Source organism: Pinus tabuliformis, chromosome X, assembly GCF_031772625.1.
Source record: "Pinus tabuliformis cultivar Carrire ecotype Pingquan chromosome X, CPIR1, whole genome shotgun sequence".
NCBI classification, from domain to species: Eukaryota; Viridiplantae; Streptophyta; class Pinopsida; order Pinales; family Pinaceae; genus Pinus; species Pinus tabuliformis.
In genome coordinates this window covers 676,487,536-676,631,714 of record NC_142308.1, presented here as the reverse complement: position 1 = coordinate 676,631,714, position 144,179 = coordinate 676,487,536, and the positions used below count along the sequence as shown (strand labels likewise).

Below are 144,179 nucleotides of genomic sequence, written 5' to 3'. Positions count from 1 at the left end.
TATTCCAAAAAAGCAAAGGATTAATGTCTTCATAGGGACTTTAAAGGATAACGTTCAACATGAGGTTCGTTTTTGGGAACCTGATTCATTGGAGGAGGCATTTGAGTTGGCAAGAAAAATTGAAAGAGAAATTATGGAAACAAGGAATCCCACCACTCATGACTATAATTATGGAAGTGTTCTTCTCCTAACCTTCCACAACCTACAAGGCTTACACCACAACAATTGGAAGAAAAAAGAGAAGAAGGGCTTTGTTACAATTGTGATAGAAAATGCACTAAAGGTCATAAGTGTGCTGAGAAGAAATTATTCTACATAGAGTATGAAAAGGAGGAAGAAAAGGATCAAGAAACATCAAAAGAAGAGGATATACACCAGGACCCAACCCCAGAGAAAGAAGAAATGAATCTGACCATATCTCTTGTAAAGCATTGGCAAGAATTACCACTCAAACTCTCAAGATATAAGGACATATCAAGAAGAAAAAGGTTCAAGAAGTGAAAGATCACATCGAGAAAGAAGAAATGAATCCAACCATATCTTGTAATGCATTGGCCGGAATTACTACTCCTCAAACTATCAAGATAGAAGGATATATCAAGAAGAAAAATGTTCAAGAAGTGAAAGATCACATCCTGCATCAAGAAATGAATCTGACCATATCTTGTAAAGCATTGGAAGAAATTACCACTCCTAAAACTCTCAAGATAGAAGGAAATATCAAGAAGAAAAAGGTTCAAGCAGTGAAAGATCACATCGAGCATCAACAACAAGTTCTCCAACTTTTAAAGGATAACGCCAGTTTGGTGCATAATCGAATGAAACAACAGGTAGATCAACATCGATGTGAAAAAAGTTTTGATGTAGGTGATTGGGTATTTTTACGGCTACATCTCAAGCAAGCTATTTATGAGAAGGAAATGTTGGCAATACTACATCCACTTAAGAAATGGCGACCTTACCCAATGGGAAGACACTTCAAGGTAAAAATGGATCATGATAGTCTTAAATACATTTTAGAACAAATATTATCTTTAGAAGAACATAAAAAATGGGTCACAAATATGTTGGGTTATGACTTTGACATCATCTACAAAAAAGGAAAGAAAACTTTTGTTGCAGATGCACTCTCAAGAAAGGATGAGGATGTGGAAGCATTATTTTGTGTTATTTCTATTATCCATCCAGATTGGATAAATGAAGCAAGGGATGAATGGAAGAAGGAAAAAGAAGTGTGGCCACTCATTCAAAAGTTGCAAAATATCCCAATTCAAACAATATTGCCAGAACATGAAGAGAAAGGAAAAATCATATTGGAACCTGGAGCAGTCACAGAAACAAGAACCCGACAACTAGGAAATCGATCAATTTCAGAGTATCTCATCAAGTGGAAGAACTTACTCATTGAAGATTCCACATGGGAGGACAAGAATATTATACAAAAGCATCAAGAACTACTCAAGCGTTAAGGACAACACTTTTTGAAGGAGAGGAGCATATTAGGCCCCTATACTACTAGTGTAACCCCTTATTATTATTAGTAAAACCCCCCTTAATATATTGTTGTACCCATGTAGTCCCCATATTGTTATTATTGTGCCCATACATTATTATTGTTATGTCGGCTCTGATTATATTATGACCCCTTAGAATCCTACATATAGAAAGGAGGTCTTGTCATTTGTATCATTGAAGAATTTTTCATTTGTGTAATGTAAAGGAGGTTGCCCCCTCGAAGAGGCTTATTTCTAAGGCGTTCATCTATCTTTTTGTGAGCTGGTTTCATAACAATGGTCAACCCACCATTATCACAATTCTTGTTTACTTAGTCTTAATCACAACACCATTATCACAATTGTTGTTTCCTTCGTCACAACTTCGTTATCACAATTTTTGTTTCCTTAATCACAACGTAAGTTATCACATTTGACGTTTCCTTAGCCGTGATTATTGTTTCCCTAGATGTTGTTATTGTTGATGATTTGCTTGCCAATATCTTTGGTTTTGGGATAAGGAACACTTCAATCCCTTTTTCAATAAGATGGTTAGATAATTAGTTGATTTAATGTCTATCACATGAGAATTTAATTTTAAAAGGAGAACTTCTTTTCAATATGATTTTATTATATGGATTTTTTAATCTTCTAAAATGCTTAATTCCTTGGTTTTGTAAGAAATTCATAAAGTACCCATTATACATTTCTTCTATTGCCACTTAAGGAGACATCTCCTGCTCCAATTTTCAAAACAATTCTACAATTCTTTTGAAGAAACTAATATCTGGGAACAATATTAGCCAACTAAAAAGTAGTTATTATAAAAAAAATTATGTCATACCTAACTCTTATGGAGTTTATGTTCCACCCCATTTATTAAGTAATCTTTTATGATTAACAATAACCATAGAAAAAAAATATTAATAAAAAAAATGACGTAGGATGAGAGGTTTCATCACGAGCCAACCTACCATGATCATAGGACCTAGTGAAGTGACATTACCACTTCTAGTCACCAAGCCAAGGTAATGGCCTTTGGTCTTAAGGCCAAAGGACAAGAGGTCTCATCATGAGCCAGCTTGTTCACTTTATTAGTTCTCGTGAATGACATTTTTATTAACTGGTTACCATGCTAGAACAATGGCCTTCTGTAGACATTTAAGAAAATTTAAATAAACTTATAGCTATGAATTTATTTCTAATAGATAGGATACTGACATCTTAAAGGATTAAAAGGAAACCATGTCAAGGTTGTGGACTCTTACTAACAACAATGGACATGCATGTGGTATTGAAGCTAATTTAAATAGTACAATCCAATTAGCTATCTTGTCTCCCTAAAATCAATAATCAACAAAGGAAAATTGTTAGATTTGTTAAAACATGTTATGGAGTACTATTAAAATAGCCCCTATAAAGTGATGATGTTGACATTAATGTTTTAGTTATTCCTTTTGACATTAATGTTTTGGTTATCGTGATGATTTTCATCATTATTGCACTTTATGATTGATGATCGACCTAATGATTGTTTGGCATGTTACAAACATTTCTCATCCTCCACCACCATTTTTGATGGTTGTTCTCCCATGCTTAATTAATATGGATTTATCCTCTAATCATGACAAAATCCTTTAAACTCATCAAAATTGATTGACGACTACAGTTGACCCTCAAATTCTATTAGGGGGTGAGAAGGTGTCATTGCATGTTATGTTTGCCAAATTTCCGAGAAGGTGTTGTTGCATGTTGTGTTCACTGAACTTCCATATTTTGCACAGTATTGCTACTTTTGAGCTCTGTTGTTTCCATTTACAAATCGTTCCTTGTTGACTAACTAAGATGGGAGGTCATTCAGTATGCAATTAACCAACTCAATTACAGGCCACAGTGGAAGCGCGTAGTATTCTAAATCAGACATAATGGCTAGATTATTTTGGACGATTGCAAGGATTTGATAATGAAGTCAAACTTGAATTAATGCAGAATTTGAATGCTGGAGAAGCAACGGTAAGGAATGTGCAGATATAGGTAAGTGAATAAATAATAGTAGAGGTAACATGCCTCTCGTCAGAAGGGGATAAGTGGTACGAAGTGCATACCTCGCTATAGAATGTGACACTTCTATTTTCAAACCCTGGAGAAGAATTAGTCAAGAAAGGGAAAGGGTATAACCCCAATTCACTTCCAGAACTTTGGAAAGAGTTAGAAAACATTATTTAGCGGTACATCACTTGTGCAGAAGGTATCACGTAATGCGAGGTTGTAATCTTAAGTTAATGGAGTTTCTGAGACAAAAGGTAGTTTTGAACCTTCCTTATTTTTTGCATTCATTGTTGCATGAAACAGTTGGTAGATTAAGAAGGTCTAAAGACCAAGTTTCAATTATTACCATCATGGACTCATTAAATTGATAGTTGTGAAGAGTATGAATCAAATTCAACAAATTTGGGATGGATTTTTAGGAAACCCTATGGGTGAGCAAGAAATTCCCTTAGGAGGTGAAGGAATTCCTGGAACATCTGAAATATTCCAGTCAATAATGAGCAAGTAGGGAGAGACAGTGAGACCAACCAGAATGAAACCTCAATGATAGGAGACACTTCACAAGAAGTCGTGCAACTTAAAAATTCAACTCCTCAAAAAATTAGCAGAGCATAGAAGCAAGTGGCATCCTTTTTTGCCTCTTTTTCAACAAGACTAGTTAAACTACAATATGGAAAGAGTTTGATAAACCCCCCTGAGCAGTCGAAAACAAAAAAATAATTCAAAAATTTTCTAATGAGGAAGATACACAACAAAAAACCCCTGAAGAAAACCTGGTTGAAGATTCATCAGTCCCAGAACAAACAAATTTAAGCTATGAAGAACAAGAAATAAAGGTGTCATGGGCATTAAAACGATTAGAAAATCTATTGGAAACAGTAAACTTAGGGGAGCTAACTTACATCAAAATGGAAGAGCCTACAACTCATTTAGGAAACCCTCCTAATTCTAATTAGAATCCCTCGCCTAACTCTCCAATTGTAACTCCTTTTGTCGGATCCCTGGCGACCGTCATTCTGGAGCCATCTGATGATTCTGAAGTTATTTCCACTCAAGAACATTCTGGTGATTTCATTCCCACTTTATTAGAACCTTCTTCTCTAGAATACATGGCTCCACAATTTCCTCCTGAAGACCTGATTGATGAGAGCCAAGAACTTAATGCTACTCCTCCAAGTGGACCTCAGATTGACCCTCTTGTTAACGATTTCTTAGAACCTGTGATTGATAAAGTGCCAATGGAAGTTGGTAACTCACCTATCAACTCTCTAATGGTTGATTCTGCCAAAAAGACTATTGTTGAAGATTATGAAGTAACAACCTTTGTTTCCCCTCCTCTTGCTTCAATAATCTTGGCCAGAGACTTTGCTCGAAGAACTAGAGGTACCAAAGTCATGAAGGATAAAGTAAAAGAAAACTTTTTAAGGAAGTTATTATACTAAGGAGAGAAAATGATAGATTACAGAGGAAAGTGCAAAAGTTGAGAAAATGGTTGCAGATTGGCAGGTAGTTTCATGAGGGTCATGAAAAGAAAGTTGTAGAACAACTTAGAATTGATGATAGGAAGAAAGAAGCCCAAAATGTTGAAACTCAGACTGATTTTGTACATGTCTCCATTGAAGTAGGTGTTTAGACTGATTTTTTCCTTGTTTCTATTAAAGCAGGAAACCAAACTGATTTTTCACCTGTCTTTATTAAAGAAGAGGTTCAAATTGATCCTCCACCTATTTTTATTGAATTTGATACTCAAACTAATCTTGTATTTGGGATTTTAGGCATCTGTGGTTCATTTCTTTTGAGCTTAGTCTCGGATAATCTTGTATTTGTTTTTATTGATAAAGGAGCACAAACAAATGGTGTACCTCTTTATGCCCTGTTGATTGTAGATGCTACAATGAAGGTTCTTGGCAAGAAATAAAGAGACCATAACTAGATATTGAAGGGAAGTAGTGCCTCAGAAGGAATATCAGAAACTACTCTAATAGTTTCAGTCACTAACAATGACAAAGGATGAAACACATGAAAAGTTAAGAGCTACCAAAAAGAAAATTCAGGCCTTGAAGGAGCATCTTTGTAAGGTCACAGAACAGAGGGATGAAATTTGTTCTATTTACTCAGATGCCTTAGCATGTAGATCTCCAGCATGAAATTATGCTTTATTTCTACTTGAACAATATTTGTTGCTCAAAGCCAAGGCTATACAATGTGGCCAACCATATGAATTCAACAATGTGTTGGATTTCATTACTATTTTCCATAAGCAAGATGAGCAAACAAAGTATCTCCTATGCAAACTCTACATGCACAACTTTCTTTTGGAAGAACATCTAAATGAAAACATTTTCTCATTCATCAGAGATGTTCAATTCCAATTTTTATATCGTCTGCATTAAATTAGCTAAAATGGGAAAAATTCTATCACACTTTTCAATGAAGAGAGCATAATATTGATCTTTGGGTTAGAGGTGAGCCAGAGAATCCCTTTGCTACATTTCTCCACCATAATGCCTTTATAGAGAAGCCTGATGTTTCTCCCTCACTTGGGAAAATTCATAACGAGGTATTACACTCAGGGTGGGAACAACTGGAAGACATAAGAGATGAGGCTATCTGCGGAGCCAAGATGAGATGGAAAGTGTCATCCAAAGAAATAAAAAACATGGAACCTTTTGGCTTATATAATTTTCATCAAGCTCTGTTCAGAGTGCAATATCATGTTAATATTGTGATGAAATATGGAATCATATGGATAGGGTGCATATACATATGCCCTATGATTTGGTGTCCTCGGTCTTACTACAAGTCTGATTATGAACTGTCAGAGGTAGGTAAGTATGTGGCTTTCCAGGAAATCAAAAGTAGGAGTGGATTCAGGCTCAGAGGAGAAGAACCCTATGGAGCCTACTCCTTAACTTCCTTACATGTTAATTATTTATTTGCATGAGGACATGCAAAAAGGTCAGTTGGGGGGTGATGTTGGGCCTCACAATTTTCATGATTCCCTTATCCTATTTCTTAGTTTTAATATTGTTTTCTTGTCTTTTTCCTATATTTATGATTCATTAACCTATATAACATAGGCTTTAAATGAAATTAATTTACTTTTACTATTTCTTCTTTATGGTGAATTATTTCGATTGCAAAAGCATTATTTTCTCATGATTTAATCTTTAATATGAACATGGGTTTTGTGACAACTGGAACTCGATGTTGTTTCCTGAACTATTCATGTTAAAATCGGGATAGCATGATTTTGTCTCAACCAACTATAACAAATTAAGTGAGGTTGATTCTTATCTGAGTAAATATGTTAGAGGCAAATCCCTTGGTTTTCGCATATGGGTGATATTAAGACCCTTTTGCAACAAAAAACGAGCATCCTTAAAATATTTAGATTCTTAGGGTTGCTCTTTATTAAGAGATTTACTATTTTTATCTCTTGTGACTGTGGTATAAAGGTGGGGGCTTTTCTCCCCAAAGAGAGTTTCCTTTGATGTAAAAAAATTTTCTTTCGATAAACTCGTTGAAGCACTAATTGTAATTGTTCTTTCATAATATAATGCAAGTTTTTGTTGCTAAGATTAATTTTTGTTCTGATTTCTCCTTCAAGGGAGTCTAACTCCGGTAGTTTAGGCCCGATCCTAGATGAGGCATTGTCTTCATTTGTATCACTAAATTCACATTTTACCTCTTTATGTTAATCATCTATCTATTAGATTAATTGCAATTTTTAGGGATAATATCGGTAGTTGTAATATTGTTTTGCAGGGATTGCTCATTAGATAAGTCAATTTATAATTGTTTTTTCTTTACTATTGTTCCCTAAAGGTTATCTCTATATTGTTGATTCTTCTACACTAGTTTAGTTTCTTTTCCTGTTAGTTATTCTTTTTTATTCCACAAATTATATTTTTCCAGTATTGTTCCTTCAATTACGTGATTTTTGTTTCTTAGGTAGCAGCTTAGCGTTTGATAGATTTCTTTGTTGTTTTTTGTGAAGACTAATTAAAATTTGATATTCGAAATGGTTTCTAGAATATATAGTTTATCTGAGAAATAGATCTTCCGAATGCGTATTTCAAGTTAGGAATTGATTCTTTTGTTACAGTTACTTTGCTTATTGTTAGAGGTTTAGTCACTGTTAGTTTCAACACTATATCTTGCATATACTTTGCAAACAACCTTGAAATAACCAGACGAAACCTCAAATTAACATTCTAATATGTGGTTGTTAGTTGCTCCTTTAGAAAAAATAATTGTCCCAACAATTATAACAGAGCATGAGGAGGAGTAAGGGTATTGGTCATCCCCATGGCCAACCTGCATCACTTGGATAATATGTTGAAGACCTATTTGGAAGTGTATATGGAACTGATTTTGAAAGCCCTTTTTGAAGACATCTTGAAGAAGTTGATTTTGAAGTTTGTTTGGAAAGGTTGGAGCCTATGAGGATTAGAGGCCTCGTTTTGACCAAGTTTGTGCTTGGATTTGTTGTGAGGATTGGGGTCCTCATTCAAGGTTGGAGTGTTGAAGAAGTTAGAGATTTTATTGTATAGATTGGAGTCTAAATTTTGTAAAAGAGGATTGGTGTCTCATCTTTGTATTATCATTATAAAAATTATTTTTTATTTTAATTCTTATGTTTTGGCCTCATTTGTGCTTTTAATTAAGAAAATATTAACTAGCCAATTAACAATTAAAAGAAATATTGATTCATCCCCCTTGAAACACTAAAAACTCCATGTTCCTTGTTCTATTCATGTTATGTCCATTCTCCCAATATTCTGATGACCCCTTCACCTACCTGTACTTAGTTTTGTTTGTTTTATTATTATTATTATTATTTTCCTAATTTTTTTAATATTAATTTCACCTTCAAAAAGTAATATTTTGACCTTTTTTCCAACATGTGTATAGTTTTAAATTTTATTTGTTTTATCATTATTTTTCATATAGGTTTTTTAATTAATCATTTTAATCATTTATTATTATTATTATTATTATTATTATTATTATTATTATTATTTAAGATTTTGGTTTTGAGTATACATATAATTTAATTTGCTTAAAAAATAATAATAATAATTCTAGTCCACATGGTGTAGAGTAAACGGTGACATGGTGTTTTGTTAAGGAAATCCATGGTGAAAATGTTATCGGTTCGAAATTCCGTGGGCAAAAATCCAACCATGCTAAGGGATGGTGTATGCCAAGCCAAGTCAATCCTTGGGTGATTTTGACAGCTTAGATGCCCCTGGGTCGCAGTTATTCAAGCCATGGGCATGCTAGTCATCTCAAGACTCACATTACACACACACACACACACACATATAGACTTCTTGCATTTTAATTGAAAAGTTTAACATTTTGTTCGTTACATCATATTTTTTTGTGCTTATTTTTAAAAGGTGTTTTCATGGTTTTGTGTGCATTAATGATAATTTCATAAACAATAGTTAAAAAAATATTGGATTTTTAGTGCCCCATTGAAAATGGGTCAAGTTGTCCCCATGAGGCGTAGAGCAGACAGTGACAGGGTGTTCCGTTAAGGCATTACATGGTGTAAAGGTCACCGGTTTGAAACTCCGTGGGCAAAAATCCATCCATGCTAAGGGCTCGTGTAGCCCAGGCCAGGTGCGATCCTCGGGTGATTTTGACAAACTAGATGCCCCTAGGTCACGGCTACTCAAGTCACAAGTTAAGCGTGCTAGTCATCTCAAGACTCACATTACCTAGCAAACAAAAAAAAAAAAGAGAATGTGTCAAGTTGTCTTATGCTAAGATCTCAAATAAATTATACTTTTAACCTTTAAAAAAATGTTTTTGGTAGAATTTCTTTGATTTAAGTGTTGATTTTTAAGGTTTTTCTAATTATGACATTTGTTTTATAATGACATGGTTGAAAATTGTTGAAATTTTAGGATTTTTTCCACTCATGTATATGGTTTTAATTCCATGGTTTAAAATTGTTGGAATTTTAATGTTTTACATGATCACGATTTTGATTTTTAATGCCATGTCTAAAAAGTGTTGGAATTTTAAGGTGAATGGAAAAGGGTTGATGCAACGTCACCGCATTTTTTTTACAGGATGTATTTTCTCAGGTTTTTTACGAAAAATAGAGGATTTTTGGGCTAGCGTTGTTTTGAGGTTATGTTCTCATTAAGTTAGTAACATTGTTTTGTGTTCATTGGTTTGATGAATAATGGATAGTTGATCACATCATTTTAATGTAAACACTATGATATAGTGGAGATAAATGAGAATAAAAATATACTTTGTTAAAAAAACATATCATGAAACTTTGTTTAATCATCCAATTTGCAATTTCACAAAAGAAAATGGTAAGAGAAATTGTAAGTAAAACGATTTTTCTTTGCTTTGCAAATACTATGGTTTCTTCTATATAGTTGTCTATTGTTGGCTCTATGAGAGGAGACTCTAACCCCTCCTTTAATCAGATTGTTTCAAGAAATTGTTATATATATAATGATTAATTAAATAATAATTAGTTATTGAAGAGACATGTCTCCAAGGACATGAATATTTGTGAAGGGGCACCTTGCTTAGTATATAAGTAGGACCCTCATTTGTAACCAAACATGTCATTTCACATCTATTGTACATTCAACATTTATTATATAAATATATTACTCGTCCTATGATGGACATTCTTATACTGCATATATTCTGAATACTTTTCCTGCATATACGAACCATGTTCATTACATTAGTGTCAGAGTTATTCGACCCTCTGGTCACTCAACCACTTGACATAGCCAGTTTGATCTGGTCTTTAGCTATCGAACCTTTTTCAAGTTTGTTACTGTTTCGATTAAGGCTTTTAACCACATAAATCTTGTTTGGAGGTTCTCCATTTTTTTGTTAGTTCTTTGGCCACTAAAATAAATAAAATATATATATATATATATATATATATATATATATATATATATTTAAAAAATAAAGAGGAGTCTCTGCCTTGGCTAAGCCCCCCATGACAACCACCATTGTCGTGAGGCCTTGCGAGTTAACTATTTTTTCCTCTAGATTGGCCTTGCTCACTAACTATGCAAAAAATAAACAATCATATCCTTTAGTAAATAAATTGGAAAGTGATGGGATGTTGAATTTGAAAGGTGAGTGGGCGCATAACAAAATTGTCATAAATCCTACGACATTCATTACAGTGATTGTTGTGAGCGATTGACTGAAGCAGGATGCTAAGGCAAGGCATTCAACCAAAGAAATCAAGGCGGAAAGAAAGTGATCGACAATCTTTTATCCATCCAAATCAACATGTGACTTCTGAAGAGGGTATTTTACAATACCCACTGATTCATATTTAATTAAAGGGTTGTTTTTTAGAAAAAATAGTTGCAAAAGTCAATATATTTAAATTACTAGAACAATAATGGAAAAGGGCATTAAAACTATATATTTATTTTTTGTCAGAATTTAGTAGTTCATAGTTCAAGTGAAGGGCATAATTAATTAAGGCAATAAATATTAAGGTTGAGATAAATTCGAAAGCAAAAGAAAGAAAAAAATAGAAGAGGTTTATAAAAAGAATTATTACAAAGTGTGTGAAAATTCAGAAACCCGAATCCTATTCCAGCAACTGGAAATTATTCTCCTAATTGTTATTTTAAATTAACAAGTTATGTACTATTTCCTACAGCAAATACTAAATAACTCACACTACAACCTACATAAATAAAACTATGGAAGAATAAACGCTGGAAGAAATGCTAGCACACACATTTACACAGTGATTTTTGGACCAATGTCCCCGGAAAAACTCAACTTGGGAAAATTGGTGCAGCGGTGAGGGTTTTATTTTGTTATGCAGCAGTGAAATTTGAGTACATCTATGGAAACCCAACTAGAAATCTAAACAAAAGGAAAATATGAGCAAAATATTGATGGGAATTACCCTTTTCCCACAAGAAATTTTTGGCTCAACTTTCCCTACCAAAAACTCGGCCTCCTAGAGCATTGCGTCAGCCTCTGTGCTGCTCTACGTAACTGGCTGGATAGTTTGCTTCAGACTAGGTTCTGATGAATTTGTTCTGCCTCTAGATGCTAAGAAAATCGTCTCTCCGGATCTCTAGGACTCCTTCCTGACCCCTAAAACTAAGAACGATTTTTCTTCTTCTCCAAATCTAATTACCTGACTGAAGCAACTGTGTTTCCCCTTAGCGTTATCTCTATGGGATAATTCGGCTCACTTGTTGTTGCCTCTCTGGATCCAGAAAATCTTTCCTCCGGATCACTATCTTTGCCCCTCACTCACTGCTTTGATCTCACTATCTCTCTTTCCGGCAACTGACTATTGCTACTCAGGAAATCGATCTTCTCATGAAATCGAACTACTCAAGTGTCTTCTCTAAGTGCCCATCGACTTTTTCTTATAATCCTTTGTTGGTACTCCAACGACCAATATTAAATATTAATCGATGGCTAGGATTAACTTGAAGTCGATCTATTTGAGTTTCTAGATCATTTACACCTTGACTTAATTAATTCCGATGAATTAACAATATTCCCTAAGTTTAGACATAAGAAATATTTAAAAATTGGCTAATTATCTAATTAAGTCATTTTTAGGCGGAATTTCTAGAGATTATTTCTGAGTTTTGGAGATCTCCTGTATTCTAGCCTCTCCAAAAAAATTTGCGGCTAGAACACATCTGATGCTACAAAAACTAACACTCCCTCTTACCAAGGAATGTGTTCCAGTGCTCTACTGCAATCCTGTAGCAATACCTTGTCTCTGCATCATCTCCTGTCACGCTGCTGATGTTTGGCTATTGTTTCCCACCAACTATTGTGCAAATCTGGTATCTATTGCATTTATGTTGTTGTTGACCCTGTTGAACTGTTGCCAACACGCATCTGCACTACAAGTCCATCTTCATTTGTTGTTGCTGCAACTGCAATATCTGCAACCGAAAAGCATCCTAAATATTGAATAAATTGTGATCAGTATGATGCATTTGTCTCCCGAGTCGTGACTGTTGCTAGTATCTGCATTGTCACTGAAGAATTTGTGTTGTTGTTGACTTTGCACTATGCCACCTGCACCACTGCCAACTCTGCATTGTGCTCCTCAGCATCTGACTGCTACTAGACTCTGCATCTGTCACTCTAGCATCTGACTACATCTACTGCCACTGATCCATCCATCTATTGAATATTGTGGGCCCTCGTAGCAAGGCACTGATCCAAGAGGTGGACTCCTCAATGATCTTGCCCATCTGTAGCACTCTGGGGCTACAAAACCAAGTCACTCCACCTCACTCCTGGAGGTATATCAGCAAACATGGCGAAGTCTTCCTCCAACCTGAAAGACAACCTATCGATCTTTATTGATGTTGTATGTTGGTTCTTCTTCTCCTCCTTGTCCTTCTTTCTGAGAGGACACTGGGCACGGTAGTGATCGAGCTCACCACACCTGAAGCACTTGACCTTTGACAGGTTCTTCTTCTTTCCCTTCTCCCCCTGTCCTTCACTGGGACCCTTAGATGTGGGGGCCACATTCTCTGCCACCATCACCTGCTTCGATCCGCTATTGTTGCCACTGATGGAGCTCTTTACAAGAGCTCGCCTCAATTCCTCCTACTACATGTCAGCGCACATCCTGTCCCACTCTAGTAACTTGTCTCTACCCAATATGCTTTGGACAAAGACCTTCTAAACCTCGAAGACGTTGTTGAGTGCCAATATCACTAGCTCTGTAGGTTGAGTCGTTGCCCCAACAGCTGAAAATTGGTCCCAGACCTTCTGAATCTTGGTGAGGAAGGGTTATATGCCTTCCCCCTTCTGCATCTGAATGAGCCTCAACTTCTCCTCTAAGTACATCTTATGCTGCTTGAAAGTGCCTTGGTATAGTGTGGAGAGAGTCTCCCACGTCTCTCCAGAAGTACCTTTTCCAGCTGTGTGAAACAATTTGATCCCGGACTCCATTTAGGATCAACCTCTTTTCCCACGCCATCACCTTTTTGTACTCCTTTAGATGATCTGAATCCTGGGGCACTGCTACCACTGCATCAATATATGTTTTCAAGCCATATTCATCAAGAAGGAATGACACCCTTTCCTTCCAGATGACATAGTTGGAAGCTCCATCCAACCTGTCCTGATCACGAAGCCCAGCAGTGGCCATCTCAACAAGCGTCAAAAATATCCTCTTCCCTTTTTCTCAACTGTTGCTAGGATATCTGCACTCCCTTATGGATTGAGAAACTCTGTTCACGACCACTGATGATCTATAAGGGAAATCTAACTTCTTGAGACTAGAAGTTCCCAGAGGAAAAATTTCCCTCAGTGTGTGCTCTTCTTCCACCCGAGACTAGCTCTACTCTAACAAACTGCTGCAGACCTACTGCATCCAGCTAGATATCTTCTCTGCTAAAATACTAGGTTGATCCCTCTACCTCTAGAATCCCTCAATCTGGAGAGATCGAATTTTTCTATCCCTCTCTCAGAAAAATAAAATCTCCTCAAGAAATTCGACCTCTTGGCAAAGTGATTACGCTGCCCTCTGTGATTTCGATCTGCTACCCACACTGAACAGTGAAACTCCTTTCTTCGCTACTGATCTCTCCAACTGATCATCTGCGCTCTGATACCATTTGAAAATTCAAAAACCTGAATCCTATTGCAGCAATTGGAAATTATGCTCCTAATTGTTATTTTAAATTAACAATTTATTTACTGTTTCCTAGAGAAAATATTGAATAAATCACACTGCAACCTACACAAATAAAACTTCGGAAGAATAAATGCTAGAAGAAATGATAGCACATAAATTTACACAATTATTTTTGGACCAATGTCCCTTGAAAACCCCAACTTGGGAATACCGGTGCAGCAGTGAGGGTTTTATTTTATTATTCATAAGTGAAATCTAAGTACATCTATGGAAGCCCAACTAGAAATCCAAACAGCAAGAAAATATGAGAAAAACCCAAGGTAATTACTCTTCTCCCATAAGAAAACTCTGGCTCAACTTTCCCTATCAAAAACTCGGCCTCCTATGGCACTGTGTCGACCTTTGCGCTGCTCTGTGTAGCTGGGTGGACGGCTTGCTTCGGACTAGGCTCTGATGAAGTCGTTTTGCCTATGGATGCTGAGAAAATCATCTCTCTAGCTCTTTGGACTCCTTCCCGACCCCTAGAACTAAGAACAATTTTTCTTCTTCTCTAAATCAAATTGCCTAATTGAAGCAACTGCGTTTCCCCTCAGCGTTGTCCCTTTGGGATAATTCAGCTCACTTGCTGCGGCCTCTCTGGATCTAGAAAATGTTTCCTTTGGGTCACTGTCTCTGCCCCCTCACTCATTGCTTTGATCTCACTAGGTCTCTTTTCGGCCACTGACTGCTGCTACTCAAGAAATCCATCTGCTAATGAAATCGAACTACTCAAGTGTCTTCTCTAAGTGCCCATCGACTTCTTATAATCCTATGTTGGGACTCCAACTACCAAGATTAAACTTTAATAGATAGCTAGAATTAACTTGAAGTCGATCCGTGTGAGTTTTTAGAACATTCACACCTTGACTTAATTAATTCTGATTAATTAACCATATTCCCTAAGTTTAGACATAGGAAATATCTAAGAATTGGCTAAGTATCTAATTAAGTCTTTTCTAGGCAGAATTTCTAAAAACTATTTCTGGGTTTTGGAGATCTGATGTATTCTAGCCTCTCCACAAAATTTCGTGACTAGAACACATATGATGCTACAAAAACTAACAAAGTGTAACCTTCAATGTTTAACAAAAAATAATAATAAAGGAATATTCTTAATTGATATTAAACTTTATTTGTAAGACAAAAAAAGGGATATATATATATATATATATATATATATATATATATATATATTCAAGTGACATTTAAGCAGTTAAAAAAATCAAAAGGCAATTTTATAAAATAGGTATGTGTGTATATAGAAAAAAAAGGGGGGAAATTTAAAAATAAAAGATTTGAAAATATTTGAATATTCAAGACTAAAAATGAGTTATAATTTGGAAATGAATGAATATTCGGAAACGTCATTTAACTATGCTTCAGTGCTATTTAGAATTAAGGGGACTTTGAAAAGAAAAAATATTATTGTTTCTATTATGCTCACCGAAAATAAAAATTATATAAACCCTAAACTTGCAAACCAATTAATGATTCTTGAGTCAAATGTGATCAAAAAATTAGAGCTACGGGCCCAAAATCAATGACATAATTTATTTTCAATTAAACATTGGGAACTATACATGTATATTGCAATTCTTTGTTCAATCTCTATGGTGCAATCAAGGTGACATAGTTTTGGGTTCACCCTAGATGGAATCACTAGGGTTGTTTATTTTAAATACGAAGAAATTTGTTATGACATTTTCCTAAAACAAGAAAAAAAAATAACGCTATAGCACACTACATTGAAAACATATTCAGTAACACCAGAAGACAAAAGATACCTCAAAAGTAATCCTTCAAGAAAGTCAAAAGTCAATGCAAAATATGTAGAAGGAAGTTGACAATATTATCACAGACGAAAATGAAAAAAGTTTCTCGCCTCAAGAACCACAATGAAAAATCACTGACTCAAATGAAGAAGTTTAAGAAGAACAAGAAGTTGTTGGAAAACAAGGTACAATAGTTTATAGAGAAGGAAGCGTCGAAATATTCAAATGTGGAAATTCAAGTTGAATAAAATGGAACAAATGCAAATCCCATTAACCTCATAGTTCAAGTAAATCCAAACTTGATTAAAGCCAAAGCATACTCAGATACAACATCAATACCTGAAGTAAATTTTAGACACCTTAATCCTCTTGGATTATGGTAATTAGTAATTAGGTGTAAATATGTAACAAATAGTTCGTTGGGCACACTAACAACTCACGTAGTTGGAGAATTGTTTCTCCTTATAATAATTTTACTTGTCTCATTAATGAATGATGTTGCATCATTTTGAATGATCCTCGGTCTCACTTTATACCATAGTTAAGTGCCCCTTTTCCCAAACGCTTCTACCCTCCTTTTCCTCATTTTGAGTTTTTGTTCTAGTGTTTCTTCAGTAAAAACCTTGTAGTAGTATTGTGCATGGAACACCTGGACATGGAAGTACAATTTTGATTTGAACAGGATCTGATTGCATGCACGCTAAAGGAAAACCTCTTATGTGGTACCACTTACTCATTAGGCTAGATGAAAGTGCAATATGTCACTATTCATGATTTCTTCTCTTTGATGGACAACCTAGGAAATAAAAAGACAACCTCAATATCATAGGAAGTTCAATCATCAGATACTTTAGCTCAAATTGCATGCAATGTTTTCATTATCAACTGTCACACAAGGTACTAATGCCCAATAAGAAGGGATACAACCTAAGGTTTGTGTCGTTGTTGTTGGTAGCTTCTAATAAGTATGTGCCACTAGACCCAAGCCTTTGATAAGTTTGTGATTGATGAAGTGATTTTCGATATGGATCAGTTGACTAGAGACATTTTAATCGAATTGCAAAGATGAATATTCAATCAATCGAGAGAAGGTTGTAGTAGTAGAGTAAAGGTGTGTCGAATAGTTGAGACTCGTAGGCTTGAGGGCCCAAATTCTAAGTAAATGAATCTTGGCACTAACGTCAAAAATCAAAGATATCATGCATGACATAGATGATGACCCCATGGCACTAGCCTCGAAAATGAAAGCTATCATGCATGACATAGATGCACTAGAGTTATGATAGATCTGCCTCTCATAGCCTTCATAATGGCCCTCTATCCTACCTATTCTCACTACCTTGAATCCCTGCAAGCAAGTGGCCAAATGAAAAATATGACATTTGACTATATGATTGAGAAGGTTGCAAAAAGAGAGAAAGGCTTTGGAAAGAAGAAGCAAGCATCACAACCCATTGAAGAGATTGTGTGTGTTTCCCAAAAAAGGAAAGACTAATTCTACCAAAGGAGACAACAACATAAGAGGGTGTGGGAGAAAGAACTTTAGATGAAGGGGGGAGAGACAAAATTAAATAAAGAGACTTTATATGCATTGTGTCCGTTGTGGAAGAAAAGGACATGAAGCAAAAACATGCAAAATTCCATGGGAGAAGATCAAAGAACAAGAAGAAAAAGAAAAAGCTCCAAAACAAGCAAAAGGTAATGCACCAGAATCAACTCATTATATTGTTTCTCACTGTAATATTGGATTGCATGAGGATGTGTTTAACATTGCATCTACTTCTTGGAGACACATGGCTACTTGACACAAGTTCCACGTGCCACATGACATTTCAAAGAGAATCATTTCAGTATTTTGATGAAAACATAGATGGTGTGGTATACTTTGCTATTAGGTATAGTCTCAAGCCTTCATGGATTGGTACAAAAAACTCAAGTTGCCTAGACTATCATATTTTTTCCTCCATAGTGTTCTTTATCTTCCACAACTGCAGAGGAACCTGATATCCCTTATGCACTTTTGCCAATAAGGACACTCCATTCATATTTTATATGGAAAGGTTGAGATAAGGACTTTCGACTAAAAGATCATAATGATTGGAGAGGAAGAAGATATGCTATTGAAGGTAAAGGGGACATCTACATCTTTTGCACGACACTCTGCCCATCTCAATCAGCATAACAAAGGTACAATGTCTTCAATTCTTCTAAGATATGCTAGATTTGGAAATATTAATTATGATAACCTTTGTTTGATGCAAAAGAATGGTTTTTCTGATCTTCCAGCTATTCCTAGAAAACTAAAGCAATGTTCTACCTACATTCTTGGAAAACACAATATACAACCATTCCATGACTCCAATTCTAGAGCACGTACAAAACTTGGTTTAATTCATTCAGATTTGTGTTGTCCTATGCCTATACCTTCTGTAAATGGAAATAAATACATCATGACATTCATTGATGACTACATTGAATGTGCTAGGTATATTTGAAATACAAGTCTAAAGCATTTGAAACATTTAAAAACTTTCATGTATGGATTGAAAATGAAGCACAAACTAAGATTGGTGCTCTTCATACTAATAATGGAAAAGAATACACTAGTAATGACTTTGAATCCTATCTTCAACAACATGGGATCCAACATCAAACAATAGTTCCATACAATCCTCAACAAAATGGTGTAGCTGAGAGAATGAACAAAACATTGTTGAATATGGTACACTCCATGATGTTCTTTAAGAATGTAAAATTGATGTTCTGGGCCGAATTTGTTTTTTGTGTAGTCTATGTAAAGAACATATGTCCATTGCATGTTATTTGAAACAAGACTCCTTACAAAATGTGGTATGGCCACACCCCCTCCATCAAGCATCTCAGGGTTTTTGGTTCCACCTGCTATGCCTTGATTCCAAAACAACAGAGAAAGAAACTTGATGCAAGGAGTCGTAAATGCATTTTCTTGGGGTACTTGAATACCACCAAGGCCTATCATCTTTACAATGAGGCAAATAAGAAATTCATACTTTATAGAGATGTCATATTCCTTGAGTCCACCAAAAGTGATGACTTTGTTGAGAGACAACTTGATCATCTAGAAATGATTTCTTTGATGAAGACATATCATGAATTTGACAATGAGATTCCAAATGTTGAAGGGGGAAGCCCAATTTTGGGTCAATCTTTGGAATCTCCAAAACCAAAAACAAAACCAAAACCAACTCCTCCTCGTGAATAAGTTCTAGACACCTCATCAAATTTGGATGATGTTATAAGAAAAATTGAGAAGTTGAACATTGATGATGCCACACCCTCAAAGGAGCCATCTAGTCCTCCAAAACGACCAAAGTGGTTGATTAAGACACTTGAAAGTGTCCATCCTAATGAGATCGGAAAGACTGGAACTAGGAGTTCTACTAAAGATGACAATGGAGGTGCAAATTCAGGTGATGTGGATGACACAAATATTTCGTATAATTGTGAACTAAATTTGTCTACTGACTTTGAACTCAGTTCCTTACAAGAAACTGCTTCTCATGATGAATGGAAATAATCCATGCAAAAGGAATATGATACACTCATAAAAAATGGGACTTGGAAGTTGGTGGACCCTCCATACAGAACCAAACCAATTGGCTGCAAGTGGGTCTTCAAAAACAAGTATAAATCAGACGACTCACTTGACAAGCACAAAGCAAGGCTCATGGAAAAAGGATTTGCACAAAAAGGAGGTGTTGACTATGAGGAAATCTTCAATCCCACAAAAAAAATGTGTGACCATTCGAGACATTCTTTTTGGCAGCACAAAAAGGATGGAAAATCCATCATATAGATGTAAAGACAACTTTCTTGAATGGGGATTTGAAAGAAAATGTTTTTATGTCTCAACCTGAAGGTTTTGTTGTGAAGGGACAAGAACAAAAGGTATGCAAACTCATCAAATCCTTGTATGGTCTAAAACAAGCACCATGAGCATGGTATGAAAAGCCAACCTAAAGGTTTTGTTGTGAAGGGACAAGAACAAAAGGTATGCAAACTCATTAAATCCTTGTATGGTCTAAAACAAGCACCATGAGCATGGTATGAAAAGCTAACTGAGCATCTTCTGAAGCTAAATTTCAAACACTACAATCTTGATGATGCAATTTTGTTTGTAAAAAGGTTGGAAAAATAGTTGTGTATCTTGTAGTATATGTAGATGATCTGTTAATAACTGGAAACAATGAAACTTATATTGCATTCGTGAAGAAAGATTTGAAGAAAGGTTTTGAAATGACAGATTTGGGATATCTTCATTACTGCTTGGGTTTTGAAGTCAATTGGAATCCAAAATACATATTCATTTCCAAGAAGAAGAAGAAAAAGTACATTAGAGAACTATTAACATATTTGGCATGACAAAGTGCAACTCTCTCCCCACTCTGATGGAAAAAAACTTGAAGCTTACACCAAAGAAGGAAATGAATTTGAGGATGCAGCGAAGCTTGTAGGAAGTTTCATCTACCTCACCACAACCAAATCATATATCTGATATGTTGTGAGCATCATTTCCAAATTTAATCAGAAACCATGTGAGGGACATTGGTTTGCTACAAAAAGAGTCTTGAGATAAAGGGAACTCAAGATTATGGACTAAAGTACACCAAGGTAGACGACTTTAGTCTTTATTTCACATTATGATTCAGAGTTCGATGGGAAGACGGAAAATGGAGTATTAACTTTAGGGTATCTCATGCGTGTAGGTAATCTAAATTTAAAAACTTGAAGGTCTATTAAAAATTTGCAAGTTTATGTCTTGTGGGCAATGGATCAAGTTGCAAAAGCACATAAACTTTGGTGTTTTTAAGACTCAGTTTGTAGAAATAAAATAAAGAAATATGAACCAAACACAACAACACAAAACAACAATTGATAACGAAGTTCACCCCTCCTACTACATCTCCGAGTACAACTTCCAATGTTGAGCCTCTTCATCAATTATGTGCTCAAATCTGTAATTACATCAGTTTCCAGTGCTCAAATGCAAAAATGGTGTTGCCAATGGATTCAAAGTGCTCAAAAACCCCTATCTAGGCTCTTCTCGAGCTCAAAAGGGTTAAAAACTGAGCAGCATAAGCCTCCTTGAACTATTTCTGCTAATTGTTTTGCAAAACTACATTTCTGGCTAATCGTTCTACGTTTTCCGCCCTTCTGCCAACTGTCAAGCGACAATTTCGCCTGGCATTGGCAGGATTCCTGTCATAATTGGGGCAATTTGTTGCCTCCTTAATTGTGCTAATATCCCTCAAGTATCGGATATGGTCACATGGGAGCCATGTGGTCAAGGGCTGGGCTAGCCACCCGCCCCCACCACTTCGCTCCCACCGGACTTGGCAAGTGGTAATATGGTGGTTCACAAGACCGGGGCCGACATGGGCCAGGTGCCACCCGGCCTGCTCCTTTCGCCATTGGCTTCGCTCATGTGGTGTCAATGAAACCGAGGGCAGGTCTTAACTGCCTGCCCCCTCCGCTTAGCTCCTGTTGTGGTTCTGTGGGTAGTTGTAACCGGGGCTAGGGCCAAGCGCCCCACTCCCTTCCCCAATGCACCCGATCAATAAACTTTAAATAAAACTTGGCGCCCATAGTTATTAAGAACTTGTGCATGGTCCAATGGTAAGGCAAGGAATTGAGGACTAGTAAGTCGAGGGGTCGTACCTCGCCGAGGCCCTTGGGCCTCTTTGCAAATTTTTGGCCAACCACGAGGTGCCACGTGGCACCCTCTCATTGGGCCATGTGGGCGTCTTGATTAGTCCACCTCATATCCATCAAACCAATGATCAATTTCCATCCACCATAGTATGACCTTGCCACGTGTCACGCCCGAATTGGGTCATACAAACCATTGTGCATGACCAATCAGTGGTTGATGTTAGCCTCCGGTCTACCTAATCAGCAGCCCAGTGAACCCTGCTGCACATTTTTTAATTGTTTGGCCAAAACTTCATAGCATCATAACTTGAGCATACGGTGTCATTTCAAGGCGATACAAGCGATAGCGGATTCAAAATGATGAGCACTATGATATGGCGTTGGTTCCGAGCAATTTTGAGCACTTTCAATTTTGAGCATTTTTCTGATCCCCTAGATCAGTAGGACCAACAACTATCTGTTTGAGATCACACCAACAATTAGTTCCAACACATTCCACAACAAAGGAAGAATATGTGGCAACTGCAAAAGCAACAAAAAAAAAATTGTGGCTCAGAAAAATACTTGAATACTTGAAGGAGAAACAAGTGAACTTAGCTCCTCTACTTGTCAACAATACTTCTACAATCAAGTTGCCCATTGAATCCCAAATTCCATGATCAAACCAAGCACGTGAACACTAAGTATCATTTGATTTGATACCATGTAGAGGCCAAAACTATTCATTTAAGACATTGTTCCATGAATGAACACGTTGCAGACATCTTCACCGAAACACTTGGAAGTAAAAAAATTGAAAAGTTCAAAATGATGCTTGGGCTCACAAATACCCCTTCAGAGTAAGGGGAGAATATTAGACACCTTAATCCTCCAATATTATCATAAATAGAAATTAGGTGTAAATATGTAACAGATAATTTGTTGGGCAGACTAACAACTCACATAGTTGGAGAACTATTTCTCCTGTAGTAAATTTTCTTATCTCGTTATTGAATGATGTTGGAGCTTTTTGAACGATCCTCACTTTGACAGTAAATCAAGAAATTTCCAAAAGCATGATGAGGGAAAATCGAGTTACAAGAAATCCCTATCGACATCCTCATCATAAAAGCAAAGACCTTAATAAGTCAATGTGTCAACGTCATACAGAAAGGAAACAAATGGCCTTGTGTTTCGAAGACTAATAATGTCAGCGTAATTCAGTGTTATGATAAAAAATCATCTGTAGTATCTAATAACCACAAGCTTCCACAAAAGAATGATTTTGGATGGTCAAATCCCTTCTCAGTTCAACAATTTTGTTCATCACTTAGAGGATCCTATCATTTTGTATCATCGAAGATGACAACTCAAAGAATTTCAAAAATTGCAAATAGATTACAAGACAAAAAAACAAATCACACATCTTATCAACAAGAAGCTTTGAGGACATGTCCCCAAGAACATGACTATGACACCTTGCCTAATATAATTAGGGTCCTCATTTGTGACCGAACATGTCATCTCATAGAAATATAGTACTCATCCTATGATGAACATTCTTATATTCCATAGATTTTGAATATTTTGTTGTCTATATGAACCCCTATTTGTCATAGAATTTATAGAGTTTAGAACTATTGGCATTGAACTTCAATCTCCTCATCTTCGACTTCTTTTTCATAGAACAGTTGGACAAAGTGGGGTTTTTGGTTTCCCTGCAAACCCTTCGCTAAGCGCATCATGGCAAGCTAAAGACCCAGGGTGTCGCTTGCCAAAAGTAGTGTAAGATCCAAAATATGAGGTTAAATCTAGTAAGATCAGAAAATATATCGAATCTATGTAGGATCACACTTTGATTTACATATTTATTAGATTGAGGCCTTTTGAAAAGGCTTTCATTGGGTGGATCTGTAATAAATGGAATCCATCCCCAAGGTCAAATAGAAATGGAGTCAGGGGCCAAGAGTTTTTTATAGTTTTTTTCTCCATCTTAGAGAAAAAATAGAGAGTTTTTGAAAGAGGGTCGTATTTTTCAACAATGCAGGGTTCTTCATGTGATTATGGAAGGAGCAGTATAATCCAGAGACGCAGGATTTCCTTGTAGCCTTAATTTGGGTCTGTCTCTTTTCTCTTCCCAAGGAATATTGGAAGGAGGAATCCCTTAACGTCATCGAAAACTTTGTCAAAGTATCGAAGGCTACCAAGAGATGGGGGTATACTTCATATACATGAATTTGTGTTTATATAAATATCCCCCAAACTCTTCCAGCATACATAGATATTTATTATCAAGAGAGTGTTAGGATGTAGTCTCTAGAATATGAACAAGTCCCCTTTAGATGCAAATATTGTCATGAATATGGGTATCTATTAGGGATTGTCCGATGAATACCAAAGAATCATTTGAAGAAATCCCTTTTCAAAAAGAGCTAGTTGATTCGAGAAAAGCCCCTTAAAGAAGAAGAAATTTCAGTTTCCAAGGTGCCTTAAATCTTTACCAGATCCCTAGATCTAAAAATAAGTTCAGTTCTCTCTCCTCTCTGCAGAAATCTCCAGAGCAAGCCAGCGTCCATTCAACCATGTAATCAACAGAAGGTCGTGAAAGTCTCTTGAAGAGCACTAGCAAAATCCATTACCACAGTGAATGAACCACTCCCCTTCTAAAATAATTGAAGCAAAATCCCTACCAAAGGATATGGATCTAGAAGACCCACCACTGATTACCCTTGTGGAAGAATGGCATGGAAATGATGTGGACATACTAGCTCATAAGGCTAGGATTCTATATAAGGCCCATCTTCAAAGCAAGTAATTGGGCTCAAGTTCCTCTAGTCTTGTCTTGGGGTTCAAACAATGGATTTCAAAGTGGTTTCTAGCAAGGACGCCAAAAAATGAGGTTGCAATAGCAATAAGGCACAAATCCAAGAAAACGATGAACAATTAGTCAACTCGAGGAAAGTCATGTAAATGTCGAAGGCATTCCCCCTTGAAATCTTGAATCTTCAAGGAGTTTTCTATGTTGTTATGATTATCATAGTTGTTTTTTGATTGTCCGTTATTGGTAGGAGGTCACGATGTCAATTTTCCTTGACACCCTTAGGGTTAGGCTTTGATTAGTTTAGTTGAAAAAAAAATGACATGATAAAGATTGTAATATAAAGAATCTATATTTTTTTGTGATATTATATGCTAGTTTATTTGAATAGATTTAGCAGTATACGTCCGCTGATACTAGGGTCTAAAAAAATTAAATGCTTGTGACCAAATGTTATATGCATTAACAATGTGCAATTTTCTTATTCTCTTAGATGAAAGTTACAATTTTTTTCCCAAGGATATATATATATATATATATATATATATATATATGTTGTCGCTAATATTGTTTAACATTTGACTAGTACTATGTTATAATGGGTGCACAATTGAAATCCCCAAGTGATGTCAATAGGGTTCCTAGGGATGTTATCAACAAATATGTGGAAGCATCGCTTGAAACCCCCTTGAACTTGTTCTAACATCTTATTGCAACTTCCCTTCAAAAATCATTACTCCTAAACGTATTTTACTCAAACTCTCATAAATAAAGTCCAAACTTTCAAAAAATTATTCCAAATACAAACTTCACATAAAGAATACGTCCAATATGTGTTTTTATAAAAGTAAGTGTCCAAACAAGAAATCGACCATTTTTTGGCTATGGCTAGCTTACACTCTATCTAGATGGTATTATTTCAAAAAATATAAAAATCAACATTTTCATTTTTATCTTTCTTGGTGTTATAAGAATGTTCAAATTATTGAACAAATTCTAAACCACAAGTTAGTTAATCAATTAATCAAAATTTCAAGTTTTCCCAAACCCTTTCTTAAAATTATTAAAAAAGAAACCTGAATAATTTTAAAAACTTTCAAAAATATCCAATTGCTACAAATGTGTAAATTCTAGGCACCGTTTTAGTGACTGAAATAACCAAATAAGGAGTAACATTAAAATTTATTAATGGGTAACAAAAAGAGGGAAACAAAAAAACAAACAATTTTATCTTATTATTGTATAAGATAATTACTAAACAAAAGCACTTGTGAAACACTGAGGGCCTCTAACATCATACTGCACATGTTACCTGCATTTATTCTCCGTTAAGAAAATAACAAAAAGCTAATTAGTGAGTTATTACATCTTCAGTAAGTGCTCAATCTCCAACGGCAATTCCATGGACCAATTTATCTTCAATGTAAAAAGGTGAATATAACTATGTAAAATCTACAAAGATTGAAAGAAAACCCAACCATGTAATATATACATTTCCATCTTTTTGAACAGAGAAGAGTACTTCAAAGCAGCCTTCCAACATAACAAACAACAATAAATTGTCATAGCTTCTAACTCTCTACCCTTACACAAAGAAAGTAAATATGCTCAAACTGCTAGTAAAATGAAAAGCTAATAATATGCCACTAGCTAGGCATGCCTTTTGAAGAGCCCAGCAGATAACTTAGAATGGATGAGATTGCATGAGCAAGATAACATCCCCTGAATTTTCCCATGAAACTTGAGCTTCTTCAAGGTCTTACCCCAAATTCCCAAAAAAAAAAATTCTCCAATTTTAAACTTGGTACTCAAGTTCTTAAAAAACTATTCCATTAAAAAAAAATTGCAGAAAATGTTCAATGTTTTATTTATTTATTTGAAAGTAAGTGTGCAAGTAGGAAAAAAAAAACTTCACATTCAATTTTTTATCTAATTTTAGCTTTCTCCATGTTATGACTTGTTAAAAAAACTGCAAGTTACAAGATAACTAAACAATCACATAATGTCAAAGTTTCCTCAATCCCTTTCCTACCCACCAAAAAACAGAAGAGTGGATTTTTTCAAAAAGACCATTTCAACAATAGATATATATATCCGATTGCAGAAGTTTCTCCGTTTTCTTAGTACTCTATACAAAAGAATACAAATGTGTAGTTTTTAGGTATTATTCTAATGATCTAGATAGCCAAATAAATTTCCTGATTAAAAATAATTCCTACAAGATTAAAAATAATATTAACTGATAACCCCAAAAATACAATGAATACTTTTATCTTATTATTGTACAAGAACATTATTAAACAAAGGGGAAAAACACTATAAGCCCTTTATCTACTCTACGGGCCTCTAAGATACTCAACATGTTACTTGTAACAATTCTCTATCATGCAAACAACATAAAACTAGATAATTGTTGTCACATCTTCCAATAAGTGCTCAATATGCAGCTGCAATTCCGTGGACTAAATTATCTTCAATGTAAAAATCACTGATGTAACCCTCACTAAAATTTAAAAAAATTGGGCTGATGTAAGCTGATGTAACCCTCTATAAAATCTACAAATATTGATCAACCAAAAATTCAATTATGCAATGAATACACTTAAATTTTTTGAACAAAGAGGAATAGTTCAAAGCAGTCTTCAAGAGTAACAAACATATTAAAAAACAAACACACATTGACTTCTTTCTAGTGTTAAGAAAGAAAAAGTAAATGTACCAGAATTGCCAATAAAATGAGAGAAACCCAATTATGTAATGTATACACTTAAACTTATTTGAGCAGAGGGATGTCCAAAGCGGTCTTCAAGAGAGAGTAATCACCCGAAACCCAATATGTAATGTATACTCTTAAACTTCTTTGAGCAGAGGGATAGTTCAAAACGGTCTTCAAGAGAGTAATCACCCAAAAAAACGCATCATAACTTTTAACTTCCTACCTCTGTACTAATGAAGTAAATGTGCCTGAATTGCCAGTAAAATGAAAATCCAATCATATGCCAATCTCTAGGCATGCCTCTTGAAAAGCCCAACGGATATCTCTTGGAAAATCATTTTCCAAGAGTTAATGACGTCACTTAAATTGGCATGAGTGAATCAACTTACAGTTAATGAGGTTGCATGAGCAAAGATAATCTGCACTTTGAGAATGTCAACTCCAGTCATGATGCCAAGCATTTATGTAAGCCTTATCAACCAACCCATATCCCTTGTCCATAGAAAGAAACTACTGTCTACCTCGCAAGTTCCCAGACTGTGGAGAAGTTTAGACATTCTTAATGAAAGGATCGTCAAATAAAACTTGATCAAACAATTGTAAGGGAGTCCTCGCCTAGATTTTGGAGCACTTGAGCCAATTCACTGTTGACAACTTTAACCTTGAATGGGGTGAGCAACAACTTATCAAAGTTTGCTTTCTTTCACCTTTACCTTCAGGTTCCACATTACAATGAAGGTTATCTATATATTCACTGCTTCCATATCTTGGATAACGAACAATTCCATGTTGAATCCCTCCAGCGATATTTCCCACTACATATTACCAATTGACATTCCCAGAAAGATATGACAAATTACTTTGGTGTCATAACTCCAAATCGAGCACCTATGCCAATCTCTGTGAATCCAGTTGGTTGTTACTCTTACCAAAAGAAAGCCCTATGAACCACTCCAATGCACTGTGATTTCCCCGTCTTTCAAATTCCAGCCAAACCCACTTACAGTGGAACTAAATACCAGGTTGTGTAAAAAAAAATTGTTGCTTTGTTTGAAAATGCTGCATAGAATGGACATGTGGCCCGTTGTGTTATAAACATGTCTACCAACAAAAAAGACATCGTTCAGAGCTCATAAGGAATATATAGCCCCCATTATGGATTTATAAACACTAAGGCCCTATTCCTTGCTACCTTTATCTTCTATGTTCATATCAATTACCAGCTTGCCACAGCCTTGCTGGGGCAATAGCTAAACCCTCCACCTCTTCCATGTTTTCTACCTTTTGTTTCGACCTTCCACAATGGCATTAGTTCTCTCTGGCTCCCGAAGCTGGAGTTTGTTATATGTTTCCAGGTCATCTCGGAGATCTGCTAGCATCTTCCAGAACTCCAGAGTTTTGGAGATCAGGGATATTGTATATATGATACAGATGTTATAAAACAAATCTTCATAAAATTCTTTGATGACTGTGAATCTGTTATTCCATCCCAGACTCGCTGTTGTATTAAATTCTAATCCCTCTCCTGCTAATTGTTACATATTATTGGCCTCAATTCAGAAAACCATCTTTGACAACATGCATCCACTAATCATAGTAATTGATTGGGCTGAATAAAAGTAAAATTTTAATACCAAGATATAAAATACGCAAATGCATTCATAAAAATTAGGGCTGACCTAAAAGAAATGCAAGTTGAACTTTTATACCGTCAAAGACTGGTTTTCGCCTCCTAAATTACATGCTTCAATATGTAAAGATCAAAAGCCCCATGAGAAAAACATGAGAGATTTTGATGTTTCGATCCAATAGGAAGAATAAAACTTCATAAAAGGATTAGACTGAAAATTTGATGTTGACTATAATTAAATATTCGATCACCTGTAGATCTCAGACTTAATTTACGGTAGCAAAGATCCATAAATCTCTTCAATGGAAGAATCTTCAGGTTCGAACTATTTTTAAATGCAATAATATAGATTTCAAGGGTAAAGTTCGGTGGAACCATTTGCCATCCAAGTGTGACGTCAAAGAAATATCTTCTTAATAAATTTACCCTTTCAATCTGATCAGACAACAATATACTGTGTATTCTAAATAGGATGAGTACTAGTTTATAGTTACATTTATTTCTCAAGCCCGCGAGCATAAACAAGATTACAACAATAAGGATGTTTTATGCCTGTAAGGACTTGGAATAAAAGCTTTTTCAGAAAATTGACACATGTCCTTAATCTAAATTTAGAAACCTGTATAAGCGCCTAACATGTTCACTAGTGTTTTAAAACTCTTTCGCAAAAGGAGCAGTAAAAAATAGATATCTAGCATGCCTTGAAACAATCCAAACACCAATAAATGACAAGATGTGTTCCTAAATTAATGCAGAATAACTGAAAGAGTTAAGATGCTCAACTATATGTCCGTGTATAGCATTAGCATTCATTTGTTATTCTATAACAGCAGGTCTAATAGTGTACCCAAAAATAATCAGAAATGGGAATATGGAATGAGCAGAAAACAGATTGACAAAAATAAAAACAGGAACGTTGGGGTCCAAGTGGAGCAAAAGACATGGAAGAAACATGACAAAAATAAAACAGGAACGTTGGGGTCCAAAAGAAGAAAAAGACAAGGAATAAACATAATGGCACAGAATGGGAAAATGCTGATAATATATAGAACGGCAAGAAAACAGTTTTTCAAAAATGAGAAATCAACGGGTTCATTGTATTTGAACATTGAAGTACATTTATTTTTCTTATGTTTGGAGTTAATATTAGTGTACAGTCAAGTTAGAACTCAGAAGTGAAAAAATGGGAAATTAACAGGTTCATTGTATTTGAACTTTGAAGTACATTTATTTTTCTTGTGTTTGGAGTTAATATTAGTGTGCAGTCAAGTTAAAACTCAGAAGTGAGTTTGGTTGATTTAGTTAGTTTCAGGGTATATTTCTTTCAATCAGAAAACCCAAACAGAAAACAAAAAGAAATAATGTTTCAGTAGGAAATAAAGTTCTCCTGTACCTCCAGAAATGGCAGCAAAACTCCTGAGCCGATTCCATGACTCTCAAAACTGCACTGATACTGATTTCCAGCATCCAGGACATTTTCTAGAGCTGAACACCTATCCTGGGACAGATGTAATTTGTTTCCGGAATTAATAGATCCAACTCAGTTACATGATAAAATAATACCAGTTACACCAAAGATCTTTCAAATAGTGTATTCCAGAGATCTTTCAAAAAAACAGCTTCTTGTATTAATACACTAGCATTATCTGTTATATCTCCCTTTCCCTCTATAAACAGTCTCCGTTTTGGCTAGTAAACACAATTTACACAATTTCAGAGCGCGATTGTGTTGAGCATGTTCTCATGACGCATTGGAAAAATTCAATGTCTTCATCTTTTTGGCACTGCAGATCAGATTACCTCATCCTGCTGTAGAAGCAATATGTATGATATTACACACCTACATTCAATGTGGAGCATAATGATAGTTGTTCTCAATTGAGAAATGCCACAATTACTGCAGCCACTTTAGGCACTGATGTTCTCTTTGAGTAGCACCTCAACTAAACATGGACCTGCTGTAGTATGATTTAGTGCATGGGAATCACAGCAGTTTTGTTTTCCTGATATGCACTACCCCCTGTCTCATAGAAAAAGGCAACTTAGCTGAGTCATTTGATGAAAATTACAGAATTACAGCGGCAAAAGAGATCAATACACGTTTGTTCTCTAGAATGCTTGGTAAGTAGTTCAAAAACAATCCAGAAGTCTTTGCTTGTTTTAGTATTCCATTATGTTGCTCATATAATCATTCACAACATTATAATGTCATAAACGAAAGATTGTACAAGCTGAAAAACTACCTATCATAAACAACAAAATAGAGGGACAATGGCAAATGATCACAGCAAGATTAAAAACCAATAAAACATCAGGCAATAACGTTCACAAGTAGATTAACGACAACAGTACCTCAAGCCAATTTTAGACATTAAAAACTTGTCAAATGAAATATTAATTTACATTAGCAAAATTATAATTATACAGTTAGCTGCCATGGAAATCTTGCTTTACAGCAATCACTTGATAGGCAAGAATTTTTGTTGTCCTCAATGGCATATACAACTGAAGCGATAGCTTCAGAAGGTACATGTACAACCAATCCTATTCCATGATGAGGATAACCAGATATGCAGAAGAAATACCTCACTTCTGGATGGAGTAGACGAATGATCTTTGAGCCCCAAATTTCAAACAAATAGCTGCTTGACTGAACAGTGGTTGAATTTGCCTAATGATCATTCAACCACCTGAAACTGTTGTTTCCAGTGAATAGGAGTTTCTACTTACCTTGCTCTCTTACAAGGTGAAAAGGCTAACGTCTCATCACTTCTGCGCTTTTTCAATTCCATATTACAGTTCAAATTTTGGGAGTCTCCACCATTCTGTACTATATATTCATTCTGTTGCAGATGAGATTTGACGTCGACATCTGGAGAAATATTTACAAATGCAAATACAGAGCAAACCATATAGAACCAAATTATATCAGCAAATCCATTTGTTAAAATATACCCCTACAGAGGACTGAAAATAAATTTTAACCCAAAAGGTCTTCCAGTTCTATTCAGTTGGAACTGATGAAAAATTGCACTGGGAAGCATACCATAAGAATGAAGGCACACGAATTCTTTTAGGAAAATATATCTAAAAGAGGATAAAATAAACCAAGACATACCAGACAATATTCCTGGACCTGAATCACAGTGGAATCTCATTTGTTTTTTCACAACATCCATTTCCCCAGCATCTTCCAGGTCGGCCCTTTTATTGTAATATTTGTTACCTCCTTGGAATTGTTGGGAATTATTGTAAATTTCCGGTGAGTTCATGTCAGAGTTGTAAGTACTAAAAACTAGCAAAATAGAACACCATGCATTTAGACAAAATTTACTTGCAAGTTTCCGCTGATGGCCACTTCTATCAATCTTTAAAAATTTAGCTATTACTCTTTGTTCATATATAGAAATTTCAAATAATCCCAAACAACAGAAAAAACCTAAATTAAGTAAACAATGCATATTATAATTTATAAATAACTCACCAAAGTTTTCCTCCAGTATTTTCCTTTTTTTCAACACATTCACATTCATGGAATCCTCTAACGGTATCCTTCTCTTACCACCAGGACCAGCGTCTTCTGTTTTACAAAGGTTCGGGTCTTCCAAGTGATTAACATGGATCCATGCCCCTGCACATAGATCACCATAAGACTTTTTCACCTTTAAACAATATAATTGCATCAGAAAGCATCCTGCAGAAAGTGTTGAAAAAATCAAAGCATCTCGCGAAAGAGAAGGATAATGCAGATTAAAAAAGTGCGAAAAGCTGACAGAGGTTCTGATGAAAGAGTACAAATCCTGTTAGAAATTAGCTAGGAAAAGAGTTTTCCACATAGATTTGGAGCTAGTATGTGGGAAATTTTCCTAAAATGACTTGGGATTTAATTTAACTTTGTGAGATATGAAGTTAATGAGAAAAAGTGCATGTTGGACACCTAATCCTCTAAGGGTTGGTGTGGAAGCTGAACGGCCAAAAAGAGTCCAAGGGGTCACTTGGAATATGAATCCAAGGGTCACACCATGTACTATAAATGTATATCATTTGTTAATAATAAATGTACTCTCCTGCTTATCTTTAATATCCTGTTGCTGCCATGTGTGTTTGACATAGTATCAGAGCGGGCATTCTCCTGCCCTGCTCAAATTTGAGCCATTGTTTTGTGGCCTTTGTAGATCTGAGCACCTCTCCTTATCGGTTTTGTGCCATTCTGGCTAAGCCTGGCAGCTCTGACACTGACGCTTCCACTGGTCTGACAGTGTATTCATTGACTTGAACGTTTCTGTAGTGCTGCCTTCTCTGCTCCTGGCTGCTCGATACCTGCATACAAAACGCTCAGCCTTTTCTGCACTCAGATTTGTAACTCCCATTCCTGCCATGAATCCCTACAATGGACAGAGCATTCTATGATTTCTGCCTTTAATAGTCTGGTGTGTACGTTGTTGGAATATATGTGGAAGCCGAGACCCCGTTTTGAAGCTTGAAAGCTTGCGAAGTTATGAACGTTGCTCCTGGTATAACGCAGTTTGTAGAGATAGTATAACGCTGCTCCTGATGGAACTGGTAATGGATTTTAATTCTCGTCTTTCGGCCTCAAGCAACAAACGACTATAGAATTGATCCTTTGTAAAACCTGGACTTGCAATTACAAGACAACAGACAATACTGAAGTCACAGTGCCTCAAAACTGTCTGCAAAACATTCACCGTAGAGCTTCAATGGAGAACAAATTTTCTGCAAGTATTGAGGTATTCAAGCTTATCAAATGTTTTATATTCTTATACTGCATTTTCCTATTTCCTATGACAAACTAAAGGCTTCATGGAGAATGAAGAGTCCAAGGCAAATTACTATCAGTAAATACTCCGGCTTCATAGGACCCACGAATTATTGAGCAAGCTGCATATTTCATGGTGGGGCCAGTTCAGATCTCTTTCAATTGCTGGGCATGATTCCAAGGAGAAATAGGGTCGAAATCCCTCACTATTAATGCTGGACAAGAGCTGCATAATTTCTGGGCTGAGTCGCAGTTAAGGTGGAACGAGTTAACTGCTATTCGAAGGCTGCCACTATCCCCCACTGCATGAGGCTGTATATCATCTTGGAGAGGCTCATATTGCTGACTGTGTGGAGTCCGAGCCTTTATTGGTGAGCTGGAAGGTGATACGACCACCTTATGGTGTCTATGACAACTGCTGGTACCTTTATATTGATTTCTGTTGGGACGTTTTGAGGTACTGTAGGAGAGGAGCAAACTCTGAACTTATATGTGTCATTGAAGAACAGAAAAACTACATCGAATCGTCTATTGTACCCAGGTTCCTCTACTCTAATTGTCTCCATTCTATTTGCATAGTAAATACTAAGAGGAAATTGCCTATTTTCTCTCTTTCTATGACAGAAATTACATATATCAGTCCTATGTAAATCTCCGAGCTTGAAATATATCAGCTTGAAATTTTGGTAGCTTCATTCTGGGTACATGTCATTTATTGCGTGTATTTTCTGAGTTGGAATTGTGAGAAAACACCTACAGCAGTACACAGTCGAGCTGTTTAATGAAATGCTACACTGAAACCATAGCAGAAACTCAGAAATTTAGTATGAGAAATTAAGTTTTTTCAAAGAAGGGATATTACACCAATGAAGGCCGAGCTACCTAGAGAAGAGAGCAAAAGTGTAAGGTTTCTATATAAGATCTGAAATCATCATTTAAAGATCATTTATGTACTATAACAATAATCCAAATTTATGATTATATCAGCCCTGAAAGGAGCGAGTAGTTTGAAGATTTTACAAATACATTTTCACTATGGAAAGGAGTTGATCTCCCTCAAAATTCTAAGCATAAAATATAAATTGGAAGCCCTAAAGTCTGGCCACTGTCACCTTCAAAAAAAATGGCCGAAATTCTGAGCAAGATTGAGTTCTCAATTAATCTATCACCCTCCTTCACGATATCATCTTGGAGCAAGTAAGATGGTGGTAAATTCTGAGTATATAAATATACAGTCCGATCCAAAAATAGTGAGACAGTAAACCAACCCGTGGAAAAGAATCTGATTCTTGAAGGAGAATCAAACTTACGCATCTCTGTAGGAAGAAAGCATTTTTGACTCAAGGAAGGAAAAGTTTTCAACAGTGAATATGTCATGCACCAACTCAAGCTGGACATTCTGTTAAGGCAGCAATATCGGGCTTGTTGTGTAGAAATTGAGGCACAAGACATTGTGAAGTGAGAACATGAGCAGACATCAGTGCAAATTAATTCGTGTTGAAAAGTTGGCAAATTAATTTTCTAAAACCATTATTGTTTCTACAAGTGCATTTTTGGTCATTTATTGATTTGATTGTTTGAATAATGGAGAAAATTCATGGATTATTAGAGTTATTAAGCACTCTAATCTTATCTACTGGTGGAAGCACAGTTAAAGTCAGCAAAGACACTCTTAGAGATATTCAAACATCTTTACAACATGCACAAGAAAACATTGCTTTTTTGCAGCTTGAATCTCAACTACAGCAGAAAGAACTACAACAATGGAGTCACCATTTTGAACCTGTTTCTGTTCAGAACAATGAAACAGAGTCCCATAAGCACCAAGTCAATATTGTTGAAATTGATTCAGATCCAATGCACAATAAAGCAGCAAGGTTACATGCAGATGCAGAAATTCAGTTTGCACTTCCCAAACCCATCATCAGACCTTGGGAAGAGCTTGTCCACAACAAGCAAAGAACTGGTCTTGGATATGACAAGGACTTGTCTTTTCATATTCCAGATTATTCAAAGCCCATCCAGTTTCAGAGTGCTGGATTACTTCATGACAATTCACCTTCAACTGTTCTAGATTCTGCCCCTCCTCCATAGCAACAGCAACAACAACAAATTGTGAAATGCCAACACTGTGACCGAGTTGGCCATATAAAAGATCATTGTTTTGATCTTCATCCATGTAAGCATTGTCATAAAACCAGTCATTCTTCAAACAGATGCTTCAGAAACAAACCTCCTGCAAGAACAAAGATTCATCTTGGATGGACTGCTTCTTGGCAATGGGCATCAACAGCGAAGAAGATATTTCAGTCACATGTTAGAACTTGTTCAAGAGTATTGAACAGTCTTGCAGCTGAGTTTTCTCCTTCATCTCACCTTGTATCTGACAGGGGGGGAATGATGGTCATCTACAAGCTTCAAAGCCACATCAAGCGAGCCTAAGCCACAACCTACCATACCAGATTCAGAGTTGTAGCCAGAGACAAGGATTCCCTTGAGCATGCCTTCAGTTGGTAATGCCTCTTCAAAGAATTTGGGACACTTCCTCTAATAGAAGACTTCAGCTTCTTGCCAGTTTCGGAAGAGTTCCAGCAATAGAATTGGGGACACTTCCTCTAGCAAAAGACTTTAGCCTCTTGCTAGTTTTGGAAGAGTTCCAAGAATTGCATTAAGCATTCCAAAGTTGGTGGTAATCCTTAATTGAGACGTCCCTTTTCAGGTTGAGATTCTCCCTTTTATGTGGGGTGAGACCTCCCTTTCATGGTTGAACGTTTCCCTCTTCAAAACATCAGAAGCACTTCCTCTAGCATAAAACTTCAGCTTCTTTCCAGTTTTGGAAGAGTTTTAGGAATTGCACTAAGCATTTCAGTGTTGGTGATCATCCTTAAACCACCGCCCTTTATAACAACATTTTAGAGAGCACATTCAACCTAGTGGTGCCATGCATTTTTTGAAGCGAACAAAGTTCCTTCTACAAATTAATTACTCCAAAAGACTTGGAATATCAAGATATCCATGAGGAAACAAATATTATATATTAAATATATGAATAAGAATGAATGATTTACAATGAGAACGAGAAGCTTGCTTATATATCAGGGAAGTGTCTCTTCATGAAGAGTCATGTCCTATTAGACATGCCTCTTCAGCCTAACTACTAGCTTAACTAATTATTATTTATAATTATTATCATTTACATTATATTTATATTATTTATAAATTTTATTCGTAACATTGCCTCCTTCCTCAAAAGCTTTGTCCTCAAAGCTTGTCGATAAAAACGGCTTGATCTCTTTTTCGGCTTCGAAAGTCTTTCTGTCTTGGAATAGTCATCCTTGTCGATCCAAGTTGATATGATCTTCTTAGTGACAAACAAAATTGTCGCACTGAGAAGGGATCAGACCATCCCAGATTAATCTTCTGTATAGTATTCTGATCACTGGAATTTTGTAACGACTTGTTAGCATAAGACTGGATTGAGATTACATCACTATTATCTGGAACATCAGTTTGTTGTTTCAGTTCTGACTGGTTCAAATATGTAGCATGGTTGATTCGTCTGTTCACATGATTCGGATGTCGATATGGAACTTTTTTGGTTTGATTTCTCCTTAGTGGGCATGTGCCAACTTTTATATTTTCTTCTAGCAAAGACGTTGTTGAGTTGGTTATGGAACATTCACTTGGGATGTCCACTGTCTGAACTGCAACATCTAAGTGTGTCGTTTCTTTAACTGACTTGTCTTCTTGAGCTGTCATATTCACTCGATCGGTATTTGTTGTTTTGTCATCAACTTGAATTCCTACATTTGATGCTTCTTTCTCGAAAAGTTGTTGTACCTTGTTTTCTAATGACTTCTTATCCTTCTTAAATTTCTTATTTTGCGTCAATAATTTTTCACTATGGTTTTTAAGTCGAGAAACTTCTTCATTTTTGTCAATAGTGATTTTGTCAATTTCATTTTGCATATTTTGTAATACTTTTTTACCTTCTTGAGACATTACTTTTGAAATATCTGATATATCTTCGGGTGTTATTGAATTTGGTTTCAGCGTAACATCTTGGAGCATTATTTTCTTCTTCTTGTAAGAAAATGTTAAAAAAAAATTCTTTGTATTTAAGATGACAGATCCTAGAGTTTTCATCCAGGGTGATCCCAAAACAACGTCACTATCATCAAGAAATAAGGTTTTCACGGTGAATTGCGAAGTAAAAGTGTAATCTCCAATACTTAAGTGTAGATTGCTTATGTCGTATTGTTTGTATATGTGCCAAAAAATTTCGTTTCAACCATATTTGATTCAGGAATCACCAATTGGTTAGCACATTTAGGACTAACATAATTGCTTTTTTCAGCAGAATTGATAGAGATTATGATGTCTCTTCCTGCAAGTGATCCTTTGATTTTAAATAGTGTGTAAACACATGTACTAAAGGTTTCAGGAAACCTTTCATTACTAGTCTCCATTTTTGCCTTGATGTTTTTACGTAAACAATATGTCAATTGGAGCTATTTTTATTATAAAATATCACTTATTTCTTCTATATATATTTTTCAAATATTCTCCTTTAATGTGGATTGTTAAAAACTTGAATACACTTTCATTAAAAAAAAAATACTCCTTTATATTGTTGCCCTCTATATATGTATGTATTTCTTTATATTAAGACCCCTTTTCAAAATAACTTTATTATTATATAATAATAATAGTTTCACTTTTTTTATAATAAATTGGTCCCTTTTTTTATATACTTAATTACTTCCTCGATAAATTTTTAATGTCACCCCACTTAATAAATATAAAGGTCATGGTCAGGATGTTAAAATACCATGGGCTATTACCATGGATTGTTTTTAAAACCTCCGTTAAAATGTTCTCTACGTAAAAAGTCAAATGTATTCCTTTTGTTCTTTGTTTTTTTTTTTACTTTTTAAAATACCATGGGCAATTACCATGGGTTGTTTTTAAAACCACGGGCTTCTCCACGTAAAAAGTTTTAAATATACTTGGAAAGATTCGCTTATCTTTATTATGCACTTATTTTTTTTTTTTTTTTTTTCTTTTTTTGAATTTGATTTTTTTTCTACATTTTTTTAATCTATTTTTTTATATGAATTTTTTTTTAAATTAATAATCTTTATTATTATTTTTGTTATATATATATATATATATATATATAGCCAAAGGCCTGGTAGCGAGACGGAGAATCCCAAAATATTTAGCAAAACGCTTGAACTACAAGAGCAATAAATTTGACGAAGAGTCAATAGCCAAAGATTTGGATCGGAGAACGAGCTTTGTGCACCGGTTAAACAACCTAGAGGACCGAACTGCTCTGATACCAAATGAAGCGAACAAAGTTCCTTCTACAAATTAATTACTCCAAAAGACTTGGAATATCAAGATATCCATGAGGATATCGCTCTCCCGCTGAACATTGTTGCGCGCGCTAGGTCTTCCATCAACGCAGCCACCTGTGCCTTCAGCCTCCTGCCATGGCCCCTCTGGATCCTCCACTGGAGGGGGCTGATACACAACAAGCATTCTCCGATCTTGTGAAATCTCTTCCACCGCAGCGCCCTCGTCCAGCTCTATCTAAGTTCGTCAAGAAGTTGGATGTGCTTCAAGAAGTTCACTTACCTCCAACCCTTCCCCGCATGGCTACACTGTCTCTTGCAGAAAAAGGTCTCATTAGTCAATTTACAGGTCTCTGGCCATCTCCAAAAACTATGCAAAGATGGGTTGAAAGAAATTGGTCAGACAAAATTCAAGGAAAAATCTCCATTAAAATTTGTGCGAAAGGGTATTTTACCTTTCACTTTGAATCCAAAGAGGATAAGGATTTAATATTCAGAAATGGGCCCTATTTCATGGATTCCAGAGGCCTGTATCTCAACAAATGGACCCCAGATTTTGACCCTGAACTGGATGTCCCCAGTGCTGTTCCGGTTTGGGTCCGGCTCCCTCACCTCCCTCTCCACTGCTGGGGAGATGAATCGGTGCGTGCCATCGGGAACGCAGTCGGCAAATATATTGATCGCAGCGAACCGAAAGAAAATATGCAAGCCTGTGCGCGGATTTGTGTTGAAGTGGACCTTGGCAAAGGACTCCCTGAAGCCATTAAACTTAAAGTGGACGAGTGGAGCCATATCCAGCAGCTGGATTACGAGCAGATACCATTCAAATGTAAGGTATGTCATGAATATGGCCATTTTGCCAATCGTTGTACTAAACTTGTTGATGCAGAGAACGACGTACAAGAAGAACAATGGGAAACCATTAAAAAAAGAAGTCGGCCTCCTCATCCAAAGCCTCCCCTGAAACTGGCCCTTTGGCTCCTAATGCATCTCGCCCCTCTCCATCCTCCCCTATCTTATATGCCCATTCCCCTCTTGATCATCCACCCCTCCCCACTTCATCTAACCCCTTTCTGGTCTTATCTCCCCCTGAAATTCCTCCCCAGGACCCCTCTCCCCCTCCCTTGATTCAATCTGAAGCTACTGAACCTTCTCCTCCCTTGGTCATCTCATCTCAGGCTTCTCTTGATCCTCCGCTCATCAGACTTACCAGGAGTTCCTCCAAAGACCATGGAGCTACTAGTGAATCTTACAAGAAGCTTGGACCAGGTAGGAAATCGGCCAAGCAGCATAGAGACGAGAATGCTTAGAAAGACATAGCAATGGGCACCCAAACTCCCATAGAATCTTACATCCTAGGGCAACATGACAAAGAGACAATTCACAAGGATCAAGGGGGGCGAGCACCTCTCCGTACCCCAAATACCCAATGATGAAAGTTCTGTCTTGGAATAGCAGGGGATTAGGGCACCCCTCCAAGGTTTCAGCCCTCAGAGATCTTATACACAGTGAGAAACCAGAAATTTTTTTGATTCAGGAAACAAAGCAAGGCCAGCAAGAAATGAGAGGAATTGTAGAACAGCAGAAGCAGTACAAAGGCAGTATCAGTGAATCAAGAGGAGCATCTGGAGGAATCGCCACACTCTGGAATCACAGCAAATGGAACTGCAGATCAGAATCTTTACATCAGCATTGGATCAAAACTGTTTTGGAAAACAGAGTAGACAATCAGATTGCAATTATATATAATATTTACGTTCCCAATCACTTCAAAGAAAAGGAATGTTGCTGGGACGATCTTAAGGCTAGCATCGATGGCGAAGAAAATTCTAATATTATTTTGGGAGGTGACTTTAATCTTATTCTACATGCCAACGAAAAACGAGGAGGTTGTTTCACACCTAATCCCTTCAGAATTTGTTTGGAAAATATCATGCAAGACCACGATCTCGTGGATGTGGCTCCAAAAAACCGAAGGTATACTTGGAGCAATCGCAAGCTGGGCATAGGTAACATAATGGAAAGGCTGGACAGGATTTTAATTAATGTTTCGTTTCTCTCTACCTTCTCTGTGGGGTATGCTAGCATTCTTCCTTTTTCAACCTCTGATCACTACCCTATAACCCTCACTCTGGAAACCCGCTGCCCCCTTGGACCCATTCCGTTTAAATACAGCCCCCTCTGGAACTATATCCCAGCAGTCAAAGAGATTGTTCAGCATACTTGGAATCAGCACGTTGAAGGCTCTCCTAGTTTCATTTGGGAAACCAAACAAAGAAGAACCAAGCAGGCTATCAAAGAATGGGCAAAAACTAGTTATAAGGAGCCCGAGGAGATTAAAAAGGAAATCAAGAATAATCTAGACTGTATCCAAAGAACAATAGAAGAGCATGGCCTCTCTCAGGAGAATAAGGAACAAGAAAGCAACCTCTACTCACAATTGTGTCATGCAAATAGAGAAGAGGAATTAAAATGGAGAATAAAGTCAAGGCAACTTTGGTTGCAAGGGGGTGATAAGAATACAGCTTTCTTTCACAAACAGACCACTGCACGAAAAATTAGGAACAATGTAAGCTCTATCTTAGATGTTGAGGGCAACCAGCAAACCACACAAGAGGCCATTCGAAAGGTTGCCACAGAGCATTACAGAAATCTTCTAACTGAAACAAAAGGAGAAGAGGACTATGTCGATCTACTCCAATATCTGCCTAATGGAATCAGCAAGGAAATGAATGACAGCTTGAGCAAGGAAATTGATGAGGAGGAAATCAGAAGAACGATTTGGACTCTCCAACCTAATAAAGCTCCAGAAACTGATGGCTTTCCCATTTGTTTCTATCGAGCTTTCTGGGGAGTAATTAAAAAAGACTTGACAAAAATGATCAGATGGATCCAGCAAAAGGGTAAAATAGGAGGATATACCAATGCCACTCATCTTGCTCTCATTCCTAAAGAAAATCGCCCTGCTTCCTTTTCTCGTTTCCAACCCATTTCCCTCTGCAATTCTTCCTACAAAATTCTGACCAAAATCCTAGCTACCCGCCTTAAACCCCTTCTCCCCTCTCTTATCTCTGAAAACCAAGGAGGGTTCCTGGCCAATAGACAAATAACTGATTCCATTCTCCTCGTTCAAGAAGCCATTCACTCGAGTCAATCTAGAAATGAGAAAGGGTTCATCCTCAAACTTGATCTGGCCAACGCTTTTGACAGAGTAAGACACTCCTACCTCATAGCTGTCTTAAAGAAGATGGGATTTGATGCGGCCTTTCTAAACCTCATCACAGCTTGCATTTCTGGACCCTGGATTTCTCCTCTTGTTAATGGTAGACCGGGTGAAGCTTTCCAATCCTCTCGTGGTCTCAGACAAGGTTGCCCTCTTTCTCCTTATCTTTTTATTCTGATGGTTGAATCCTTTAGTAAAGCACTGGATTTCAACCGTAGGGTGGGCCTCATCACAGGAATTAAATTTGGGAATGGAGTCAAGAATATAAATCACTCGCAATTTGCCGATGACACCTTGCTAATTGGAGGAGCTTCCATCACAATAGCTCAGCGCTTCAAGACTCTTTTAGATAAATATATGAGGTACTCTAGCGGTCTGGTCAATCAGCTGAAAAGTTGCATTTATGGATGGAATACAACAGCTCAGGTCATTCACAATATTGCCAATACCTTTGGAGTCCCCTGCAACTATGACTGGACTCACTTCACCTACTTGGGCATGCCAGTGAGTCTAGGACCTTTGAAGGCAGAAACTTGGGACACCATCATTGACAAGGTGAAGAGAAAAGTGCAGCAATGGGGATCCATTTGGCTCAATCCAGCTGGTCGCCTCATCCTTCTTAAATCAGGTATTTCTTCTCTACCTTTATATCAATTCTCACTTCATCAAGCTCCAACTTCCTTTCATTACAAAATGGAAGTCATCCTCCGCCAATTTCTCTGGCAAGGAGGGAAAAATGACAAAAAGAAATTCAATTTGGTCAATTGGAAGCAGGTTATTCAATCCCAAGATCGAGGAGGTCTTGGTATCAGATCCCCCAAATTCCTAAACCTTGCATTTGGAGGTAAAATTGCTTAGAGATTTATAACCGGTCTTTCTGCCTGGTGGAAAAGGGTGTTGGAAGTTAAATATTTGAACTTCCCCAGACAGCAGCTATTTGACCAAGATATTCCTATCAGAGACTCTTCTAAAATATGGCGTTTATGTAAAAGAGCAATACCATTCATGGCTCAGAACATTTCTAAAGTCCCTAAGGGAGGAGCCAATATTAATATTGGAGCTGATAAGATAATGGGACAACAGCCAATAAACAGTCACGATGGAATCAATCCTATTCTCACTTATTTTGACAGCATAGGCATCCATCATTTGGATCAAATCTCTCCCTGCGATCCACATTCTCTATGGCTAGGGTGGTCTTTTCCAGCGATCCCCAATGACCTCAGAGCAAGCTTATCCATTCTTCAATCTCATCTCCACAGTAAAGCTCCTACAAAAAAGAATGAACTAGATGGATTTCGATGGGACCCAACTGGATCAAATTACACTGTTCAAGCTGCCCACCAGCACATCTGCAACAGCAATTATCCTACGCCCATATGGAACCACTGGAAAATGGTCTGGAAATCCGAGGCCCTTCCAAAAATTAAATTCTTCATTTGGACCCTTCTAAAGGGGAAAATCCTCACAGCAGATAATTTGCAAAAGAGGGGCATCAGTGGCCCTTCTCGCTGCCCCAACTGTCAAGCTGTCGAAGAATCCATACAACACCTCTTCATTGCCTGTCCCTTTGCCATCACCTGTTGGAAAAATTTATCCCATATTGACAATATCCCTTGGAATAACCAGAACTCCATAGGAGAAGTGATCCACCATTGGAAAAAGAATTTTCCCTGGCAGCATAAGAAGAACAACATAGTGAAAAGGGTCTAGGATACCCTCCCCTACACTATGTTATGGAACATTTGGCTGGCTAGAAATCGTAAAGTTTTCAAGGGCAAGGATTCGGCCATAAGAACTCTCTACAATAAGGCAAGGAGCCTCGCCCTAGAAACCATTTCCGCCAAAAATCAAAGCAACATAGATATCACTATGCTCAGTGTTGAAGAACAGAATTTTATCAGTTACTTACTGGATAAAAATAATAGCAATCAAAATGGCAATGTAGCTAAAGACCGACATAGCAAGGAACCCCACAGATGGAAAATCAGATTAAAGGATGATGAGTTTGCAATATGGTTAAAAAACTGCAACAGCTATTATCTATTTTTCGACGGAGCTTCAAAGTCAAATCCTGGAATTGCAGGAGCAGGGGGAGTCATCTTCAATGCCAACGGGGATCGCATTCTTTTTTATGAATGGGGACTTGGGCAAATTTCCAACAATAGAGCAGAAGCTTTGGCCCTATATCAAGGGCTCATCCAACTCAGCAGACTTGGTATAGGTACAACAAAAATTTTTGGAGATTCGGCGGTGGTTATCAATCTAATGGCTCAGAACAAGGAATCCCCCAATGTTCTCCTACAACAGATCATTCAACGTTGTCAATTTTTACATCAATCAATGACAAATTTGAGATTTCTTCATATCCTACGCTCTCTCAATAAACAAGTTGATACGCATGCCAACAGGGCTTGCGACAGGCCAATGGGCAGCCTTCTATGCAACGCCGAGGAGACTCAGCAATCTTTACCATGACCAAGATATCTATTCGTATCAGTGCGATCTGTAGCAAATCTCAAAGCTCTGATAGATGGAATTGGATACAGGTCCTTCAAATCGGCAACAAGATCAAGATCCGCTTTGGGATCCGGCACAATATCGACTCTTTCATTCCCTCGACCTCAATCAGTAATCTAGCCGACTTATTTCTAATCGACCATGCCTTTCTGACTTCGCAGGACAAGCCTCATGCTTTGACTGCCCCTCGTCCTCCCCGCCTCTCTATATATTTCACCCATCCCTCTTGTTGCTCATCGCCCTTCCTCTTCCCATTCCTTTTGCAATCTCAGATCAAGCTTTCTTCCTAAGGCCCTCCCTTTTTCCTTTTGGCTCGGACTCTTGTATGAGCTTAGAACCTCCGGTTTCTCTTTTTCCCTTTGTGTCGTTTACTTCTACTGTCCGCCTTCAAGCGCAACGGTTCACAACCGTGTCTCGGTTCTCCCAATTCTCTCTGTTACATCTTTATTTTGCAATAATGGCTCGGAGCAAGGACTATCTTCATTGTGCAGATCTTCAAGCCGAGCTGGAGCAAATAAGAGCTCATCAGAAGCTCTTGGATGCAAAGATCGACAGCCAAAATCGCATCATCAACGAAAAGTACCAAGCTGATATCAATCTATTTCTGCACAGGGTTTCCTCACTACATGAGCAGTTCAACCACTTATCTAACAGGTGCAGCCATGCGAAAGAGTCCATCGAAATACTAAAATATATGATGGAAAAGTGCAATGCAATTGCCCCAAGCTCCTCAAGCACCAAGCATGTCGGTGTAGATGACAATCCGGAAGAATCCACAGCACGGCACATCAGTCACATTAATATAGATTAGCTATGTTTTGCAAATGCTGTTTTTTGTTGCTCTAGTATGTAAGAATCTACCTCTGTTTAGTTTTCCTCAAAGCCAAAAAAGGCAGAACTAAGGAGGAATTTTGTCCAACCTGTAACTCCTCTACTCCTTGCACTTCATGGCATATCATGTACCTTAGGAGTCCAAGCTCCGTCTTTTTTCTTTTCAGAATTTAATACAGCAACCAACTTTGTGAAAAAAAAAGATATCCATGAGGATACGAATATTATATATTAAATATATGAATAACAATGAATGATTTACAATGAAAACGAGAGGCTTGCTTATATATCAGGCAAGTGTCTCTTCATGAAGAGTCATGTCCTATTAGACATGCCTCTTCAGCCTAATTACTAGCTTAACTAATTATTATTTATGATTATTATCATTTACATTATATTTATATTATTTATATATTTTATTCGTAACGTTTTTGCACGTTTTGTATTACAGCTCTCTTCTTGGACTTATACATAACCCTTCGGATTAAGGGGGGGAATGTTGAACACCTAATCCTCTAAGGGTTGGTGTGGAAGCTGAACAGCCAAAAGGAGTCCAAGGGACCACTTGGAATATGAATCCAAGGGTCACACCATGTACTATAAATGTATATCATTTGTTAATAATAAATGTACTCTCCTGCTTATCTTTAATATCATGCTGCTGCCATGTGTGTGTTTGACAGTGCACATTATTAATGGCAATGAGAGATTCAAACACAGCCATTGGATCAAGAGGGCCCAAGATTAAATCTCATCCCTTGATCTTGGAGGCAAGGTGGAAAGTCAAATGACAACCTCTTTTGTTTTTATTACCCGAATCCCAAGGAGAAGCTCCATTCTAATTGTTAAGTGAGAGACTCGTGCAAAGGGAGAAGGACGAGTTGAAGGGAGGACAAGTTGCTGAGTATAATAGTCAAGTGGCATGAATTTTGATGAGAGTGCTGGCACAACTCCCAGGGCAGTGTGAGAATCAAGGTTGAGAAGGGGCATGGATTTCTGAGAGAGTGTTGTACCATACAGCAGTTGTTTGCATGCTTTCCAATACAATTTTAGCGCTGATTTTGTGGTTGTACAGTCCATACAGGCTGTGAAATTTGGATAGTGGGCATGCAATTTGTGACTCAAAAATCGAGATAAGTCTATAATTTCATTGTTGGGTTAATTCTGTTGTGTAAATTCTGATTGCTGGAGCATAATAATAAAATCCCCCCTCCCAAACTGGTTTTCCCTTTGGGGTTTTTCCAGGCACTTTTGCCCAAAAAAAATTTAGTACAATTTCATGGTTTGATGAGTTATTTGCTGATTTATAAGTCCACCATTCGCCATCTGTGTTGCTGTTCATAAAAATCAGAATTCAATTTGCTGAGTGAATGCAAATTTCTGAATGCTGTTTTTATTGGAATTGCAACCTAAGTGTTGACAAAGTGTTTGACGAAAACTATACAAATGAAATTTGAATTGTAGTGGACTTTCCGAGTGGCTTTCTTACCTGGTATCAAAGTCAGGTTGCTCAGATTGAATCAGCCATTGGGACAGCACCTTGTACTCAACCTTTGCTCATCAATTGAAAAGGATTTCTTGCATTAGTCATGGCCATTGATTTGCGGTTTGAAACCAGGTTGGAAGGAGCTTCAAATTTCAGTGCATGGAAGGAGAGGATTGTACTGATATTGCAAGAGAATGAGGTGTGGGATATCACATAGAATGCCTGTGATATTCCTCGAGATCCTTCAATTAACAGCCAAAGGTGAATGCAAAGAGGATTTTTTTATGCAATCAAAGAACATGTGATTGCGTATATCACAAGTACAACCCATGCTTTTAAAATTTCGGAAAGCACTTTGCAAATTATATCAGGGTACAAATCAGAACAGGAAATTGGTGCTTAAGGAGAAACTAAGGAGCACCGAGATGACAAAAAATGACTCAGTGTCTCAATGTCTTTATACCTTCCAGACTAACACAAATAAGTGATGAGTTGGAGGCTATTGGAAAAGGAGCGGATGACCCTAAGCTAGTTAGAATTGCCTTGCATGGCTTTTCTAAACCATGGGACAGCTTTGTGCCTGGGATTGTTGCTAGGGAGAACTTGCTTGATTGGGCAATACTATGAGATAATTTCATGCAGGAGCTGAGACTTGGGGGTTTCTTGTTGATTTAGGGTAGCATTGGATGTGGTCTAGCCTCGAAACTTGGTAGAGAGGCTAAGGCACATGAGATCTCCAATACCCAGAAATAGTTTGGGCAGATTCTAAACAATTTGAGAGATATTAAAATAATTAATATTTTTAATGGAGTCCCCAAGTCTAAACTTGGGGAAAATAAAATATTAATGTGTATTAATATAAAACGATGTTAAGCGCGCTTGAGCCAGAGGAGTTCTGGGATGGGTGACCACCTGGGAAGTCCTGGTTACCGGGTGCAAGCCCCGGAAGTGATGATTGATGCTATGTGATTCGTTCTCCACATTTCACTAGTTTCAATCCCACTTCTTCACCCCTGTGAGCATCACCCGATGCAATGAGTGCTAAGTGAACTATTCAAAAATCATGAGAAATTAGTCAGTTACGACTACCTCTCATGGAAATGGTCATACGTTTGAATGACTTACTTAACGCAGTTGAATCCCAAAAATGATATCTGATGTTAAAATGGTCCAAAAGTCATGGATCAAGCCAGAATTAATCTAAGTCGTTGATTATGGACTTAATCTCGGCCGTTGAATTGTCAACGAGAAAAATATAAAAGGAGGCTTGAGGCTCACTTGGAGAACACACCGAGTTAATCAAGATTTCGATTTTCTGGAGTAGGGTTTGTTGAGGAAGTCGAAAGAGTGATCAAAGTTGCAGCTGAGGGGCAGTGAATACAAAAGCAGAGAGGCAGAGATAGCCCCAGGAGGATCAGCGCAGAAGTCGGGAGAGAGGGATACAGAGCCAGCGAGAGGTTCACGCAGAGCCAACCAGGGCTCACGCAAAGCCAGCCAAGAGCTGCACAGTGCCTCAGAGAGCCAGCATGGGTGACGCAAAGGCTCTAAAGGGCTGACGCATTAAAATGGTCCAAAAGTCATGGATCAAGCCAGAATTAATCTAAGTCGTTGATTATGGACTTAATCTCGGCCGTTGAATTGTCAACGAGAAAAATATAAAAGGAGGCTTGAGGCTCACTTGGAGAACACACCAAGTTAATCAAGATTTCGATTTTCTGGAGTAGGGTTTGTTGAGGAAGTCGAAAGAGTGATCAAAGTTGCAGCTGAGGGGCAGTGAATACAAAAGCAGAGAGGCAGAGATAGCCCCAGGAGGATCAGCGCAGAAGTCGGGAGAGAGGGATACAGAGCCAGCGAGAGGTTCACGCAGAGCCAACCAGGGCTCACGCAAAGCCAGCCAAGATCTGCACAGTGCCTCAGAGAGCCAGCATGGGTGACGCAAAGGCTCTAAAGGGCTGACGCAGTGCCTCCAGAGGCTAACACAGGGCGAGCTAGGGTGATGCTAGGCCAAAAAGGGCTAACGCAGTCCCTAGAGGCCGACGTTGGGGTTTTCGTGGGGCAGATTGGAGCTAGGAGCTGTCGAGTGTTTATCCGGGGTTTCAACTAGAATATCTGCTTCCCAGTAGAGAGATACTACTGCTGAGATTATTCTTTGTTGGGTGAGCCGATTTTGGCACCCAGATTGTATTCAGACACTGCATAATAATAAAACCCTCAGATAGCTGCACCGGTTTTCCCACATTGGGTTTTTCCGGGGACATTGGTCCTAAAACAACGGTGTCACTTGTGTGTTTGTTTTGTTTCCTTTAGTTGATGATCTGTAATGTGTTGAGCATGTACTTGTATTTATTTTCAGTATTTACATGGTAAATAACTTGTTAATTAATCAGAACAAGTAGGCAGAAATAAATCAGAAAAGTACATGAATGGGTTTCTAGCAGTTAGACTTAGAAATTCCAACATGGAACCAAAGCATGGTTGCAAATCACAGGAGAACTAAGGACATCAGCGGAGCAGAGCAACAGCAGCAGCAGCAAAAAACAGCTACCCCGAGTGACAAAAGTTGTTCCTAGCAGAGAAGCAGCAAGGAAGGGGTGACACAGTGCTTGCGTCATCAAGTTTGAGCTGGGAAGAGGATCAATGCAGTGGCAGAGGGGAGCAAACTCGACCTACGCAGTGCCCAGTCATCTTTCTCAGTCAGGAAGGATTGACGCCTGTAGCCAGGAGGTGCAGATTTTGCAGGTACCGGGATTGCGCAGAGCCTAGAAGCTCTAACCTTCAGTTTGCTGGGGCTTAGGAGGTTGTGGGTAAGTTGCAAAGTGAAGCTGGTGGGGTATTGTAGTCAGAACAGTACCTAACAAGGCAAGACCAAGGAGGACAGAGTTGCTACCGAGGATTTCTAGCTAAGAAATCCGGATCAGTGGTGCAGTTGCACTAAGGATCAAAGTGGGGGCATCTAGACATTGGTAGAGGGGTTTCCAAGAGGGAAATCGAGGCTCAGAGGGAGTCACACCGAGAACTTCCAGAAGGGAAGTAGAGGAGCAACGAGATGGCAGTGAACGGGGTAAGAGACCAGAACAGACTGGACGGAGCCTCAAACTTCGTAGTCTGGAAGGCCAGAATATTATCCATTCTAGACAGGAACTATCTCAAGCACTTCGCCTTGAGGACAATAGCGGTCCCAGTTGACCCAGCTGATAACAATAAGTACAAGGATGCAATGGCGAGGGCCAAGAGCATCATCCTTGACAGGGTCAAGGACCATGTAGTACCACACATTGCCGAGAAAAATATAGTAAATGAGATGTGGGAGGCCCTAAAGAAGTTGTACCAGCATACTTTCGTGCAAAGGAAGATGCTACTAGAAAATGAGTTGTGGTCATACCAAATGCAGAAGGGAGAACAGATCAACACCTTCCTCGGTCGATTGAAGGAGATTCGGGATCAGCTGACTTCCATAGGGGCCACGCCTAATCAAGAATTGATGGTGAGAACAGCCCTGAACGCAGTCTCAGAAGACTAGGAGGTGTTTGTCCAGAGCATACTGGGTAGGGCGACCCTTCCAGACTGGGAAGACATGTGGTCGCCTCTTCGCCAAGAAGAGATCAGAAGGCAAAGCAAGGCAAGAAGCAGCGGCAAGGGGATCAGAATCAAGAAGCAGGAAGAGGAGGATGCCGCCCTAGCATCTGAGGGAAAGCAGGAGAAACGGAAGAATAAGGACCTCTCTAAGGTCAAATGCTTTAACTGTGGGGAACTGGGTCACTATGCGAGCCAGTGTTTGAGGAAGAAGAGCAAAGGAGAGGTTTCTGAGACCAAGGCAGCACCAACAAAGGTGGAGAAGGAAGTGAAGACAGATGATGATTGTGTCATGAGTGCTCACATGCCACTTGGGCAGAAGTGGGGAGACATCGAGCTGAAGTCAGACGGACTACAAGCGATGAGGGGCAGGATCCTCGAGGTACCCAACCTCTTGAATTATACCTTGCTACAGGAGCCCCGAAAAGGAGTAGCAGAACTGGCGGATGTCGGTAGAGATGGATGCAGATGGAGCGACAAAGGGAGCTACAGTGCAAGAGTCCCAAGACAACGTGAGGCAGCAGGCGAGATGCATAGAGTTGTTGCAGCAGCGAAGAGGTCAGAGAGGGAGCACTTGTCCGCAACAGAGGGAGCTTCAGCATCGGGAGTGTTTCTAGCCTGATGGAAATGTCAAAGTTGGGAGATCAGTCACTTACTTCTCAGTAACTGAGTTGCAGTGCAGCTGTTAGTGGTGGCATTGCTATGGGCAGCATGATGAAAGAGGTTGCAGTGCAGATGCAGCAGTGGCAGTGGCAGGGCCATGGGCAGCAGCACATGATGCAGTAGTGCAAAGGATGTTGGGCAACAAGCCTAGCATCAGCACATGTATTGATGCCGGATGATCAAAGTGATGCTCAGTCAAGAGTATTACTAGAGCACAATCCTCGCTAAGAGGGAGTGTTGATTTGGGGTGGCATCATATGTGCTCTAACCTCGAAACTTGGTGGAGAGGCTAAGGCACATGAGATCTCGAATACCCAGAAATGGTTTGGGCATATTCTAAACAGTTTGAGAGATATTAAAATAATTAATATTTTTAATGGAGTCCCTAAGTCTAAACTTAGGGGAAATAAAATATTAATGTGTATTAATATAAAATTGTGTTAAAATGGTCCAAAAGTCATGGATCAAGCCAGAATTAATCTTAGCCATTGATTAGGGACTTAATCTCGGCCGTTGAATTGTCAACAAGAAAAGTATAAAAGGAGGCTTGGGGGTCACTTGGAGAACACACCGAGTTGATCAAGATTTCAATTTTCTGAGGTAGGGTTTGCTGAGGAAGATGAAAGAGTGATCAGAGTTGCAGCTGAGGAGCAGTGAATACAAAAGCAAAGAGGCAAAAATAGCACCAGGAGGATCAGCGCAGAAGCCGAGAGAGAGGGACGCAAAGCCAGCCAGAGGCTCACGCAGAGCCAGCGAAGTGTTGCGCAGTGCCTCAGAGAGCCAGCGTGGGTGACGTAGAGGCTCTAAGCGTTGACGCAGTGCCTCCAGAGGCTGATGCAAGTCGAGCTAGGGTGACGCTGGGCAAACGCTGGGCCAGAAAGAGCTAACGCAATCCCTAGACGCTGACGCTAGGGTTTTCATGGGGCAGATTGGAGCGGGGAGCTGTCGAAGTGTTTATCCGGGTTTTCAGCCAGAATATCTGCTTCCGAGTAGAGAGGTACTACTGTCGAGATTATTCTCTGTTGGGTGAGCCAGTTCTGGCACCCAAATTGTATTCAGAAACTGCAGTCCGGGAGCGATTTTCGGGAGCGCGCTCCCGAGCCGCTCCCGCTCGGAGCGCGATTCGGGAGCGGGTTCGGGGGGGGGGGCGCTCCCCCGCAACATAGATTTGAGGGTTTTATTATTATGCAGTTTATTTACGCTCCCTGGTCTGTTAGGAATCGCCATAGGGAGCGATCACTCCGGCGCTCCCGGAGCGATTCTTAGCGCTCGGGAGCGATCACTCCGGCGCTCCCGGAGCGATTCTTAGCGCTCGGGAGCGATCGCTCCCGGGCGTTAAAAATCGCTCCGGGAGCAATTCGCACGGGGCTGGGAGTGGGTCGGCGGAAAAAAAATTCCGTGAACTAAAAAAAAAAAAAAAAAAAAAAAAAAAAAAAAAAAAATTGTTTTAAAAGGCCAATGGGCCAAAAAAATATTCATTGTTACTTCATTGAGCTTGAGTTTGGAGTTGGAGCAAGAGCAAAGGAGCGAGGAGCAAGTGCCAAGGAGCGTGGAGCAAGCCTACAGAGGTAAGTAACTTAGTAATTTAGTTAGTTTAGCTGGTTAGATAGTAATTTAGTTAATTTAATTTAGCTTATTGAGTTTAAAAATCATGTATTTAAATTAAATTTATAAATTAAATTAATTAATCCCAATAAATTAAATTAATTTGCAGATTCAAGAATCAAAACCCTACAAACATTAAACACCATGGACCTGGCTATATTTCTTGGCATTTTCCTCTTCATGGTCCCTTTTATGGTTATTATGGTGCTGGAGAGTAGGAAACGGAGGGCCCAGCCCCAAACTGAAGAGGGGGATGAAGAAGCCGAAGAAAGTCAAATGGGTGAAAACCCCGGTGAGGAGGAGCTGAAGGAGGGTGAACATGACCCTCAAAAAACTAAACAAGACCAAACTCCATTGTGGAAATATGTTAACAGGGTTGAAACAGGGAGGGGGTGGAACCACTAAATTTCATTGCCCCCATTGCAACACTGATTACACAGGTTCATACACCCGTGCTAGAAGGCACCTCTGCGGGAAAAGGCCATGGGATGGAGAGAAACAAATAGGAATCAAAACTTGTACAGCGGTGTCAGCAGCGGATAGAGCCAAATACATAAGGGAAGAGGAGGAAGCCCAATACAGAACAAAAAAATCAAGGGGTTCCTTTGAACCAAGCTCACAATCACAAAGAACTCCTTCAGCATCCTCCCAAGGCAGTGGATATGGACATGGAGGCACAGGGTCATCATCTTTAAGGCGTAGAACCATATCAGATTTTCTTGATGAGGGGTGTAGGAATGATGTGGATTCAAAAGTTTACAGGTTTCTCTATGCATGTGGGATACCATTCAATGTTCTTTGCTCACCTTATTGGCACGAAATGGTTTCTGCCATAAATGATGCCCCTAAAGGATACAAGAGCCCTGGGTATGACAAGGCAAGAACCATTGGCCTTGATCATGAAAAAGCAAAAATATCACATTCTTTGAATAAAATGACAAGTTCTTAGACTGACCATGGGGTGTCCATTGTATCTGATGGATGGACAAATGTAAAAGGCAAGCCATTGATAAGTGTTCTTGTTGTGTCTATTAGTGGTCCCATCTTTCTCGCTGCACATGATTACTCAAACAAGTTCAAGACCGCCATCAACATTGCAGAAGCATTACTTGAAACAATTGAGCGTATTGGCCCATACAATGTCATCCAAGTCATCACTGATAATGCTCCTAATTGTAAGACAGCGGGAGCAATTATTGAGGATAAATACCCCAACATATTTTGGTCTGGATGTTTGGTTCACACATTGAACCTTCTGTTGCATGATATTGTCAAAAACAAAAATGAACAATACCAATGGATTGGTAATTTGTACAAGAAAGGCAAACAAATGATAAAATTTATTACAAATCATAGCAATACCCATGGCCTTTTCCGCAGTCACTCGAGATTGGAGTTGCTGAAGATTGCGAAGACTAGATTTGGTAGCTATTACCTCACCTTCAGGCGCCTTTTGAAGGTAAGAGAGGCATTAGCTAGCATGGTATCAAGTCCACATTGGCAGGTATTAAAGGAAAGGGCTACAAATGCAGCTGACATGGGAGGTTTTGAAATGGTGGAGGAGGCCGCTCTTGATGGGCAGTTTTGGACAAGTGTGAGGCAGGTATTGGATTTCACCAAGCCAATTTATCACATGATTCGGTTTGCAGATACAGACAAACCAGTGATTGGCGAGTTGTATGAGCAAATGGATACCATGTTGGGGCAAATAAAAGATATTGTTCATAATAGAGATCCCAACTTGTACAAACTAATTCATGATTGTGTGTGTGAACGGTGGAATAAACTTAATGTTCCACTACATTGCTTGGCGTATATCCTTACGCCAAAATACTACTCTACATCTTGGTTGGGCCAACCTGCAGCAAGCGGTGGGGTTAGGACCAAACCCCATTTAGATCCAGAGGTAACTAAAGGATATTTGGAAGCATTAGAAAAGTTGGTACCTGACAGGGAGGAATGTGCAGCTGTGCGCTTTGAAATAGGCAGATACTTCAGTGGCACTGGTTTGTATGGTAACTTCCATGCAATGGACGACAAAGATAAATTTGAATCTCTCACATGGTGGGAAACATATGGCGGCCACGAACTTTTGCCAAAATTGGTAAAAAAAGTTCTTTCATAGGTTGTAAATTCTTCTTCTGCAGAGAGGTGTTGGAGCACCTACAGCTATATACATAATGTGAAAAGAAACAGACTTAATGAAAACCGAGCAGAAAGCTTGGTTTATGTGCACTACAACTTGAGGTTGTTGAGTCATTACTGTGATCGGGCTAATGAGGATCCCACATATAAAATTTGGGACAATCACCTAGAGGATGACAATTTGGAGGATGGCATTGTACATATTGAAGAACTAGAAGAGGAACTTGTAAGGGATGAAAATGAAGCAGCTGCAGCAGCCATGCCGCCTCCACCTCCACCTCCACCATCCAGTAGCAGTGCTCGAGGTCCGAGTCTTGTTCCTTTGCTCTCGCCACCTCCATCTACACCCTCGCGTGGAGGTTCTAGTTATGGTCGTCGGTCTGTGCGGGAGACTCCTAGAAGACCACCACGACCTGCTTATACTCCTGGAGACTCTCGTGGCAAGGGCCACATGTAGATTACAGTTTACTTGTCTTTTTTAGTTTCTATTAGACTTTAGTTTTCATAACTGTTGAGTTTTGAGTCCTTGACTCTTGACTCTTGACTCTTTCATATCATAATGATATTTTTTGTAAACATTATATCACTGTGACAATGAAAATTTGAAGTTTGAAGTTGGGCCTTGGCAATTATAACTCATTGGTAATGATTGTGAATTATGAATATGATGCTTTGTGAAAGACTAAAGTTGTTTCATTTCATCTCATTATTCTTGTTTCATTTTATAAATTTTTAACATTTCATATCATGTTAACAGTTAGAAGTTAGGACTTAGAAATATCTTCGATATTACTTCTTGTAATGGTTAAACTTAGCTTACAAGTACAACTTTGGTGATCAATGATGATAAATGTTATTGAATTTTCAATTCTGAAAGCTTGAAGTTGAAACTTTAAGATTGAATTTGATGAATCATGATTTATAAGACTCAATATGTTGCAGTTGTAATATGTATTTTACTAACTTGTGGACATGGTTGATGACGATTATAATTTCTAGATGATTGATGTGATATGGTTCAATAATCAATCTATGTTTTTTTATGTTTTTTATGTCTAATTCATCATTCTACATGTTTTTGTTGACATATATGTATCAAAAATTAAAAAATATAAAAAATATATATATTTTTAAAAAATCGCTCCCGGATTCGCTCCCAAACCGGGAGCTTCTGAAAATGGTCGCTCCCGCTCCAGCTCCCAAGTAACATTGCCTCAAATAATTGCATCGGTTTCCCCGCATTGTGTTTTTCCAGGGACATTGGTCCAAAAACAACGGTGTCACTTGTGTGCTTGTTTTGTTTCCTTCAGTTGATGATCTGTAATGTGTTGAGCATGTACTTGTATTTATTTTCAGTATTTACATGGTAAATAACTTGTTAATAAATCAAAACAAGTAGGCAGAAATCAATCAGAAAAGTACATGAAGGGTTTCTAACAGTTAGACTTAGAAATTCCAACATTTCTCTTCTAGCAAGCAACTTGGAGATGATGAGGAGAATGTGACCCTTGCAGCGAAGGGCGCAAAGAAATTCAAGAAGGGGCCCAAGGATGGGGCCAAGAATAAGAGTGAGCAGAAGGAGATAAGCAAAGTTAAATGCTTTGCTTGCCATAAGATGGGACATTATGCAGTGACTTGCCCAAATAAGAAGAAGAAACATGTTACAGCTTCTGCAAAGGTGAATGAGTTTTCCACACAATTTGAGGAGTTCTCGTTTTCTTGCTTCTAGTGCCAATTCCTTGGATGCTTGGTATATTGATAGTGGAACCTCGTGCCATATGTCTTGTGTCAAAGAGTGCTTTACTGGTCACAAAGAGGATGGAGTTGTTTGTGAGGTGGTACTTGCAGATGACACCACAGTTAGGGCAGTTGGGCATGGAACTGTTTCTTTTGAGGAGTCTCAGTGGCCTATGACAAAGAAGTATGTTCTTTATGTTCCTGCATCGAAGAGGAACCTGATATCAGTTTATGCCATAAAGAATAGGGGATTTGAGGTGTTGTTCAAACGTGGACGCGTACTCATCTGCCCTAAGGGGTCCAGCATCACTTGGACCAAAGTGATTGGGATCAGACAGGGGAAGATGTATAGGATCATGTTTCAACCTAATCATGCCTTGATTCACAACAGAGGATGGTTCATTTACATCATGGAGCTCTCAAGATTCTAGGGGAGATTGTCACAAGATTGCCTGAGTTCAGTGTGGAGCATGGGAATGCGTGCAGAGGGTGTGCTCTCGGGAAGTACACCAAGATTGCTTTTCCAAGTAGTGATAGCAGGGCAACAGGAATTCTTGATTTGGTTCATTCTAATGTATGTGGTCAAATGTCTTCAGTCTCTCTTAGTGGTTAGAAGTATTATGTTATATTCGTAGATGACTTCTACAAGAAGACCTAGATCTACTTCATGAAGACCAAGGGTGAGGTCTTCAAGCAGTTCCAAGAGTTCAAAGCTCTTATGGAGAACCAAACAGGAAGGAAGATTTAGGTGTTGAGATTAGATAATGGGGGTGAGTATACATTGATTGCCTTCAAGAAGTTATGTGAGAAGGCACTAAGAGAAAGTTGGCAGTTCCTTACAACCCGGAGCAAAATGTGGTTGCTAAGAGGAAAAACGAGGTCATTGTAGAAGCAGCTAGAGCTATGTTGCATGATCATATTTTCTCATTCTTTCTTTGGGTTGAGGCTTGTAGCACCGCAATATATGTTCAGCATATGAGTCTTCATCGTGCTTTGAGGAGGAAAACTCCTAAGCATAGTTTTAAAAACCGGTTGGCATGAACCGGAAGCCAGTCAAACCAGCCGGTTCATTAGGCAATCGAGTCGAACAGGGCAAAAAACCCAATTTAAGGGTTGACTTCGCCCAAAAATCACAAAAATCGAACCAAATCAGCCAGATTATGACAGAAACGACCGGTTTATGGTCAAACCGGTTGGTTCTAAGCCAGTTGGTTTATTTCCAAGCCAGCTACAGACCCCACAAAATGTAGTTTTGAGAGTTTTGAAGTTGTTTTGAGGGAAATTTGGGGTTTTTTTCCTCCAAAATTAGCCCCTCCAAGAAAAGCATGCCTACCCTCTCATTTTCCTGACACATCTCAACCCTAGCAATATTGGCAATTAATGGTAATGTCAAATTCTTAAAGTAAAAGTGACATTTCCTTTATTTTTCATTTTCAACCTTCTACTTAAATTTTTAACTTACCATGAAATGACTCGGATGTTTGAGAGTGGTTTCAACCTCATTGGATTTCATATGGAGAAACTAGAATTTTAGATTTCACTCAATTTAGCAGATTTAATGGTTTTCAAGATTTCATGGTTTGGGGGTTTGCAATGTTTCCGCCTGATTCTATCATATGCGTGAGGGTATGAGATTGGCATTTGATCAAGAGCATGAAGCCCTTCAAGAACCTTGATGTTGGTGGCATTGATTGTTGAACTTTGTTGATGTTGGTGTCATTGATTGTTAAACTTTGTTGATGTTGGTGGTATTGATTGTTGAACTCCTCTACCATGGCCTTAACAAGAATGTACCCTTCACTCAAAATGAAAACAACTGGTTAGGCATGCTAATCTTTTTCTACCACATTATAAGGTTAAGGAAATGAACCCTTCACTCAAACCAAAGTCATTGGTTAGGCATGTTAAACTTTTTCAATTTCTATCATGTTATAAGGTTGCGCAATCCAAGTCTGAAGACTTTGAGCTAGATGATGTTTATGTATCTCTTGTTGATGATCCCATTTCTAGTAGCATTGAACCAATGATGAGTTTCAGGAGTGACCATGTTGATCAATGATTTGTAGTTTTGATGTCTATTTTTGCTACTACTACTACTAAAGTTGTAGAGGAGTTTTAGGAGTCCTCCAACTCTGAGCCATATTATTTATGTACCTCATATTGACAATCCTTTGTCTAGTAGCGGTGATGAGTTTGATCATGATGAGGAGTGATCATGTTGTTGATCACTGATATGTAAGCTTGTAGTAGGTCAGTGGCCCCATAGCTTAGAGCATTGTTTTCGGACTCTAGAGGGCATTTAGAGCCTCATTAATTATGTATTTTTTTGTTGATATGTATTGCACTCGGTGCCATTTTGATATATTCACCTTTACATGGTATATAGATGAGAAAACCTTGCATATTTTGTCTCTATTGGTTTGGGATCATGGTTTTAAATCTTAAAAATAGTTTTTTCATTAAAAACTAATTACTTCATGTATTTTTTAAAGACTGGGCCATTGAGATCTAACCAGTCCCGGTTTGACCAATTCCAATTTGAAACCCGGTTTATTAGGTGGACCAGTCTAGTCAGCGGTTCTAGTTTTTAAAACTATGCTCCTGAGGAGGCTTTCTCTGGAAAGAAACCTAAGGTTGGGCACTTTCGCATCTTTGGGTGCCTGACATGGTCACATGTCTCTTCAAAGAAGAGGAAGAAACTAGAACCCACTACAGAAAAGGGTATCCTTGTTGGGTATAGTGAGACTTCAAAGGTTTACAGTATAGACATTCCTTCCTTGAGGAAGGTTGTATTCAGGAGGGGTGTGAGATTTGAGGATAGAGCCTTTCATAGATCTTTCGAGGGAGAGTAGTAGGGACCTCATACATAGGTTCCTCAAACCATTGGGCCACAAACTTCAGGAGGGACGAGTTCATCTAGCACCAATTCTTCACCAATTTTAGTTGTCACTGGATCCCAAATTGTTAGTGCACAGAGTACTGGCATACCTAGTTCAATGTCTTAGAGCATTGGTGGACCGCCTTCAAGTGTACGGTCTTTGACTACACCTTTGGAAGATGAGGAGGACGAGCAGGATTATGCCACTCCACTGAGGAAGAAAGTCAAGAGGTTGTAGAGCTCTTGAAAAATGCTAAGGAGTCAATGGGGAGTCCCAAGAGCGTTGTCGAGGAGAGTAAACCACCCGAGAGGTTTTGTAGTTATTTGGTTATGGCAAGCAGCATCTGAGAGGAAAAGCCTTCTTCATACGAGGAGGCAGTAGAGCAGCAGGTTTGGAGAGATGCCATGGTGGAAGAGTATGCGTCCATCATGAAGAATGATGTTCGGAAGGTGGTACCGATACCAAAGGGGAAATCAATTGTGACTTCTAGGTGGTTGTATAAGATCAAGTATGTTACGACAACATAGAAATACAAGGCAATATTTGTGGCGAGAGGCTTCTCACAAGTGGAGGGAGTGAACTATGAGAAGACATTTGCACTTGTTGCCCGATACGCTTCGATCATAGCATTGATCTCCATTGCAGCAAGGATGGAGTAGAATATACACCACATGAATGTGAAGACCACATTTCTGAATGGGATTCTGCAGGAGGAGGTATAAATTGAACAGCCACGAGGATTCAAGATTCATGGGAGAGAGTCATGTGTGCATATTGAAGAAAGCCTTGCATGGACTAAAGCAAGCTCCACGAGCTTAGTATTCACAAATTGATTCATACTTCCTACAGATTGGTTTCGAGAAGAGTGAGGTTGATCCAAACATGTACCATATATGTATTGGTGCGGAACCTCTCATTCTTGTCATGTATGTAGATAATTTATTCATGACAGGGAAGGAGAGACTGATAGTTGCTTGCAAGCAGGCTCTAGCTTCAGAGTATGCAATGAAGGACATTGGTCTGATGCATTATTTTCTTAGGATGAAAGTGTGGCAGGAGGATGGGCATATATTTCTGGGATATGGCAAATATGTCAGATATTTTAAGGAGATTCAAGATGGAGGGTTGCAGGCCTATGGCTACACCGCTGATCACCAACTTCTAGAAGTTGAGAACTTCTGAGGGAGAGTTGGTGAATCCTACTTTGTATTGTCAGCTCATTGGTTCCTATCTGGCCAACACTAGGCCAAACTTGTGTTTTGTTGTTAACACTTTCAGTCAGTATACGGTGGAACCTAGGAGAGGTCATTGGATTGTAGCAAAACATGCGTTGAGGGACAGTGGATTATGGGTTGGATTATGTGCGAGGAGATGGAGTGCACATGATTGGCTACACGGATTCAAATTGGGCAGGCAGTGCAGTGGAATGAAAGAGTACTTCCGGATGTTGCTTCAATTTGGAATTGGTAGTTGTGTCATGGCTCAGCCAGAAACAACAATCAATGGCACTGAGTTCTGCAAAGGCATAACATGGCTTTGTAAGTTGTTGGTGAGTTTGTTTGAATAGCATTCAGAGCCCACTATGATACACTGTGATAATCAGAGTTGCATCAAACTCTCGGATAATTCAATATTTCATGAACAGTCCAAACATATTGAAATCAGATACCATTTCATCCAATATCATGTCCAGAGAGGTATAGTGACGTTGCGACACATTTCCACTAATGAGCAAGTTGCGGCCATTCTCACCAAGTCCCTTATGAAGGGAACATTTGTATTTTTAAGGGACAAAACAGGAGTAGTGAAGAACACTTTCCTATCTAAGAGGGTTGTTAGAAATTAGCTAGGCAAAGTGTTTTCCACATAGGCTTGGAACTAAGCATGTGGGAAATTTTCCTAAAGTGACTTGGGATTTAATTTAACTTTATAAGAAATAAAGTTAATAAGAAAAGGTGCACTTTACTAATGTCAATGAGAAATTAAAACAGTCATTGGATCAAGAGGGCCCAAGATTAAATCTCAGCCCTTGATCTTGGAGGCTAGGTGGAAGGTCAAAGGACACCCTCTCTTGTCTTTATAGTGGCATGAATCCCAAGGAGAAGCTCCATTCTAATTGTTGAGTGAGAGACTCATGCAAAGGGAGAAGGTCGAGCTGAAGGAAGGAGGATGAGTTACTGAGTATAGTAGTCAAGTGGCACAAATTTCAAGACAAGAGTGTTGGCACAAATCCCAAGGCAGTGTGAGAATTAATAGCAGATCATATAATAGAGAAAAGGCAGCTCGTATAGCAATCTAGAGGCACAAAAATTGAGGCTGAAAAGGGGCACAAATTCCTGAAAGTGTTGTACCATAAAATAGTTGTTTGCATGCTTTCCAAGACAATTTTGGTGCTGATTTTGTGGCTATACAGTCTATAGAGGATGTAAAATTCAGACAACAATGGACACACAATTTGAGGCAAGTCGTACAATGGATTTGGGGGTTGTTTTGTGGCTCGAAAATTGACATAAGTCTATAATTTCATTGTTGGGTTAATTCTGCTATGTAAATTTTGTTGTTGGAGCATAATAATAAAATCCTCCCTCTCCCAAACTGGTTTTGCCTCTAGAGTTTTTCTAGGGACTTTTGTCCAAAAAAATTGTAAGTAAAATTTCATGGTTTGCTAAGTTATTTCATGTTTCGTCAGGCAACACTATGACAAATTCTAGGGTTAGTATTACATTAAACTGGAATAACATGCAGACAAAATCAAGAAGTTCCTTCCTCGGCCTTTATTTCAGTCTTCCCTGTTTTGTTTTTTTCCGCGACTACAACAAATCCATCCCAATCTGCGACAACATTTTTGCAAAAAGCTCCTGTAGGGACTAGAGCAATGTTATCAGAACCAGACTGAAATCAGTGCAACTGGTTGTTCCAACCAGTTTGGGGGTCAAACAGGTCTAGTTCAAGGTCTGGTACCGAACCAATCGGTTCTATACAGTGTGACCAAGGACGTTCCAAACACAATTTTAAAAAAATAAGAAAAAAATGAGTGGGCAGCCTAATATTCAAGCCTATGGACCTACTATTGCTATGCAATTAATGGTATATATAGTGATTCCTTGGGTCCATAGCTGGGACTGTGTTTGACTCTGCTGCTGTGTTTCTCGACGCTTCCACCTCTGCCTTTCCTATCTTTGCTCTTGCCCTTCCCGCTACTCCTGCTTATGAAACTAGTAGTAATGGTTAAACCCCTATATATGCTCTTGCTGCTTCGACTTTATTTTCTGCTTTGATTCATTATGATTAAACAAGGTTCACTAGGTGCTCCAAATGTTAAAAAAATTTGAAGTAAAAGTTACTTAAATTTTAACATCACCATTAATTGACTCGGGATGTTCGAGAGTAACTCTAACTTCATTGGATTTCATATGGAGAAGGTAAAATTTTAGATCTCATTCAAAATCTAGCAGACTTAACGATTTCAAGATTTCAAGATTGGGGGCATTGCAATGTTCCATTGGATTTTGTTGTGTATGTGGGTATGGAACTAACATTTAATCAAGAGCACCAAGCCCTCTATGTACCTTGGTGTTAGTGGCATTGACTGTTGAACTCCTTTATCATGACCCTAGTAAAAATGTACCCATCACTCAAACAAAATCTCAATTTGACATGTGAAACTTTTTCTATCTTATTTTAATACTTAAAGGGTGATATTGATGATGAAGATCCCAATATAGGCAATGATTTTGATGATATGTAGGTATTTGTTGTAGCATGATTTTTTTGACACTAAAGGCCATCTAGAGCCTCTTTGTTGATGTATTTTTGGTTCAGAAATGTATTGCACTAAGTGCTATTTTGGTTATATGCACTCTTATTTGCTATATAAATGAGAACTTTTGCATATTTGTATATAAATGGTTTGGATTCATATGGATGCACATGAATATATATGTTTTTCTTTAAAATTTGAATATTTTGTGTTTTTGGTCCGCCAGTTTTTTGGTATAGTATTTCTACTTGTTCCGGTCCTGTTCCAACCAGTTCCCGATTCAGAGGGTTTGTTGGTTTGATCATCAATTCAGTTCTGATAACATTGGACTAGAGCATAGCAGCAAGATGATCTTCCATTTATGTTTCAATGATCAGGATATGGGACAAAAAAATGCCCCACAACTGTAAATGAAGGACCCTTTCATTTTGTACTACCATTTATGGTAGTATCACTGGACATTATATTGATAAAAGTATGAATTCAAGCATTCTAATTGAGTCCACCCTAATTCCCCAAAACAATTAAGCTCTAAATAGTAAATATTTGTAGAACTAGCTACCAACCTTGCTTTTTAAGTCTGGAAAGTTGTCTTATAGAAATTAATTTGCCTCATTTGGACAGTAACAATTGTAGATCCACATTGATAATTAGAGTCGACCGGGCGATCGTGCTGCCTCGGCCCTTGCAGGCCTCTTTTGAGGGCTTTCGATCCCAGGGGACTGATCAAAAGTTCGTTGCAGACCTGGAGGCCGATCCCCTGTGTGCGCAGATAACTGTGAATATCTGTCATTTGGAGCGATCTGGAGAAAGTCCACTGGGCGATCGTGCTGCCTCGGCCCTCGCAGCTCTTCTGAGGGACTGATCAGAAGTTCGTTGCAGACCTGGAGGCCGATCCCTTGTGTGAGCGCTCAGTCTCTGCTCCCTGAGGGCGGATCCGCCAGATCCTGAGGGTGGGCTGCTTTATGGAGATCTGCGCTGGAATTTGTCTGGATTCTCTCTAAGGTTCGAGATCATGGAGACTATGGGCTCCCCCCAGGGTTCCCCATCTGCTCCTCCGCCTCTTTCGCCTTCGGAGGCCTTCAAGCGGCTTCTGGCGGGGCTTCCTAAGAAGAAAACCCCTGAACCTTCGAAATTTGTTAAAAAACTGGATGATATCCCAGCGATCTCCCTCCCGCCTGATACCCCGATGCAAGTTGCGCTGTCGCTCTCCGAACGAGCCCTCATCGGCCAGTTTACGGGGCTCTGGCCGTCCCCAAAGTCCACGGAGAGCTGGGTCTCCAGAAATTGGGCACCGCTGATCAGAGAAAACGTTACTTCTTATTTTTTGGGGAGAGGGTACTTCCTCTTCGAATTCACTGCAAAGGAAGACAAAGACCTGATCTTCCGAAACGGTCCCTACTTCATGGGTCCTCGGGGACTGTACCTTAACAAATGGACCCCGGATTTTGACCCAGCAGTCGATGTTCCTAACGCAGTTCCGGTGTGGGTTAGACTCCCGAACCTCCCGGTCCATTGTTGGAACTGGGAATCTCTGCGTCACATTGGAAACGCCCTGGGGAAATTTATTGATCAAGCGAACAACAAGGATCAATACGACTGCGCCCAGATCTGCGTAGAAGTAGATCTGGAGGTAGGGCTCCCTGAGGCCATCACGATAAATGTAGGAAGCTGGACGCATCTGCAGAAGCTGGACTATGAGCAGCTGCCCTTCAAATGTCGGAAATGTCACGTGTATGGCCATTTCGCCAGAGGCTGCCCATCCAACATCGAGGCCACGCAGGGAAAGGAGGACGGATGGAACCAAACCAAGCGTCATAAATCTAAGAAGACGGGAGGACCTAGCGGCAAAGGATCCCATCAGCCAACTGTTCATCATATTTCTCCATCTTCAGAAAACAGGTTTGATCCCCTCAGCTCGCATCAAGAAAAAACTCAGGAGGCAGAGACTCAAAAGGAGACAGAACCCACAGAGGAGACCGAAAATCAAAACCCAGACTCTTCAAGCAAAGGCACACCTTCAGCCTTCATCAAAGACTCAAACGCTGAAAATTCCAAAGGCAAGAATGATGAAGACAATGAAGAAGAGCAGAACACAGATGACTCAGAGGAGGAAGGAGAAATAGGAGAGTCCCAAGCCTCGGTAAGAAGATCCACGAGAGGCCGTAAAACGGACAGAGAAAAAAGAGAGGAGGAGACGTACAAGGAAAAACTACAAGGCAGCCAGCCAACTCTGGAAAAACTGCTAGCCTCAAAGCCTAGGATGCCAAAAAGCCAGACTCAAGGCTCCAAGGGAGCCCACCAGAAACATAAATAATGAAGATCATCTCCTGGAACTGCAGAGGTATGGGGAGTAAAGCCAAGGAAGAAGCCATGCGAAGCATGATAAGAACAGAAACCCCAGATATACTTCTCATCCAGGAGACCAAGCCGGAAGACTCAGTCTTCCTTCAAACAAGCAAGAAATTTTGGTTCAAAAGTGAAGCTAGAGCAGTCTCCGCTAGGGGAGCCTCGGGAGGGATTGGTACTCTTTGGAACGCTAACAAATTTGCAGTCATCAGTGAGGTTAGAAACATACACTGGTTGCTGCTGAAAATGCAGAATCTGAACACTAAAGAAATACACTGCATCTTCAATGTATACTCCCCAGTCAACGCCGGGGAAAAAAAAGCATGTTGGGACTCGATAAGACTTCAAGCAGATCTTATGAATCTGGAAAACACTATCATTGTCGGAGACCTCAACCTTACCCTTAGCTCATCTGAAAAAAGGGGTGGCAGTGTTGTTCGTGATCCGGCAAGAGAATGGGCGGAGGATCTCATGCAAGACTGGGATTTGCTGGACATCAAACCCTCCTCCGGTAAGTACTCTTGGTCCAATAAAAGAATAGGGCCAGGTCATATTGCTGCTAGATTAGATAGATTCTTTATTCAAAGCTCATACTTGTTGCTTGGATTAGAACCTAGAATGCACATTCTCGCTAACAGTATCTCGGACCATAAACCCATAAAGCTAGACCTTCTAGCTCATCTTGATCTGGGACCTATTCCCTTCAGATTCAGCCCAATCTGGGTCAAGGAGCCAGACTTCATGCAGCTAGTTAAGGATTGCTGGAGCCAACCTGTTAAAGGATCCCCCTTCTATATATGGGAAGAAAAACTCAGAAGGGTAAAAAGAGCTCTAAAACATTGGGCCAAAAATCTCCCCAAACCTGATATAGAAAGAAAAAATATCAAAGCCGCCCTTGACATTCATCAAACTCATATGGAAGACATTTCAGTCACTAAGGATCTGCTTGATAAGGAAGCCCATCTGCAACAACATTACCATAAGGCCTGTCTTGTTGAAGAGGAATATTGGAGACTAAAATCAAGAAACCTCTGGCTCAAATCAGGGGACAGAAACACTGCATTTTTCCATAAACAAGCGCAGAGCAGAAAATGTTTTAACACCATCTCCGAGATCAAGGTGGACAGCGAAACTCACAAGGAGTTTGCAGACATAAAGAAGGCAGCCCACGCCCATTTCCTTCAGTTGTATAGCGCAAAAAAGGTTCAGCAACAAGCATCAGACCTGTCAGACTTGATCCCAGCTACAATTTCTCCTGGAATGAACAAAACCTTGGAGGCCAAAATAACCAAAGATGAAGTCAAAAAAGCCTTATGTGACATGGATCCGAACAAGGTCCCTAGGCCGGATGGATTCTCAGCCAGGTTCCTCCAAATATGTTGGTCCATTATTGAAAAAGATCTAATCAAAATGATCCGAAAATCACAGAACTCCCAGAAAATAGGCGGCAGCACAAACTCTGCCTTCTTAGCCCTCATACCCAAGGAAAAAGGTGCCAGCAATTTCAGTAGATTCCGGCCGATCTCTCTATGTAACATTGGGTATAAGCTAATCACAAAAGTCATAGCAAATCGTCTGAAACACATTCTTCCCAAAATAATCCCGGAGAACCAAGGAGGCTTCATCCAAGGGAGGCAGATAGTGGACAACTTCACCCTTGTTCAGGAGGCAATCCACTCAAGTCTTCAACGAAAAGAGCAAGGTATGGTAATTAAACTCGATTTAGCAAATGCTTTTGACCGTGTAAACCATAGTTTTTTGTTAAAAGTCATGAACAGGTTTGGATTTGGATCAAGCTTCATTAATTGGATCCGGGCTTGCATCTTGGAGCCATGGATTGCTCCACTCGTAAATGGAAGAGCTACGGACTTCTTCAAAGCATCAAGAGGGCTCAGGCAGAGGTGCCCACTCTCCCCTTTGCTTTTTGTCATTCAAGCCTCAGCTCTCAGCTTTCTGCTGGAGAAAAAAATGCAAGATCAAGATCTTATGGGACTGCGTATAGCAAGAGGAGTCAAGAACATCAATCATGCTCTTTTCGCGGATGACACCCTGCTTTTGGGTGTTGCCTCTCTCTCCTCCGCCTCCAAATTCAAATCAGTTCTGGAAGAATTCAGCAAGGGCTCAAGCAGCGTCGTCAACAAGAACAAGTGCCACATCTTCAGTTGGAATACCCCGCCCAGACTCCTCTCTGCCATCTCCAGGTGCCTGGGATTTGCAGCCTCCGCCTCATGGACTTCCTTTAAGTACCTGGGCCTCCCTGTTGCCCACAAAAGAATCTCAAGCAAAGATTGGCTACCCCAGCTCGAAAAATTCCAGTCAAAAATTCAGGCCTGGGGCTTCACCTGGCTCAACTATGCTGGCAAATTCGTCCTCATCAAATCAGTGCTCACTAGCCTTCCTATTTTTCAATTTGCAGGGATGCTAGCTCCAACAATCATATTAAAAAAAATGGAAGAACATATTCAGAGATTCTTCTGGAAGGGAGGAAAGCAGAATGAAAGTAAAATCCCCCTCATCAGCTGGGAAGCCATATCTAAGCCTCTGTGGGAGGGAGGTCTTAACTTCAAAAATTTAGGCCACCTGAATGTAGCAATGGCGGCAAAGGTCATCTGGAAAATTGTCGCGCCCAATCCTGGCTGGGCCCAAACAGCTCTCAGAAAAAAATATTTCCGTGGCCCTCGCTCCAGCTGCTTAGACAGAGTCATTCGCTTGCCTAATTCGCAGTTTCTCAAGCTTTATGATAAGGCCGCCTCCCTGATCAAAAATCACATCTATTGGATCCCTGGAAACGGTAAGAAAATCAAAATCTGGACCGATAAAATCATGTTCTCTGACTCGATCAGCGACAGAGTGCCCACGGGAGAGCTGCGGGAGTGGATGGAAAGAGAGAAGCTGCGAACTCTCTGGGACATCTCCCTCTGGAAAGACAACGAATGGATCGGCTGGAAGAGGCCGAAAATGCCAGATCGCCTGATCGATGATTGGGCCACGATGACAGGCCTCCTTCACGGTCTTGCGCCCATGAACAGGAAAAAACATGACGCAGTCGGTTGGGGGAAGAAAGTCAAAGGATATTCAGTCGCAGAGGGCTACGCCAAACATCGTGAGAGACCGCACGTTCCCTCAAATCCAGCGCCCTAGCAAGCGATCTGGCGATATCAGGCTTGGCCCAAAACTGATATCTTTACTTGGATTCTCTGCCATGGTCGAATCCTCACCTTCGATAGACTGCAGAAACTGGGATATAACAGCCCCTCCATTTGCCTTCTGTGCAGCAACAGTGTAGAAACAGCAGCGCATTTATTCCTGGAATGCTGCTTCGCCAAACAGATATGGTGCGCCCTCCTTCACTCATTGGATCCCGCCTTCTTGCTTCCTCGCTCCATTGTTGATCTTTTTTCTAGCTGGGCATTCAAATACCCTGGCCCTCCTCCTCAAAATCGGCTAATCAAATCAGCTTGGGCCATTCTACCAAAGGTCATTTGCTGGCAGTTATGGCTGGAGCGCAACAGAAGAACCTTTAGGAATGCTAGACAGCACCACAAGACCATTGAAGTTAAGATCAAGTGCCAAACAAAGGAATGCCTGTCCCAAATAAACGACGATGCTAGTCTCAGCCATCAAGATATTGCCTGGGGCTCTTCCCTTGGACTACAATTTCTCCCAGCAATCAGAAATGCACTTCCATTCAAAGATTGGCAAATAAGAAAACCGGAAGCAGACTTCCAAGACTGGCTCAATTCGCAATCTAGGCACTCTCTATTCTTCGATGGGGCAGCTAAGGGTAATCCGGGCAGAGCAGGTGCTGGAGGTGTCGTCCTAAACTCAACAGAAGAAAAAAATCACTCATATGCTTGGGGGCTTGGACACATGACCAGCACTCAAGCCGAGGCTTTGGCCCTCCTACAAGGCCTTAAGTCTCTAAAGGAGCTAGACATAAGGGAAGCAACAGTAATAGGAGACTCTCAGATCATCATAAGTGCAATGGCCTCTAACTCCTCTGCTGCTGATCTTAATCTAGCCAGGATGATTTCCAGAATTAAGGGACTAGAAAACAACTTTCAGAAGCTGAACTACTATCATGTTCTGAGAGCTCACAATAAAGAAGCGGACAGCGAAGCAAATAAAGCAGCCCTCCTCTCCGTCGGGGTCAAGCTGAAAGACGGAAAAGAATCATGGGAACCCATCCCATAAGCCGAGGTCCGCCATGTTTTACTGCTTGATCTTAAAAAAAATTGTTTGTATATCCAAATGGGGGAAAATATCGGATATAGAATCAATAGAAATCCAAGCTAGGAAAAAGTTCTCAAGTCAAAATAACACTCTCACTTCCATTAGTGAGACTTTTCAAGATTTAGACATCCTCATTGTATTCAGACACTCGGCATTTAAGCCAGGAGGAATATAATCACAATATAACCGTTTCTGTCAAAAAAAAAACAATTGTAGATCCACTGTCAACAATTAAGTTACAATGCTTACCTCTTGGTTTGGATTTTGTTCTGAAGATGCTCTTTTACAACCAACAAGCTTCCTGTAGGGCTTATTGTCGTGTTGTAGTTGTTGCCATGCTTATCTTTAACATCAAATTTCTGCTTTGCTCACTTTGTACCATTGCAACTTGCTCCTCTGAAGTTTATCCCAGTGCTAAAGTATCTCTCAGTTCATTTGTGCAGACATCTTCTCCTTGTAAGCATTTGAAAGATTCGTGACCTTTTGTTTCAAAAGTGTACCAATAAATTGGCCACCTAAATTCACCATATCCTCTAACTCCACCTCTAAAAAAGCATATACCTTCGCCTCTTCTGCAAAATTTATATTCCTCAAAAACTTAAAGTATTTATTCTTTTGCATCAACCCCTCTAGGTGTGGAATTATGTCCTTTATCTCAATTGCCTGCACCTCTTCCTCTACCAATGCTCGTCCAACTAAATTCAACGCTAGTTTTTATTCCAATTCCAAGTTAACTGACAAGATTCTCTGAATAAAATTAATTTGCACAGACAAATCTTTGTCTTGAATAACAAAAGCACAACCTGTTCACATAACTTGAAATCTATTGGTCGTCATCCTCTTTGTGTCCAACTCAAATTAAAAACTTGTACAACTCATTTGTACATTCCTACATACTCTACTATTGCCTCAAATTCTACAATTATTTGAAAGGGTTTCTTGTTAAACTTTGTGCAAATATTCCTCTCAACTTCGACACCATATTGTTCCAACTTTCATTCTTGTGCTTCCCTTCCAAATTCACTCTTGCTACACATTGTTAAAATCTCTATTCTAGCAACAATCAAAATGCTAGCGCGCACAAGTTAGCCTGTTGTGCAGACCTAGCCGCCTCCCTGATCTTGCAGGCCTCTCTCAGTAGCCCCCCCGCTGCTAAGCTTTCTCTGACCATTCACCCCTCTGAGAAGGGCGATCCTCCCTCACTCAACCACCAAGGAACCGAAGAAAATGAAGAAGCATTCGCATCCCTGATTGCAGCGAATGGAGCTCCAAGGAACAAGCCAACAATCAACAAATTTGTTAAGAAGCTCGAGGATATACCAAAGATCTCACTCCCACCTTCACTCCCTCAAAGAGCAGCGCTTTCTTTGGCAGAACGCGAACTTGTTGGACAGTTCATGGGGTTATGGCGGACACCCAAATCAGTACAAAAATGGGTTGAAAGAAACTGGAATGCAACCACCCAAGGGAAAATAGCAATACGATTTTGTGGAAGGGGGTATTACACTTTTCTTTTTGAATCAAAGGAAGACAGAGATCTGATATTCAAAAACGGTCCATACTTCATGGATTCCAGAGGTTTATATTTAAATAGGTGGACACCAGATTTCGATCCAGAAATGGATGTCCCAAGTGCAGTCCCAGTCTGGGTCAGACTTCCACACCTTCCACTACATTGTTGGGGAGACGACTCGGTCAAAGCTATAGGAAATGCAGTGGGCAAGTATATAGACAGATGCGAACCAAAGGATAACATGCACGCATGTGCCAGAATATGTGTGGAAGTAGATCTTGGAAAAGGTCTTCCAGAGGCAATAAAGATCAAGGTCGATCAGTGGACGCACATACAGCAGCTGGACTACGAGCAGATACCATTCAAATGCAAGGTATGTCATGAGTATGGTCATTTTGCTAATAGGTGTCTTAAAAAAGAAAAGAATGAAAATGTAGAAGAACAAGAGAATACATGGGAACAAGTAAAAAGGAAAAAACCCATCAATAAACAGCCAATATCAACTGCCTCCCAGCTTCAAGAACCAAATGAGACTACTTCTCAGCCCTCATTGAAGGTTATCCCCCCTATTCACACATCATCGAACCCCTTTGGGCCCTTGGAAGACCCTATTGATCCACCCTCTCCCAGATCCCCAACATCGAACCCCATCTCCCTTGCTCTCATACCCTCCTCCTCTATCCCTATTTCCCCCCCACCTCCTCCCTCAGTGGACCGCATACTAACCAGAAATCAAGCTAAAGAAAACCCCCAAACTTGGGATCAGCAAAAAAAAGTGGGAAGAAAATCCAACAAGGAAATCAGAGATGAGGTAGCGGCTAAAGAAATGGCACTAGGAACTCAACAACCAATGGAATCATTCCTTGGGAAAAATACAGGAAACAATGAAAAAAATCAACAAAGAGGAAAGGGAGGATCACATCAACACAACAATAAATAATGATAGTGGTCTCTTGGAATTGTCGCGGCCTTGGCACCACTTTCAAAGCCAATGCAGCTAGAGATATTTTAATCAATGAAAAGCCGGACATCTATATGATCCAGGAGACCAAAACAAGCAAGCAAGAAAATAAAAAATTGATTCAAAAATTAAGAAATTATGAAGGAACAGTGCTAGAGGCTACAGGAGCATCAGGAGGAATATGTACCATATGGGACAAAAGAAAATGGGAACTAATAAATCAAAAAATCAGCAATCACTGGATTAGAACAGATTTGAGAGATCTCAACACAAAGGAACCTAAGTCACCTGACACGGGGATTCGGGACACGTAGGATTCGGGATTCGTGGTGTCGGATTCGGGACACGTTGACCCCCCGGAACAGGACACGTTAGGACACGTTATATATTATTTTATTAAAAATATATATATATATATATATATATATATATATATATATATATATATAATATATATTTCAAAATATATATATATATATATACTAAAAATTAGATATTATCATATTTCTTACACAAATTTTAATTAATGATACAAATTTATTGATTTCAAACATAGATCTTGATTCTTCATCTATAGCTATGCCTATTAGTAATTACTAATTAGCATGCATAGTACATACAAAATTCAAATAAATGTCAGTGGTACTGGTCACATAAATGATAAATTTATTAAAAATTTAAATCATGATTCATAATTCATAACTGAAAGACAACTTACAACTAGATTTCACCATTTTTTTAAATGGTGCAACCCTTTCAAAAGAACCAGATAAAAACTGAATCAATCAAGGTGGCACATCATGCTTGTTTGACCTCTAAATATCAACAATAATATTTGACCACTTTTTTCTCTGTAAATAACGTTGTTCCCTCCAAGCAAACCAGTTTCAAGATGAAAAGATATAATGTTGTCCAGACTCCAAACCTTAGGGTTATATATCTCACATCTATACTCAGGAAAAACTGAAAGCAACCACTTCGTCAAATGCTTGCTTTGATATTAAAATATTGAACTCCATGCCAATCTCAAGCAAGGAATCTCAGTGAACCAAATCCCATTTATTACAGCAGCATTCCTTTAGCAGCATTTAACATCTCAGTGAAGCAAGGGTTGTTCAAATTTGGCTCTTGAATATGCAACTACATTCAAGACAGAGGCTATATTTCATTAGAAAATCATCCAATCAATCAAAGAATAAAACCACCATTTCACACAGTTAGGATATAGAAGATACTAGAATAGGCCTTTAACTTATAATCGATTCATTAATCGCCAATCTTATGAACAGTACAAAAGAATGCTGAAAACTCTGGCTTGACACGTCCCAAAAACAGGACACATCCCAAAAATTGCGACACTCACTGCAAATTCAGGACACGTTATAGGACACGACGTGTCATAAAAGGGCACGATGTGTCCTGAAGTTTGGACACGAATCCGCAGAGAATCGTGTCGGATTCGCTGGATTCGCGATTCGACAGGGCTTTTGGACGAATCCGGTATCTTAGAAAGGAACTATATAGCTTCATAAATGTATATTCTCCAAATCACTATAAAGAAAAAGAACACTGCTGGAATTCGATTAAAGAAGAACTAGTAGAAAGACAAAATGGGAAATTAATCCTTGGAGGAGACCTAAATCTGATAAGGAACACTGAAGAAAAATTTGGCGGGAATTATCATTCAGATCCGTCAAGAGAAGCCCTTGAAGAAATAATGGAACAACATAAACTAATCGACATTCCTCCAAGCAATGGGAAGTACACTTGGAGTAATAAAAGAATAGGCAAGAATAATATCAAGGAAAGGTTGGATAGAATCTTAGTACAAGAAAACATAGCAGCTGAATTCACTCTTGTGAAAAGCAAGATTGTCCACACAACAGCTTCAGATCACAAGCCGGTGGTATTAAGCATGGGTAATTTGGAAAATCAAGGTCCGCTCCCCTTCAGATATAATTCGAGTTGGGACAGCAAGGAAGAATTTGGAAACCAAATCAAAGAGAGCTGGAAAAAAAGTGTCATTGGGTCTCCTCAATATGTTTGGGAAACAAAGCTAAAGAATTTAAGGCTGCATTTAAAAATTTGGGCAAGAGAAAATGATATTCGAGACAAAGCTAGGAAAATAGAATTACAAAAAAAAATGGACAACATTCATAAAGAAAAAGAAAACAAAGAAGAAAGCAAACAAGATTATCTACAAGAAAAGGAAACCTTTTGGGAAATCTACAAGCAAAATAGGAAAGAAGAAGAAGAAAGTCGAATGAAATCCAGATGTCTTTGGCTGAAATCAGGAGACAAAAACACAGCATTTTTCATAATTCAATGAAAATAAGGAGGACAAGAAATCAGATTGAACAGATTCAAGTAGATGGGCATGAGATAAAAGGAGCTGAAGAAATAAAAATAGTAGCCCACAACTACTTCAAAGATCTACTTACAACAAGCAACCAGCAAGCAGTGAACGGAGATTTTTTGCAGCACATAAATAAAAAAATAAGTGATCAACAAAACGCAGAAATAAATAAAGAGATCACTGAGGATGAAGTCAGGGAAGCAGTCTGAAGCCTTCACCCTGACAAAGCTTCGGGGCCAGATGGGTTTACAATGGCTTTTTACAGACAGCACTGGGATATTATTAAAAAAGATTTTATGAGAATGATCAAAAATGCATTTCAAAAAAAAAAAAATTGGAGGAAACACAAAATCTTCCTATTTGGCACTCATACCCAAAGAGTCCAATCCAATAACCTTCAACAGATACAGACCAATTTCTCTTTGCAACTCTTCTTATAAGATAATCACCAAAATTCTTGCAAATAGAATCAAGAAAATTCTTCTGGAAATCATATTTGAAAATCAAGGCGGATTTGTTCCCAAGCGGCAAATCACAGATAATGTGATCATTGTTCAAGAAGCTATTCACAGCAGTATTCAAAGGAAAGAGAAAGGAATGATAGTAAAGCTAGATATGGCAAATGCTTTTGATAGAGTTAATCATAATTATCTTGCAGCAGTACTCAAAAAATTTGGCTTTTCAATAGATATTATAGAGACTATTCAGGCGTGCATATCAACCCCATGGATAGCCCCTCTAATAAATGGAAGGTCCAGTAAATTTTTTCAGAGCACAAGAGGGCTAAGACAAGGTTGTCCTCTATCTCCATTCCTCTATATCATCATGGCAGAAACATTAAGTGCAGCGCTGGAAAGTCAGAGAAAGGAAAAAAATAACAGGTATACAGATAGCAAGAGGGGTCAAAGATATAAATCACTCACTTTTTGCAGATGACACCCTTCTTATGGGGGGGCATCAAGCATAATAGCTAGAATATTTAAAAGAGTGTTGGATGATTTTCTCCAAGCCTCTGGAGGAATGTTAAATAACACCAAATGCAGAATATATAGCTGGAACACTTCTCCAAGAGCTATGCAGCATATATCACAAATTCTAGAAATTCCAACACAACCAGTAAGTCGAGGAAAGGATACCTTTGATTTTGGACGTAACCCCAGATCTTGAGAAGGGTTATCGGGAAACCTCCTTTCTTTCGCCATGGTCTCATCATCTCCAAGGGCGGCGCATCTTTTGGCTATGGACCTTACTGGTCTCGGCTCTCGCTCTTAAGTGGGAAGGAATATATTACTTGCTCTTTATCAAATGTTATCTGCTTGATCTAAAAGGTTGAGCTCACCAAAAATTGAGTGCATCTATTAAGGTCCCTAAATCGGAGTTTGAATCATTGGGAAGGCATTTGAACCTTATCTTGGGCTGCCCCTAGCAAAGGAAAATGTAAAAGCGAAATTATGGAGCAAGCAAGTAGGATAGAATTCAAAATTGGGGGGTGATGTGGCTTAATTTGGCAAGAAGAGTGATCATGATTAAGGCACTCCTCTCGACCCTTCCCATTTATCAATATGCGATTATTCTGGCCCCGACAAGTGCCCACAAGCAAATGGAAATAATAATAAGAAGCTTCCTATGGCAAGGAGGAAAACAAGAGAACAAAAAATTCAGCCTAGTCCGATGGGAGCAAGTCACCCTTCCCTATGAAAAAGGAGGTATAGCAATCCGCTTACCAGGCCAAATGAACATTGCTTTAGGGACAAAAATAATTTGGAGAATGATAAGTGGAAAAGAACACTGGTGGGAAAAAGTACTAGCAATGAAATATTTAAATCATCATAGAACAAAATTGATAACTGAACCTATTCCAGTCAGGCCTTGCACACAAGTCTGGAAACTTGTAAAAAAGATAATTCCTCTTATTAGAGATCAAATTTCCAAAAATCCAGGGAATGGCAAAACAGTTGCAATCTAGGAGGATCAAATAATGGGAAGAGATCCTCTAAATCTCCAGCAGAATCTAAGAGGACTTCATTGTTGGATGGAAGAGAGAAGGATAAATACTTTATACTCAATCTCCGAGTGGGACCAAGACAACTGGCTTGGATGGAAAATACCAACAATTCCAAAAAGATTAAAAAGTCAATGGGAGAAACTAAAATCTCACCTATCAGGGGCAGCTCCCATAAATAGAGAAGATCATGATGACTTTGTGTGGGACCCAAATGGAAGGGAATACACGGTGAAATCAAGGTATAATCTCCTCCAAGAACAGCAAAATCAACAAGACTGGAGTCTATGGAAGGCAACCTGGAAAACAGAATGTCTTCCCAAAATCAAAGTTTTCATTTGGACTCTTCTCAAAGGTAAAATCCTAACCTATGAAAATTTATAAAAAAGGAATACAAGGGCCTTCCAGGTGTGTCATGTGTCAAATGGAGGAAGAAACAATCCAACACCTTTTCATGAACTGTAGGGTGGCTAGAGAATGTTGGACCCAGATAACAAGTCCACTGGAAATAAATATAAACTTTTCAAATCAGTTGTCAACACTTCATAAAATTTGGGAGAAGAGCTACCCGTATACAAAGAGAAATAAGGCCACAATAAGCAAGATCTAGAATTGCCTCCCCTCAATTCTGTGCTAGCAGATTTGGTTAGCCAGAAACAAATGTATATTCAAAGGACAAAAACCAAGTATAGGCAAGATTCTTTCAAAAATACGGAGACTAATATCAAAAATAATAAGCACCAAACAGCCTACATCAAGAAGAAAAAGATTGGTATAACAAAGCAATATTAGGAAAAAAATAGAAGCTACAGCAAAAAAGAAAAAAGCTTCCACAGCCAAGAATTGGAAATCAAGATTGGATGACAAAGAATTTGAAGAATGGATGAAAAACAAAAACGATTCAACCTTTTTTCGATGGGGCTTCAAAGAATAACCCAAGAAAAGCAGGGGCAGGCGGAGTAATTACAGACCCAAATGGGAAAAAAATTATAACATATGAATGGAGTCTCGGAGAAATGACAAACAACAGGGAGGAAGCATACAACCTCCTATTAGGCACAAGGCTGTTAAAAAAACTTGCAATCAAGGATCCTATAATTATAGGAGACTCGGCAATCATCATAGCAGCAATGGCAAATGAAAAGGACTTCAATAGTATCACCATTAATAAAATTTGTCAGAGGATCAGATCAAACATAAAAAGTCTGGGAAACATAACTCTCAAACATGTGTTGAGAAATCAAAACAAGGAAGCAGATAACTATGCTAATAAAGCACTTGAAAGACTAGTTGGGACTGTCAAAGAAAATAATGAAGTCTATGTCGAAAACATACCATGATTTCCACAATTATGATGAGGACTGAGAAAGGAGAAAGTGGAAAGAAGCATAACAAAAGGAAAAAAAGATGATCAAATCTTCACTCCCAGATACAGATTGTCTGCAGAACACAATGAAGATTTGATAACAGTTGATCTCAAGTGCAATCTGCAAGGCTCAGAGCACAAAATCTACTCAATCCCAAAAAAGCTTCAAAGCACATATGATAAGAAACACAGGCATCCTTTACTTCTGAGCAAAGACGGTAATGGTCATATCAAACACAAGCATCAGGATCGAAATTGTCACACAAGTGCAAGGTTTGTTATAACGGGCAACTGTACAAGCACAAAGGCAATCCACATCACAACATTCACCTACAACAACAGGTTATCCTTCCGCTCTAAGATCAATAAATTGGTCGATGAGCTCAGTAACCTTCATTATTTAGAAAATTCAACCTATCCACATTCAGGCCATCTCTTAAGTGAACAAAATTCTCTATATCCCCTCGCCTGTAGTCAGTCTGAAGCATTCAGCAGTTCGCCAAATTCTCCCTCTCGACTCATCAATACGTATACACAGGTCCAAACTACACCAACGGGGGATATCTTCGCTGTCTTCATTCGCTCCACAGTACTCTCCCTCAGCTGATTACTCCTTTGGTATCTTTCACGCTCATAATCCAAGCACTCAGAATTCTTTAACAGCCCCTCCCCATCTCAGTGCTACCCTCCTCTGTTTAATACATAGGTTGTGCTTCTTAAGAATTACCTTCATCTTGAAAGCAGTCTCACCTTCCCAGCGTCCTCAAGGCTCAGGTTCTCTGGAGCCAAACTCTCCAATTACTTTCTACCTCTCGCTTAATCAATATCTCCCGGCCAGCACCTCAGTTCAAGACAACTCCTCGGATTGGTTTTGGAACACAAAGAAGGGTCAGAGCTCCTTTGGTTCTCTCAGAGCTTTGGGGATTTGTCATCAAGAGGACTCCATCAATCAGAACTCCGCCATCAACAACAGAGGAACAAGCAGAACACATCAAAGTAAGAGGGCCATCACTGGGATCAAAAAAGACACAACCTCTGCAGTAAATCAAAGCAATATAATGGCCTGCAATCCACTAGAGAGAGCAGAAAAGAACGACAGTTGCCCAACTTGCAGGGCCAATAGGTTTATGATTGGAAGGTTTAATCAAGCCTTAAAGGACCTCAGGGCAGAAATGAAGACAGCCAATGTGTACATGCAAAGAGACATAGATTTACAGAGAGCTGAAATAGAAGATCTAAAAGACAAATGCAAGCACTTGGAAGAAATAGTCGAGTACATCAAGACCCTCAATCAAAGCCAGCAAGGGGAAACATCCTCCAGGAACAGCAAGAAGCACCGCCCCCAGCAGGAGGAATCAGTAAATCAGTTCTGGTGATCTTGTCTCTTCTACTAATGCAGTGCAAATATAGTTTTTTTCTAGGACAGTATGTAAGGCAATATGCCACACTAGTTTTTGAATTTTATAGAATCAAGGCTGCAAGTGTGGATGCGGGGACTGTGCTCCCATTTTGTGCACTACACTTGAATCAGCGTCCTTCCAAATGTACAAGGAGCTCGCTCTTTTTCTTTTTTGCAATATAAAAAAAATATCCGACTGTGTTTTAGAACCAAAAACAACAACAACAACAACAACAAAATATCTATTCTAGCAATTTGAGTAAATAATTCCTTATCATTTCTTTACTGAGAAATTAATTTCCACTAAATTCTTCAGCTCATAAAATAAAATACACCTGCTAGAAATTTAAATGGAAATAAGTCAACAGAAGCTACAGGAAACCAAACTCCAAAATACACACAAAAAATTATGCCCTTCAAATATCAACTTTTCAATAAAATTACTCCAAACTTACAAGGGCCTTCAAATATCAACTTTTCAATCAAATTACTCCAAACTTACAAGGGCTCCTAAACTGGGAAAACAAGAAAAAGATAACATAAAAACCTAGTTGTTATGGTGCACCACAAAACCTGTACAGCCTTGCCAAAATCTACTATATAACCCTCCCATTGCTACTAAAATCTGTCCCAAAATTTTGTATAACCACCCTTGTCTTTTGTTGGGTTTCAAACTTGCCTCTACTCCTACTATGTACAGCCCCTTTTAATTTCAAAAAATTGGTTTAATCCCCTTTTGCTGCACACACTATTTCCTCTTTTCTCATTTTGACTTGCAAACTAAGTGAAAATCTATCACTCTCTCACTTGTGTTTTACTAACACTCTGTGTATCACACTCTTTGGGTCTTTTCCTTTCACTTTGTCTTTCATTTATAACATTGAGTTGATGACCAAGTCTCCATAACCCTAATCTTTCAATGAGATTGACAGTTGAAATTAAATCCCAATCGATGGTGGATATTACATCTAAATCACTAATGTAAATACTTTACAATTTATTAGAGATCTATCAATTCATTAATAAAATACTCTTTCACTTTAATAATTAACTTTAATTAAAATGAATTACAAAATAGAAAGGGCCCTTTGATCAAATTCCACACGTCTGACACTAGACCTGTGTGGAAGTTCATATACAATGCTATAAATATCAACGCTCCCTCTTAGCAAGGAAAGAACTTCTTGAAGAGTCACCTAGGATTGGATTTTCCTCCGGTATTGGCACAATGTCCCACACATCATCCTCCACCATGGCATTCCTCCAAGCTTATTGCTCTGTTGCTTCTTCAATGATGTTACTTATTAGTGCCATATAGTTCAGAAACTTCTTTGGAGGCCTACTCCCCTTGACTACACTCCTAGGACCCTCCAAATGTTCCTAAACTAGAAGCTGTTGAAATCACTAAAGTAAATACTTTACAATTTATTAGATATTTATCAATTCACTAATAAAATACTCTTCACTTTAATAATTAAATTTAATTAACGTGAACTACAAAATAGAAAGGACCCTTTTGGACGAATTCCACACCTTTGACACTAGACCTGTGTGGAAGTTCCTATCCAATGTTACAAATATCAACACTCCCTCTTAGCAAGGAAAGAACTTCTTGAAGAGTCACCTAGGACTGGCTTTTCCTCCGATATTGGCACAATGTCCCACACATCATCCACCACAATGGCATTTCTCCAAGCTTATTGGTATGTTGCTTCTTCAATGATGTTACTTATTAGTGCCATTTAGTTCAGAATCTTCTTTGGAGGCCTACACTCCTTGACTACACTCCTAAGACCCTCCACATGCTCCTAAACATCTCTCAATGTCTACATGAATCATTACGGTCTCCTAACAAAACTAGGAGTTGATCTTTTCTTCTCATCTGAAGGTTGACTTCCTAAACTAGAAGTCGTTGATCTAGAGTCAACCTTCCAACTTCCTACTCCCCATCCTATGTCACTACTAATTAGGTCTCATGTGACTTCTTGAATGCAAGATCCTCCTTGAACTTCATAGCTTGGTTCACCACAATCCTCCATTGTACCTCCATCATACTCAAATGAAAATCCTACAAGTCTTCGAAGTCTCGTTGTATTGCACAAGCACGTCCTTTATGTTGGAGGGCTCCATCCTAGTCCTCTTTTCTTCTCATAAATGTATATACATTGGACAACTAAAGATACGTAAATTGTTCACCTCTATCTTCACATCAATGAATGCTTCCTCTAGTGTCTTGTCCTCCAAGATCTTGTGAGGACTCCTATTTTGGATGTAGATTATTGTATTGCATGCTTCTACCCAAAGGAACATGGACAAATCTTGATCATGGATCATGGCTTTAGCAGCCACTATGATTGACCTATTCTTCATTTTTGCAATCCCATTCTGCCATGGGTTGTAAGATACTAACAACTCCCTCTTACTTCTTGCATGTTTGCAGATATCCTTGAAATCATTAAAAGTTAAATTCACCCCCATTGTCTAGCCTAATCTTGATCTTCTTCCCTACCAAATTCTCCACGATTCTTGAACTCCTAAAACTGATTGAAAACCTCATCCTTGCTCTCCGTGAAGCAAATCCATGTTTTCTTAGAGAAGTGATAAATAAAAAACACATAATACATGCCTCCCTATACAAATGCTACTTTCATTCGTCCACATACATCTAAATGTCTCAAATCCAAAATCTCCTTGAATTTGGACTCTTTCCAAGCGTGCACCCTTTGCACACACCTTGCTACTCAATTCTAAAATCTAGAAGACTAGTGACAATCTTTGTCCAAATCAACAAAGCCTTGCAATGCAGGTGCCCCACCCCTCCTATGCCACAATTCACATAGGTTTTCACTGCTATGACCCAAGGCTCAGATAGACTCACCCTGTAACCTATAGAAATTTCCCTCCCTAACCCTAATAACCTGGGTTGTGTCAGCGCTAGATCCTTCCAATCTAATAAGTGCTTACCCTTTTTGGAACTCCATGGAAAAACCCTTGGCATCCATGACTGAGACTGAAAACAAGTACTTCTTGAGCCCTAGAACATATAGCACGTCTTTCACTTTCAACAAGCTACCTAAGTCAAGCTGAAACAAAATTGTCCTTACTCCTTTTATCGCTTACTTGGCATCATTTTCAAGCTCCACGTGTACTACTAAGTCCTTCTCTATTAGACACTGTGCTAGTAGAAAGGTAAGAAACAACTGAGAAATCATTTTCAAATTTCACAGCAAACGCTCTACCTCCTGTTTCTGCTAAGGCTACTACCTCTTGTTGTTGCAACTTCCCTCCGCCCTTCTCCCCTTTGGACACGGCGATGCATAGTGATCGTGTTTGTGACATACAAAAACTTAATTTATGAGGTTGACTTCTCACTCTTTCCTTTACCAGAACCTTTCCTTTTCCCTTCTCTCACTAACAAGAACCAAGTCCTCATCACCTTCCTACCTCCCGAGTCTCTTCCTGGACAAAATTGTCCCAAAGCCTCTCAAAAGTGGGAAAGCTCTCCCACGCACAGATACCCTTTACAAATGGTTCCCAAGGCTTTGAGAATCCATTCAATGTCGTATTTACCAATTTTGCATTGACCACCTACCAATGAGACCCCTTTCACACGTTGTTTACCTTGACTCAAGCGTACCGACAAGAGTTGGTCGATCCAGCCATGGTTCCCACCCTGAAACCCTATCATTAGGATAGCAACTGTAGCTACAACCTCTGTGCCTTAATACCTTGCTACCAAGCGAGTGACAATGACGCTCTAATATGACGGTGGTTCCAGAGTGGAACCCTATCACCACTCACCACCATAGAACCTTGTGCCTTGATAACCTTGTGAAGGGAGGTGACCATTAAGGAGCGAGCCAATCCGATTGCAGTTCTAGAGTGGAACCCCCCTGTTGTCGAGCCACCACCAACCGCCATGACCTTTGCACACTGTTAAACTTTGAAACAAAAAGCGTACAATAAGAATTAGGCCAATTCAATCATGGTTCCAACAATGGAACCCTGCCACCAATTCTTTACTTGTCTAATGGTTTGTGGGTAATTCATTACTTGTTGCGGATGAAAACGGAAAGGAAATTGGACCTAGTACTGTGGACCCTGCAATGATGAGATGTCAGGCTCATGTGAGCCTAGTGGAAGCCACGTGGGGTAATGTGATGACATGGCCTCTTTTAATAGGCCAAACTTCTAACGAGCATAACTTTTGATCCAAAATTATGACAAAATTTATATTACCAAAAAGCTTGCGATGAGTTGATCACATTGGTGGTGTTAGAATTAAATGCTACAGACTTGCAAAGACAAGGTTTTTGCTAACCGTGTCTTCATAATAGACCTTGGAGATCGGGTCAAACAAGTAACACCTTCCACGGCCCGAGGATCGTTTCCAACATCCTGGGATGGCGGGTTGGGGGAAGTTACAAAAGAAGGTGTGCCTAGCAATGCAACAACAATGGTCTATCTCTCAGCATTATGTAGTTAACTACCTTTCAGTTTAAGGTTCTATTTGCATTCCTACAAGCCTTGAATAATCTCGTTCTTTTAAGGCTTGATATTGATCAAACAATATATTTTTATCTGCTTGAAAAGGGGTAGCTTCTTCACAAAGCATTTCCATTCGGCATTTTCTTGTCCAACTTGCAAATTTCTTTCTTTAAGACAACATTTTCTACATGAGGGAGATTCTCAACTTCCTCCTCCAAATCAACAAGAAGATCAACCTTTAAAATTCTTCTAAAAGATTCTAAAAAAAATTCCCATTTGTGTCCCCAAACTATCATCCTTGTGGATTTTCTCAGCCATAGTACTATGGAACCAATTCTTGAGTTTTGCATTCTCCATTTGCAATACAACAACCATGGAAGCCCCAAGGGTTAACTCAACTGGTCGAGTTCCTATCATTAAAAGCACCTTGCTAATGGGAGGTCACAGGGTCAATTCTTCTCAACGCTCTTGGGGTTAGGCTTTGCTAATGAGCTGATAGGAAGTGATACCTTCGGGTGAATCTACCCAAATATTTTAGTGGATGTAGAGGCCACCGATCTCTGGTGTACGTGAACCACACTATAAAAAAAATACCACAACGATGGACTGCAAGTGAAGAACCCCATCACGAAGTTGATCACCTACCTTCCTCTCGCAAAGTTCCGGTAATCTTTTACGCATTGTGATAGATTGTTCACAACACCATAAGTTGGGCAAGAAAAATGATCTACAATCCTTGCCCTTTGCTAGGCAGGGCAACCAATCAATGTGTTCGCCAAAAAAGGATAGTAAATGTTTTTCACAAGCATCGAATGAGTATCTTCTCCAAAATGCAAACTGCTCCTCGTGCAAAGGAGGTGTACTATTCACATGAACAAGTTAACAATTCCAAGGACTAAACATTTGTGGCCTCAATTGTCAAGGGTCGTATTGAGATTTAATAAGAGCTGAGGGAGCCAATAGTGCAACACCAATTTAACCAAGGTCGAGCCACTTTCCAACAGTGATGGTGCATTATAACATTTGAAGGAAGCAAGAGTGTAAATCTGGACACTATGATCAACCACAATTTACACTGAGATCTAAGATGTAAATTGTAAATAGCTTAAAGTCAAGATCCTTTCCACATCCTTGAATACCTACTCGCATTCGCTCATTCTCTCTGGTATTACTGACATCATATGAAATGCACAAAAAGAAGTCTTCCATTTATAACAATGAAAGAGGCTCAAAGTTAGCTAAAGATAGTTATGGCAGTTAGGCAAATAAGAACCTATGTGAGCTTACAACTCGCAATAGTTGCCTTAGACCCCCGCAAAGTGAAATATAGGGAGTAAACAAAAAAAAAATGGGTCTCAACAACAAGGCTTGATAAGGTACCCAAGTACAAACTCTCATAAGTGAAGAAAAGGAGAAAAACTCGCATGAAAAAGAACCTCCTCACCAAAAGAGAGAAAGATGGCAGCGCTCAGAGAAACATGGAAACTAAAAGAGTAGATCTCACAACTATCCACTAAATAGCAAGAATGCAAGCCTACTCGAATCAGGATATATCAAAACTTTAAAGATGAGAGCCAAGAAACCTTAGTGTTGGTCTTTTCCAATGCTACATTTTCCAAAGGGCCAATTGTTGTGAGTTGTAAGCTAACGTAGGTGTTCTTATCCACCCACTTGTCATAACTATCTTTGGGTAACTCCAGGCCTCTTCCATAGTTATAGATGGAAGACATCATTGTGTATATTTCATACAATGTGATAACATCAAATAGTCTTCAGTGCGGTTGTTTCCTATCCTGACATTGTAACTTGGAAGGTGATTTTGCATGGATCAGGTGCCATGACATGCAACGAGTCACCTTAATTATCTCCTACAACGACTAATTAATGAATTTCCTAAGTCAAGAATTTAGACTGTAATTTCATTTGATTGTTGGCTACCTTTTTATAACATGGAAAATAACTCAACTACAAATTAAGTCGTAGTTGTTGATCTCAATGAGTCGAGATCTAATCTCAATCGTTGAGAGGAGGGATTCCCCCTGAGATGAGGGTTTGATCTTTTTAATAGGAGGTTCAAGCCAAAGGAGAGGTACATTCGATTTGGCACAAGATGGGATTCAGTGAAGCACAGTATTTGGAAAAAAGAGCAAGAAAAGGCTAAATCAAACTAGCTAGAGCAAGATCAAGGCAAGTGTGATCAGCAAAGAGGCCAAGTTTACTCTTTGTATGTAGAATTTTTCTGCTAGGTCGTGTGTGGGGGTCGTATAAGCACCAAGTAAGAGAGAGAGGACTAAGATCTTTAGATCGGTATTTAACGAAGCAAATTCTTGTGTAACTGTTGTAAGAAAAATATTTCTCCTAAAGCCGAATAAGAAGCCCGTCATTTGTTGGTTTTCCCCACACTAGGGTTCCCAAGGTATATCTATGTTATTCTCTATTGCATGTGATTGGTTTAGAGTATTTTTGCTTATGTTGTTTATTTGGTTAAAACCCATAATATTTATTATTACAAATCATATTAGAAAGCTTTGTTTATTTCATATCTGTGATTATTTGTTGAGACAGTGAATTTGTAACTGGGTTTAAAGAAATTAACATGGTATCAGAGCTTTAAACTCTTTATACGAAGCCAGGGATATTTGACACAAGTTTCAAGACGAAAAATAAATAAATAAACAAATTTCAATTTTCAATCTCTTCGAGGGTTTTATTCTACAATGGCAACCAATATTCGGTATGATGATAGGCTTGAGGGTTCTTCCAACTATTTGAAATGGAAGGTTCAAATCTCAGTTGTTCTCAAGGAGACAAATTGTGGAATTTTGTTAATACAATGGTGGTTCCACCAACAAATGATCCAATTGCTCTTGATCAGCGTGAGGTCAAGGAGACCGAGGTGCAGAGGATTATTCTTGATGGGATCAAAGATCATCTCATACCTCATCTATTATAGAAGGATATTGCCAAAAAGATGGGGATGTGCTCAAGAAACTATATCAGAGAGACCATCAAAGTCGAAAGATGATGCTCAAATACAAGTTGCATGGCGCAAGAAGGTCCAAGGGCAAGAGCGTGGCATCTTATTTGTCTAGGCTAACACAAGTTAGGGACAAATTGGTTGTTGTTGGAAAGACAATCACTGAGGAGAAGCTCATGTGTATAGCCTTGAATGGATTTTTGAAGCATTGGGTGGCCTTTGTCAAGTGTGTTAAGGATTGGGATCACCAACCCAGTTAGGCGAGGCTTTGGGATGATTTCATCCAAGAAGAGATCCAAGAAAGTGTTGAGTAGAGAGACCAAAGGAAGAGGTTTAAAGAAGAGGAGAACCTTGCTCTAGCAAGCAACGGTAAGCAGAAGGCCAAGAAAGGGCCAAGTGAGGGGTCCTCTTCCACAGGTGAGAAGAACAGGGATCCAAGCAAGGTTAAATGATTTGCATGCCATCAAGGGGGTTATTACACTAGCTAATGCTCGAATAACAAGGGCAAGCAAAAGAAGTATGTTGTTGCTACAGCTAAGGTGAACGAATTTGCAACACAATTCGAGAATGAGTTTTCACTCATTGCATGTCTCTCGAGTTCAACTGCAACCAGCGTGTGGTACACTGATAGTGGGTCTTCTTGCCACGACATGAATCAAAGAATATTTCACCAATTTGAAGGAGTTGTATTTCTAGATAGAGCTTGGAGACAATGCCAAGTTTCATCCAACTAGTATTGGCACAAGCAAGTTTCAAAGAGAGTCTGACAAACCCTTGCTAGTGAATGACATGTTGTATGTTCTGTGTATGACAAAAAACTTGATCTCAGTTGCTACCTTAGAGGACAAGGGTTACATTGTAACCTTTGAGGAGGGTAAAGTGTTTATTCAACCCAAGAACTCACAGACAGCAAAGGTAATAAGGGTCAAGAAGGGCAACTTGTTTCGATTACAGTTTGAGCCAGCGGATGCATTGGTAATGTGTGGCAAAGGTTGGGGAGAATTATGACATAGGAGGATGGTTCATCCTCATCATGGAGCATTTAATGTGATCGAGGAGACAGTGACGAGGCAGCCAGAACTGAAGGTCGAACAACATAAGGTGTGCAAGGGTTGCGCACTGGGTAAATATTCCAAGACCAGTTTTGTGAGCAATGACACTAGGTCCAAAGGGATTTTGGATCTACTACACTCATACGTGTGTGGGCACATGTCATTAATATCCTTGAGTGGCTAACAATATTATGTGACCTTCATTCACGACTTCTCCAAAAAGACCTAGATCTATTTCATGAAAAATAAGAACGAGGCCTTTAGTAGATTCAAGGAGTTCAAGGCTCTATTTCAAAATCAAACCAAGAGAAAGATCAACACATTGAGGTCAAACGATGGAGGTGAGTACACATCTAATGCCTTCAAGGACTTCTGTGCACAGGAAGGCATCAAGGAGTTCGCAATCCCATAAAACTCTCAACAAAATGGGGTTACAAAGTAGAAGAACAAGGATATTGTTGGAGTGGCCAAGGCCATGCCCCATGACTAGGATTTGCCCTGGTTTTTGTGCGTAGAGGCTACAATATTGTTGTATACTTGCAAACTAGAAGCCCACACAAAGTGTTGGAAGATTGACACCAAAGGAGGTGTTTACAGGGAAGAAACCAAATTTGGGACACATTCGCATCTTTGGATGCTTTGTGTATTGCCATGTTCCCAAGGAGAAAAGGGCAAATTTGGAACCTACTGCAGTGAAAGGTATTTTTGTGGGGTATAGCGAGACTTCAAAATCCTATCGTGTTTATATTTTTGTAGGAATTTACAGGGTAAGTTCCTCAGAAAGAACACCAAAAGGACACCGCTCACAACCAGATCACAGATCAATACACCAGTATTTTTGACGTGGTTAAAACCCTCAAAAAGGGAAACAGTCCACGGCCTGCGCCAACGTGGCTACTACAGGCAATTTATTAATCAAAGAATGAAAATTTACATAAGCTTCTCTCATGCACGGATTACCCGAACAATGACCCTCCATGCGCTTTAAATAGAACTCATGGACCAATCGGGTGTCAAGCCACGGATCAAGTGTCGGTAATACCGAGGAGAGAATGAACCGTCGGATCACTACATATCGTGACCGTCGGATTGTAAGTTACAAAATGTACAACGGTAAAGAAACACACTTTACCTAACTCTATACCTAACTCTAAACTAGACCAAGTTGTACTTAACTATTTCCTATGTGTCGGAATATCCTAACATCCCCCCTTAAGAACAACTTGGGATAGGATTGAAGGATTTACAAATATGACACAATAGGAGAAGGAAGGAGGCACTAGAGCCTATCCCCCCTTAGTGACAACTTCCTGAACTCCAAGCATATATCGAAGTTTAGTGAACTTCGCCTCTGTGAGAGCCTTTGTGAAGATGTCTGCAACCTGATCATCTGTTGAACAATATTGCACTTCAAGAACATGGTCATGAATGAGCTTTCTGATGAAGTGCATGTGTAGTTCAATGTGTTTGCTGCGCTGATGCTGGACTGGATCTTTGCATAGCTGAATGGCACTTTGATTATCACACCAAAGTGTGGTTGGATGCTGCTGCTCAAAGCCAAACTCTGATAGGATCTGACGAAGCCACAAGGCTTCCTTACTAGCTTCCACGGCACCACGATACTCTGCTTCTGCTGACGAAAGAGAAATGGCAACCTGTTTCTTACAAGCCCATGTAATAGGTCCTGAACCAAGAGTGAAGACATAACCGGCAGTAGACTTCCGATCATCAGGGTCACCAGCCCAATCAGAATCAGTGAAACCAACTAATAGAGGAGCTGCTTTGGCACTGTAATGAATCCCAAACTGTACTGTACCTCGAACATAACGAAGTATTCTTTTAGCTGCTTTCCAATGACTTTCACGAGGGTTTTGCATAAAACGAGCAACAAGGCCAACAGCAAAGGAAAGGTCAGGACGAGTATGGGTTAAATACAAGAGTTTTCCTACAAGTTGACGGTATAAGGTAGCATCAACTTCAGGAGAAGTACAAGAGACTGAAAGTTTGACTCCAGACTGAAAGGGAGAAGGAGCTGGCTTACAGTCTTCCATGTGAAAATGACGAAGAATATCACAAGCATACTTGGACTGGGAAAGGAAAATACCCTCCTTGGATTGCAAGACTTGAAGACCGAGAAAATAGTGTAAGTGTCCTAAGTCTGTCATTTCAAATTTCTTTTTAAGGCTGGACTTCACATGGTTTATAAGGTTGGGATCACTACCAGTAAGAATAAGATCATCAACATAAAGAACAAGGATGATAAGAGAGTTGCCCACTTTCTTGGTGTAGACAGTATTGTCAGAATAACACCTAGAAAAGCCAGATTCTAAAAGAAAGCTATCCATTTTGGCATACCAAGCCCGAGGAGCTTGCTTGAGACCATAAAGGGATTTCTTAAGTCGACAAACAAGGCTGGAGTCTGTTTGTATGAAGCCAATGGGTTGTTCCATATAGATTTCTTCCTGCAAGTCCCCATGCAAGAAGGCAGATTTAACATCCATCTGATGGACTTCCCATTTTAAAGAGGCAGCAAGGGAAAGAACAAGGCGGATAGAGTTCATTTTGGCAACAGGGGAGAAGGTTTCAGTGTAGTCAATGCTTTCAACCTGTGAAAAGCCCTTAGCAACAAGACGAGCTTTATGTTTATCAACTTTCCCATCTGGTCCATACTTGGTTCTGTAAACCCATTTACATCTAACAAGTTTGCGTCCCTTTGGTAGAGGAACAAGATCCCATGTATCATTTGCCAACAATGAATGATATTCTTCATTCATAGCTGCTTCCCAATGTGGATGGCCTGAAGCTTCTGCAAAAGCGTCAGGATCATGATTTACTGGAGCTTGAGCCAGTAAAGAAGAGGCTCTTTCAAACTGAGAACGTGTACGTCGCTGATCTGTAGGATCACCGGCAAGATCACCTGCTGCATCCCGAGTAGCACGGACCCATCTTGGAAGTTGAGGATCCTGAGAAGGTGGGGGAGGATTGTCATCCTCACTTTCATCATCTGAAGAAGAAATGTTTTCAAAAGTAGAAGAGATAGGGAGAGGTGGCACATCCGCTGGACTAGGCTCGCAGGCCGATATATTTTCATCAAATTTTACATCTCTTCTAATGATAACATTTTTGGACTTAAATGGAATAAGTCTATAACCTTTTACATCTTCAGAATATCCAACAAAAGTACATTTCTCACTCTTAGGTTCTAAAGCTTTATGCTTTTCATCTGGAATATGGGCCCATGCTTCACTTCCAAAAACACGAAAGTGACTTACATCTGGTTTAATGGAACTCCGAGCTTCTTCTGGAGTGATATTCTCTAGAACCTTAGTAGGAGTGCGATTGATTATATAATTTGCACAATTAATTGCTTCGGCCCAAAAACTAAGACTGAGTCCTTTAGATTGCAGCATACAATTAGCCATTTCCTTTAAGGTGCGATTTTTTCTTTCGGCTACACCATTTTGTTGTGGAGTGTATGGAACAGTATGTTGCATTTGAATTCCATTTTCGGTGCAAAAGTTGATGAATGTGTTTTTAACATATTCTCCACCATTATCAGTTCTGAGCTTAAGAATTTGATGTCCAGATTGTTTTTCAACAAAGGCTTTGAAGGCCAAAAAAGTGTTAAATACTTCGCTCTTGAGTTTTAAGAAGTATACCCAAGTGCGTCTGGAGAAATCATCAATGAAAGTTAAGAAATACTTGCAGCCAGAGAATGAAGCAACAGGAAGTGGACCACATAAATCACTGTGCACAAGCTGTAAAGGGGCTGAGGCGTGCCAAGAGGCACGTTTGTCAAAACTGTCCCGATGATGTTTTCCGAGTACACATCCGGAACAAACACCATCTCTGCAAGATACCATAGGAAGACCTGTCACCATATTTTCTTTACATAGATGCTGAAGGGAGCGATAGTTTAAGTGACCAAATCGCTCATGCCAAAGTTTGCTCACTTCATCATTATGAGCAACAAATACTGAGGGAAGATTTGATGACCCAAAGTTGTGAAACTTATACAACCTTGTGGAATCATCAGCAATACCAGTAGCTAGAATCTGTTTAGGATCTCTTAGATCCTTGATTACAACATCATGAGGTGAAAATTCAACAATTTTACCTTCACCTGAATGAGTTATCTGATATACAGATAGAAGGTTGCAGGATAAGGTTGGAACACATAATACATCATTAAACTGACCATTGTCTAGATGAACAGTTCCAGTCCCGACAACATTAAGAGATCTATCATCACCAACATATATATTTTTGGTGTTACAATCATTTAAAGAAGAAAACATGGCTTGGTTTTTGGCCATGTGATAAGAGGCTCCAGAATCAATGAGCCACTCATGAGAAGGAGAGGAAGAAGATACATTTAATGCATAACCAGACTGAGATGATTGACAACGACATGCATAAAGTGCCATTCCGGAAGTTGAAGTTGAAGTATGCTCCACATGAATGTTATGTTTCTTCATTGCGACTTCCAAGGTTTCCATCTTCTTAAAGCATTTAGATTCTAAGTGGCCATCTCGATTACAAAAGTTACAATGTCTATCAGTCTTCTTCCATTTGTTTTTATTGGTCTTATCATTTTGCTGAAATGATCTTTCATTTTGAGGCTGAGTTGGTTTAGGACCATTCTTTTGAGGATATGACTTCTTAGGATTCTTTGAATTTGGTTGTTGCTGGGCGGCTAACGCTTTCGTGGAAGAGTTTCCGAGATTAAGAAGACCAAGGTGTAAGAGTTTTTCTTGTTCTCTTATTAAAGAATCACAAAAGGAGTCAAAGGAAGGGGCCTTGTAGTCTTTTCCTTGACAAATGAAAGCTTCCCTTGTAGAATGGAAGGTGGAGACAAATACTGAGTAGGCTGGTCCCAACTTAGTAAGGATGGAATAAATAAGGTTACTATCTTCTTTCTTAACCTTAACACCTTCCAAAAGATATCTAAGGGTCTTGAATTTGGACAAGAAATCTTCAATGCAAGAAAAATTATTAGGATCCAATGTAAGCAACTCATTTTCAAGTTGATGGGCTCTAATTTCATTTTTAATCCCAAAAACTTTAGTGAGTTTTTCCAATGCTTCATGAGGAGTCTCAAGTTCTGCAATATGGAATCTAAGATCAGGAGAAATAGACATCCCTATCAAACCACGTGCTTGATCTTGTCTATTTTCCCATTTTGCAGCCTTGTCTTCATCTTTTGGTTTCTTCTCTTGGTCTGTGGCTATTCTGTAGAGACCTTTACCTCTAAGTAAATCTTCCATGTAGGCTATCCATTGGAAGTAGTTAGTGCTGTCAAGAATGACTTGGCATGGACTTTCCATTTTTTTTTTAAAAACTGAAGCTGAAGATGCTGAAAGTAAGTGTTCCAATGGATAGATCTCGAAAAATTAGGCTGTTTTAAAAAAAACGGCTCTGAAAAAGGCTTCCGGATGAAGAAGTTATGGCTTTTTGAAAAAAAAATTGTTGAAGTTGCCGGCAAAGTGCGCGAATGTGCGGGAATGAAAAAATCCACCCCCACAAAATGGAGACTTGAACCCAAGACCTCTACTCTCTTAAAATAGCTTTGAACCAATTGATCTATACAAAAAATTTGAGAGAGAGAGAGAGGGGGGGGCCTTGGTTTGCGTGTTTGCCTTGAGAAAGCTCTTTTTCCCTACAAAACACAAAACATAAAACCCAACACGAATATGCAAAAAAAAACGAACCTTGCGGCTCGAAGTTAGCTTTAGCCAAAAAACTAGATATATTAAAAAAATGAACCTTGCGGCTCAAAGTTAGCTTTAGCCGAAAAACTAAATATTTTTCTCAATGTTTCTGATTTTCCGAGATCACACTAAGGTGCAGGGAAAAGAGCATACGCATGAGAAAAATCCTTCATTTCTGTTTCTGATTTGCCCAGATCGCACAGAGTCGCAGGGCAAAGAGCATACGCAGAAATGAAAGGTATAGATCCGGTTAAAAAAAAGCTAAATAAACCGAAACCGAAATAAGCAGAGAGAAAATAACAGTAAACTGCAAATAAACATTGTATACCTCCCGATCTGAAAAATGACGCAGCTAGGGCTACCGGAAACCTTTTCGCGTGAAACAAAAGGGGTTCCTCACTGGAACAGATGCTCCGAACGCAACAGAGCAGTCCTCTCGGCCCGAAAGCAGTCAGAAACAGCAGATCTAGGAAACGACAGTCGGATGCAGTTCTACCGGCTTCAGATTTGAATCACCAACGGACGCGGCCCTCAAATAGCTCTGATACCATGTAGGAATTTACAGGGTAAGTTCCTCAGAAAGAACACCAAAAGGACACCGCTCACAACCAGATCACAGATCAATACACCAGTATTTTTGACGTGGTTAAAACCCTCAAAGAGGGAAACAGTCCACGGCCTGCGCCAACGTGGCTACTACAGGCAATTTATTAATCAAAGAATGAAAATTTACATAAGCTTCTCTCATGCACGGATTACCCGAACAATGACCCTCCATGCGCTTTAAATAGAACTCATGGACCAATCGGGTGTCAAGCCACGGATCAAGTGTCGGTAATACCGAGGAGAGAATGAACCGTCAGATCACTACATATCGTGACCGTCGGATTGTAAGTTACAAAATGTACAACGGTAAAGAAACACACTTTACCTAACTCTATACCTAACTCTAAACTAGACCAAGTTGTACTTAACTATTTCCTATGTGTCGGAATATCCTAAAAATTTCTATTCTCAAGAAGACAATAGCGCACAGGGATGTGAAGTTTGAAGAAAAGAGGGCTCTTCGAAAATCTGGTAGCATGAGTTCTTCTATAGTTGAGGTTCAAGAGGAGCAAGCACCAAAGGTTGAGACAGCGCAAATTCCTCTTACCATAGTCACATAGGTTGGTGAGCAAAGCGAGCAAGTCAAGCAGAGAGATCAGGATGAGGAACAAGGGATTCCTCACACCCAGCCTCAAACTCCAAGCAGAGGGAAAAAGCAGGCCAAGTGGGCAGAGCAAACATTGAGAGAGGCCTAAGAGTATGTTCGTGCTCCACAATATTCAATTAGACAAAACAACACCCTTCAGCACTATTCTAGGTATATGGCATCATTGAGTGAATTGATTGAGGTTGAACCCACCACCTTTCAAGAGGCGTCCCAACATCAAGTGTGGATGGAATCCATGGTGGAAGAATATTCTTCCATCATGAAGAAGAGTGTGTAGGAGGTTATGACACAACTAGTGAGGAAGTCAATGGTGGGCTCGAGATGGGTGTACAAGATCAAGCACGTTGAAAATTGCAATGTGGAGAAGTTCAAAGCCCATTTTGTGGCTAAGGACTTTTTGCAGAAGGAAGGGATCGAATATGACAAAACTATCGCTCCAATAACCAAATACTCATCCATCAGGGCTATCATTTGCATAGCAGCACAAAAGAGTTGGAGGATTCACCAAATGGACATGAAGAGATCTACATAGGGCAACCAAAGGGTTTTTAGGTGCATGGGAGGTGTTGTAGCCTACATTTTCATTTAATTTTTTTTAATATTATCTCAAAAGCCAAATATATATATATATATATATATATCATGTTTAAGTTTTGAAAAATCAAAAGAAGGTTTGAAATCTTAAAATATTAGTTCAAATTGCACTATCGGCGGCATTTAAGGCATTATGAAAGTGGGCCTAATTCATCTGCTAAAGCCCGAGCGTTTATGTGAAGCACGATCAAATATCGGCAAAGGAGGTGGGTAAAGTACTCTGCGAGGATAGAACGAGCGCGGGTTATAATTCACGGCTCAACCCCCGTAGTTGACCCTGACGTCAGCACGGTTGATGGAGATCGACGGCCCGTGATCACTGCAGGGGTTTAACTTTGATCAACATCCCATACACCCCCTACCCCCGCGACGGGCCACCCATCATCGTTTCGCTCCACCTCACGTCCTCCACGCCATCCTCCACTCCCATTCATTTCTGTCCAGCTCACCCTCCGTACCCCGTCACCTCATCTCTGCCACTTCATTAATTCGTTACATGATTCCCTTTTTCCCTCCGTTTTACTTACCATTTATAAAAGAAAAAATGAAACCCCGTCGTATTAGTCACTTGTTTTTGGTACGAGCAACGCCAGCGTATCAACTCTCACCTCCAGTTCAGCATTCCAAGTCAGCAACTGTCATTCACAGACATCATGGCCAAACAAGTAAGTTCCTCTTCTGTCATCCATACCCCTCTAATGGATGTCGAGCATGATATTTCTAACACTTTCTGCACAATTAAGCATCTTCCTCTGTATCAAGAAGTTATTCTGAACCATAAGAAGTCCCTTGTATTCATGGCAATGGTCAGGTCAGGTGTTTTAGCAGCTTTTGTCCCAAAAACCCACTTGTTTCCAGAATTCATTCAGTGGTTAGCTTCTTCCATGTACCCTAAGCAATGTTTTGTGATGAATCAGTTAGGAGAAAGTGTCTTCCAGGTAACCTCTCAGTTAATTCACCAAGCTTTCAATTACCCTGTCTCTGGAACTTATGTCACTTTTACTGAAGAGTCTTTAATCTCATATTATGACAACCTATCGTCCCAAGAGTCCTCTTATGCTTTATCCTTCTTAGCTCCCAAACCTGGACAGTTCTCCCTAGATGAAAAATTGTTTTCTTTAGATATCTTTGCAGCAAATATAAGACCAATTTTGCAAGTGATTTCTAAAATTCTAGGAAGGGAAGACTCCAAACAGGTTGATAAAGCAATTTTGGGATTTTTCACTATGATGATGAAGCCAGAGGTGATATTAGATATTCCAGCATTCTGGGTGGACACCATTAATACTCAATTCATGACTCTATCACTTACTAGTTCATTTAAATTTCCTTCAGTTGTCACTTATTTGTTCTTGTACCAGAATGCTGAGCATTTTGCTAATTTGGGGCTAAACATTGTAGACATAAATAAAAAGAAATAGTCAGTGGTGTTCTGGACAGACCTGGTGAGGGGTGATCCAGAAGATGGTGGTCTGTTTGAGTTTACTTCTTTATTTCTTCTAGTGGCTTACAAGATTTTGAATGGGACCTTGCCACCAACATTTCTTCCCAAAGCTCAAGAATTTCTTCAATTGAGCAAAGATGTAAGATGTGGAGACTGGTTTATATTTGAAGAGCATGCAGAAATTAGGCTTTATGGGGCCTCAGTCAAACCATATAGACTACCAAAATTTGTGCCAATGCGACTCTTTGCTCTTGAGTTTATTAGACAAAGCTTAAATGTGGATCAGGTTCATTTTGTCCCAATGAAAAAGGGTTATCTCTTTAAGTTGCCCAGAACAGTGGGACCTTTCATTGTGAACACAAGACATGCTACCCAAGAGGTTGAGAAATTATTGGGTGATATGTGTCTTTTGCAAGTTGTTGAGTGGGCTTATGACCCTCATCAGATCATTTCTAAGAGAAGAATAGAGAATGGATATTCGGCTTTTGTCCATGAAAGTAGGCTAGAGGTTGAGAAAATGGTTTCACTAAAGGAGCTGAGATTGAAACCCCTAGTATTTCAGAAAAGGGTTCAAAATGAGCCAGAGAGGAAATTGTGGATCTTGATGAAGAAGAGCCAGAAACAACAAAGAGGACTAAACTATTGGATGCAATGTCTTCAGCACAACCTGGTTTAGTAATCCAATTAGGAGAAACAGAGGGTGCACCAGCTTCTCCATCCTCCAGTGAGCTTGTTCATGAGCAAGTTCCTCTTATTCAGAGCATGTTTGCCCAGATAGCTGAGAGAAACCAGAAAATAAGGTTGAACATGGAGGCTCAGGCTGAGTCTCAAATCATTTCCGAGCAAACCAGGTTATTATCTGCTATGGATTTAGAAAAGGGCCAACTTAAAATTGCACTCTCTCATCCCACAGAGATGTCAGTTGGATCCTCTAGTAACTTTAAAACTATCAATTTGACAGTTGATACTCAAAAACTCCCCATGCTTGATAAAATCAATTTGCACATGCAGACTGGGCAATTGATTGTAAATGATTTACATAAGACAAATGCAACTACTATTAAAGCAGAGAAAATGTTACACAAAGTGATCAAGCAATTGAAGCTGGAGAAAGCCAATTCCAAAGCTCTAAATGCTCAGGTAGATGAATTAAAGAAGATTATTGTGAAGATAGGAGTCAATCCTGATGATCAACCTGCAATACAAAAGTTATTGCAATATGCTAAGTCTGAAATTGGAATCTTGAGAAAGAAGTTGAATCTCCCTACAGGTGAGCACCCTATTGCTGCAGGGATAGCTGAAGTTGAAAATGAAAAGGAGAAGCTTTTACAGGATGTTTTGCAGAAGACTGAAGAGGTTTATGTGCTTAAGGAATCATTGGCCAAGCTACAGAAACAAGTAGACACTCATGTCTGCACAGTAGTGATACAGAGGATCCAGTGGCACAGGTGATGCAGTTGGGTACAAAATTAAAGATGGCTGAGCATGATTTGAAAAAATCACAGAGGGATATGGAGACAGTTTGTAAACTCTTAAACTTGAGTGAAGAGGAAGCTAGAATGGAGAAGGAAAATGCTAAGAAATATAGGGAAGACTTCCAAAGGGCTGAAGAGGAGATTAAAAGGTTAAAGGAGAGAATGAAAGGTAATATGTCTTTAATCCAGGCTAGGGAAATTCTCTGGGATGAAATTATCGAAGTCATCAGGAACATCTGGGAATTCCTTGTCATTGTGTCTGTTGAGAAAACAATTGTCAGGGACATGGAAAGTTTGGTTATGCAAGATAAGCAAAAATTGTTAGAGAGATCCAAGTTTGCAAAAAGAATGATAGATTTTATTAACTCTAAGTCTGATGCAGAGCTAAAAGAACATGACCTTATGGACAGAACACTGTGTGCAATGGATTTCAATAAGATGTTTATCAAAAATGTCTACAGAAAAATTGTTGAGAAGAAGATGAATGAAATAAAAGAAGCAGTTTCCAGGTTCAATATTCTGTTTGATAAAAGAGTTAGAGCTGGGCTCCCCTCTTGCTGGGATTTACAAGGAAATTTGCTGCCATGGGAATCATATGAGACTTTGCTAGTGGAAGCAAAAAGTAAGATTGACAGCACCCATGAGAAGACAACAGTACTGAAAGGAGCAACTATTGTGAATTATCTGAATAAGGATTTTAAACTTCTGTGGATGGTAAAGACTTTGTTTACAAACAAGCCTACTTATAGTAGGATCACAGCGTTCAGAATGGCACTCAACAAACTGGAAGAAGCAGCAAAGCCAAATGTACCATTGTGGAGAAGATGCAAAGAGTGGATGATAGAACAGACAAAAGATTCATCAGTAGGGCCATCTACCCAGACCAACAATCCGAACAGTGACCAGCAACAATCAATCATAATTTGATTTCATTTCATTTTATGTTATTTTATTTTCTAAGAAAAGTGAGGTGTCTTATACCCTCCAATGTAATATTTTAAAATGACTTTTACTTAAGGCAGTTAGAAAGTAGTTAAGTATTTTGACAATTTCTTGGTAGTTATCAACTGTCCCATAATGTATAAAAGGAGGAAAATCAAAGAAAAAGGGTCTGAGTCTTGGGAATCTGAAGACTACACAATTTTGTACTTGATGAATTGATGATTAATGAAAGAATCAGGAGTTTTCCATACGGTGCTAAGTATGATTTGTAATCTCTCTGTTATGTGTCATTTTATCTCTTTCTCTCTTTGAATATGGTAATGAAGTTGTTGGTCTTTGTTTACTTCTGTGAATAAAGTTAAATTTCCTTAAAATAGCGCTCCCATGTTTAAAGCTCCTTTCTCTGTATTTCCTCTAAGTTAAAGATAATAGTTTCTGTTAAATACAACATATTGTCTCTAATCTTCCTAAGTACTCTTCACACAACATTTGTATTCAGCATCAAATGGCATCTTGAAATTTTCATGTCACCTATATGTCAAGGGTTTTAAAATAATGCTCTTCATACTCCTTAAGATAAAGACACTTTATACTAATGGGTGACATGCATAGTCAAACTCTTAGGCACAATTTCTCCACAGCCAAGAAATTGGTTTCCTAAGGGACAATAGGAGGGATCCCAAGGTGTGCAGGTTGAGCAGAGCATTGTATGAGCTCAAGCAAGCTCCCAAGGCATGGTATGCACGGAATAACAATTATTTGCAGAGCATGGGTTTCTCCAAGAGAAAGGCAGACCTAAACCTATACTACAATTAGGTGAGGGGTGAGCCTCTCATATTGGTGTTGTATGTTGATGACTTATTTCTCAAGGACAGAGGAGCTCATAGCGCACTGCAAGCGGGATCTTGCAGAAGAGTTCGAGATGAAGGATTTGGGGGTGATGCGCTACTTTTAGGAGTTGGAGGTGTGGCAGGGAGAGGGAGAGATTTCCCTTGGACAAGGGAAATATATAATTATGATCTTGAAGTGTTTCAAAACGGAGGACTACAAACCCATGGCTATGCCACTTGTGATCGAAAGGAAGAAGATCAATACTTCCATATCAGAGGCAATGGAGCATACCTTGTATAGACAGTTGATTGGCTCTCTCATGTATCTGGTCAACACCAGGCCAAATATTTGTTTTGCAGTGAACACACTCAATCAATTTATGGTAGAGCCTAAGTGAGTGCATTGGGTAGCTGCAAAGCATGTTTTGAGATATCTCCAAGACACAATTGAGTATGGGCTGAGGTACACTCAGTGGGATGGAGTGAAGCTAGCGGGGTACATCGATGTAGATTGGGCATGCAGTACAGCTGACAGGAAGAGCACTTTTGGGTGCAATTTCAGTTTCAAATCAAGAGGAGTCTCTTGGTATAGCAGGAAACAGAGGTCAAATGCATTGAGTTCTGCAGAGGCCAAGTACATGGCTCCCAATATGGCGGCATGCAAGGTTATTTGGCTTCAGAAACTACTTGTTGGGCTTTTTGATCAAGAGTTGTATCCAACTGTCATTTGTTGTGATAATCAGAGTTGTATTAAACTCTAAAAATCTAGTAACCCATGACAATTCAAAGGATATTGAGATCAAGTACCACTTCATTAGAGGACAGTAAAGTTGCAGTACATTCCGACAGATGAGCAAGTAGCAGACATCTTAACGAAAGCCTTGATGAAGGGAAAATTTGTATTCTTCAGGTATAAGTTGGGTGTTGTGCAGAATACCTTCCTCGCTAACAGGGAGTGTTGAGGTTGTAGCTTGGAAGGCAATCATGCATGGATCATGTGCCATGACATGTAGAAAGTCACTTTAATTATCTCCTACAGCAACTAATTAATGCATTTCCTAAGTCATGACTTTAAACCGCAATTTAATCTAATTGTTGTGTACCTTTTTATAAAAGAGAAAATAAGCCAACGACAAATTAAATCGTGGTCGTTAATCTCAACGAGTCAAGATTTAATCCTAACCATTGAGATTAGGGATTTCACTTGAGATTAAAGTTTGATCTTTTTAATAGGAGGTTTGGGCCAAAGGAGAGGCACATTCGATTTGGCACGAGTTGGGACTCAGTGGAGCGCAGTATTTGGCAGCGAGAGCGATAAAAGGCTAGAGCAAGATCAATGCAAGTGAGATCAGCAAAGAAACCAAGTTTATTGTATGCAAAACTTTTCTACTGGGCCACGAGTGTGGGTTGTACAAGGGTTGAGCGAGAGAGAGAGAGGGTTTAGATCTTTTGTTGGGTATTTGCGGGAGCAAATTCTTGCGTAACTACTTTAAGAAAATATTTCTCCTGAGGCTAAATAAGAAGCCCAATGATTGCTAGTTTTCCCCATACTATGCAAGTCATTAGTTTAAGTATTGGGGATTTACGCATTTGCATTATATTAGATATCATTTTTGGGATTCAACTGCGTTAAGTAAGTCATTCAAACGTATGACCATTTCCATAAGAGGTAGTCGTAACTGACTAATTTCTCATGATTTTTGAATAGTTCACTTGGCACTCATTGCATCAGGTGATGCTCACAGGGTGAAGAAGTGGGATTGAAACTAGTGAAATGTGGAGAACGAATCACATAGCATCAATCATCACTTCCGGGGCTTGCACCCGGTAACCAGGACTTCCCAGGAGGTCACCCATCCCAGAACTCCTCTGGCTCAAGCGCGCTTAACTGTGGAGTTTTCCCCACAATCAAGCCCACTTAGCTTGCTACCCCATTTGCAAAACCTTAGCAAGTATTGTGCCTCATGAACCATTCAAGTAGAGATCCCTTGACTCTTTTTGAATTTAAGTATGGGGGATTTACGCAGTGCATTATATTAGATATCATTTTTGGGATTCAACTGCGTTAAGTAAGTCATTCAAACGTATGACCATTTCCATAAGAGGTAGTCGTAACTGACTAATTTCTCATGATTTTGAATAGTTCACTTAGCACTCATTGCATCAGGTGATGCTCACAGGTGAAGAAATGGGATTGAAACTAGTGAAATGTGGAGAACGAATCACATAGCATCAATCATCATCCGGGGCTTGCACCGGTAACCAGGACTTCCCAGGAGGTCACCCATCCCAGAACTCCTCTGGCTCAAGCGCGCTTAACTGTGGAGTTTTCCCCACAATCAAGCCCACTTAGCTTGCTACCCCATTTGCAAAACCTTAGCAAGTATTGTGCCTCATGAACCATTCAAGTAGAGATCCCTTGACTCTTTTTGAATTTAAGTATGGGGGATTTACGCAGTGCATTATATTAGATATCATTTTTGGGATTCAACTGCGTTAAGTAAGTCATTCAAACGTATGACCATTTCCATAAGAGGTAGTCGTAACTGACTAATTTCTCATGATTTTTGAATAGTTCACTTAGCACTCATTGCATCAGGTGATGCTCACAGGGGTGAAGAAGTGGGATGAAACTAGTGAAATGTGGGGAGAACGAATCACATAGCATCAATCATCACTTCGGGGCTTGCACCCATAACCAGGACTTCCAGGAGGTCACCCATCCCAGAACTCCTCTGGCTCAAGCGCGCTTAATGTGGATTTTCCCCACAATCAAGCCCACTTAGCTTGCTACCCCATTTGCAAAACCTTAGCAAGTATTGTGCCTCATGAACCATTCAAGTAGAGATCCCTTGACTCTTTTTGAATTTAAGTATGGGGGATTTACGCAGTGCATTATATTAGATATCATTTTTGGGATTCAACTGCGTTAAGTAAGTCATTCAAACGTATGACCATTTCCATAAGAGGTAGTCGTAACTGACTAATTTCTCATGATTTTTGAATAGTTCACTTAGCACTCATTGCATCAGGTGATGCTCACAGGGGTGAAGAAGTGGGATTGAAACTAGTGAAATGTGGAGAACGAATCACATAGCATCAATCATCACTTCCGGGCTTGCACCCGGTAACCAGGACTTCCCAGGAGGTCACCCATCCCAGAACTCCTCTGGCTCAAGCGCGCTTAACTGTGGAGTTTTCCCCACAATCAAGCCCACTTAGCTTGCTACCCCATTTGCAAAACCTTAGCAAGTATTGTGCCTCATGAACCATTCAAGTAGAGATCCCTTGACTCTTTTTGAATTTAAGTATGGGGGATTTACGCAGTGCATTATATTAGATATCATTTTTGATTCAACTGCGTTAAGTAAGTCATTCAAACGTATGACCATTTCCATAAGAGGTAGTCGTAACTGACTAATTTCTCATGATTTTTGAATAGTTCACTTAGCACTCATTGCATCAGGTGATGCTCACAGGGGTGAAGAAGTGGGATTGAAACTAGTGAAATGTGGAGAACGAATCACATAGCATCAAGCCCTTTAGTGATGATTGATTCGGCTGCAATTAGCCAAGAACCCTAGATTTTCACACCTATGGACAAAATTAGGTCTAATTTCAGCCTTCATTCCTTTGCTTGATCTTTCTCCTTGCCTTTGTGTCCTTCGTACTTGCTTTGCTCCTTTGATTGCAAATCGAACTTGATTGATTGATTGTGTTAAATGAGTCGAAGTTCCTGCATATTTATATTTTTCTTGAGTGGTTAAATAGGCTACCTTTCAGCCGACTTCTCCTTTGTAGGGTCGACTTGGTCTTGGAGGACAAATTGACATATTAGACTCACAAATAATATTCTTCTTTTGTAACAAGAAGTCCAAATGGGACTATAATACACGACACAAATTCTTCTTTGACTCAATAAACCCTAGAAGCATGAATAACATGTTTTGACCTAGACTTTGAGCATGAAACCCATGCTTGAATAAATAAATAAAAAATATTTTTCTCTTTTTATAAAATATACAATGTCATTATTACAAAGGTTATTATGAAGACCTAATCTATTCACATTCTCCAACATTCTAAACTATGAGAATTGCCTCTTCTTTGTGGGTTGTTATGATTGCTAATCAACCTTAATTTTTGATCCAACTACTGCCCTCATATCAATGTTGTTACCCTTTGGTGCTTCGGAGTGCAAGTTGTTATCATTTATGTGGATCTTGTTCAAATCAAAGGTAATCTAATTAATACTCTGTGTCCATTTGCCGACTTGATGTTATCAAGATAGGTAAAAGATTGTAGGAACTCCATGAGAGAAAGGCAGTTGATCAATTTTGTAACAAGGTGCTTCACTTGCAATCAACGTTGCTCTCTTGCAAACAGAGAATGCAAAACTCAAGAAAGAGTGCCAAACTACTATGGTTAACAAAATTAGCAAGGTTGATTGTTGGGGACACAAATGGGCATATTTTTCCAAAATCTTGCAGACAAATTTCAAACTAAGATCGACCTTCTTGATGATTTGGGGGAGGTTGAAAATCTCTCTCATTTAGACAAAGTTGACTCGAAGAAGGAAATTTGCAAACCAAAGGAGGAAAATGCCTAGCAAACTAGAGAGATTGCCTATTTAAAAGCCTTGGTGGAAGTGCTTCAAGAAGAAGTTGCCCCTCTTCAAGTAGATAATAATACATTGTTTAATCAATATCAAGCCTTGAATGAAGATCTGATGCATTGTTGCTACTTTTGGAATGATATTATTTAGGGCTTGCAAGAGTGCAAACAGAACTTTGAGCTAGAAATTTGTCAAATAAAAAATGTTGAGAGGAAGCCAATTGATGTTGAGTTACCAGACACCTTCTCCCACCCTTCATGATCATGATTGTAGCCTTGTTTGCCAGAAGCTTAATGTTGAATTGATGTGTCATCACATGCTTTTGTTACACCTAGCTTTGAAAAGCACAATAGTAGTATTGGGTCCTAACTGCTAAGCAAAATGGGATATATAGGAAGAGGACTTAAGAAAAATAGACAAGGCATTTATGTTCCTATTGCACCTGAAGTGAAAACACCTAAAGCAAGTCTTGCATATGTTGTTGATACTAACTCACTACCTAGCCTCGATCATGTTGAATATGGGCAGGTGTCATTTGTTGCAGGCGGAGTTCAAACCAAGTTGTTTGAAGACCAATGTAATGCTAACAGTGTTGTGCAAATTCATGAGATGGCTAATAGAGTCTTTACAGATAATAGTGTTGCTGCACCAAAATTTGAATCTGCAGAACATAAATATGAGCCACACCAACATCCTCACACAAAGTTTAACCAGGAATCCAAAACCTAATAGCTATGCATGTTTATTGTTGTAGAAACAACAGCAAACCTTCTCCAATGCAGCTCTGTTTTCCTTGGTCAAACTCAGCCTAAACAGGAGGCCAAATGCAGCCCAAAATAGCTCGGTCAAACTCTGTCACAAGAGGGATAAAATCAGCTGTAATTTTCTACGGTCAAACAGCAGTTGGCCTTGAAGTCAACGCTAGTCAACTAGCCCAAAATTCCTCAATTTCTATGCCCAAAAATGCGACCTAAGGAGATCAAACTTTTGCCCTCAAAAATGCACTCAAACTTGGTTAATAAGGCCTCGGTCAACGCTAGTCCAACCTATCCTAAAACTCTGAAATTTTCGGCCTACAATCTCTCCCAGAAATTCGTCCTTCATCCACACGTGTGAGAAAGAAAGAGATGATCCCCAAGTTGTACAAACCAATCTATTTAGGAGAGAAGAATTGTTGAGTGATTGATGTCCAAATGAGGTGAGAGGTCACTCCTATTTATACAATTCATTGATGGTGAAAGGACAAATCTATTAGGCTTCTTGAGCCTATATTAAGCTCAGGCCGACCTTAACAATTTGTGCATGTGAGAGAATAAATTCAAAATTTCACTTTTGCTTGTCCGAATGAGATTATCTTTATATCAAACTTGGACCTCTCGAAAAAGGATCCAATGCAATAATCATCTCCATCACATGAGTTGTCCCAAGGTGGAATTTGGCCCTAGTTGCCAATTTTAACACTCCCTCTCAACTAGGGAGAATTACACCTTCCAATTCATTTATCATCATCATGTCATCCTGTCATCATGTACCATATCTATCATCACTGTTCTGCTCTGCTCTGCTGAACCATGAAGTAATAATGAAGAAGAAGTGATCGAGAGTGAGTCACAAGACCTTACCACTCTCCACTGACAAAAGTCAGTGCTTGATCCTAGATCAAGTTGTTGAACACCATGCATCCTAGTCATAGGGAGTACGACAATACACGATGCATCCATCGGTAATGTTATGGTCCCTAACCACTTTTCCCAACTCATTAGCCAAATAAGAGGTACTTTCCATGAGTCTCGAACTCCATGGGTAGGATGTATGTTGGCGCATCCGCAGGAGAAGGTGAACCACACATCCTACTCACATGCCATAGGAGAAGGTGAACCACTCATCTTACTCACATGCCACAGGAGAAGGTGAACCACTCATCTTGCTCACATGCCATAGGAGAAGGTGAACCACTCATCCTATGCATATGTCAATCGTAGGGGAAGGTGAACCACTCACCCTACATATATGTGTCTGCAATCGTAGGGGAAGGTGAACTACTCACCCTATACATAGTGCACCACTAGGGGAATAGCACACCCTGTGGTTGCTCATAGCTCCAAGAAGTACCCTAAGCCCCCAGGAGCTCCCAAAGCTCAGTGTCCAACTCATGCGGGACCCTCATAAGAGGGTCTTTCCACGACTCCAAGTCTCTCTCAAAAGGTTAAGAATTTGACCTTCCCCAAAGGCTTTGTGAGAATGCCTACGACCTGCTCATCTGTCCTGATGTGTTGGAGCCTTATTGCTCCTCGTTGTACCATATCCCGAATAAAGTGGTACCCGATATCAATGTGATTGGAGCAGTCATGGAACACGATATTCTCTGAAAGGCGAATCCCACTCTAATTGTCACATAAAATCACAGTGGTATCTAGCTCGTGCTCAAATAGCTCATTGAAGAGCTTCCTAAACCAAACAGCTTCACAACTGGCCATACTCGCAGCAATGTATTCGGCCTCAACGATTGCTTAAAACAACCGATTTCTGCTTCCTGCTCATCCAAGATATTGAAGCAGACCTTAAAGAGAAGCAACACCCAGACGTGCTCTTACGATCCACCACACTGCCAACCCATTTAGCATCTGTATATCCAGATTCCATGTAGCCTCAAATTCCCGGCAGTGTATCTCAATCCATAGTGGATTGTGCCCCAGAGATATCTCAAGAGATTCTTAGCAGTGATCCAATGAATGTGATGAGGAACGACCATAAACTGACTCAACATGTTCACAATGAACATATGTCAGGACAGGAGTTTACCAAGAACATCAGGGCCCCCACAAGTTGACAATACTCGGAAGGGTTCACTAATGCGGGCCCAACAACACTTCCAATTAGCTTCTTGAAGTTGAGTTCCATCAGAGTAGATATGGACTTGCAATCTACCATCCCACATCTCTCAAGCAACTTCACAATGTATTTTCCTTGAGAAAGGAAAACTTCACCTGGATTTTGCCATACCTCCAGTCCTAGGAAGTAGTGCATCAGTCCTACGTCCTTCATCTCGAATTCAAAAGCCAACTCCCTCTTACATTGATGAATGAGAGGGTCATCACCTGTCAAAAAGAGATCATACACATAAAGGACCAAAATGAGAGGTTTGTCCTTTTCAACCTTGAAGTATAAGTTTGGGTCAACATCGCTCCTTGTAAATCCCAGTTTCATAAGATAGTTATCTATCCTCTCATACTAAGCCCTAGGGGCTTGCTTCAACCCATAAAGGGCTTTCTTCAACCTGCATACGTGTGTCTTACGATCTTAAACTTTGAACCCCTCGGGTTGTTCTACATAGACTTCCTCCTTAAGCGAGCCATGCAAGAAGCAGTTTTGACATCCATTTGGTGTAGGCTCCATCCTTGCGAGGCAACAAGGGCTATAATTGAACAGATAGTGGTATATCGAGCAACCGATGAAAATATCTCATCATAGTCCACTCCTTCCTTTTGAGAGAAGCCTCGAGCAACGAACCTGGCTTTAAACTTTTCAGCACTCCCATCAGCTCCATGTTTGATTTTGTAAAGCCATTTTGAAGTGACCACTAACTTGTCCTTGGGTCTAGGAACCACATCCCAGACATCATTCTTCATGCTCAACTCATATTCCTCATTCATTGCATTCCTTCCAAACTTGGTGCTTCACGGCTTCTTCAAATGTACATGGCTCAAATTGAACTATGGATAAGTACCCTTGGTATCTGTTCGGCTTCTTGCTTTCACGAAAAGTCCCCCTTGGTGCAATATGTCTCTCAACATCCTCAAGAGTATCTTCGAGCCACAAACGTCTTTTTCTTGAAGTAGAGGGCTCACTAGGAGGTGGATCAATGGGATCTGTTGTCGCACAAAGTGTCTAGGCACTGCAACAACGCTCAAAGTAAGGGTTGTCACTCTAATCCTTACTTTGAGCGTTGTCGCGGTGCCTAGACACTTTGTGCGACAACAGGATCCATAGGACCTTCAACATCGAGCATCGGATCATCTGTCAGAGATTCATCTTGTTTTCCTACACCATCATCATTGTCCTGCCTAGGGATAGGAAGATCTCGAACTTTCCCAAGGGCAAACTCTTCATCGAAAGTGACATCATGACTTATTTCCACTTCTCTTTGACCAAGAACATAAATTCTATATGCCTTCGAAGTTTCACTGTAGCCTGCAAACGTTCCTTTCTTCCTAGATGCATTTAGCTTGTTTCTTTTCTCCTTCGACACATGAAAATATGCGAGACAACCAAAAATTATAAATAAGACATATCAGGTTTCTTGCCAATGAAAACTTCTTCAGGCATCTTGTAGTCCAATGCTTGATGTGGGCACTATTTTGAACATACACAGCAGTGTTGGCAGCGTCTCCCCATAAGAACTTCAATAGGCCTTGGTCATGAAGCATGGCATGGGTGGCTTCTATGATAGTTCTAGTCTTCCTTTCGGCAACACCATTTTGCTCAAGAGTATATGCAGTAGTGTTCTCCCTCTTAATGTCAGCTTCTCTACAATAGTCATTGAATTCATTTGACTCATATTTGGTTCCATTATCAGTGCTCGATATTTTGATCTTCCATGTTTAATTCTTGACCAAGGCTTTGAAAGAGCAGAACCATTCAAACACTTCGTCCTTCTTCTTTAAGAAATAGATCCATGTTCTGCGAGAGAAGTCATCCACAAGAACTGCATAGTACAAATATCCTCTCAAAGATGTTACGAGCAACATACCTGATAGATCAAAATGGACCAATTGAAGAATATCGATAGTTTGACTTCCACTTGAAGGGAATGGTCCCCTTGTATGTTTTCCAGTTGCACAACCCTGACAAACTCCTTCATGATCTATGTTGAATTCGGGCATACTTGTGACCATCTTCCTTAAATCAGGTAAGGCTTTGTAATGAAGGTGAGCAAATCTTCGGTGCCATAATTTGGATTGAAGAGAAGTATCACAAGTCATTGCTCCCAACAAACTTCCTCCAACTTGGTAGAGACCTTTAACCCTAAATCCAAGTGTAAATACATCTTTCGAGTTCCTTTGCCAAACACAGACCTTCCCATCAACAAATGTCACCTTGGAACTTTATCTTCCATTGCAGAAATAGAGACCAAGTCCTTTTTCAGATCAAGCACATACAACACATCTTGTAGATGTAGGGTTTGACCTTGATTTAAGTGAAGAGTGGCAATCCCAATTCCTTTCACGAGATAAGTGGCATTATCCCAAATTATGATCTCCATATTTGTCTTCTTTTCAACTAAGTTTGAGAGGGCCTCCTTGTACCCAATGAAGTGCCTTGAGGCACCACTATCAATCAACCAATGACCCAATGTATCCGAAGGAGAGGCAGTGGTGAGGGCAGAAATAAGATAAAATTCCTTTTTTCTTCTCTACAACATTAGCTTCTTCATACCTAGAGTTTCTCGACTTCTTGGGAGAGCAACCATTTCCATATCGAGCAACAAGAGCATTCCTCTTTCCTTTGTTGTTGAACCTGTTGTTCCTTTGATTTCCATTGCCTTTGTAGTTGTTGTTATTGTTGTCATCATCTCTTGGAGTATCCTTCTTGTGAGGACACTCTCTAGCAAAGTGGCCAAACCTGTTGCAATTGAAGCATCTTCCTTTTCTTCCTTCTTTGAATCCCGGCTTGAACCCTTGACTTTGACTTCATGGACCAGCGTTCTTCTTCCTTTTAGCATCAGCGGAGAAGGCGGTAAGATTGTTTCCATTTAAGAGCTTGCTTCTTTCCATCATCCTTATTTCTTCTGGAGTGCATCTAGCCAATAATTCTTCAAATCTCGGAATCTTGCCATTGTTAAGGATGGTAGTGTTAAACACATCCCAATCTCTTGTAAGGCCTCCAAGTGAAATAAGAGTGAAGTCCCTATCACCAACAACTTCTCCAATAGATAGGAGATCATTCTTGATTTCGGTAATCCTCATGAAGTAGGATTGAATGGATTCTCCTCTATCCATCTTGATGTCTTTCAACTTGTTCTTGAGAAAGAGAACTTCATTTGCATTATTTACTTTGAACATCCCAACCAACTTGTCATACATTTCCTTAGATGTTTCCAAATCAGAAATATAGGCAACCAAAGGCTTGTGAATAGAATCAACAATAATTTTCTTAGCTTTAACCTCAGCTTTCTTGTACTTTTTTTTGCAGCAACAGGTGCACTTGAAGGAGGCTCCACCACTCTCTCCCTTGACATCTTCCATGCATGATAGTCAAATTTGTCCTTAAGCTTGTCCTTGGATTTGAAGTAAGATGTAGTCATCATTGAGACTAGTTCCAAATTCTTGTCCAACAGCTTCCTTTAGTGATTGCTTTTCCTTACTCTTGCTTAGGCTTTGTCTTCACCGGAGCTCTACTTCCATGTTAATTTTAGATAACAATGGTATGTTCTATGTTTAGCACAATTTACTTCAATGTTCCTTTAACAGCCCAATGACAATTTCCAATTATTTTCAGTAGCAATCACATTGACAGTAAATGCAAATAGAACATTAAAAAAATATGCAGAAGACAAGCCAAGACAAGAGGACACCATATTTCGCGAATGTCAGGGAAAAACCCCAATGTGGGGAAAACCCTTTGATCAAATCTTCTCATTATTATTCAATAGTTCAGCACAGAGAAAGTACAAAAATCAAATTCACTTGCCCAATACACAGTCAAATCAACCTTGTCAAATTCTACAGTCAACTGCAATCAAACTTCAGCCCTAACCAGAAAGTCAACGTTGATCAAAACAACAACAAACCTTCTCCAATGCAGCTCCATCTTCCTTGGTCAAACTCGGCCTGAACAGGAGGTCAAATGCATCCCAATACAGCGTCCGAGATGTAGCAGAAGTCAGGAAAAGACTTGTGGTGGCATAAGGATGTGCATTCTTGTGATTTGGGCGTATGGTTGGACTGATCAAGAATCTGCTCTCAATCCCATGTTCAGGTCCATGGAATCTCCATCTCATCTGTAACATGTCCAAGCCATGGCCTTGTTGCACAAGGGTGTACAACTTCTCCACTAGCTCATACATCTCCATGTCATAACAACATCTGCACAACATCCTTTGCTTCGGCACTCCCCATAGAATGTCCATGAATGACACCTCTACACATGACACCTCTATCCTTCCAAGCCGGATAGCCACTTTTGAGGCTATCAAAGCTGCTGTTTCGGGCTTGGAGGAGGCTTCTTTATGACAGATTGCAGACTTGGATGCAGATGGCCAGATGTTGGGATGGAGTCTACATGGGTTGGACATCATGGACAACTAGAGTCATGGACATCAGGTTGGGGATATAGGGCATGACAGTTTGATGCAGGGACATGAAGCAAGAATGTTGTGCTGATGCTGCTATGACATGGAGATACATGAGCTAGTGGAGAGATTGTACACTTTTGTGCAACAAAACCATGGCTTGAACATGTTGCAGATGAGATGGAGTTTCCATGGACCTAAGCATGGGATGAAAAGATTCTTGATGAGTCCGAGATGTAGTAGAAGTCAGGGAAAGACTTGTGGTGGCATAAGGATGTGCATTCTTGTGATTTGGGCGTATGGTTGGACTGATCACCCGACTAGTTCGAGTCATGAGGGGTACCAATGTGCAAAGGGATGTTATTGTTGAGTCGACATGTTACTAATGACAACTCGATCTTCCTTGGTCAAACTCGGCCTGAACAGGAGGTCAAATGCATCCCAATACAGCATCCGAGATGTAGCAGAAGTCAGGAAAAGACTTGTGGTGGCATAAGGATATGCATTCTTGTGATTTGGGCATATGGTTGGACTGATCAAGAATCTGCTCTCAATCCCATGTTCAGGTCCATGGAATCTCCATCTCATCTGTAACATGTCCAAGCTATGGCCTTGTTGCACAAGGGTGTACAACTTCTCCACTAGCTCATACATCTCCATGTCATAACAGCATCTGCACAACATCCTTTGCTTCGGCACTCCCCATAGAATGTCCATGAATGACACCTCTAAACTACCAGGATGGTGTGTTGTCGAGGACGACAACGACTTCAAGTGGAGGAGGATGTAAGGACCTGCGGTTCTTACCACACGCTCCGGCATGAAGTGCGACTTGCGACGATGAAAAGTGCAAGCTCTTTGGAGGATGCAATGTGTTATGTGCATATGTATGAGGAGGACAGCGCGTTTATATGGCGGATAGCATGTATGGAGGCCGACATGTGGTTTAGGGGCTTATGCGATGAAGTGTGGGCGTAGGGAGGTCGACTGGGCAAGCCACCACCACGCCCGACACTTGATATAAGTTGGAGAATGCGTGGAGGTATTCTATCATCGCAACTCACTCAATACATCTTTGCTCATGTAGAGAGGCGCAGATCTGCAGTGCGCAAGTCTAAGAGGGTGAAGGCGCAGATTTAAGGATGCGCCCGTTCTTGGGCAGTCGTGCACGGTGAAGCGCGGTTGTGGGTGAAGGTGCGGGCAGGAGCGCCCAGCGGTTGGGTGAGGGCGTGCACGGGTGTGTGGCGCCCGGGTTATGCGACAGGGTGCCCGACGGTGAAAACGGAGGAGCGCCCGATTGGTGCGAAGGCTTGGCGTGGGTGTCTTGGCGACTCGGGTGAGCGCCCGCTCATCGTGCAAGTGTGCACAGAGACTTGTTGGTGTGTTGGGTTGTGAACGGGAGTGTGTCTCGGGTAGAGGCGCCCGTGTGTGGCGACTTGGAGGCGTGCCCAAGTTGGGCAAACGACACGACCGTATAATGAAGGTTGGAACCGGAGGTCGTAGAGTTGGGCAGGCGATACTACGTGCTGTTCACACGATTTGGGCATTTGCCAAGAGTTGGCAAGTGGGACTGCGTGCTCGGTTTGGGCGTTTGTGACCAAACGAAGAGCGAACCGGCAAAGACGTGCCACGAGGTGAACGAAGGGTTAGAGAGTCGTGCAGCGACCGTGCGAAGGTGCCGACGAGCTGGGCAACCGAGTTTGCCGAAGTTGGAAATTTGGCTAAGTATAATTTGGGGTTTCCCAAGGACTTAGTCTGTACTTTGTAAAAGTGGAAAAATTATATATATTGATATTCGGGCAGACTCATATTGCAGGGAGTTGCCCCTCCCTTTATACTGTTGTGCATTTCTCTTGTTTAATGCTGTTGATAATGAATGTGTATGGGTGTTCATTGGTATAAAGGCACATTAATAATACTTGGTAACGAAAATAAAACTAAGTATGGAATGTTAAGGCGTAGTCTACAATCGTAAGTATTGGTGAAAAGAAAACGGTTGGTAGTGCCACACCTCGCTATAAGCGGTTGAAAGACTACCGCAGGTGTAGGGGCGTGACAGTTGGTATCAGAGCTCGGTTGGAGCTGATGAGCAAGGTTGCTCGTGACAAAGTGACAGTGGAAGCAGGTACTTGCAGGTGAAGGAAGTTGGTTTCACATACAAGTGGAATAAGGGTCGGTTCATGATTGCAGGAAACTTGGTGAAGCTGGTGAATGAAACAGGTTTAGCAGGGGTGAAGCTTAGTGCTTGGGCCAAGCTGAACGACAAGGCATGGCAAGTATGGAAGAATGCAAAGGGAAGCTCTTGCTTACCTTATACAGGTTGAAGAGGTTGAAAGAAGAGAATCCCCGGATTCGAAAGGAACTTGAAGTCTTGGAAAAAAATGTTGAAGACGAACTTCTTCAACTTGGATGGACAATGGAACAAGATGAAGTTGGAGATTGTGCTGACAAGGAAGAGGAAGCCGCGATGATTGAGGATGTTGCAGATATGACAACAATGGAGGACGAACTTGAGATTGATCAAGTTGGACCAGGATCGTGCAGTTTGAAGACATGGATGAATGAGGATACTCATATGGAGGAGCCTCATGATGATAAAGTAAGTATTGATACTTGTGTTTCATTTGGGCATTTGGTGGATGGACCGTATGCAGGGAAGAGCAAAATCAGTTTGCTAATGCTAGGGAGGATCTTACCATGGATGTCTATGGTGAGACCTTGTATGGACTCTGGAGAAGCAAGGATTGTTGATTGTTGCAAGACTTGTTGGGGTTGTTTGTGACCTTATGGTAGAAGGTACAAAGGCCTGTGACAAGGGTGGAACTTGATGATCGTTGCGGATGAATGGGTCATGCTTTAGTCACATTGGCTAAGTGCCCGGCATGACTCATGGACAGATTGAGGAGGGCACACACTTGAGGTATGATGATGCTTGGGTGGACTTCTCATGGCCGAGACCAAGAGCAAGTCTTGGTGGAACCTTCAATGGGGGGAGCTATGATGGAGAGACTCATGTGATGATGATATGGTTGGATGATCGAGTTCACTAGACCGAAGATTGCAAACTTGGATGAGGATGACCGATTGTTGTGATGAGTCTACTTGGTTGGACTACATGGGCAACTTAGTCATGGACATCAGGTTGGAGACATGGAGCATGTCGGTCTTATGCAAGGACATGATGCAAGAGCACTTGTAAAGGTGTCACTTATGGGCATCCAATGAGGAGTGCCAAGGCAGGGAAGTTGTGCAGATGGATTTGCTGGTGTGACATGGAGATGTTTTACTTATGAGCCGATGGAGAGGTTGTGCACTTATGTACAACAAGGCCAAGGACTTGGATGGAGTTGTGAGCAGACTATGGAGCATTCCTACTACATGGAGAGCTAAGGCATCTTGCAGAGACCTTTGGGCCGAGACTTGTATGCTTGCTAGGATGTGGTTGGGGATGACTTATGGAGCTCATGATGACATGAGATTGTTGTGACTTTTGGGGACTTCATATATGGTGGACTTGGGGACACTTTGGAGTGATGGAGTTACAATGATGATGATGCCTTGGTGACTACACTTGGGCATGGGTTGAGCCGAGACTCAACTACTTTGACACATGGGAGCTGATTCATCTATGATCATGGGCAGCACATGGATAGATGAAACAAGTGTATACGTGTTTCTATGGCAGACTTGAGGGATGGCACATTGTAGATATGATGGAGGTTGCTTCATGGACCTGGATGTGGCACACCGAGAGTTGGAGATTGATGAGATGATCTCTTCATATGGAGGAGATACACATATGGATGATGTTGGGATAGATGTGGCTGATTTCATCTAGCACATTGACACCAAACATCATGGACAGCATGTTGCAGACGAGATAAGGACTACTTCATGGACCTGAGCATGGCTTATACTTGTATGGAGATGGACTCTTGATCGAGTTGAGGATGTGGCGGGATGTTTTGAGAAACAACTGGTGATGGCCTGAGGATGTGCATTCTCATGGTTTGGGCGTGACGATTGGATTAGCTACCCAACTAGTTCAGACATGGGGGTTAACAGTGTGCAGAGATGTGTTAGCATTATGTTGGAGTATCATGGCAGCAGTTCACATGATGACACATGATGAGGTCAACACGAGATGTTGCAGTGGACATGTAGCTTGAGATGGAGGAGCCAGCCTTCCACGATGGAGAGCAGCATGTGGAGATTGTGACATGATGGTTGATGATCATGGATTGAGATGATTTCCGATATATGACATACCGATGGGTGTATACCTTGGTATGGTGATCTTGGTGACAGATGGTTGCCGAGATGAGACATGATGGAGACGGTGGTTCTACATATGTTGCAAAGATAGTTTGCAGTATGTGGAGGAGTTTACATCATGGATGATACAGTTGATCTTGGTGGATGACTACCAGGATGGTGTGTTGTCGAGGACGACAACGACTTCAGGTGGAGGAGGATGTAAGGACCTGCGGTTCTTACCACACGCTCCGGCATGAAGTGCGACCTGCGACGGTGAAAAGTGCGAGCTCTTTGGAGGATGCAATGTGTTATGCGCATATGTATGAGGAGGACAGCATGTTTATATGGCGGATAGCATGTATGGAGGCCGACATGTGGTTTAGGGGCTTATGCGATGAAGTGTGGACGTAGGGAGGTCGGCTGGGCAAGCCACCACCACGCCCTACACTTGATATAAGTTGGAGAATGCGTGGAGGTATTCTATCATCGCAACTCGCTCAATACATCTTCGCTCATGTAGAGAGGCGCAGATCTGCAGTGCGCAAGTCTAAGAGGGGGAAGGCGCAGATTTAAGGATGCGCCTGTTCTTGGGCGGTCGTGCACGGTGAAGCGCGGTTGTGGGTGAAGGTGCAGGCAGGAGCGCCCGGCGATTGGGTGAGGGCGCGCACGGGTGTGTGGCGCCCAGGTTATGCGACGGGGTGCCCGACGGTGAAAACGGAGGAGCGCCCGATTTGTGCGAAGGCTTGGCGTGGGTGTCTTGGCGACTCGGGTGAGCGCCCGCCCATCGTGCAAGTGTGCACGGAGACTTGTTGGTGTGTTGGGTTGTGAACAGGAGTGTGTCTCGGGTAGAGGCACCCGTGTGTGGCGACTTGGAGGCGCGCCCAAGTTGGGCAAACGACACGACCGTGAAATGAAGGTTGGAACCGGAGGTCGTAGAGTTGGGCAGGCGGTACTACGTGCTGTTCACACGATTTGGGCATTTGCCAAGAGTTGGCAAGTGGGACTGCGTGTGGGCAGGTGTACACGGTTTGGGCATTTGCGACCAAACGAAGAGCGAACCGGCGAAGACGTGCGACGAGGTGAACGAAGGGTTGGAGAGTCGTGCGGCGACCATGCGGAGGTGCCGACGAGCTGGGCAACCGAGTTTGCCGAAGTTGGAAATTTGGCTAAGTATAATTTGGGGTTTCCCAAGGACTTAGTCTGTACTTTGTAAAAGTGGAAAAATTATATATATTGATATTCGGGCAGACTCATATTGCAGGGAGTTGCCCCTCCCTTTATACTGTTGTGCATTTCTCTTGTTTAATGTCGTTGATAATGAATGTGTAGGGGTGTTAATTGGTATAAAGACACATTAATAATACTTGGTAACGAAAATAAAACTAAGTATGGAATGTTAAGGCGTAGTCTACAATCGTAAGTATTGGTGAAAAGAAAACGGTTGGTAGTGCCGCACCTCGCTATAAGCGGTTGAAAGACTACCGCAGGTGTAGGGGCGTGACAGTATCCCAATACAGCGTGGTCAAACTCGATCACAAGAGAGATAAAATCAACTGTAATTTTTTGTGGTCAAACAACAGTTGACCTTGAAGTCAGCACTGGTCAACTAGCCCAGAATTCCTCGATTTTTGTGCCCAGAAATGCGGCCTAAGGAGATCGAACTTTTGCCCTCATAAACGCAGTCAAATTTTTGCAAGCAGGCTTCCAAATCTTTATCAAAGACCTACAGGGGAAGTCCACCCTTTCCAAATTGTTGAATCAGGCTCTGTGTAAAAACTGAAGCGGTGTATAGAGAGGAGGCTCAGCATACCTACAAATGCCAAGAGTCTCCTTTATGAAGGAAAGATTCTTAAGGATTATGCACAGTTGAAGGATCATAGTATATCCAAAAACTCTACAATAATCTAGAATTTGAGGCTACGTGGAGGTCCTCTAGGATCCAACAACTCGGGAGGATCCGTTCCCTACAAGGAAGCGATCCATGGGGCTAGAAACCCCAAGAGATCTACTTCTTTCAAGGATGCAATATAAGGGAAGTCAATCAACTCAACAGATCGACTTTAACTCCACCCAAGACCATACATTGTAGAACAAATGAAACAAGCACCAATTATGGAGGTGAATCATCCCAAGGTCAACTCGTTTTTTTGCTCTCAAATCCAAGGTTGTTATTTGCAAGTTCAACGGATTTTGGCCTAGATCAAATTGCTCTACATCAGTGGGTCTTTTCTTCTTGGACCCCAAATTGTGACATCTATTTATGTTCCAAAGATTTATTATTCAATTTGATAAACAGAGAGATTTGGAGAATGTTATTGTTAATTTTAGATATGTTCTATGCTTGGAGCAATTTATTTCAATTTTCACAGTTAGCTCAATATCTTTTCCAAATTAGCAATCACATTAGCATTAAAGTAAACTATAGATAGAACATAAACATAAATCGCAGAAGACAAGCCAAGACAAGAGGACACAAGATGTGGCGCTAACCAGGGACAAACCCCAATGTGGGGAAACCCTTAGTCAATTCTTCTTACATGTTTTTCAATAGTTCAACAGAGAGAGAGAGAGAGACAGTACATATACAACAGAAGTCAACACTTTGACTTATCTAGATAAGAGCATAGATCATCTCTAAAAAGATGATACATGAGATTAATTGAAGAGATGTTGCTTCAACTGATTCTCCAAGGTGACTCCTTCACCTATCTTTGTGCTGCATCCCGTCATCATGTTACACCTCACCTTACTGCACCATGCTGCACCCATCATCACAATGTTGGACCTTATGTTGCACTGTTGTCCCATGTGCCGTTGTTGTACCATGCTAGTCACTGTTGTCCTATGTGGCATACTGTTGTCCCACTGTTAGTGACATGGCCATTCCATGTTTGCTTGTTGTCCCATTGTTTTGTTGTTGTCCCATCACAGCTTGATATACCTTGCTGCGGTCCCAATACTCTTGCCATACCTTGCTGCGATCCCAATACTCATGCTATACCTTGTTGTTGTCCCATGTGTCTTAGCAGCACCATGTAGCCCAGATGTCCCATTTACTAGCACTGTTGTACAATGTCATTATTGTCCCAGCATGCTGTTGTACCATGTCCTAGGACCCTCATCCATTAGCATCCTCATCGCCAAAATACCATCTACTGCATGCTACAATTCATTGTTCAAGGTCCACTCAAATGCTGCCATGTAGGCCTGGTTAGGGCATCATTACAGTCCCATATCTAGCCTTCAATTCTGCTGTTAAGGAGTGTGGTTGCCCTTTGTTAGGAGGCTGACCCTTCTTGCTATGGTTCTGGGCAGTCTAGCCCTCTTTAACAACCTCGGCCTGCCTGTAATTACTGCGGCACCCTACAGCAAGATTGTGTAGGGTTGCGGCTGCCCTTCCATGGATCTGCACTCCTCCAAAGTGCCCTCAAATCAGTCTTGTGACTGCAGCTCTTCCAGCAAGGGAACTCAGCCCTCCTTCACCGTGGAACAGGCCTTAAACTTACCTCAAAGATACGTTGTCCACACAACCCTGCCATGATGTCTAGGGCAGCCTCCTAATGCTTCAGCTAGGGCATGCTATTATCCTCCTTGACTGTGTCTTTGTAGGGACAAGCGTATAGGGCTATAGGCCTCCTTCTTGACTGCGTAGAGACCAGCATATAGGTTAGGGCTCCTTCTTGATAACGTTAGGGCTTCTCTTCATGACTGCGTCCTCTAGATTAGGGCAGTGTATTTCTTCTTCTAGACTGTGGCTAGGTTATGCGTAGAAGCTAGGGCTAGGTCTGCAACTAGGGCTGATTGTTAAGCCTCCTTTCCTCCTGTGCCTTAAGGCTACTTCCTCCTAGATTTCTCTCACATTAAAACCCAAGACAAGTGGAGAGAAATCAAGAGAGAAGTGTGTGTGAAATGACTCTCAAGTCATCTCCTTTTATACTAAAATGTTGAGCACATGTGTGGATTATTTGGTTGCTGGCCGACCTTGACGAATTGTCTTATGACACAAATAAATTCATAACTCCATGAATACTTATCGGAATCGGATGATCTTTAGATCAATCCTACACCTCTCGATGAGAGGGATCCAAGAAATATATCAGCTGCCATAAATGAGATGACCCACATGGGATTTGGCCCTAGTTGCCAATTTTAACAGTTATGAATGATGGGCTCTAGTTTTGGGGAAGAGTTGGGCTCCTCATCACCCCATGGTTCCCAGAGTTCGATGCCACAAACATGGTGGTCTCAACAATACCGGTATGGATGAGACTTCCAAATCTCCCCCTCCCATTCTGGCACCATAAAGTCCTAGAGGAAATCAGAAACACTCAAGGAAAATACAAAAAGATGGACCTTGAAAGATCAAAGAAAAGTCTATTCTCTTTTCCCTGAATGTGTAGAGATAGATCTCAGCAAACGTCTACTTGATCACATTCAAATAAAACATAAAAATGTACAGTGGACCCGAGTATTAGACTATGAGAATACGGCATTCAGATTCCAAACATGCTTCCAAACAAGACATTTACAGAACTCATGTTCACAGGGAAAAAAGATCCCAAAGAAGAAAAAGGGGCAGGTACACAAATCAGAAGGATGGCAGCCCACAAACCCCCGCCTATTAGAAGAAGAAGAGGAAACTATGGAGGTCACCCCAAGTCAAGCAGAAGTTGTTGCACAGGCTCAGAATGGAGTCGTTTCCCATGAGTAGAATGACATTGAAATACAAGATATTCAGTTGTCAGATCAGCAGAAATATGAGGCTCTTTCAGACGGGGATGGGGCGGTTCAAAAAGAGTTCATGCCTTAGAAAGCTCAAACTCAGACAAAGAAAACCCTCCTCTGACATCAGCAAATGAATTGGCATTGGTCATTGGTCCTAGTTGATCCCAGCCCACAGGGTTGGCAAAAGGTCCAAAAAAAGAAAGGCAAAAAGGAGAAGTGATTATTATAACACTTAACTTCAGTTTTTCTATGTATGATTATTGTTTTCGCTTCTTATTACCTGTAAGCCATGAGGCTTATCGTTCCAAATGCTTTTATAGCATATACAAAATTACGAATTTTTTTCCTTGGAAAAAAAAGAAGCATCAAACAGCTGAAATGGGACTCCATGAAAATATTTTCAGTTTACCTACTTCAAAAAGCAATCAATCACATATTATAGAAGCAAATTAATCCAGAGTTGGAAAAAATTTGTAAGTCTGGACAATGAAAATTTCATAGTTGTTCATTATATTCATCTTGTACATTTCATCTTGTGTAGTAACTAGTTCATTGAACTTTGTTCTATTTCTTATAAACTGTCCTTGTCAGTGCATTGGACCGCTCATTCTGCTATTCCATTAACCGAATACAAGGATAATGCAATGGCGTATCAGCCATAAAAACAAGTTTCAACTTTTTCACTATTGTAGAAAAGAAAATTATATATTAGGTTACCACCTACGTCCTACAGGCAAGCTAAATCAATGCATGCTGCCAGTTTAAAGGTAATCGCATTGGAGGTTATGGACAATGATATATCTATGAAGCCACTGAAAAATACACCCCCGACCTGAATGTTGTCTATCAAACAGAAAATCAATGCCTGATGGTCAAATCAGGTGGAAGAGTAACGATATCAATCGTGCTAAAATATAATGCCTATTCATCTCAGAGACATAATTTGCCAGAGGTGTAGTATATGACAGATTCCACATCAATATATGATCCAAATGCAATTGCGCGAGCACCAATTGAAGTCCAAAGGAATCCTTTTAACTTTTTACTCAATCGAGATATTAGATACAACACATTGAATAATGTTAACCCTCACTGCACTACGAATCAACCTTAACCTATAAACTGGTCTAAAAACATATATAAACAACCCTCACAAGCCTGCAAACCGGGTCAGATACGGTGTAAGGGACAAAGAGGATAGGCAGGAGGGAATAAAAGGGCAACCTACCACAAAAATTTGCCGTTGTCACTATTCTACAGCTTGGAATGTTTTTTTTGCCGGAATCGTGTGAAACAATCTTTGAGAATGTTATTTGTTGTTGTTTAAAGTGCCGTTTAAAAACGACCTGACCTCCTCAAACGTAATTCCAATAAATCCAACAGACAAAAATATATATACCCAAAAAAACTACAAAATGCCGAACAATTATTTGGGCCAAAATTTTATCAAATTCTTATTGGCAAATGAGGTTTTAAAGTTTAAAATGCATAGTGCAAATCCTCTACTCTCAATTCAGATTCTCCAGAAACAGAGTGTTCCGTCAGAATAAACAGTAGTTCATGAAAAGAGACGCAAAGTGAAGAACTTTTGCAGCATCTAGGTAAAGGGAGTAGCATGGGAGTTGTGGATAGGTAAAATATTCATACATACCACTTGGGTCGCAGGGCTTGCCATCCACGAGTATTGGGTCCTGCTCAGACTTGCCAGTGGAGTAGCCTTTCTTCACAAAATATCCCAAAATATTAATCCAAGTAACGGAGGAGATGAAATCAGAGCCTCTGCTAACATAAATATCGTTAAATTTGACGCTTGATGGGTTCAAGCCAAAGGTCCTGGCAATGGTGCCCACGTCCAATTTAGCGTCTTCCGTAGCCACGAAGTCTAGCACCCTCTCAGAGGCAGCATGCCGCAGCTTAACGACTATGCACTTGCCCATTCCCATCCGAGGCGTCCTTAATAATATTTATCTGATATATTGGATTAAAACTTCATTACTCATTTCCCAGTATAGACGCTGAATATATAGTTGGGTGCAGTTCAATCTCGTTGCCTCTCGAAGAGTCTACAAATCCGGCCTCACATGTCGGTGTGGTTTCAAATTAACTTTGGCCAGCGCTTCCCCACCCCATGATGGCAAAAAGTAATTTAATATATTTAAAGTCGTTGAAGAAGTGTAAACATTAATGTGATTAAATATATTTTATTTTAGAATTTAGTGTGGATAAGGATTAATAATAAATATCGAATTTAAGTAATTTGATATGTTTAAAGTCGTTGTTGAAGTGTAGAAATTAATGTGATTAAATATATTTTATTTTATAATTTAGGTTGGATGAGGATTAATAAATATCAAATTTATTGAGATATAAATTTGTTTTAGATAAGATAATTATATTTATGTTTAACTAATGATCGTAAAGTAGGTCAAGGGGCTGTTGAGTACATTTATGTATATATAAAGTGGGATAACCAAACGGTCTCCTTTAAAAGATACAATGCATGAAGTAAATCAAGATCTGGCTCTAGCGGAGAAGATCCAGGAGCTAATAGGTTTGAGGATCAAACCCATCTCTCCTAACATCTAAGGTTGAATGAATAACACTGAAGAAACTCAACAAACTTTGTTGGCCCGATGAAGAGTCGATGGTAAGTGCAGACTGTCCACTAAATCGTTTCTTGGGGGTTCGCATGTTGTTGAATGCTGGAGGACCTACTCCGTCTCCCAAGAACGGATCTGAGACGGACTGTCGCTGAGATCTCCTGTCGCAGGGTGAGGTCCTACGGATCTTCATTGATCTGGAGTCTGGATATGTATTGGTATCAATCGATCTCTTGGTGCCCCTGTCTGAAGGTAGTACCCTGAAAAATGTCGTGATCCTGTGTGTGGGGTCTGGTCTGATGGGAGGCTAAAGAATATGCGCTCATAACCTAAGAGCCTCCTGCATATATAGGGCCAAAAATCTCTGATCGGGATACCTGAAAAAGTTGGCGAGGGTCCGAGAATCTCTGAACAAGCAATGAAATCTTCCTCTGATCTAGTAGTAGATAGGGCATCCAAGCATGGAGTGCACCTTGGTCTCCACTTCCTGTAAATGACATACCTGGCAGAGTCTGTCTAGTCTATCCACCTGGCGATCCATCTCTACCCGAAGTCTATGAGAACCTACTCTGAACCGGCCTAGAGGAATGCGGAGAGCATATATCCAATGGTGAAACGTATATTGGGGTCGGACAATGAGCCCATCTCTCAACTCCAAGAAGTGCTCAGCGTTAAATTTGATTTCTAGTGTTTTGTAGATTGAGAATTAGGATAAATTATATTGATTTAATTTTCTTTTTTAAATAAGTTATATTTCACATAAATATTATGATTTGATTTTCCTTTTTAAATAAATTATATTTCAGATGAAAATCATTAATCAATACCATGGATTTTCATGTTGAAAAATCACTAGTAACTTGAGGAAGTCAAATTTACTTTAATTACACAACAAAAATTAACAAAAATAAGCATCTACAACATGTAATTTTCAACTCATTAATGAAAATTATGATTTTTCCTTGAGGGGAAAAATTAATTAAAAAATAATAATAACTTAGAATTTTTATTTTTATTATTTTAATTTGAAATTAATTTTATTTTAACATAAAACTATTTTTAATTTTATTTTATTTTGATTAAATCAAAATCTTTAAAAAACATTACATTATAACATTTCTATCACACTAAACTAAAAAACTAGAGAGCTCCCCAAAAATATAAATTTAATTAAATTTGAATGAATAAAAGTTAGATTTTAATTAACATTTTTTGAGAAAAAAACAAAAAAAAAAACACTTATTTAAGTTTAGATAATGTTAGTTTGAAGATCATTATCGGGTCTTGGATAGACAGTGATTGGGTGCTTTGTTAAGGGATTCCTTGATGTGAAGTCACCGGTTCAATTCCCCGCTCCGATTGGGGGTGATATATTGGACATGATGAAGATATAGTCCTACCAAACTTACAAACAAAGAAAAGTCCGCTTTGAGTAGCTCAACTGGCAATGGCCGTGGAAATGTAGTCTCACTGAATTGAAAGTCTTAAGTTCAAATCTTATACTATTCCTCAATCAAAGTGAAAAATTGAACATAATAAATATATAATCCTACTAAGCTTACAAAGAAAATAATTTGAAAATCAAAGCCCTAATAATATTTTTTTTAAAACTCAAGATTGATAGTTTGGTTTATTTTAAATCTCTAATGTCATTTCTTTACGGTGCATCTTAATTAACATTTGAATGGTAAGACTTAGGGAGAATATGTGGTGGGTTTCCGTCTATATTATAAATAAAAGGGATGTCATAATGTTATTAGTTAATACTTTCGGTAAATTGGTGGGTTTGGGTTTATATTATAAATAAAAGGTGTGAGAGATCATAATGTTATAAATGTAAAGGGATGTGATATCATAATGTTATTAGTTAATACTTATTTTGGGTAAATAGGTTTCATGAGCCTTCTGTTGCTCAGCAGTCCACTCAGCTCAGAATTGCGCAGAGATAATCAACAGGTCAGCCTCCTAGCATTTGTGCAATTCCTCTTACCAACAACAGACTGATATTTCCCTCCAGGAATTGTGTAGATCCTGCTGCCAAGCTCCCAGCAGCTGAATCCCTGTTCCCCTTGGAAATTGCGTAGTTTCTGCTGCAGTGACCCAACAACGAGCTGCCAGTTCCCTCCAAGAATTGCGCAGTTTTGGCTGCCAAGCTCCTAGCTAGTTCCTCCAAAAAACTACGCAAATCCTATCTGTCAATCCTCCCTACAACCCGGACTATTCCTCCAAGAAATTGCACAAATTTTGTTGTTAAGCCCCATTGCCTGCTCGTTCCAGAAAATGCACAGATTTTGTCTGCCCTGCCTTCCGCAGCCTGGACAGTTCCTCCCAAAATAGTTTTTCCCTCCAACCGAGCTAGACCTCACGGACAGTCACTATCGACTCAGATTTCCCATCTTCATCACCCAGTGACCCTTGCATAGTTTTCATCAGCAGTGCCCGGAGCCATCATCCCGCCTCGCAACCTTGTTGCCTCTCCTAGTCACCTGCATCCGAAATGATCATGTGTCATGGTAGACTAGGAGGTTTTTGGATTTGATGTCATCTCGTCATGAGTGACTGCAGGTACAAGTACACCAACAAACATGGTGCGACGACGAATGGGATGAATGAAGGGAGCACATGCAGAAGGACAGGTTCACCAATGAATGAATGAACGATGCATGCGAAGAGATGTGCTCGCAAACAGATGATCATGCAAAGATGTGTTCGCGGACAAATGGACAAGCAAACATGCAAGATGTGCTCACGGACGGACGAACGGATGAACATGCACCTTTCGTGAACAGACGAACCTATCAAGCCTTCCAACATACAAGCAAGGAGCAATGTGCCAAAGCAACATCAAGCGAACCAACGACCATCGAAGACTCCACGCACCTTTCCATGTGGAGGTGAAGCTGTGACACACCATGAAGACATCCACCACCCAGCAACATTGCAGCTCGACATGCACTCTAGCAACAACATGAATGTACCAGCATTGTCATGTCGAGTCGTGTCATGAGTCATGTCGTCCACATCTCTACTGTGGGCCATGTTGTCAATCAATGTAATGTAACGTGGAAGTCCAAGAGACCCACTTGTTGTACAAAGAGTCATGTAAAGTTGAAAAGTCATGGAAGTCAAACAGTCATGAGGGTAGTCAAACAACCACAAGGGTCAGTTTCACCCTCACCCCCTCATTTGTACATGGAAAGGAATTTTAACCTCAGCTCCTCCCACATAGCCAAGAGAGTCTGTAATCTTTTCTTTGAGGAGTAAGTAGTGGCTCCAACGCCCCACGCACGGGGTTAGTGATGTATGGTGTAACGATGTGTCTTGGAACTTTCACTTAATTCAGAAGCCTACTAACAGGCCAACACGTTTTCACACATGTATTGTAATTGTTGTAAGACTAATCTTGAACACTTGTAATGCATGTTGCTTTAACCTGTGTTGAACACTTGAACTTATTTCACTTGTTGTAATACATAATCTATTAATGAAAATGTGTTGTATATGTTGTTAACGTTGTCTCGCCCGTGGTGGCTACCTCCCCGGACATCAGATAAACCTTTCACATAAAACTTGCTGTAACAATCGTTGCACTCGCGCGGACTCATCCGCTGAGTGTTGTACGTGTTATCTTCCCTTGTGTGTTGTGACTGCCGCATCCGTGTGGACTGCTCCTCCGGAAGCTGTGCACGTCCTGTTGTGTTGTGTGTTCCTAGCAGAGTTGGAGCTTCCTCCCAACTGACTTGGGACTCACTCTCACCCTCTCCCTCTATAGTGAAAGAACCATTGACACAAGTAACACTAACAATCACCAAGCACGCAAACATCACTTCTTGAAGGCAAAGCAGACCACTCTCTTGTGCTAACAAGCAAGATTTGAGGCAAATCCTTAAGACAATGGCAACTAGGCCATCATACCGGATGGGACTCCCACACCAAACGGTGTGAGGTCTAGTTGGGAATTCATACCGAGGTGATCCCCTGAATGTTGGCAGGTCTAGCACCGTCAACATTTTTGGCACTAAAATGAGGGCAGCTAGTTGTATATGCCTGAACATCCTCTCACACTCATTCATCAACCATCTGGTCAAGGAAGTAACTCGCACTCCCTCTCACCTACACCTGACTTTGCAATTGGTTACTCCTCACCGCCCAGGATTGAACATGAGATTCTATATCAACACCTTCGCTCCTTCCATCCCATCACTCGCTAGTTCGCAAAAGCAGTCAAACTGATCTCCGGGATACAACATCTTCCATACGCATCAAGGAAGCCAAAAGCCACTCCCACAGTAGTTGTTGTATCATCGGTGGAAGAAGTAGTCCTTGTCACACTTAAACGTCTGGCAGAAGCTACTGAAGACGGAGAGGAACCTCCGATCTTTCGGCAAGGCAAGCAAGACACTCTTGTGATCTTGGGATCGAACTCTGGTACAGGAGGCGAAGGGGAAGGCAGCGGAGGAGGTGAAGGTGGAGATGAACCAACGGACTCAGAGCTAGAACCATCAAATTCTGGAAGAGAGGAGGAGGATGAAGAAGAAGAAGAAATTGCTAACCCAAATCTTAAATGGATGACTCAGGGACCACTGGCTCTGCCGGTTGTTCTGCAGAAGATGTCGAAGCGAGCGGAGAGAATGAACATCAAGTTCAACCCTAACAGCATGGTGAAGGCAGAAGACCACTTGGACAACTTCTACCTACAGTTACAGACCCTTGAGGTACAATATGACAACATAGCATGTAGATTGTCCCCATGTACCTTGGACGATCATGCAGCTGCATGGTATCATAGCCTTCCACCAAACTCTATACAGAACTAGGGTGCATTCAAACGCATGTTCCTTGAAAAGTTTGTTGATGACAAGACCCCAACCATGCTACTCAAAGAATTGGGAAGCCTCAAGATGGAGGGAAAAGAAAAAGTAAAAGACTTCAATCAGAGGTTTACACGCATATTAAACAAGTTTGCAGCAGACACTAAACCTCATGACTCCGTCACCATTGATTACTACACATCCGTACAACCAACTAGCATTGCGCAGTTCATCAAGCGATCTACAAAACCAACACTCTTAGAAAGTTGCAAAGAGTTTATTGTTGTTGAGAAAGACTTGCGTGCGATTGGAGTCATCAGGGATGATGAAACCGCAAAGGACTCCAAAGATGCGAGCAGGAAGTCCCATGCGATGGCGAGCAAGGGTAGAGACAAGGAAGCAATTGACATTGAAACCCTCACTCGCCTCATCGAGAACTTGACAACAGAAGTGTCTGAGCTTAAACAATGGAAAACAAGCACATTTGCAAGCTGCCATCCACCCAAACATAGATAGGCAAGCAGCTCATCAAGCAACGACCAATTCACTCCAAAAAATGCACAGAAACCTGTGTTCCAGGTCGAACAGTGCATAGATCCTAAGTTATTTTCTTTCCACAAAGAACATGACCCTGAGAACTCTTGTTCGAACTAGAAGCAAGTCGCAAGCTTTGTCTACAGTCATACACTCGATGCAGAGAGAAATATGCAGGAGTAGCCGGAAGACACTGATGATGACGAAGACGTTGCACCTGATGAAGCATCAAGTTCTAGGCATGTGGTGAATGCATATCAATGCTTGCAAGTAATGACGAAGACGAACGTCGAGAAGCAGCCCCAAAAGAAAAATGATCGCTACAATCTTATGAATAAAGGGGCTCCCCTTACACTTGGGGAAGCACAAGAAAAATGAGGTTGTTGATGAGGAAGATGATCCACTGGCCGCCCCAAAGCAGAAAACACAGAACAAGTCCAGGAAGACATTAGCAGATAAGAATACATCCATAAGTAGCGAGCTGAAGAATACTCCGTCAAATGACACGAACATCCGTTCTACCCTGGACACCTCGGTGAGTCTGCCACCTCTCGCCTACAACATTGTTGATGACATGAAGAAAAATCAGGCGAACATCAGTTTGTTCGATTTATCTAAGATCCAGAGTCAGCCAGACATCCTGCTTGTTGACTTATATGGGCCTGACCCAGGTTCGGAAGAGTTATTTAGCCAAACAAATCCCGCAACTACCGGCCCTTTCAGCAACAGCCCGCGGAGCGCAGACTAAGGTCTCACCCGAGGTAGCAGGGGAGGGTGCTGGAACTAGGTTTCCGCACCCTAGGGATGTCTTGGTGTGGTCTGGAGGTTTCGCACATTGCTTTACAGCTCTGTGCTACTTGGTATTCGCACAGATCCAGATTGTTTATATCTTTCTTATTAGTGTGCTATTCTATTGGAGGATGTAGTTACAAATCAACAGGGTCTTTAAGCAAACATTTAACTAACACAACTGATTCGAGCATTAAAATGAACCCAGATTTACATACATTCATACAATAAGCAGATTAATTTAAACAGATATTATGAAAGTCAGATTCGCGACAGCTTAGAAGGAACACAGAATTTTAGAAGAAACTTATCTTTATTTCCACTTATCCTCAATACATCCAAATCTGCCCTGTGCACTCAGCTGCAGGGTCCGCGCACATAGCTGCGGACTTTCTAGGCCTCTGCGCACACAGCTGCAAAGCCTCTATCTACTACCGCAACCCTTGACTCGGACTTACAGACGCTTTCAGATTTTCTTCTTCAAAAACCCATTACATTCCATATTCCAGATTAACTATCAAAACTTCACTATCTCTACCCATAGATCCTTGCTCTATTTATACCCTTCCTTGGCCCATGATCCCGGCGCGGGCCGATTCTATTTACATTTCTTTACATTATTTTCAGGCAGACAACCCTTTGATTCAACCTATTATAATTCGCGCTCCGCGCTTTCAGCGGAGTCTTTACCCTAACTTTACCTAAAATTTCCGGCTTCAAGCCTCCTAACCATTGCGCGGGGCTTCTGCTACCCAACAGTCCCCCAACACAATCATCGTGACTCGTCCCGAGTTACTCGGATGGCTCAGTAATCTTCTCACATAGGGCGGTTAGCAGCATCTGTGCTTCACTTGTACCAGCAGCAAATTCTTTCGTCATCCATTGCATCATTTCCACGCGTGTGGCCGTCAACTTAGTCTCGGGTGGCGCTATCTCAATGGTGGTGTACTCGCTTTGCATATGAGCTACCCTGCGCTCTATGGTGGTCGAAACTGCAAATGCCTCGTCCATCCATGGCTGGAGACGAGATTTAATCATGGCTGGCCTCCCTTATCTTAGCCAGGCGCTGCATAATAACGACAGTCGACACGGTTCCTTTGATCCTATCATAGGCTTCCTAAAGCTCCCGAGCTTCGGTTTCCAAGCGCTGAAGGGTTGGATCCTCTTGAAGGTTCGTGAGCATGACAATCGACTGTGTGAACAGGTCTGTACATTCCTTCATTGTCCTTATAAGCATTTCGCGGGTGACAGTGATGATGTTCTTGCGCTGCTCCATGATCTCAGGGGGCGTCGTCGGCTGAGTCTGCAATTTTAACTCTGCAATTTGCACACTAAGCTCCCGATGGATCTACGCAGCCTCCTCCTTAGCGTTACGAAACCCAATAGCCAGCTTCTGAATTTGGGTCTCAATAGGGAGATCAGCTGTAATCTCTAGCTCAAGGGCACTTGAGCAAGCTTCCGCGACAATCTGCTGCACTTGATGGTTCTATGTGACGGCTTCGTCCCATTAGAGGCGCAATTGTTCGAGATTTATTTTCTGCTCCTGGAGGATTTGTTCAGTACGACCTTCCCAGGTGTGGAGCTCTATCATGGCGTTGTCCTGGAGCTATTGCAAGCTTTCACGTGGTAAAGCGGCTATGTTTAGTCCCAGTCCTATAAGCCGTCCCAGCACAGCTCTGTCCTCCGCGTTGTCGACGATCAACGCGCCTGCTGGAATTGCAACAAAATAGGCAAATTGGGTCTTCAGTAATGGTTTCGTAACAGACATACAAATACCCCTTGTAGCAGTACTTTCACTTGTGGGCGCGACGCGGATTCCTAACGGTTGGAGCTGCGTACGGAACTCCCCCAACACAATCTGCTGCTCAGACATGGCTTCGTCAACTGCATCACGTGTGGCATCGTGAACGGCATTTTCGATGTCATTCAGGTCACCCTCGGTTAGGGTGGTCACCTCGTTGTCTGTCTTAGATGCCTTTGCCTTCTTCCGTGGCTTCGACCGCTCTAGTGTCGCTGAGCGCTTTAAAGGGTCTCCCGCAGTAAGTGGATGGAGTATCTGTCGCGGCTGGCTAAGTGGTTTCCTTCTAACTGCCTTTATTCTTTGTCGATGTCTCCCCGCCTGGTTGTGTCTTGCTTGTTGCTGCGAGTGCCGCCTCCCAAGCTGCTTTAACTTGCATGGCAAACTGTGCATTCTGCTTTTGTTGTGCAGCGCGCTTGGCTTCCCCTTTTGTTTCCGAATGGTAGCTTCATCACGCTCTTTCGCCAAGGGTCTGCACCAGGCTGCTGGCCAAGTATCCACAATCTCGTTACTAACGTCATTAATGGCAATAAACTGGAGTGAGGTCCATGCCTGGGCTGGGTCCTTTCGCGCCCTGATGTAGACATGATGCATGTCTGCTTTAAATTTGGCAATGTGCTTCATGCTTTCATAGATCTCATCAGTTAAGCGGGGTAACTTATTAATCCACTGATGCACAGTTACGTCCATCAATACCCAAAAGATTTTGATATTGCGAATTCGTCCCACATCCCTTGTCGCCCAAAGGGAAGCATATCGAGTGGCTTCAGGCCATTCCGGATCCAAGACTAGAAACTGGCTTTCCTCAGGTAAGTTAGTGGTGACCAGCATGATGGACAGGAGCAACCATGCATAATGGAATGTCTTGCCTTCCTCCTGCACATCGCGGCAATTGGTCTGAAACTCTTCACAAAGGAACTGCGACCAATTGAACCGTACACCGGCTGCACATTCCTCAGCAAGAGTGATAACTACAGTGGGGACCTCAGTGCCACGACATTTCCTCATGACTTTCCCTGCCAGCAACTAGGTGGCAACGCGGACTACGTTGTCTGAGATACTATCAATGATGTACCCTCGTTGTCCCTTGGCGAGCTGATACTTCTTTTTCAGTCGTTCTATCATCGTGACATTGTTACCTTTATCAGTAATCTCCCGAGGGTCTCTCCCATCGCAGGGGAGGTGCGAAACTCGATGAACAAGTTCCGCTGTGATACAGACGGGTTTACCAACCCATAATATGTCCTCATGAACTAAACAAAGCAACTGCTTTATGACCAACATGGTGATAGGGGGCCAGAGAAAGTGAGGAATCGACAAGAGACAGAGCAATCCAGCTTTGTCCACCTCCTGTAGCCACTCCTTCGGCTATAGGGTTGTCACCGTCCCTTCTATCTTCCGGTCCATTAGTTCGTTTGTTGCCAGGTGGGGAAATTTTACTATATCTGCAAGGTCCCAATCTTCGAACTTCATTGTCGCAACACGGCCAACCACCGAGTTTTCCACTGGAACAACTTTTGGTAGCGACGGGGTGATGATTACAGAGTTGACTTCATCCAGATTTGCAGGTACTTTGGCCTTCCCTTTGCTTGGTGACACATACTTGGGTCGTCGTACTGGCTATATGGGATCTTCTTCAGGGAGGACTTCTTCGACGTATGTGGGAGGACCCTCATCTTCTTCCTCGCTTTCAATTATAACAGTTTTAGCCTTCTCCTCCATCGTGAATTTTCCAGATTGCAGGTGCCGGGGCGACCTTCTTACTGGGTCTGGGCTCTGGGGATCCTTCTTGGTTCATGGCATCCGAGGAGATTTGGGGAGCTCGGTGGTCTGTGGCATGGCTATCTGCGGCCTATCTGCAGTAGGATCTTGTGCCTTCAGGATTGCGTCTTGGTAATACTTGGGCAATTCCTGAAACCATGGACTATTTTTGAATTGCTCGTCACTCATCATGTTGTTGATGCAGGGCGGTTTTCTTGCAGAGCGGTAAGACGTGGTGGCGTGACCCTGACTCTGATTATATATGGTTCAACATTCAAAATTGGCTGCTTGCCCTTGCGGTAGTTCATAAATGTGATTTTGGCGATTATTCCTCTACCTTAATTACTCGCCACCAGCTTCGTAGTGCTTTAAATGGGTCATCATATCATGAACAATACCTACAACGGTCACTTTCCATCTTTCCTTCGCACCAGCAAATCCCCAGGGACGCAGATGTGGTTTTTGTATGTATGTGGCGGTTCTGTCGTGCAACTTTACAACAGCCTGGTTTATCATCTTGTGCCCTCTTCCAACTGCATGGGGCGCTGGGACTGGGTCTCCTACGGATAGTCAGGTGGGCAAACCCCTAGTACGGGTCTTCCATTTCCCGACTAGCCCAGGTCATGAGCACCCTATACGTTCCCTCGATTCTACTACTGAATTATGGTGTGCGCATCCATGTTCTCTTGGGTGCAGTCGCAACCACGCTAGCAGGGTCAATGCTTGTAACAGGGTAGGAGAGCCAACCACATCGGTTTCCTTTGGTAATTCCTTTTCATAATCTAGGTAGGCAACTTCTAACTGTAACTTCGAAATTGCTTTGTCCAACTTCATACTTCGTGCGCAGAGTCGGGCCCCAGTTTCTTCTAACTCATCAAGTCGTAGTTTTCCATGCAGAATGGTTGCCCAAAGCTGTTGAACTCTGTCACGGACATCGTCACCGGTGGAGTGAGCTGCACCTGCAGTGGTTGGTTGGGTTGTAGAGAGATGGTCCCTCTCGGCTTTGTGACCCTGTGTTTCGCGCAGGTCCGGTTGGGTTGTCAGTCGTCTGACGTGCATCTGTATCTTTCGAACTACCGCTTTATGCCATCGTGGCCGCCACGCACATCCTCTAATCTGGACTTGAAACCGCCGCCTATATCCCAGCTTCTGCGGCTCCCCTCCAGGTGTGCGCAACCTGTCTTTCAGCACACTGGGCTGCTCCTGTATTACGCATAATGTGTCAGGTGGGATGAGCTGCGCTTCAGCTGTCACGCCATTCTCCTCTAGTCGTGGTCTTTCTTCTGTTGTTACGCGTCGTACCAACCGAGTCACCATATTGCAGTTGAGTGTCGTAATTGCCTGTAGTCGATTCTGCCATCGCTCTGCCTCCTCCTCGGAATCCATGGTGCAGATGCTATCACATTCCCACGAGGTTCTTCTATTATCGGTGGACTGCATTCGATCTGGGTCTTGCGTTGTTATCTGATAAATGCAATCCAGTTCGTCGTCACTTTCCTCGTCGCGTATGGGTTCGGTGTCGCATTCCCTCCCGCTAGGTCCAATGGAACTATTACCCGTAGTGACTTTTTTTCCGAATGTCATCTTGCGCATTTTTAAGTTAATGATCCCTTTCATGTCTGTGGCCCAATCAATTCCGAGCAGTGCAGGGTAAGGATTGCTGTCATCAACAATCTCTATGACTTCGAAATCGGTCTGGGTACTTACACCGTCAATATCCACCGTCACTCCTTGCAATCGGCCCATTGGTAAGATCTTTTGTTGGTTGGCCATTCGTAATTGAATCGGGGACCATTATAGTGCGGGCTTGCCCATATGCTCCCAGGTTTGTTTAGGCAGTACGTTTGCATCCGAGCCTAAATCCAGGATGACTTGATCCATTTCATAGTCACTGATTTGCGCTGTCAGTCTCATCTCTCGTCTAGTGCGCATAGCATGTCTTCCTATCTTCTGGACGACCTGGAGTTCGCTGGATCCGGCACACCTGGTGATCAGCTCTTGCAATCCTTGAACAACCTTACGATCACGCAATAATTTCATGCAGGTTTCAAGAAAGGTAGTGATCATGGAGGGGTCCACTCCTAACTCCATTTGATCCCTTCTACCTGGGGTAGAAGCTTCCGCGAAGCTCCGCTGAGCTTCTCTTGGCCCCGTCTTCCCTTGTTTCAGCTCAGTGTTATGTTCTTGCATAGGTGTGTTGCACCTCTTCCCGCCTTCATTCCCTCCTACCATTGCGCCGCTTCTTAGTACCATATTTATACTAGGGTCCTCTTCACGAGGTTCCGCGCGCATCATCTGGATATTCTGGGTTGGTGGAGATTGGAGTACTCCCTTTTTGCTCAATTGGGCAATTAAGGTTGGACAGTTTACCAATTCGTGATCAAACTGCTCACAATAGGGGCATGAGATCCTGGTTGGGTTAGTGCAGTCACAAGCGTAGTGTCCCTGTCCACCACAATTATAACAAATTAACTGCCCGTGGCCCCATCTAGGCCTCGATCCTCTTCCCTGGCCGCGTCCTTGAAATCCTCCCCACACTTCAATCTACACCTGGTAGGCTGGGGTTCTCTCTAACATTAAGTCATAACTTTGACATGTTCGCTCATCGTGCCCTACCGATCGACAAAAGTTGCAATACAATTGTTGTGAGGTCTGGGTATACTTTTGTAATAGGTGGCAGTTATTTGTCGCATGCTTCCCTCCCACCTAGAAAATCGCACACCAAAGCGTAGGCGCGACACTCGGTCTTGCTTGTACCTCTACTTTTAACGACATCGGGCCTCCCCTGCTAGATAGTTAGCGAAGACCAGAAAATGGTCCTTATCGTGCGCTTGGTTCTTACATTTAATAAAGCCTGCCTCCATACGTACCTCTGGTCAGGATATTCTTCCTTGCTTTAAGCTTTGCACTTCCAAACTCAAGTTTTGAAGTTGCACGTGGATTTGTTGAACTCCCAACCCTGGGTCCGGTATCGGGGTCGCATGTAACCTCATTGCTGTCTCCAGTGCCTTGGCTTGGGTTGAGATCTTATGTTGTGACAAAGCTGTCCTCAGATGGGGCATTAAGGACACCACAAACCACGCACAATGTTGCCCATCTGTCAAAGTCATGTTAGCTTTGCAAATAATACTCTTTAATCTTTGGTCCAGATCCCACGGAGTTTCGCCAGGCAACATTGCTATCTCCTTGAACCCAATGACTAACTGGGCTTCAGATTTTGGTCGGCCAAACTCTTTATTAAGCGCATCCTGGATCGCCGCTATTCCCTCATTCGGATGGTCGGTTGAGTATTTTATGTACCATGTCAGCGCGTGGTCTTGTAGTGCACTGACCAGCGTGGCCTTTTTAATGTTTTCATCTGTTATGCCTTGCGTGTCCCATACAGATTTTATCACAAACCAGAACCGACTTGGCTCTTCATTCCCTACCCCCTGAAATGTTAGTAACTTGACTGCGGTCGCCATCCCAGCTTTCGGTGGTGGAGGTGGTGTTGGTGTGGATGGACTCGATGTGGGTGAAGCGGGTGGCGGTGTAGATAGAGGTGGTATCAGTGGGAAGCGTTCTTTAATCAATCGGACCACACTTCCTGGTGAGAACCTAGCGAGGTCCTCCTCGCTCTCCCGCAAGATAGAAATCAAAGGGTTGTTCTCTACTCCTCATGTTCTTCAATAACCCCTTTCGCTCCGCGTTACTCCAGACATCAATATACGCGCAGAATCTATTTTTCGCACAACAACATCTTAATCCAAGTATTCAATGATTTGATGTACCTACCCCACGGTCCTTGGAGAAATTTCCTTTCTGCTTCGTTGTAACTTACAGTTGTATCTATCGCGAATTCAGTGATAAATCCCCCTATGATCTGATCTAACCAGTGGTCTACCGCGCACGCAAGTCTATCTTTGGTGGCTTCTAGCCTGCGCACCAGTTCCGGAGTCCACACTATCGGCTGGTCTAATCTGCACCTCCCCACGCTATCAGCTAACTTCGTGATCCACTCGTACAATTCTATCGGAAATGTTACAAAGAAGATCTCGTGTATATCCGTGAATATATAGCGATCCAACCACTGTTCCTCCGATATCCGCGAGTTTCTGTTTTCCTGAACCGCGAACTCGTGAAGCTTCAGATCCCACCAATCTTCAAGCTCTTTCTTCGTAGGATTCCAGTGTTCCCACATTAGACACCCCTTAGGTAGATCCCGGTCCTAGCAACGGAACCATTTGTTGGCTTATATGGGCCTAACCCAGGTTCGGAAGAGTTATTTAGCCAAACAAATCTCGCAGCTACCAGCCCTTTCGGTAACAGCCTGCGGAGCGCGGACTGAGGTCTCACCCGAGGTAGCAGGGGAGGGTGAACCAGGTTTCCACACCCTAGGGATGTCTTGGTGTAGTATGGAGGTTTCACGCACTGGTTTATAGCTTCGCGCTGCTCGGTATTCGCACAGATCCAGATTGATTATATCTTTCTTATTAGTGCACTATTCTATTGGAGGATGCGATTACAAATCAATAGGGTCTTTAAGCAAACATTTAACCAACACAACTGATTTGCGCATTAAAATGAACCCAGATTTACATACATTCATACAATAAGCAGATTAATTTAAATAGATATTATGAAAGTCAGATTCGCGACAGCTCAGAAGGAACACAGAATTTCAGAAGAAACTTATCTTTATTTCCACTTATCCTTAATACATCCAGATCTGCCCTGTGCACTCAGCTGCAGGGGTCCGCACACACAGCTGCGGACTTTCCAGGCCTCTGCGCACACAGCTGCAGAGCCTCTATCTACTACCCCAACCCTTGACTCGGACTTACAGACGCTTTCAGACTATCTTCTTCAAAAACCCATTACATTCCATATTCCAGATTAACTATCAAAACTTCACTATCTCTACCCATAGAGCCTCGCTCTATTTATACCCTTCCTTGGCCCGCGATCCCTGCGTGGGCCGACTCTATTTACATTTCTTTACATTATTTTCGGGCGGACTACCCTTTGACTCAACCTATTATAATTCACGCTCCACGCTTTCAGCAGAGTCTTTACCCTAACTTTACCCAAAATGTCTGGCTTCGAGCCTCCTAATCGTTGTGCGAGGCTTCCGCTACACAACACTGTTGTGCGCATTGGCACAGACAACAACGTATAACGCAACTTCTACCAGCAAGGGAGCAATCACACCTCCTGGATCACTTTCTACTGTGCTCAACATGCTCCGGATGGAAGAAGCAAACTCAGGTTTCCCTCCATTCCTGTTATCCTTTGAAATATTTAAGTACAATGTTCACAACTTCTTGGTTGATTCTGGCACAGCTGCCAACGTCATGCCACTCTCCATTGCAAAGCAGATCAATGCACAATGGAGCGAAACATCTGCGCGAATCATCTAACTTGATCGAACATCGATACTAGCCATTGGTGAACTGTGAGACGTGATCATCTAACTATCTCATGACTGTCGAGTCCACTAATGCATCATCATAATTGTTGCCGACATACCGGAAGCATACGGTCTACTACTCAGCAGAGACTGGTCCAGCAAGCTGGATGAATATTTTTCTCCAGACTGGTCCCATATGTGGCTTCTGTACAAGGGAAATTGAAAGCAAATTCAGGTACTCTCCGAGAGGTATATGAAGCACAATGTTACCCCCCTTAACGGTGAGAATGAACCATTGGCCATCACAAAACTCATGTTTGGCAACAGCCTCTTAGAAACAACATTGGGGTGTTATCCTGGACGTCCAGCTCCAACCCCACCAGACACGCAGTTGGGACTCCTTCCTTGCCCAACTGATGGTAATGCAACTTGTATAGTACATTGTACCAATAGTAGCAGTAGTAGTAGCAACAATAGCAGTAGTGGTACTAGCATGCCAAACGGTTCGTGTACAGACAGTTTGCGGGCCATGGATTTTGGTGAATCAAAGACACATGACGCCTCAAGGACCGGGTGTATCTCAGTCGCCCAAAATAACAAAAAATGCATGATTTCAAGTTGTTTGAAGTTTGAGTGCACAAACAATGTTGCTAAGTATGAAGCACTCATGTTGATCTTACAAAAGAGCATCAACCACAACGTGGTCACACTCAAAGTGATACTACACATCGCAGACAATATTGCTGCTTTCAAGGACATAACAACTGATGAAGTTAAGCACGAGAAACCCCTGAAAACTACAGTTGAGGGCAAGAAAGGCAACCCCACCCCCAAGGGTGTGATTTCCCTCAACAAGCCTTAGGATTTGCAGAACTTTTGTTGAGGGCCATGAGACAACGGAACCAATGGTTCCACCACTACAAACGAATAGAGCAATCTGAGAACCAATCACGATCTGAAGATAACCAGTCTCGGTACAAACTACACACCGTAGCAGCGACAAGTCTTTGACCGCTTGATCAAATAGTATCGGGATGTGTCTACATGGGCAGATGATGACCTATATACACACTACATGCGAGCAATCCAACACAGAATTCCAGCTAAAGGAGGAGCCAAACCGTCACAGCAAAGGCCAAGTAAAACACATATGTCGTGTGAACTCATACAGAAAAAATTTGACTAATATTTTGGATGATTGGATTACTTGCGAAGTCTGTTATCATATTTGGGTTTCTAATTTAAATCTCGCACATAAGAAATCTGGGGAAATTCGCTTATGCATTGATTTCAGGAACTTGAACCGCTCCTAGAATAAAAGCAACTACCTTGTGCCATCGTCTGAGCCTATGTTGCACGCAGTATCTGAAGCAGTGGCGTCTTAAAGGTCTTTTGGAATACCACCAGGTTCTAGTAGCAGAGCCTGGTGGACTTACACTATTCCATGAGAAACTTGGCACATACACATGTCGTCTGCAATCACTTGATGGGAGGGTAGACAACCTTCCTCTCAACGACCAATATCTCAAGCTTTACTTCCAGTAGGCCGAGCCGCTCCACGTGCCATGTACATAGTCTGCTTGTTGCTTGTTGTTTTCATCTTGTTTGCTTTGCTTAATATATTTGTTTTCACTTTGTTTGTTCTGCTTGCTATTTTTGTTTACATTCATTTTGTTTTCTTGATATATTACTATTTTTGTTTCTGGAAATAAGTGTTGCCAACTACTATGTTCTGGCTTTTGAATAGAGTATGTGGCTGAAATATGAAGAGACTTGTGACACTGCAGCACTTGGCCAATCTTGTGTTCGTCTTCTCTATGCTTGGTTACAACCTTCGGTCGATGAAGTCTTGATGGAAAATACGAGCTGTCTGCAAGGGAAGTTTTGTTCCAACCATGAGCCTGTGTCCACATTGGGAAGCCCCATGCTTGTACTCAGCCTTCTGCTCTTTGTGTTCAAGCTCATCCAACTAGTAGAGACAGAGAAGGGGAAAATCTAAACGAGCAAACCTATGTCAGAGGTCTTACATGCTTCTCTGAAGGAACCTCTTCTGCTCTCAATAAGTTGAGATTCCTCTTTTGCCCCAAAAATAAATAAGTGCCTATGCATAGTCCTCTTGAAAAATACAAAGGTGAAAGAAGAGAAATGCTTCCTGCGCAGAGAGGTTAAGCATGCAACTCCACCGAGGTACTCACCAGGCTCGTTGGCAGTGGAGAAATGTGTGTGTTCCTACGTGACTCTGCCGGGGTACTGTCCAAGCCTAATGGTAGCAGAGCAACACTAGAGACGAAAAATTATACTATGAAAATCTTCAACTCGTGAGCTAAACTAGCCTTCATCGATTTGAAACGTCGTGATCAAGCTGAACTTTTGATTGTGTTTGACTGAGTTGGCAAAAGGTGAACCACATATGTCCATGGGGTAAGTGGGGAACTCGAAGTAACCCGCATAGCGTTTCAATACTCCCCGAAAGACCAAGGCCTTGTGCCATCAATGAACCAAAACAGAGAAGCTCGAGTTCTACCAGTGTGTCACCAAGTGTTCTAGCGGCTGCAACCATCCTCCAAAATTTTGGCCTACACCCAAATTTGGAGCCTCCTTTGAGAGTTTCACTTGACGGTTGCATACACTCAGGTTCACTCTGTGAGCTCGTGTGAGCCTTCGCACCCACCTTGCTTGTTCTTTCCACCCCATGTTGATGTCAATTTCATGCTTGCGACCATGTTCAGGTCATGCTCAAGGTCTTCTCTTTGTGTGTCCATGTTATGTTCGCTATGAAAACATATGACACACTCACACACAGAGTCACATTCATTGTCGCGCAAGCATCATCATGGTCAATCAACAATCAACCACGAGTGTCGTGCTTGTCGCTTGCACCGTTGGTTAGTCATGTTGAACATGTGTGTCTAGATGGTTTGAGTTGTCTCGTCGTCAAATCATGTTGGTGTGTGTTTGTAAGATGACATTTGCATCTTTTACTCATTCACACACTTAGTCATTTTTCTGAAGTTCTGACGACCGGACTCCTCTCTGACATTCAGACCATCACCCTGCCATTGACTCGATCTACTGTCACCCAGAACAATGTAGAAGCACCAAGCAAGTCATTTCAAGTTGTGCTACCCGCAAGCAAGTCAATCAACCTTCATGCTGGCCACCCGGAGTGTTGGACCCGACAGCCACCCCAGGACTGACTCCCCTCAAAAATTGCGCAGAGGCTGTTGATCTTGCCTGCTCTACTGACTAAAGAGATTGTATAGACAGTTCGGACAGACGCCCAGTGCACATCCTTGTCTCCCTCAGAAAATTGTGCAGTTTTCCCAGTCATTCCTCCCGATAGTCGACCGACTGCTCATCCAAAAAATTGTGTAGTTTTCATGAGCAGGCCTTCTGCTGCCATGCAGTCCTCTTAGCTCAGAAATTATGCAGAGATGATCAGTAGGTTGGCCTCCCAACATCTGTGCAATTCCTCTTACCAACAACTCCCAGCAGCAGACTCACAAATCCCTCTAGGAACTACGCAGTTTCTGTTGCCAAGATCTTGGCAGCTGACTGCTTGTTCCCCTTGGGAATTTTGAATTTTTTGCTGCCATTGACCCAGTAGCCAGCTGCCAATTCCCTCCAGGAATTGCGTAGTTTTGGCTACCAGGATCCCATCCAGTTCCCCCAAAAAATTCCAGAAATCCTGTCTATCAATCCTCCCTGCAGCCTGGACCATTCCTCCAAGAAATTGCGCAAATTTTGCTATCAAGCCCCACTGCCCGCTCATTCCAAAAAATACGCAAATTTTGTATGCCCTGCCTTCCCATAGCCCGAACTGTTCCTCCCAAAATTTGCGCAGTTTTTCCCTCCAGCCGAGCTATACCTTGCAGACAGTCATTATCGACTCGGATTGCCCATCTTCATCACCCAGTGACCCTTGCACAGTTTTCATCAGCAGTGCCCGGAGCCATCATCCCGCCTCGCAACCTTGTTGCCTCTCCCAGTCACCTGCATCCAAAATGATCACGTGTCATGCTAGACTAGGAGGTTTTTGGATTTGATGTCATCTCGTCCGGAGTGACTGCAGGTACAGGTGCACCAACAAACATGGCACGACGACGAATGGGATGAACGAAGGGAGCACATGTAGAAGGACGAGTTCACCAACGGATGAATGATCGATGCATGCCAAGAGATGTGCTCGCGACTAGATGATCATGCAAAGATGTGTTCATAGACGAATAGACAAGCAAACATGCAAGATGTTCGGACGAACAGACGAACATGCACCTTTCGCGAACAGACGAACCTGTCAAACCTTCCAACATACAAGAAAGGAGCAATGTGCCAAAGCAACATTAAGCGAACCAACGACCATCGAAGACTCCACACACCTTTCCATATGGAGGTGAAGTTGTGACACATCATGAAGACATCCACCACCCAGCAACACTGCAGCTCGACATGCACTCTAGTAGCAGCACGAATGTACCAGATTTGTCATGTCAAGTCGTGTCATGAGTCATGTCATCCACATCTCTACTGTGGGGCATGTTGTCAATCAATGTAATGTAAAGTTGAATTCCAAGAGACCCACTTGTTGTACAAAGAGTCATGTAAAGTCGAAAAGTCATGGAAGTCAAACAGTCATGAGGGTAGTCGAACAACCACAAGGGTCAGTTTCACCCTTGGCTATAAACACCCCCTCATTTGTACATGGAAAGGACTTTTCACCTCAACTCATCCCACATAGCCAAGAGAGTTTGTAATATTTTCTTTGAGTAAATAGTGGCTCCAATGCCCCGCACACGGGGTTAATGATGTATGGTGTAACAACGTGTCTTGGAACTTTCGCTTAATTCAAAAGCCTGTTAACAGGCCAACACGTTTTCACACATGTATTGTAACTGTTGTAAGACTAATGTTGAACACTTGTAATGCATGTTGCTTTAACTTGTGTTGAACACTTGAACTTATTTCACTTGTTGTAATACATAATTTGTTAATGAAAATGTCTTGTATATGATGTTAACGTTGTCTCAGCTGTGGTGGCTACCTCCCTGGACATCAGACAAACCTTTCACATAAAACTTGTTGTAACAACCATTGCACTCGCGCGGCCTCATCCACTGAGTGTTATACATGTTATCTCCCCTTGTGTGTTGTGACTGCCGCCTCCGTGTGGACTGCTCCTCTGGAAGTTGTGCACGTCATGTTGTGTTGTGTGTTCCTAGCAGAGTTGGAGCTTCCTCCCAACCGACTTGGGACTCACTCTCACCCTCTCCCATTGACACAAGTAACACTTGCAATCACCAG

At 40.6% G+C, this 144,179-nt stretch overlaps 1 protein-coding gene across 2 annotated transcripts; it reads right to left on the bottom strand.

Annotated features, from left to right (window-relative positions):
* Positions 1 to 31,276: 31,276 nt before the first annotated feature.
* LOC149141790 (amino acid-ligase) lies at positions 31,277 to 123,293 on the bottom strand. 2 transcript variants are annotated; one of them, XM_089447544.1, is made up of 4 exons: positions 122,848 to 123,293; positions 32,329 to 32,475; positions 31,963 to 32,139; positions 31,277 to 31,716 (listed from the first exon to the last, which is right to left on the bottom strand). In XM_089447544.1, exons 1-4 carry the CDS (start codon positions 123,137 to 123,139, stop codon positions 31,571 to 31,573), a joined length of 762 nt encoding a protein of 253 aa, XP_089303670.1. In that variant the 5' UTR covers positions 123,140 to 123,293; the 3' UTR covers positions 31,277 to 31,570. The 2 variants fall into 2 exon arrangements, with proteins under 2 accessions (XP_089303670.1, XP_089303671.1); XM_089447545.1 differs by having other exon boundaries at positions 31,963 to 32,073; positions 122,848 to 123,292.
* Positions 123,294 to 144,179: the final 20,886 nt, after the last annotated feature.

Bases quoted from the DNA above. Each gene is read 5' to 3' on its own strand.
- LOC149141790 (XM_089447544.1), bottom strand. From the start codon at position 123,139: ATGGGAATGGGCAAGTGCATAGTCGTTAAGCTGCGGCATGCTGCCTCT. The intron at 32,140-32,328 runs GTGAGTTATTTA...CTATTTTGCTAG, and splicing joins AATACTGGAGGAAAACTTTG to TTTTTAGTACTTACAACTCT. The intron at 31,717-31,962 runs GTATGTCTTGGT...ATATTTCTCCAG, and splicing joins AGGTCCAGGAATATTGTCTG to ATGTCGACGTCAAATCTCAT.